The sequence below is a fragment of the Pleurodeles waltl genome, chromosome 6 (genome assembly GCF_031143425.1).
Source record: "Pleurodeles waltl isolate 20211129_DDA chromosome 6, aPleWal1.hap1.20221129, whole genome shotgun sequence".
Classification (NCBI taxonomy): Eukaryota; Metazoa; Chordata; class Amphibia; order Caudata; family Salamandridae; genus Pleurodeles; species Pleurodeles waltl.
In genome coordinates this window covers 673,973,485-674,117,663 of record NC_090445.1, presented here as the reverse complement: position 1 = coordinate 674,117,663, position 144,179 = coordinate 673,973,485, and positions in this window count along the sequence as shown.

Here is a 144,179-nt window from a genome sequence, read left to right as displayed (position 1 = left end):
ACATGAGCACCGGTTACGTTACACAAGAACACAGTGACAGGATGTTGAGCTGGCACCAAGACTCGAACCGTGTTCCCCAGCTCCAACGCCAGCAGCTCTGGCACTTTTGCCACATCCTCCCTCCAATGGTTTTTTGCCTGGTGCATGTTGGGGCAGTCTGGGAATAACTTGTTTTTTTTTAAAGCGCTTGGTAATACAGGTCCTGCTATTTAATAGCGCTGCAAAGCAGGTGCCATTCTTAACAAAATCACTATAATTAATTTTCAGTTAAGCAGCCTCTTCTGTATACAGTAAATGTTTTCAAAAGTTAGGCTGGTATTGCCAATGTAGAATTAATTCTTTTAAAAGTTTAACACAAAGAAATATATGGCTGGCTCCTTTTCTTTGCTCCTAACTCTTTTGATCCCCCCATTTTCGCTTTAAATGCCACAAAAGGTGCTTCTTTGTGGCTTTTTTGGTGCTATAAATGCTTAGGTAAGCACACTAGAAAGGCTTGCATCTCTAGGGTGTCACAGCCAGTCTGTAGGAATGAGGCAAAAACACTCTCAAGATGGTGGTCTTGTTGTGTCCTCTCTCCTGTAGCAAAAGGCCTGGGAGAGTTGCTGTGGCACCTGACCTACATCTACTACACTCCAAACCAAAACACATCCGTAAAAGACATTGGCCCTCATTACAATGCTGGCGGTCGGTGGTAACGCGGCGGAAACACCGCCAACAGGCCGGCGGTAAAAAAAATGGGATCATGACCCTGGCGGAAAGCGCCAACATAGACAGCCATTTTAACACTCCGACCGCCAGGGCGGTAGCAACAAACACTGCATCGGTCACCACTAACAGACTGGCAGAAGACAATGTACCGCTCACTATATTATGACAGGCCAATCCGCCACCTTTTCCTGGGCGGTACCAATGACATCAAAAGCACAGAGGAAACAGTACACTGAAGGGGAACCACTCACCTTTCGACACACAACGAAGAACCAGGACGCCAATGAGGCCGAGCTGTAGGTCCTCCCCATGTTGGTGTGTCTACTAATACACCAGGAAATAGAAAGAAGGAAGCGTCGACTACGGTGAGTACTGCACCTAGCACACAGGGGAGGGGGGAGCAAAAAGAGGGTGACACACACGCAACACGCAATACCCCCACCCTCATCCTCAACACCATACACACTAACACATCCAACAACATTACAGAAACACCCCGTTACCCCCTGGAAGAATGCAAGGACAAAAGGAGTTGATTTCAATCAGTGATATTTTGGAACATGCAGATATAACAAATGAATTCAAAGAAATAAGGATATACAAATATTTACATTATGTATAGAAGGCCGTACACTGTCCCTTGTAAATGTCCGTGGACCAGTGGGCCAAAACATCATGGGCCAAGCCCACACTTGACTCCTGCCTCAAAACGGAGAGAACACTGCAGGGGCATCAGGTCGAAAACACACAGGCACATCAGGGAGAAGGGGAGGGGGGCACCTCAGCCGGAAGATGGTACTACACCACTGCTCCTCGAGGGGGCAACATGCCCACTCCTTGGTCCTGGGGAGTGCAAAGCCACAGTCTCTCATGTGGGTGGTTTGCCCACTGCTTGGTCCTGGGGAGTGCAAAGCCACAGTCTCTCAAGTGAGTGGTTTGTCCACTGCTTGGTCCTGGGGAGTGCAAAGTCAAAGTCTCTCAAGTGGGTGGTTTGCCCACTGCTTGGTCATGGGGAGTGCAAAGTCACAGTCTCTCAAGTGGGTGGTTTGCCCACTGCTTGGTCCTGGGGAGTGCAAAGCCACAGTCTCTCAAGTGGTTGGTTTTCCCACTGCTTGGTCCTGGGGAGTGCAAAGCCACAGTCTCTCAAGTGGATAGCTCCTCCACTAGTTCTGGAGGGAGCTTTGTGCCCAGTGTGCTTTATCCTGCCAAGGATTGGGTGAGTGGATTAATCTCTCCACTGGTTCTGGAGGGGCCTTTGTGCCTAGTGTGCTTCATCCTACCAAGGATTGGGTGAGTGGATGCATCTCTCCACTGGTTCTGGAGGGGGCTTTGTGCCCAGGGTGCTACATCCTGCCAAGGATTGGGTGAGTGAATGCAGTTCTCCACTGGTTCTGGAGGGGGCTTCGTGCCCAGTGTGCTTCATCCTGCCAAGGATTGGGCGAGTGGATGCATCTCTCCACTGGTTCTGGAGGGGGCTTTGTGCCCAGTGTTCTTCATCCTGCCAAGGATTGGGTGAGTGGATGCAGTTCCCCACTGGTTCTGGAGGGGGCTTTGTGCCCAGTGTGCTTCACCCTGCCAAGGATTGGGTGAGTGGATGCATCTCTCCACTGGTTCTGGAGGGGGCTTTGTGCCCAGTGATGCTGCACCTAGGGTGGGGCAGTTCCAATTTCCCTCACCTGGGTGTCTGAGGCACGAGATGTGCAGGGAATAGGTAGCATGATAAACCATGGAGGCAGAGACACACTACATCCTGCGGCAACTTAGGCTGCAAACTGCTGGTAGTGCCAGTGCTGGTGGTGGTGCCTCATGTGGTGTGTGCAGGGTCCAGGACATCTTCTGCAGCCTCGGATGGCTGCCCACTGGGGATGCTACTAATGTCCGATGTGGTGGCACCTGCTGGGCACATGGCAGTGCATTCGGCCGTGCAGGTGGCGGTAGCTGCGGCAGTGGCTTCGGCGGAGATGCTGCCGGTGCTGCCCATGGTGCACGTGTCTGCAGTGGTGGAGGGAGACACCAGGCCGTCTCCAGCAGTCTCAGACGGCTCACCACTGGGGAGGATGCTGGTGACTGTCATTGTGGCAGTGGCGGTGCAGGGGGTGGTGCAGGTGGCGGTGCAGATGACGGTGCAGATGGCAGTCTTTGCGGTGGTGCATACCGTGGTACAGGTCGCTGGCCTCTCAGGAGAATTGGTGGTCACCAGTCCCTCACCAGGAGGCTTCATGCCCTGAGGTGACTTTCCCTTACTTTTGTGTCCCTTCCCCACCTTGGTAGTTGCTGCTGGGACCTTGGCACTGTCCTCTTTGGTTTTGGAAGAGGCCTTGCTGGGTGAGTGGTGCGTCTTTTCCCTGCTGCATGCAGGGCCCTTCTTAACCTTGGCAGGTGGCGGAATCGGGTGGTCCTTAGCATCGGTAAGTGGCACACTGGCAGCCCTCACGGGTGCCCCCTTCGATCCCCTCGGACTTGCAGGGACCACATCGGATGCAGATTTTGTGGCTGGGGTGCTGGCCTGGGTTCTATGCATCCTGGCCCTAGGGGAAGGACGGGGAGGGGAGGTGTAGGGAAGAGGTCAACGTTAGCCAGGAAAAGTTTTTTTTACACACTGGGATGGGAAGATGGAGGGGGTGTGGGAATGGAAGAAGAGGTAGTGGTTATAGGAGGTGTACGTCTGCTGAGTTTGGGTGAAGGTGCCTGGGCTGGAGGCTGTTGTGAGGTGGATGGCTGTTGAGTGGGTGTGTGCCTGCGTTTGTGTACTTTTGGGAGGTGGGCTCACAGATACACTGGAAGAGGACACAGTGGACGTGTGCATGGTTGTGGGGGTAGTGATTGCTCGTGAGGGGTGTGTTGTGATGGGCGTGCTGGTGATGGAGGCAGTGGCTGATGATGTAGTGCATGCAGGTGTGAGTGGAGACGATACTGGGAGGGAGGTGGACGAAGAGGAGGAGGAGGACACAGTGGAGGAAGTGGATGTTGGTATGTGTGCATGGGTATGGTGCTTGTGTGAGTGCCTGTGTGATGATGTGTGGTGCTTATGTTTTCCTAAGCCACTTTTGTGTGTTGATGTGTGTGCATGCTGTTCTGAAGGTGTGCTTGGGATAGGCTGAGGTAGAGGGGATTGGGTCTGGGTAGTGGAAGTTGGAGCGGGGAGGCTGGACACAGAGACAATGGCTGCCATCAGTGCTGAGGCCAGAGCCTGAAATGCTCTCTGTTGGGCTGCCACGCCAGATTGAATGCCCTCCAGGTATGCATTTGTTTGTTGCAAATGCCTTTCAACACCCTGGATGGCATTCAGAATGGTTGACTGCCCAACAGTGAGGGATCTCAGGAGGTCAATAGCCTCCTCACTGAGGGCAGCAGAGCTGACTGGGGCAGGGCCTGAGGTACCTGGGGCGAAGGAGATGCCCACCCTCCTGGGTGAGCGGGAATGGGAAACACGCTGAGGGGTTGCTGGGAGGGCGGTGCTGGTAGGGGGGGTGGAGGCTGTACCTGTTGTTGGGGTGTCCGTTACTTGCAGGGAGCTTACATTGGAGGAGGAATCGCTGTCACTGGTATCCCCTCCTGTCCCCGTCGTGGAGCTCCCCTCGCCCTCCATCCCACTGGTGCCTTCACCCTCAGTGGATTCACCCTCATGGGCCATGGGAGCCTCTGCTCCTCCACCAGATGATGCTAATGCACACAAGGACAGGGTGACAAAACAAGAAGGGGGGGATAGACAGAGGATACACATGGTTAATGCCAGAAACACCACTACTGTTGGCGTACACAACACACACTGAGCTGCTCTATGCACTAGGCCATGCCCAACCACTCACTAAGGTAGTCACCAGCCCATGTGGTACATTGCCTAAAGCCAGCACCTGCACACCTGACATCCACAGGACCGTACCCAGTAGTAGTTGGCCACTTGTACCATTGGGGTATGGGTGCTTCAGAGCCTGCAAACAAGGGACCTACCCTGGCATGATCACTCTGGCCTAGGGCCACCCACAGCCCACATCCCCCACCCAGCTAGTTCCTAAAGTGCGCAAAGTCAGCATTCAGATTCTGTACTCACCCCCTTGTGGCTGCTGTGATGCCCTCAAGCACCCATCCAACTCTGGAAATGCCACCGCCAGGATGCAGAACATCAGGGGGGCCATGGTGCGATGGGCACTCCTTCCACTTTGGGAAGGCAGCCCCAGCTGGGCCTCTGCCATCTTCTTGGTCCAGCGGCGCAGGTCCTCCCATCTCTTGTGGCAGAGTGTGCTCTGCCTGTGATAGACCCCCAGGGTCCGCACCTCCTTGGTGAAGGCATGCCAAATACCCTTCTGGTGGAAGCTGACCTAGAGGGATAAGACAGCGGAAAATTTAATTACTCACCCGTCCGGACCGTCATACTCGTTGCCCACCAATTCCCTCCCATACCCTGACGCACATGAACTGACCACCTCTCATGCAGCATTCAGGCCAGGACGCCTTAGCACCCCCGAACATGTGGCTTATATCACACCACTCCAAACAGGCATTGCCCACGCATCATGTCACATGGTACTCACCTGTTTGTCTGGAGGACCGTAGAGTAACGTGTACTGGGGCAGGACCCCATCCACCAGTTTGTCCAACTCCTCCGCAGTGAAGGCAGGGGCCCTTTCCCCAGACACTCTAGCCATTGTCCCTTCAAGACTCAGGTCACAGCAGTACTTGCAGTATAGGTCCTCTCCTGCTGATGGTCGGGTAGCAAGTGAGTGAATAGGTAGAAAAGGAAGAAAATGGCAGTGACGTCCACGACGGTGCGTACTGTCACCACCGGCTTACATCACCATTGGCTCCTGGAACCCATAGGGCCCAATGAGGCGACGCTGCCCAATTCCAGTGCAGTTACCTCATTTCCCCTTGTCCCTCCTCACAGGTCAGGCAGATGCCATTTCAGGGTGGCACATGGCATGGCACCTAACTGCGTCACAGCACATATTGGCACATATACTGACTCTAGATTACGCACACTGCATCTGTGACATTAATGCAAACATAGTTGTGCTATCTATGTGGTAAATGACCTTCTGCTCACCGTTCTACTCCATAGGCTACGACCGCTAAGGCAGCATATGTGATGGCGGCATCCTCCGGCGTACAGACCCCTGGTGGGCCTGTCGACAATGGAAGACAGACACATTATAATCACATACAGACTTGATCGAGCCACAATACAAGAACTGTGTTCCCAATTGGAGCCAGACCTGATGTCAGCTATCTGCCAGCCCACATGAATCCCCCCTCTAGTGCAGATCCTGTCAGTGCTCTATTTACTGGCAAGTGGCTCCTTTCAAAGTACAGTGGCCATGGCATCAGGGATGTCTCAGCCAATGTTCTCTGAGGTGTTGACAAGAGTGTTGTCTGCCCTGCTGAAACACATGCGCAGCTACATTGTGTTCCCCCAGGTGGAGGATTTGGCCACAGTGAAAGCTGACTTCTATGCCCTGGGACATATCCCCAACATCATTGGTGCCATTGATGGTACACATGTGGCATTTGTCCCCCCCGCAGAAATGAACAGGTCTACAGGAATAGAAAAAGCTATCATTCCATAAATGTGCAGATGGTCTGTTTGGCGGACCAGTACATCTCCCATGTGAATGCCAAATATCCTGGCTCTGTGCATGATGCCTATATTTTGAGGAATAGCAGCATCCCGTATGTGATGGGCCAACTCCAGAGGCACCGGGTGTGGCTAATAGGTGAGCCCAAGGTCCCCACACAGTATATGTAGATGTCTGGGTATGGGGTTGTCCCTAAGGGTTAGTGTGTCTAACAGGTATCCCTCAATATTTACAGGTGACTCTGGTTTCCCCCAACCTGTCATGGCTACTGACCCCAGTGAGGAATCCCAGGACAAGGGCAGAGGAACGTAACAATGAGGCACATGGGCGAACAAGGAGGATTATTGAAAGGACCTTCGGCCTCCTGAAGGCCAGGTTCCGGTGCCTCCATCTGCCAGGTGGATCCCTGTACTGCTCACCCAAGAAGGTATGCCATATCATCTTGGCATGCTGTATGTTGCACAACCTGGCCTTGAGATGCCAGGTGCCTTTCCTGCTGGATGATGAGCCTGGAGATGGTCTTGTGGCAGCGGTGGAGCCTGTGGACAGTGAGGAAGAGGAGGCAGATGAAGAAGATGTGGACAACAGAACAAACATTATCCAGCAGTACTTCCAGTGACACACAGGTAAGAGACTGTAACTCCTCTTCACATTTCAGTATACTTTAGGACATTGTACATGGCAGACTCTTACCCTCTGTGTATGGCCACTGACTGTTCCCTTTGGGTTTCCTTTTTTCAGATCTGTGTACCCCATCCTGGCTTCTGCTATGGGTACTGCTGCCCACCAACTTTCATACATCGCTATTATTCAATGAACATGGACGTTGCAAGGCTTTGAGAATGTTGTAAGTATACATCTTTCGAATCATTACACTGACTCCAGTATGGTTTGTATATCAATGGTGTTTATTTTTTGTGCTAAATAGTAGGGGGGTACGTGCCAGGGGCTAGGGTGATGGTGGAGGAAGGTCTGTGGTAGAGTCCAGTCTCTTAGTATCACAGGTGCATTGTCCAATGGGGTATAGGAAGGGAAGTAATGGCAGTTCAAGGTGGACAGGGTGACATAGTGGGACAGAGGGGTGACAATCAGGAGAGTCCTATTTCCTGGCGGGGGTCTTGGCAATGTTATCTGTCTTCTACCTGGATCGCAGGGACCGATTGCGGTGTGGGTCTCCTTCTGCAGGGGGTGGGGTTCTGGTGGCCTGTTGGTCCTGTGGCAGGTCCTCCTGTCCACTAGCACCGAAGGAGATGGAAGGCTGTTAATCGGTTTGGCTAGTGTCAGGGTCCCTTTGTTGTGCCACTGCCTCCCTCATGGTCTTGCCCATGTCTGCCAGCACCCCTGCTTTGGTGACCAGGATGGTGTAGATTTTTGTGAGGTCCTCCCTTATCCCCAGGTACTGTCCCTCCTGCAGCCGCTGGGTCTCCTGCAACTTGGCCAGTACCGTGCCCATGGTCTCCTGGGAATGATTTAATGCTCCCATGATGTTTGAAAGTGCCTTGTGGAGAGTGGGTTCCCTTGGCCTGGCCTCCCCCTGTCGCACAGCAGTCCTCCCAGTTTCCCTGTTGTCCTGTGCCTCTGTCCCCTGAACCATGTGCCCACTGCCACGGACCAGAGGTCCCTCATCGTCCTGTGTTTGTGGCGTTGCCTGGGGTCCCTGAAGTGGTGGACACACTGCGGATTGACGTGTCCTGGGGACAGTGGCATGGGCCCTCTGGGTGAGTGCTGTGCTGGTGTTTCCTGAAGAGGGAGGCTCTGTGGTGGGTTGGGACTGTGGCAGGGGAACCAACTGTCCAGAGGTCCCTGATGGGCCAGGTTGGTCATCGTGATCCAGGTGTGCAGAGCTGCTGTCATCACAGTGGGCCTCTTCTGGGGGGGGACTGGATGTAGTTGGCACCTCCTCTCCGGTGACGTTGGGTAGTGGTCCTGCTGGGATGCAAATACATTGTTATTGTATGTGTGTGTGCCATCTTGTGCAATGAGTGTGTTTCCCTGATATAATAGTAGTTTCCCTGTCGCATTGGCCCTGTGTGATTGCTGATTGTGTGGCATGGGTGAGTCTCTCTACTGGGCATTTTTTGGTGATGGGTGTCCATGCATTGTTGTTACATGCAGGGCTTGGTATTGGGATGTGTGGGTTGTGATGGTGGGGTATATTTGAGGTGATGGAGTGATGGGAGTGAGGGTATGGTTGGGGATATGTGATGGCATGCAGGTAGGGTGGGGAATATAGTAGTACCAGAGTCCAGTCCTCCTGCTACTCCTGCGAGGCCCTCCGGATGCATGATCGCCAAGACTTGCTCCTCCCATGTTGTTAGTTGTGGGGGACGAGGTGGGGGTCCCCCGCCAGTCCTCTGTACAGCAATCTGGTGTCTTGAAACCACAGAACGGACCTTCCCCCGTAGGTCGTTCCACCTCTTCCTGATGTCATTCCTGGTTCTTGGATGCTGTCCCACGGCGTTGACCCTGTCCACAATTCTCCGCTATAGCTCCATCTTCCTTGCAATGTACGTCTGCTGCACCTGTGATCCGAAAAGCTGTGGCTCTACCCGGATGATTTCCTCCACCATGACCCTTAGCTCCTCCTCAGAAAACCTGGGGTGTCTTTGAGGTGCCATGGATGTGCTTTGAGTGATATGTGTGAGGTGATGTGTGTGGTGATGTATTGGGATGTATACTGTAATTTGCGTGGAGGGTGTATGAGTGATGGTATTCTGTGCCTCTGTTGGGTGTGTGCTGTTTGCTTGTCTCTCTGTGCTTGGTCTCTTTTTTTTCATTGAAAGGGTTGTGGGTAATGTGGGTGTGTGTTTTATAGTGTTGTGAGTGTATGGGTGTGGTGTGTGTATGTGTGTCAGGTGTGTGTATTTTGAATTGTCCACTGTGGTGTACTTTTATAAGTGTGTGTGTATTTTGAGCGCAGTGGTGTGTACCGCCAATGGTTTACCGCGGTTGAAAGACTGCTGCGTTGATTCGGGGGTCGTGATACTGTGGGCATATTCCTGTTGGCGTGACGGTGTGGGTTTTGCTATCGCCAGTTTATCACTGACCTTTGGTGTGGCGGACTTGTGTGGGTGTCTGTATAGTGGCGGTATTCTCTGTGTGGCTCATAATACCCATGGCGGATTACCGCCGCGGCAACGGTATCTTGGCGGCTATCGGCATGGCAGGAAGCAGGATTTACCGTCAGGGTTGTAATGAGGGCCATTGCCACTTACAAAGCCAATAACTCTCAGAAATGAAATGTGAGACCTCTTGCATTGCAAATGCTTGTTTTGTTCATACCGAGACATGGTTCTGTGAAAACACAAGCCCTCCCTTTATTGATCAGATCACAAGATGACCACATTTGTTACTCTGACTTTCTCATGAAACAAAGGAACTACTCAGTCTTATCTACAAGCAGCGCCTCATAGGCGCTCTGCCACAGCTCACCCACCATGGAGGCTTGAACTGCCTGACTTGCACATGGAAGGGGAAGTCATGAGTGACATCTGTGAGAGAAACAGGGGATACTGGGGTTTTGAATGTTAAATGGACCTAATCCCAAAACAGGGATTAAATCCCAGTCTATTTGTTTGCACAGGGACGTCATTTTATGTGCGTTAATCATTGCATCCCCCCATTGTTTTCACTGACAGATTTCAGCTGCTCTAAATTTATTTGGGGAGAAGGCCCAAAAAAGGGCAAAAATGTTTGCCTCCTTCCAAAGTGAAAAACTTGAAATAGGAGGTATTTACCACAGCTGGTAAATACTACACCGTGAGGGAAAGCTATTTGTTGGGTGACCTGAATAGCTCACCCTTTTCGGCCCACTTCTAAACAGGGCCAGAACGGGACCTGTCTCTGTCCTACTTTTTAGTATCCAATATTCCAGCGACCCCATTCTTTCTTTTGAGGCAGGGCCTGTGGGCTTGAGGCTGCTATCAGCGTGAGAGCACAGGGCAGCATGTAGCAGGGAACAAATACCTAGGAAGATGCTGTCCGAGTTGCAGGAAGAAGGCTTATTAAGATATGTGTCATTGAATTCCATCATCAGAGATTGCCACCATCACATTAAATTTACAGCCATCTTGGAGGAGGGGATTCGATTTTGATCCTGTGAGGGTTGCTTGCCATCTCGGATTGATGATGGTTGATTTAATTGTTCTCTCTGTGCCTTGCTTATCAGTGCAGCCGCATGACTTGGCTTCAAAATACTTCATTATTCTTGAAAATCATCTCTAGTTACCATTTATTGGTTGTATTGTGTGTGGTCCTAAGTCTAGGAGAGCAGTGACTTCCAATAATACCCACAGAAAGCATCACGGTCAAGACCTACTTATTAAAACTGGTCATCAATGGAAACTGTAATGGCACAATATACCTAACCGAGACATCGTGGGGGTTGCCCAAACAATCCAATATCTAAAAGTAGGCCATCCAAAGCCCCTTTCTGAATATATGTGTTATATTTGGTGTTGTGCGCTGACTTGAGGTCTGGCCAAACAGCTAAAGCTGCCCAGAGTCAGATCTACAAAAGAAAATTGACAATGGTCTCCACTGTTTGACCTTGGTACAACCTGAATGGTTGCAATGGTACTTTATCAGTGCATTTCTGTTCTTTTATGGTAAATGTGTGACAGAATCTTTCCAAGCAGGTCACAGGTTTTACAGTCAAATCTTTTTATTCAAGAGTTTATGATCACAGAAACTGTTGCCTTCATTGCGTTGGCCAGCAAGATGACCAAACAAAATTAAAAAAATTTATCAACAGTTACCAATACTCCTCATTATGAGAAATTCACCCTTCCTCTACATTAACCTCACCATCCTTTGATGTGTTGCAGGGCTACTTTACATTAAAAGATATATATGTTGTCTCTGAAGTGGTTTAAAACTCTGTCAGGTGAACAGTGGGTTCTAGGGCTAATTTGTTGTTTTCCCTACTCTGTCCTTCTTCTTCGTGGTATAGCTATGCAAAGAGCTGCAAGGCTTTCAAAGCCTTGGAGCAAAGGCATCATATTCCTCTTTCATCCAGTATGTGAACAGAGGGCTCCACATTTTCCCATATTTATATTCAGTACTGATGAGATTGAGTTAACTTCTCAATCTGCATCAATCTCTAGAGCCTATCGGGCAATAGAGCTATTCCTAGAGTTGTCTTAAGTTTCCACTTGAAAGTGATCAAATCTTTAACAGAAGCATCTTGCTTGCCCAATGCAGTCCCTCTAGATATGGTAGTCTAGTACCCAACATGCTCAAGCTTAGTTCCTCTGGTTTTGGGAAGCCCTACCTCCCTTTAATATGTTCAAGCACCTCCTTCAAATGTATGCATGAATATGCATGAGTGTAGAAAAAAGCCTTCTTCGGTGTCACATCTTCAGCAATGGTTTTGCACTGGGGGAAAACTCCTCTGCAGATGTGGTAGAGTTAGACATCACTGATACATGACTTTCTTTCTTTATACTTATATTCATTAGAGAAGCACTAGATTAATTCTTAAACAGTATGACAATTACAATCTCTTAAGCAGTATTCAGAACATTCATCCTAATGAGTTGCCAAGAAGGACTCTGTTGCTTGCTTGAGGGTAGGCTTCATGATTTTGGTTATTGAAATGCACACCCTTGATTATAGATGCATGGCCAACACATGTTTTTCCTTCTATTGCTCGCAGGCCAGGGGCTTTTTCAGGGCTCTGGTTTTGGGAAGATCATTTCCACAAATCAAGATGTATATTTAAGTGAAGTCTTATATATTTGTACAACTGAAATCAGATAGATGGCAGTGACTGTGATTTTCATTTTGGCCTAATGCTGTAATATGTGACTCTAATTGTATATCTAGGAACTTGAATTGTGTTGGTAATTGGACATTTTAGTCTCTGTGGTCATTGTATTGTCTGCAGTCCATGTCCCCCTAATATATTTTTAAAATGCAGACAATTGCCTGACAGCAACTTCTGTGTTGGTCTGAAATGGACCCAAATAGCTGAACTATAAATTCAGCATTTTATTTGAGTTGGTGACTCTAAAAACCTTTGTAGGCTGACTAAATGATTTGAAGATACACTGATGGAAGAGATCTAGGAGCATTTTGCATTCCCTCTTTAGACAGTTTTAAAAGGTAGCCTCTGTCATTGCTGCAATAAGTGTAAGTTGTAATGAATTGGAGTTTTAGGTGACAGTAACATTGTCAGCCAAACCTTAGCTGCTATGACATCCCATATCTTGAATACCATTTTAACTAGTGGGTACAGGTAGGCAATGCACCATTTTCCAAGCCACACATGATCCCATAGCGATCTGGCCATGAGGGCAGAGTTCATCAGTAGCCACTTTTGATCTGTTTCTCCAGCATACAAATTCTTATTCTACCTGTAAGTGTGTCACCTATATTTAACCAGGCATGCTAAACCACCCTGCCCTTAGGAGCCATCAGGACCTTTTTACTGAGCCTTGCCCTTTTATTCACTCATACACTATGTTATGTTCTGCTATGTTGATTTATTTATGGCACTACTCACCTGAGTGGGTATCATGGTGCTTGGGCAGGTATATAGGTGTGTAGTCCTAAAGGTGCCTATGGGGAACCAGTACTTTAGCTTTTGCAGATCTCTAGAAGTTAGGAGGAGAATTGGTGTGTTGAGGGAGGTCATTCTATGTCTTGGGTGCAATGTAGTTGGATAAGCAACATGAGGTTGGTTGACAGGGGTGGCGCGGAGAATAATGCGTGAGGAAGCACTTACAGAATATGCGCAGATGGCCTTCTGATGAAAGAGAAATTAAAACTAATAACAAGCATTGGCAAAGCCAGTGGGTCTGGCTTGTTTTAATTGCGTGTTCCTGGTTGTAATGATTGTATGCCATTGTGTGATTTGTTTGGGATATGTTGGGATGCACAGAAAACATAGATAGAGATACACATATACATACAGACTACAGATAATACCCACATGGACATACAGACATGCAAACACAACAAAACATACAACCACTGTACTCAGGTTACTAGATAGCTCTGGGTGCAAATAATGGTGAGTATGTAGACAAATTGCCATGGTTGTCAAGGTGGATGGATAGAAGTGTGCGTCTGTGGGTAGATGAATGGTTGGTTGTGGATTGATAAATGAATGCTTAGATCTCTGTGGATGAATATGTGCTAAGTTTGGGTGGATTATAAATGCAAGAGAATGTTGCATGAATCTAAGTAGGAGAAGGATAAGTAGTAGGTAGGAGAGCTGGAGTAAAAACTAATAAGAGTAAGGGCAAGAGAGAGCAGGTATAAGTATTAGTAGGTAAAAAAGTAGCAGTGAATAGGAGTACAAGTAGGTTTAAATTGAAGAAGGTAAAAGTAATAGTAATTAGGAGTGAGAGTAGGCATCTACAGGAGTTACTAGACGTTTAGTAGGAGTAAGAATACATTTAAGTAGAAAGAAGTAGAATTGAGTGGAGGAGGAAGTACAGGTAAGTAAGTACAAGTAGGGGAAACAGTAGAATGAAGAATATTTAGGAAAATGTATGCAGAGAAATATGAGTAAGTGTGTGTGTGTACTTAAAGTAGGAGTACAGATATGAGCAAGATTACATAGCTAGGAGCAAGGAAGTGTACATACGTATAGGATGAGTCAGAAGGAGTAAAGGTAGCTTGGGGTAGGAGTAAGTGTAAGAGTAAATGAAGGAGGAAGTAGGAGTATAACAAGTAGAAATAGGTAGGAGTAATTATTAGTAGGTAGGAGTAAAAATATCAGAAGTAAGTATATATAGGAGCAAGTAGGTGTAGAAGTAAGATTAGTTATACATAGGATTAAGAGTGGAGTAAACAGATAGAAGTATGTAGGAGTAAGATTAGAACTGAATAGGAATAAGAAAAGGTGCAAATGGGAGTAAGAATAGTGGAAAGTAGAAGAAAGAGTAGGCACACATAGGCACAACAGAAGAAATCAAAGCAGGGGAAATAAGAGTATGTAGTAATAGGTAAGCAGAGGAGGAAAAAAATGTGTAAGCAGGTGTAAGAATGAATAAGGTAGGACTAAGGGGAAGTTAATTCAATTAGGAGGAGTTAGTAAAGTAGGACTAAGGAGGCGTGAGTAGGAGTAAGAAGGCAGGTGTATGGAGTAAGCATATCCATTTTCAGGCACATAGAGCCAGATGTATGCCATGTGTGACCGTTAAAAGACTTCTGACCATGTACCATCCCTATTTTGCGAGTCGGTAACCTGTTACTGACTCGCAAAATAGGGATTGCGAGTCGCTATCCGGAAGTAGCATGCCAAGGGTGTCCCTTCCTAAAAACGAGTTACAGAGCCATGTATGAATGTTTTGCGACCGTGAATGTGGTCACAAAACATTCTCGGTTACCACCAACTTCAAGTTGGTGGTAACCCATTCACAAACAGGAAAGGGTTCCAAGGGACCCCCTCCCCTTTGAGAATGGGAGCAAAAACATTTTTTAAGAGCAGGCAGTGGTCCCAAGGACCATTCATTAAATAACGGGTCCGCAAGACAAATATGTCTATCTGTACAACACATATAATTTCCAAACTGCTGTAAATATATTATGCTTTTAGGAATAGGGATGCTGCCTTTTTCTCAAAACTCTGAAAAAAGTCACAACTCTGCAACTCATTACGCATATCTTATCTGGTGTGGAGGTTAGCTACAAGTCAAACTCAGGCTTATGGAGCCAGAATTTTTCTCACAAACTCCAAAGATAAGATTTCACCAAGCCAAACAAACTGAACGGCTCATCAAGTACCCTGCAGAGAAAACTATTACTGCACAAACAGCTCAGGATCAAATTGTGACTTTTAATATGCACGTGATGAAAAACATCTGCGTCTATGGACAGTTTAGAGAGGGTTCTCGATCCCTCGATCACAGTCGACTGCTGTGGAGAGCTGAACTCCACTTATGCAGACGATGTATGTCAACTTAGATGGCCATGGCAAACCTCCAGCGTACCAGGCTCAAATGCCAAAGTGCCCACCTTCCAGCAAATACGATGGAGGAAGTAACATCACTCCACAGCAGAGTTTTAACATCCACTGGGTAAACAGCCAATCACGAGTGGACGCAATTGGGTTCCAGACTGCAAAACAGAAGCAGCAGGAAGTGATGGATGCTCTCAGAATTTATGTGAGCGTCCACCAGTGTGTCTGTTTCCTGCAATATCCCTGCAGTTGGTGCTCTTTTTATGCTCTTTCTTTGGGTCAATATCGAACACAAGAGCATGGGCTGCGTGGATATTGAACAGTAAAAGAGTGTGACAGAGTCACGGGCTCATACCAGCAGTAATGGGCATCCATGTTAGCCAATGACTAAAGCCAGTTGAACCACAAAGTCAGTGGTAGAAAGGGGCTGTCCAAACGTGTGTGTGAGAACAACAGAGAGAGTGAAAACATTACATGGCACTGGCAGACCAAGAGCAATGACAGAGATACATAATCACAAAAAAACAACATCACTCTGGAACGAGGAGAGGTCAGCAGGACTCAATAATACATTCCCAACAAGAAACACTTTTGTCACAGGTATCCATGCTGACATAAGCACGCTGAAAGAGATAGCAGCTAAGTAGAATAGAGGACCAAAACAAATTTCAGTGAAAAAGATATTCCCTCTGCAAGATTCCAGAACACAAAAAAAGAACAAGATAGAGATGTTCTTGGGAAAGGCCCACCCAATATCCAAAGAAAGCAATTACCAAATAGAGTGAGGTGTGAGGCTAGTAGAGAGAAAACTCTCACCTTGAGGCATATATACAATCTGGCAGACTGACAATTTAATAAAAAGGAAATCCAGGAAATATGTGAAGATTGTCACAGTGACAAATAAAGTACGATTTAAAGCAGTCAAGAGAAAGTAAGGTCCAGAGAACAATAGCTGTGTAGAACATCAATGAGACAGATATAAGTATTGCAGCAATTGAACACTGTTATGTCTGTGCAACTATGCTTATGCAACGTTGTGCAATCATTCTGGTGGTGACGTTCTGATTTTGGCAGTTACACTTTTGGCAGCTCGGGCCACCAGAGTGGTTGTGTGCTGTCTAATATTGAAGAATCCTGCCTCCTGCTTCATGCTGTGTTTGCAATACATTTTGGCGATGAGAGGCACCTACTCTTCTTATATGACAGACCTGTGTGATGCAGCGCAAACTTCAAGGTCAGGCAAGTTTCGTAGACACTTTACCGTTCCAGGATAGACCTATCACTACAAAAATGTATGTGGCAAAAAGGTGTTATAATATTTTAGAGTAGAAAGACCATGGAGCATTTGGCATGGTGTTCAGACCTGGCACTGATTGCCCAATTTAATTAGATGACCCTATCATGCTTGTACAATCCATAGCAGAGTTACCAGAGGATCACAAGTCACTTTTGATGAGCAATTTGGGCAGTAAAGGGATTTAAGCATGAAATTGTACTACAAAATGACACTATACCCATAACGCACAAGGTCAGGAATGTTCCATGAAGTGTACGAAGTCAGTTAAAAACACATCTTTTTAAGTTATGATCTGGTAAAGCCATCAAACCTCTCGAGTTACCTGAATGGGTCTCCCCATTGTTGTCATAAAAAAGAACAATGGGAAGATGAGACTTTGTATAGATCTCACTTCCCTCAATATAAATATATTGGTAGACTGCTTCCCTCTCCCTACAATTCAGGAGATGATGGCACAATTGGGTGATACAAAAGTATTTTCTACCATAGATCTAAGGGCGGCTTACTACAAAATAGATTTATGTCCAGGTCACTAACTACGTTCAGTACTCCTTTTGGGACATACAGGTTTTTACGTTTGCCTTTCAGCCTAACGTCAACCACTTCAGTCTTCCAGAAACTAATGTTTAATCTTTTTGGCAGCGAAAAGCAGGTATTTGTTTATCTGGGATTTCCAAATAATGAAGAAGAACATTTGAAAGTTCAAAATGATGTGCTTGATACAGTAGAAAAACAAGAGTTCATGGTAAAGAGAGAAACATGTTGTTTCATGGTACCAGACGTCACTTATCTTGGCCTCATGCTGTCTAAAACTGGCATTAAACCGAAATCAGATTTAGGAGAATTGAATAAGCAAGGACCTGAACCCACAGACAAGGACCAATTAAGGTCTTTCTTGGGCCTATGTGAAAATTATGCTAGATTCATACAAAATGTTGCTTTACAAACTGAGGAGAGAAAAGGAGTATGTGATTTTTACTGGTGGCCTGGAATGGATAATAAAATAGACATGTTTGTGAGCAAGTGCAGTGGTTCTTGCCAGGCCGATAAATCTCTCCATGTTTACAAGGCTCCTTTATGTCTGGTGGAGTTCCCTAATGGACCATGGGAGAAATTGGCGATAGATTTTGTGGAGCCTATGTTTGATTTGCCACTTAATAGACGATATGCCTTAGTAATTGTGAATTACTATTCCAAATTGGTGGAATGTAAATTCCTAAGGGAACCTAACACTTAAGAAGTCATTTATTTTCTCTCTTCTCTTTTAAAAGGCAAGGTTCTCCTCAGGTGCTCATCACTGACAATGGGGTGCAGTTTAAATCTAATATGATGCAGGTGTTTGTTAGTGAGTAAACATCTGTCAGTTGCTGTTTACAGTCCACAAAGCACTGGAATGGTAGAAATGGTCAATCGAATATTGAAAAAATTTCAAGTGGCACTAGCTTCTGGGACGGATGTCTTGAAGTTGGTTCAGGACAAATTATGGAGTTACAGGAACAGCCCGCACTCTTTCACTGGGGGTTCTCCATTCCTGTTGCTGAGAGGTAGGCACTCTTCTTGTGAGTTGTCACCTTCATGGGTTTTGGAGAGAAGAGAGGCCAACAAGAGGATATCTGAGAGGGAGGAAGTGCGTAGCAAAGTGATTTAAGGATAAGTGAAAGGCAAGGAAAGATATAACACTTTGCACAAAGTTAAAGATGTTTCTTTTCAAGTAGGTGATTTAGTAAAAATCTAAAGGCCCCATGGGCAAAAGAGATATTGTTCAAAATACTTCCCAGCTACATGTGTGATGAAAGTTACTAATTATGTCATATTGGTTGAAAATGGAGGAACAAAAAAATGTGGCATTGATTAAGGAGTCGAAAGAAGGGGTTAATAAAGACATGCCTGCAGAGCATGCCAAAGGTACGAGTGAATGATGGTGGGGGAACGAGTTAGAGAGTTCTGAGGGTGTGATGTAGCCAGAAAGCAATGCTAGGGTAAGCCGTTGTTGAGATGATTCTGACATGAGCCAGTCAGGAGGATCTTTGCCGAATTTAGGTGCCGGGCCAGCAGGAGAATCCGCCAACATCTCCCAGGAAGATGTGGTGAGCTCCACTCCTTCCTCAACTTCTGGTAGGAGGGAAAATAGCAGACGGAAGACCTTTCCTCCAAAATATTTTTGAGATTAAGGGCCTGATTACAACTTTGGAGGACGGTGTTAATCCGTCCCAAATGTGACAGATATACCACCTACCTTATTACAAGTCCCTTATATCCTATGGAACTCATAATACGGTAGGTGGTATATCCGTCACATTTGGGACGGATTAACACCATCCTCCAAAGTTGTAATCAGGCCCTAAGTGTTGAATTAATGTATTTACTACAGTTATGCTTAGAGTGTAGTTTGATCATTAAGTTTTATTTTTCTTTAACTCTGAAGAAAAATATATATATCCATTTTAAGTTTTATATGTCTATTTAAGTTACTTAGGCCTTCATTCGGACCTTGGCGGGCGGCGGAGGCCGCCTGCCAAAGTCCCGCCGTCAAAATACCGTACCGCGGTCGCAAGACCGCGGCGGGTATTTTGACTTTTCCCCTGGGCTGGCGGGCGGCCGCCGAAAGGCCGCCCGCCAGCCCAGGGGGAAAACGACCTTCCCACCATGAAGCCGGCTCGTAAACGAGCCGGCGGAGTGGGAAGGTGCGACGGGTGCTACGGCACCCGTCGCGTATTTCACTGTCTGCTATGCAGACAGTGAAATACTAGCAGGGCCCTCTTACGGGGGCCCCTGCAGTGCCCATGCCATTGGCATGGGCACTGCAGGGGCCCCCAGGGGCCCCGCGACCCCCCCCTACCGCCATCCGGTTCCCGGCGGGAGAACCGCCGGGAACTGGATGGCGGTAGGGGGGGTCGGAATCCCCTCAGCGGCGCAGCTAGCTGCGCCGCCTTGGAGGATTCCAATGGGCGGCGGCACACTGGCGGGAGACCGCCAGTGTTGCCGGTCCGACCGCGGCTTTACCGCCGCGGTCGGAATGCCCATTGGAGCACCGCCGGCTTGTCGGCGGTGCTCCCGCGGTCCACCAACCCGGCGGTCATTGACCGCCGCGGTTGGAATGAGGGCCTTAGTGTTTCTGCACATTTCTCAAGCTCTAAAGTTATATTTTAACTTTTGGTCTTTTTGTTTCTTTGTATTGGGGGAAGGTTGTGTTATGTTCTGTGTAACTATGGTTGTGAAACTTGGTGTGGTCATTCTGGTGCTGACATTCTGATCTCTGCAGTTACACCTTGGCAGGATGGGCCATCAAAGTGGTTGTGTGCTGTCTAATATTAAAGAAGTTTCTACCTTTATAAATCCTGCCTCCTGCTCTGTGTTGTCCTTGCAACAAACAGATGCGGTTTCTCACAATAGGACATTGCTGATGCATTGCATTCAAATAGGTGGTATGCTAAGTGACGCTATTAAACTACAAAACAAATAACTTTCAAAAATCTAAATTGTTTGGGATCGAGGGGAATGATTCCTGAGATTTTTATAGGTAAAATGCCTTATTTATTTAACTTTAGCACATGACCGTCACAATGTAGGAACCCTCAGGGGGTCTACTACAAAATACCCATTGCCCCTGAGGCATAAATGGTAGCGCTTGCGGCCCTGTTACATCACAAGAGCGACACTACACTGCTCACGTAGAAGTAAGAAATCTTTCCTTTTACTTCTTCCTCACACAACACCTTACATAGTCCAGGTCTATGTGCAAAACATTATTGAAGGAAATTGTACCTCTGCCAGCAACATGGCAATAACTTGTTTTCAAATAATGTCAAGTAACACACTTCTGCTGTTTGGGAGTGCTATAAAACACGTAAATGGTACCTATTTCTGCACACCTGATCAACTGAAGTATGTTCTAATAGTGCTTAATGGAAGGTCCTTGCTTTTCATCTGATGCGTACATAAAATAAAAAGCATGTCAGGCTTTTTGGCACTGGAGTCTTAGAAGAATATGAAAGGATTTGCTGTATTTTCATCTTTCTTTTCTCATCTTTGTCTTTTTCAGTCTTACTTTCATTACTCTTGCACTTAATTCTACCAGCACTAACTTTTCCTACTTATGCCTACTGTTACTCCTAAAGATACTCCTGATGTTCGTTTCTACTCATATGTTTCATACTCCCTCTTACTTTGCTACTTAGCCTCTTCATTTTACTTACTTCTTTTTTTACACCTCATTTTGTCTGTACTCCTGCGCTTTATTAATCCAACATACTCTTACATACCCTTGCTTTCACTTACAACATGTTACACCAATTTCCTCCTGCTCTTACTCATTCCTCTGCTTAATTCTGTTACGTCTACTTAATGCTATACTTTCTTTTTTACTATTACTACTGTATTTTCCAATGCCCCTATTACTGTTACACTTAGTCTTACCTACTCCTACGCACACTCTTACTCCTACATACTTCTACTTGAAAGTACTTTCTACTACTTTTACATACTTCAGCTCTTCTGCTTAGCCCTTCGTATGCCTATTCTTACTCATACTTATTCCTACTTGCTGCTGTTTACTCCCATTCTTCTTCCTGTATTCTCTTACTTGCTTATATTTATGTTTATACTTTTCTCCCACTCTTCGGCTTTCTCCTACATACTACCTATTCATGCTTGTACCCCTACTCTTTTGTGCTCTTATTCTTTTACTCCTTAGTCCTACTTACTCCTACCTACATTTACCCACCTCTATTTACTCATCTTACATTTGCTTACTACTTCTTTTCATTACTTCTAATCTTTGCTCTTTTTCATACTCCTACACATAATCTTAGTCCTACTAGTATGTCTACTTAGTCCTGCTTACTTACAGGACTAAGCTCCTCTTAGCCCAATGTATCCTTAATATTACTGCTTCTTACTCATACATACTCTTAGCATCTTTTTCTTACTCTTACTTTTTATTTCCACCTATTCTATCTACTCCTGTCTACTTTGTGTGTACACCATCTTTTGCTCATGCTGACACTTCATATTACTTCTATTTATGCCTATTTTACTTACTTCCTCTCTTACTTGAACCTCCTCCTACTTTCTCAAATTCATGCTTACATTTATTCTTGCTCACGCTTACTGCAAATTTTACTCCCTTTCCTTTATACTATTATTCATACATACGCCTGATCTTACTCCCACTCAATCATATTTACTTCTGTTCAAACTCTTACTCACCCCATTCTTACCCTACACAGATTCATACTTATGCCTCTTCCTAGAATTATCCTTACTCTTTCTCCTTTGCTTACTTCCACATATGCCTTCTCTTACATTAACATACTCCTACTTATACCTGCTATTTCTATTGCTATTCGTGCTCCTACCATTTCCTATTTGCTGCCTACTCCAACTCGTTTGAATCTGTGTTTGCTCACTCGCAGCAGAGCCCTTTTAAGGCATCTATCCAAACCGCCACAGGGGAGAGGTTTGTCTGCCCTGAAAGAGGGCTGCTGTTTAAAGTTTGCACTGTCATACGTGGGCAAGGAGCCAGATGTGTTTTTACTGTCTGAAGATACACCTGCCGTTACATTGCTGTAGTTACTAATGGGTAGAAAATATACGACCAACACTGCACAATGAAAATGTCTAAGCCAAGATACACGGGAAGAACCTATGAACCATTGCTTATTCTGGCCCTCTCAAAAGAGATCACTGATCCTAGCTCAAAGGAGGAACACGTTACTGATTAAGTAGGATTTCTGGTTCAAAGTAGAATTTTTCGGTCAAAGCTACGCATTTCAAATTATTTATTCCCTCTTCAAAGATGCAACTCTAATATGTATTATATATTCCCATTACACGTAAGACATTCAGAACAAAGTTATGCTTCCTGTGCTAGAGGGATATTGATGTACGGAGTACAGATTCCTAACTCACAGGAGGAGTTACTGACTTCTCAAAAAGCAGCTTCAAACCCTAAGGAGTCATTCAAGATCTTCTTCTCCGCATATGAAACCCTTGCAAAAGAGGAGGGTGGGGATGCAACACAGATATCTGAAGTGTGCAGAGAAGGCAGAGAGAAGAAACATTCCCTTATGCTACTGATTCTAAACATAGCTATTACCCTCCCTTAACCAATCTATACTTCCCCTACATTCTGGACTGAACCATTCACCTGAAACACCTGAGGATACCTAAGTACCTACACTCCCCCAGGCTTTCATCAGGCATAATGTTTCAACCACAACAGTCACAAGTGCGTAAAAGGCTTCTGTAATTCACCACGCCACATAGTTCCACTACACAAATTTACTCCAAACCATACAATTCCACCCCACATAATTCCACAATTACTAATTCCAATACAATGCACAGAATTCTACTCCACAACACATACATCCACAACTCTCCAAACCAAAACACATAGGTAAAAAACATTGAGATTTACAAAGCCAATAGCTCTAACTCTTCAAATGTGAGACCTGTTGCATTGAAAAAGCTTGTTAAAGTTCAGGCATTAGCCAAGACCTTTGATTTCACTAAATGTATTTGTGTAATATATCTACTTATAGAGACGTTCAGCCATCCCTCTTCATCCATTGATCTGTTTTTCAGTCACTCATGTTTTTCTTTCTCTCAATACAGCATACTGTATGGACAATGGGGGGTGCTGGGGTAGCTGTGTGTGGAACTCTTCCAGAGCAGCACCTGAGCCTGGATGGATTAAGGTGATTCAGCAACCAGGCCACCTTACCTGTTGTGGTTGACGCAGTTCTGGGCACTTGTCAGAAGTTCATGGAGATGGGGGAAAAGGCATGTTGATGAACTTGAAGGGCTGATGTTCCCTCGTCACCGGCGAGCTGGATTGGGACCCAGTCAGCTTTGATTTCCTGAGTGAGGGAGAGCTCTTGATGGGAGCTAGAGGAAGCGACCCGGGGTTGGTGAAGACAAAGGTATTCTGAATAGAGCCTGGTGCAGTGGTGTAACAAAACTGGAAGGGCCCCCATGCAGAGAACATGGAGAGGGCCCCCCTCTGGACTCACTCAGGCCAGGAGCGGTGCTGGAGCTCCGGACCCTTCGCACCACGGGGCCTTTGTTACGAACCTGGCAGTGAGGCAAAAATCTTCCCTTCCCTGGTGCTCCCACTATCAATTTGAAGCCACTACAAAGTTGCAGCAGGAGAGACTTTTGTAGAACCCTATGATTCTTACCTGCAACATAGTTTCAATTGGTTCTCTTGTGCCTTTCCCTCGGACAGTTTACTGCCCAAGGCTGGAGAGGAAGGATCCTTAAAATAAAGGTGGATGAGTCAAGCTTTTCTTTGGGAAAATTACCTCCAGCCTCTGTTTCTCCAATGTGCCTGCCAGGTCACCAGATAGGGGTAGTACTGCTCCCCAAACTTCTCTAGCCCCTTCCCCCCAGTCCAAGGAAGACAGGGAGGAAGAGAGGAAGAGGCTCCAGCATGTTAATGCTCCGACCAGTAAGACAATTAATCTGGGGGGATCAGCTATGGCAGTCGGGGTGCATGGGCACAGTCATCTGCTGTGCAGGGGGTATTGAGACCTGCAAGTCAGAAAAACAGGATAAGATACTGGGGGCTAAAACGGATATATTGGTCATCACAGAATCAGCATCTCTACCTGTATCTGTTTCTATATCCTCTCAGAGAACTGTATACCACTATATCTATCCATTACCAATGTCAGCCCGTGAAACAGGGAAGGGTGGTGCCTCCACCCAGAATTTCTGTGGATGTTTTGTCTGGAAACCCTGTGACTGGCATAGCAGAGCTATCATCAGGGGTGGCAGCGCTGTCCACGTTCTGTACTGGGCTTGTTCCTGAGTTTGACCCTGGACCTCACCAAAGAAGGCCCCAGAAGACAAATGTCTCCCCCAACCTCTTTCTGGTAGGTCAGAGGACCTACTGGATATTGGATCAAAAGGCAATCTTGATACAGATAACGTCACAGCTGAGCAACATCTCCGGTCTCAGGCACTTGCTCCACAGGAACCTCCTGAGGCTTTTTTCTCACTAGAAGAAGCCACCTCTTCAATCTCTCACATTGTTCCTCATACAACACCAGATGCTGGGGAAGGGCGCTGGCCCCTCCCATCACTGCTACTACTGACATTACTAAGCCTGGTTAACCTACTTTATCTGCTATCAACAACCTCTTACAACAGCATAGGGAGGAGTGTCACAAGGACTCTCAAGGAATATGGACATCCTCCACACGTGTCTTAGTAAAGCTGTGTTAACTCAGGCGGCTCTGCAGGTAGCAGTGGGGGAAGTTTAATCACTCCCTGCAGCACAAATCTCAGTTGGTTACTCTCTCGTCTAGGGTCAAGGACTTGGAGAATAGATCCCGTATGAATAATCTCAGGATCTTTGGTATTACCAAAGGTCTTGAGGGGGACCACCCATGAGGGTATATTGTTCATCTCTTCAGGGAGTCTTTTCCTACCCTAAATGATTGGGACATGGACAGTATGATTCAGAGGCCCCCCGCCTAAGGAGGGTATGCTGGCTCGCTATCCAAAGGCCATTTTTATTTATGTTGGTAACTTTCTTTTGTTGCAGGAAATCTTCTGGGCGGCCTGACGAAGGTCACCAAAGCCTTGGAGCTGAGTTTTTTGTTCGCTCTGACTTCTGTCATGGGACAGTGGTCAGGCAGTGGCAACTCCACAAACATATACATGTTCTTCAAAAACTTGGGTCTACAGTCTCACTAATTGAACCTGCCACTTGCAGATTAAGTATAAGGGTCAAATATACTTTTGCTTTGATGCTCTGAAAGTTGTAGACCTGTCGCAAGAATGGCCGCCAGTAAAATAATGTTTTGTTAGATGTATCCTTCTTGGACACCGACCTTTCTCTAGTGGGCATAACAAGCAGTCACGTGTTTTATAACGGTGCTCCTAATCTATTCTCACTCCTTTCTTATATGTTTGAGTAGCTCACAGTAAGGGGGTTGTCTTTACCTACTTCTCTTTTATTGGCTTTTTCTTTCATTATTCTATTCTCAGCCTATTTTTTTGTACTTCGTGATTTTTGGGTGTTTTCTTGTGTCATCTATTCTTCTTTTTTCCTCTTCTATATCTTGGCTGGGGGGCCCTTCTTGGGGGGCCTTCTCTATCCTTGGCAACTAGCAGGGTCCGATGTCTTTTCTATGCTTTGGGGTTGGGGGATGGCCCATGGTTGGGGGCGAGTTGAGGGGTGGGGATCCTATAAGGGTGGGCATTGGGATGATGGAAGGGTTCTTCAGGGGTGATTAGGCTATGATGTTCACACAGATTTTTGTGACGAAATGAGGAGTAAAAGGTGAGATGGGTTTGCAGAAATAAACATGAACTGAAGATGAAAAATAGCTGTTGCTGAGCTGTTGCCCCAGGAAGCCTTGGTTTGCCTTTTCCTTGGCCCCTCATAGCTCATTATCGCGGATCGATATGCTCTTTGTTAGTCATTCTTTGTTACCACATCTCAATATCCAGCTGAACCCGAGGGTGATCTCTGATCATAATTCATTGTCCCTGTTCCTTCGAGTAGAGCAATCTACTCAACTTTATCAGCCTCTTACCTGGACTTTTGACAGAAGACTCCTCCTTGACAATGAATACATTCATTCTATGAACAGGGAATGGAGGGATTATGTGGAGCTAATCATTGAGTGAGCCAGAACCTTTTTGGTTTGGGATGCACTTAAAGCCTTTTGTAGAGGGCACACTTTAAATTTCTCTTCATATCAACGGAAGGAGCAGGAAAATGTGGACCACTAGATAAATGCTTCCCTTGGCTCTATCGAACATTTCTTGGCACAGAGCATAATAAGCCAGGATTTGAGGATGTTCTCCTTATCTTTGGATCATCTTGTAATTGCTCAGGCTTTCTTTAGGGCAAAACTATGGAACAGGTCTGTTAAAAAGATCCAAGCCAAACAAATAACTACCTTTGAGAATAATGAAGAGATGGGGAGACCACTCTCAATTTATGGTCAAGTATAGAGCTAATGCTAATATAATTCAGAAAATGATCCTGAATGATACAGGAGAGCTAGTTAGCGATCATTAACATATACAGGAAGAATTTCACCAGTTCTATCAGAAGCTCTATTGTGATGATGATGTCACATCTCTAGATGCTATTGTCAATTCATTAGAATTTATTACCATCGCAAACTGACTGGACCACAAAGATCTAGCATGGAGGGCTCCATCGCTTTGCTCCAAGTTGAAGCTCCAATCAGTGAAATGGTGAGGAGGTACCAAATCCCTCTAAAATTGTAAGTGCCTTTTTCTCATGCTCTAGAACCTCTTCTTTGTGATCCTTTAATACCTTTGAATTTGTCGGACAAGTCCCTGAGTCTTGGGCGGAGACAAACATTGTTATCTTCCCCAAGAAAAAGAAAGATCCCCTACCGTACGATTCGTATTGACCAATCTCTTTGATGAACGCCAACACCAAGATCTATTCCCGGGTATTGGCCAACAGACTATAACACTTGCTTAGTCAATAAGAATCTGCATGGGGTTATACCATGATGAGATACCACTGCACATGTGAACACAGCCATCGCTGCAATGGTAGTTGTGGCAGCAGATAGAGGCCTGGTCGGAATGATAATGCTCGATGCTGAAAGGCATTGGACCGGGTCTCCTCGTCATTCCTCTGGGCAATTAAGGGTGCTTCTGGATTTGGCCCTCTGTTTATAACATGGGTACAATAACTATATAAAAGCCTGAAGGCCAGGGTTCTCTGCCCGGGTAAGCTCTAGGACTCCATTGCGATCACCATGGGCACCTAGCAGTGGTGTCCTCTATCACCTCAGTTTTTTGTGCTGTATATCGAGCCCTACATCCAAGCTTTGCATATAGTTAAGGACATTAGCCCGCTGCAAAAACATAGGTTGGAGCTGAAGATTTTAACTTACGTGGATGATTTGGCCTTTCTGACTCACACCCTGGCCATCGCTCTATAGTCAATAGACGTAACAGCAAGGCATTTTGGCTCTGTTTCGGGGTACAAACTTAACATCATTAAGTCTCAGGTCTTGAGTAATGCCCCTGCTCTGGATTAAGACAAGTGCTGGGTTAGTTCGGCAACATATCTTGGTGTTGTACTGTGACTAAAGATGGAAGAGGTTATTAAGTATAACTTTGGTCACATCTTCACAAGGACAGTTGAGATCTTTAATATGTGGAACAGATTATACTTGGGGCTAATCAGTAAGTCTAACCATATCAAAATGATTATCTTACCTCATTACTTTTATCTTTTAGATGTGTACCGCTCTATCTTCCCAAAGCCCTTTTTGATAAGATCAAGGAGTCTTGGCAAAAATTCATCTCCAGCTACAAGAAGCCTAGGTCCAGTATACATGTTCTTCAGTTACCACGGGAAAAAGGGGGTCTTTCTCTACACAGCATGTGGTTCTACTATCTGTCCGCATTCATGTCACAATTATTAATGGTCCTTGGTAGCGAGCTGTGGCCTTTGGGGGGCTTATTCCCAGAGTTTCTACCATTGGGTGAGGACTTTGTGCCCCACACTGGTATCAGTGACACTGTTTATATCACAAGGACCAGGTTAAAGGCCTTGAGGGTGTTTCATTCTATCTGGTCCTGCTCTAGGAAGAAGATACCGGACATCACTCTCTATAATGCTTACTCCTTTTTTGGGTTATAATCCGAATCTGCCTTGGCAGGCTCATGAGAGTTTTCTGGAGTGTTGGGAGGATTCTAACTTCTCAGATTTATATGAGGGATGCATTCTTCTCTCATATGAAACTCCCCACCAATGGTATTCCCTCCTCCGTGCCAGATCTTTTTAGATATTTACAGCTTCAACATATTCTCAGGAGTCTGAAGTTTGTTGATACCTACTGCTCCTGAAGGAGCTTTTTGGACTACTTGATTAGAGCCCTCCCAAATGGAGCACCAGCCAGACGGTGGTTCCATTTCTACTTTGGGCAGATATGTGGAGTAAGCATCTTTTGGGTCAAGGTAACTTTGGAAGACATCAGGCGTAGTATTATGCTGATGTAGGGTGTCTTACATGTCTCAATGGCCAAAACTCTGTCTCAATGGCCAAAGCTCACCACTTTAAGTTCTTAAATGATTTTTATATTTGCCCAGCTATCTTTAACTCATGAAGGATAGACACGATACCAAATGCTTTTGATGTGCGGCCAACTGTAGGAGGCTGGCCTGGCTTATAGTGGTTGCCTAATGGTACTTACACCTTGTGCCAGGTCCAGTTATTCCGTATTAGTAGATTCGTAGTGTTCTAGCAGCTTAGGCTGATAGAGGTAGCTATAGCAGAGCAGCTTAGGCTGAACTAGGAGACATGCAAAGCTCCTACTATGCCACTTATATCATATAGCACTATATCATAAGAATCACAATACTCAGGGTTACTAAAAATAAAGGACCTTTATTTTAGTGACAATGTGCCAAAAATATCTCAGAGGATATACTCCCTTTAGGTGGTAAGGAAAATACACAAAATATACACACAAACCAAAATTAGGTAAGTAAACAGTTAGAAAAGTAGTGCAAACACTGTAGGATACAATAGGATGCAATAGGCCTAGGGGCAACACAAACCATATACTAAGAAAGTGGAATGCAAACCACGTAGGAACCCCTGTCCCAGTGTAGTCTGTAGAGGGTCGCTGGGAGTGTAAGAAAACACTAAGGGTGTCCAAGATACCCCACCCCAAGACCCTGAAAAGTAGGAGTAAAGTGATACTACTTTCCCAAAAACACACTAAACTCGTGATAGGAGATTCTGCAAAGACCACAACAGACTGCAAAACACTGAAGAGGGATTCCTGGACCTGAGGACCTGCAAAGGAAGGGGACAAAGTCCAAGAGTCACGAAAGTGTCCAGGGGTGGCAGGAGCCCACTAAACCCATCCTGAAGTAGCAGAATGGCTGCCTCCGGATAGAAGAAGCTGAATGCAATAACAAAAGATGCCAGGAACTTCTCCTTTGTACAGAAGATGTGCCACAGAGTGCTGGAGGATGCAGAGTTGTTTCTTTGGAGAAAGACCACAAACAAGCCTTGCTAGCTGCAAAGGTCATGGTTGAAGAAAAAGGATGCTGCCCAGGCCCAGGAAGGACCAGGAGGTCGCCACTTGGAAGAGGAAACAGAGGGGACCCTCAGCAACACAGAAAACCCACGCACAAGAAGGCAGCACCCGCAGAAGAACTTGAACATGGGTTTAAGAAAACTGAGCACGGCAGTCATCTCAACACTACAAAAGAAGGTCCCAAAAAGCCGGTGGTCAACTCAGTTGACCAATGCAGGACAGAGTGCTGGGGACCTGGGCTAGGCTGTACACGAAGGATTCCTTGCAAAAGTGCACAGAAGCCCTAGCAGCTGCAGTTCATGCAGTACAGAAGATTACTGTCTGGAGAGGGGATGCAAGGACTTACCTCCTCCAAATTTGCACAGTTGGACCACTGGACAGTCTGGGTCACTTGGGTCTACCACCTGTGTTCCAGGGGCCACGCTCGTCAGGATGAGAGGGGTCCCAGAGTACCGGTGATGCTGAAGTTTGGTGCCCGCTGGAGCAGGGGGAAGATTTCGTTGACCCACGGGAGATTTCTTCATGGCTTCCAGTGCAGGGTGAAGGCAGACAGCCCCCAGAGCATGCACCACCAGAAAAACAGTCGAGAAAGCCATCAGGATTAGGCATTACAATGTTGCTGGTAGTCTTCTTGCTACTTTGTTGTGGGTTTTGCAGGTGTCCTGGAGCAGGCAGCGGTCGATCCTTGGCAGACGTCAAAGAGGGAGATGCAGAGGAACTCTGATGAATTCTTGCAAGTCGTTATCTGAGGAAAAGCCCACTGGAGAGACCCTAAATAGCCCTCAGAGGAGGTTTGGCCACCTAGTCAGGTAAGCACCTATCAGGAGGGGTATCTGACGTCACCTGCTGGCACTGGCCACTCAGAGGCCCCCATTGTGCCCTCACACCTCTGGATTCAAGATGGCAGAGGTCTAAGACACACTGGAGGAGCTCTGGGCACCACCCCTGGGGTGGTGATGGACAGGGGAGTGGTCAATCCCCTTTCCTTTGTCCAGTTTCACACCAGAGTAGGGCCTGGGGGTTCCCTGAACCGGTGTAGACTGGTTTATGCAAGTAGGGCACCATCTGTGCCCTTCAAAGCATTTCCAGAGGCTGCAGGAGGCTTCTCCTCCCCAGCCCTTAACACCTATTTCCAAAGGGAGAGGGTGTAACATCCTCTCTCAGAGGAAATGTTTTGTCCTGCCTTCCTGGGACTGGGCTGCCCAGACCCCAGGAGGGCAGAACCCTGTCTCTGGGTTGGCAGCAGCAATAGCTTCAGAGAAAACCCCAGAGAGCTGGTTTGGCAGTACATGGTGGAGCCCCGGGGATGCATGGGATTGGCACCCCAATACCAGATTTGGCATGGGGGGACAACTCCATGATCTTAGACATGTTACATGGCCATATTCAGAGTTACTATTGTGAAGCTACATATAGGTATTTACCTATATGTAGTGCAATTGTGTAATGGTGTCCGCGCAATCACAAAGTCCAGGGAAATTGCCCTGAACTATGTGGGGGCACCTTGGCTAGTGCCAGTGTGCCCTCAAACTTAGTAACTTTGCACCTAACCTTCACTAAGTGAAGGTTAGACATATAGGTGACTTATAAGTTACTTAAGTGCAGTAAAAAATGGCTGTAAAATAACGTGGATGTTATTTCACTCAGGCTGCAGTGGCAGTCCTGTGTAAGAATTGTCTGAGCTCCCTATGGGTGGCAAAAGAAATGCTGCAGCCCATAGGGATCTCCTGGAACCCCAATACCCTGGGTACCTAAGTACCATATACTAGGGAATTATAAAGGTGCTCCAGTGTGCCAATTAGAATTGGTGAAATGGTCACTACCCTATAGTGACAATTTTAAAGGCAGAGAGAGCATAAGCACTGAGGTTCTGATTAGCAGAGCCTCAGTGACACAGTTAGGGGGTCATTCTTACTTTGGCGGGCGGCGGAGGCCGCCCGCCAAAGTAACCCCGTCAGAACACCGCACCGCGGTCGAAAGACCGCTGCGGTGATTCTGAGATTTGCCCTGGGCTGGCGGGCGGCCGCCAAAAGGCCGCCCGCCAGCCCAGGGCAAATCAACCTTCCCACGAGGACGCCGGCTCAGAATTGAGCCAGCGTATTGGGAAGGTGCGACGGGTGTAGTGGCACCCGTCGCGTATTTCAGTGTCTGCATAGCAGACACTGAAATACTTTGCGGGGCCCTCTTACGGGGGCCCCTGCAGTGCCCATGCCATTTGCATGGGCACTGCAGGGGCCCCAGGGGCCCCCGCGGCACCCCCTACCGCCATCCTGTTCATGGCGGGTTTCCCGCCATGAACAGGATGGCGGTAGGGGGTGTCTGAATCCCCATGGCGGCGGAGCGCGCTCCGCCGCCATGGAGGATTCAGAAGGGCAGCGGTAAACCGGCGGGTGACCGCCGGTCTACCCTTTCTGACCGCGGCTGAACCGCCGCGGTCAGAATGCCCTTCGGAGCACCGCCAGCCTGTCGGCGGTGCTCCCGTGGCCGGTGACCCTGGCGGTCACCGGCCGCCAGGGTCAGAATGAGGCCCTTAGTCACTACACAGGTACACATATTCAGGCCACAAACTATGAGCCCTGGGGTCCTGGCTAGCAGGGTCCCAGTGAGACTGGCAAAAACAGACTGACATACATGTAAAAATGGGGGTAACATGCCAGACAAGGTGGTACTTTCCTACACCAACCAAGCAGAAGCTGTGCGTATATGTGCTACTTGCCTCTCCATTGGTTATTATTCAGAGACAGCTATGGCAAAACTCAACAGGATCTGTCAGGTTAATGTAGCTTTGGACCCTAAACTAGTAGTGTTAGGGCATTCTCCATCCATTTCACAGCATCTCACAAAGGGATTTATTTCTTCACAGTCTTTCTGGCAAGATTGGTCCTCGCCCTACCCTATTTATCCAGTGAGGCCTCAAACCTGATGCTGGTGGCAGGAATTCTTGAATACACCCTCCCTCGAAATGTTAATAGACAATGATGAGTGGAGAGCCAGATTAAGGAAAATCTGGGATTCTCTCATTGAGATGTTGAGCTATTTACAGGTGGCCATGGCCAGTCGTCACCTTCTGGTCTGTCTTTGATAGTTTAATGTCCAAGAGTACACTGCACTTTATGTTCTTTGTTTTTCCACTTTATCTCTTGTTTCTTTCCCTTCAGTGTGATGGTGATTGTGTATCTGTCTCAACAATTTGATTTGGTTTACTAATGGTGATGATTCCTTTGCAATCCATATTTTATTCCAATAAAAAAATATGGACAGTGGGGCAATCCACTTCAACCACCGATTAACTATGCTATGAGAAACAGCATTCTGCTCTTTCAGAAGGTGAACATCCACACACAAAGTAGGTCCCTTAAGTGCCAGACACTACTATAACATTGTGTCCTTTTTGAGACAAACACAATACTTTTGTTGTTAGCCATTTTTTTGGAGATTGATGAGGATCTTACAACTTTCCCAATAATGAAATTTATGAAAGAGAACTACTGAACAAAGCAAGCACTGACAAAGAAAAAGGCTGGCACTTTGCACCAGACCCGTTGGCTCTGCCAATGCTTGTTAAATCTTTGTGGAGGGGAACCCTCAAATTTCTCCCACGAGAATGTGTTTGTTATATCTATTGCCTCATTAGCCTGCCCACAGGCATTACCCCGGAGTAGCCCGGCAAAAATATTGGAAGGCAAGAAAACAGGAAACTGTAATAAAATGATGAAGACTTGACACATGAAGCACCATGGTCCCAGCTGATTTGATCCTTTATACTTTAACCCCTTGGGTGCCCCAGACGAGGTGGTCTGGTCCTGGCACCGGTTGCCCGGTGCCGAGGACGAGACCACCTCGTCCGGCTAGCGCTCCCCCCGATGGCCGAGCTCCCCCTCCCCTGGGCAGAGATGGAAGGGGAATCGCTTCCCCTTCCACCCCTCCCCTCCGTGACCCCCCGTGGCGTCTGATGACGTCAGTGCGCTTTCATGCTGACCTCATCAGAGGCCTTCCCCCGGCGCTGGAAGCTCAGCTTCCAGTGCCCGATCGAAGGAGAAATGCAAAAGCATTTCTCCTCCAATCACGTGGAGGGGGCAGAGAGGGCCACTCCCCAGGGGGTCAAATGACTTTTAGGCCATTTCTGCCCCCCCCCGAGGGGCAGAAAACCACTAGACACCAGGGATAATTTTTTAGTTGGTTTATTTTTATTTTTTTATGATTGGGGAGCGACCCCTTGGGCAAGGGTTGCTCCCGGGGGGGGGGGGGCAAATTATTATTAGGCCATTTCTGCCCCCCCGAGGGCAGATTGGCCCTGCGATCTGCTCCCGGGGGGGCAGAAACCACTAGACACCAGGGATTATTTTGTTTTTTTGTACTTGCACAGAAGGGGAGCAGCCCCTTGAGGAAGGGCCGCTCCCTAGGGGGGCAAATGATTTTTAGGCCATTTCTGGGGCCCCTTGGGAGAGAAAACCACTAGACACCAGGGATAATTTGTTTTTTGTTCATTTTTATTTTTTTATGTTTGGGGAGCGACCCCTTGGGCAAGGGTCGCCCCCAGGGGGTGGCAAATTATTATTAGGACATTTCTGCCCCCTCTGGAGGCAGATCGGCCTATTTTTGTTAGGCCAATCTGCCCCCAAAGGGGTCAGAAACTTCTAGACACCATGGATTGGTGTGTGTGCATGTGTCTGTTTTGTTTTGGGGGGCAGCTCCTTGAGCAAGGGTTGCTCCCCACTGTTGGCCATAACTTCCCCCCTTGGGGGCAGATTGGCCTATTTTTGAAAGGCCCATCTGACCCCAAGGGGGGCAGAAAGCCCACCAGAGACCATGGAAGATTTTTTTTCAAAATAAGAGGTTGGGGGTATGGCCAAACCCCCACCCAAATAAATGGGGCCAAACCTGTTCTGCCCACCAGTGGGCAGATTTGGCAATTACCCCCAATCCACACCCCAGGGGGACATAAAGTCTACTAAATGCCAGGGAATAAAAACAATAAAAGAAAATAGTGGGGTGGTGGCTACCAACCAGTAACGGCCGGGTTATGCCCCCACCCGAACTGAAGGAGCTAACAGTCATTCAGCTCTCCCCTGCACACTAAAAGATTTTATCCCATGGCAAGCAAGAGGACATTTGATTATTTTTAGTTTTTGTTTTACATTTGGGCCATGAGAGCTTGGTAACTCTCAAAATCGTCCCACTTGGAATGGTGAGGGCTGCACTTTTTTTTACTTTGGGAAGCTGCCATGTAGAAAAATCCACAAGGCCTAGACACATCTGAAAACTAAACATCTAGTTGATTCCAGGGTGGTGTGCTTCACATGCACCCCGCACCATTTCCTTTCCCAAAATGCCCTGCAAGCCTTCAACTTTGCTGGAAAGCACACATTTTTCCCATATTTTTGTGATGGAACCTTCCAGAATCTGCAGGAATCCACAAAATTCCTACCACCCAGCATTGTCTCATCTATACCGATAACATTTCTGCTGCACTTGTCAGCCTAAAAATTTTTTTTTTTTCAAACTGCCCTTTTGGACCCACTTTGGTTCCCCCTCAACTTCGATGTGTGTTTGGCTCTTCACTATCACAAACACTTGGCCCACCCACACAAGTGAGGTACCATTTTTATCGGGAGACTTGGGGGAACGCTGGGTGGAAGGAAATTTGTGGCTCCTCTCAGATTCCAGAACTTTCTGTCACCGAAATGTGAGGAAAAAGTGTTTTTTTAGCCACATTTTTTTAGGTCTGCAAAGGATTCTGGGTAACAGAACCTGGTGAGAGCCCAAAACGTCACCCCGTCTTGGATTCCCCTAGGTCTCTAGTTTTTAAAAATGCATAGGTTTGGTAGGTTCCCCTAGGTGGCGGCTGTGCTAGAGGCCAAAATCCACAGGTAGGCACTTTGCAAAAAACACCTCTGTTTTCATTGAGAAAATGTGATGTGCCCACTTTGTGTTTTGGGGCATTTCCTGTCGTAGGCACTAGGCCTACCCACACAAGTGAGGTACCATTTTTATCGGGAGACCTGGGGGAACGCTGGGTGGAAGGAAATTTGTGGCTCCTCTCAGATTCCAGAACTTTCTGTCACCGAAATGTGAGGAAAAAGTGTTTTTTAAGCCACATTTTGAGGTTTGCAAAGGATTCTGGATAAGAGAACCTGGTGAGAGCCCCACAAGTCACCCCATCTTAGATTCCCCTAGGTCTCTAGTTTTCAAAAATGCACAGGTTTGGTAGGTTTCCCTTGGTGGCGGCTGAGCTAGAGGCCAAAATCCACAGGTAGGCACTTTGCAAAAAACACCTGTTTTCTTTGAGAAAATGTGATGTGTCCACTTTGTGTTTTGGAGCATTTCCTGTCGCTGGCACTAGGCCTACCCACACACGTTAGGTACCATTTTTATCGGGAGACTTAGGGGAACATAGAATACCAAAACAAGTGTTATTGCCCCTTGTCTTTCTCTACATTTTTTCCTTCCAAATATAAGACAGTGTGTAAAAAAAACGTCTATTGGAGAAATACCCTGTAATTCACATGCTAGTATGGGCATCCCAGAATTCAGAGATGTGCAAATAACCACTGCTCCTCAACACCTTATCTTGTGCCCATTTTGGAAATACAAAGGTTTTCTTGATACCTATTTTTTACTATTTATATCTCAGCAAATGAATTGCTGTTTACCCGTATAGAATGAAAACCCAATGCACGGTGCAGCTCATTTATTGGCTCTGAGTACCTAGGGTTCTTGATGAACCTAACAATATTGCTTTCAAAAATCTGACATTGCAGGAAAAAGTTACAGAGTAAAACATAGAGAAAAATGGCTGTTTTTTTACCTCAATTTCAATATTTTTTATTTCAGTTGTTATTTTCTGTAGGAAACCCTTGTAGGATCTACACAAATAAACCCATTGCTGAATTCATAATTTTGTCTACTTTTCAGAAATGTTTAGGTTTCCTGGGATCCAGCACTGGTTTCACACCCATTTCTGTCACTGACTAGAAGGAGGCTGAAAGAACAAAAAATCGTAAAAATTGGGCATGTCCCAGTAAAATGCCAAACTTGTGTTGAAAAATTGGGTTTTCTGATTCAAGTCTGCCTGTTCCTGAAAGCTGGGAAGCTGGTGATTTTAGCACTGCAAACCGTTTGTTGATGCCTATTTCAGGGAAAAAACCACAAGCCTTCTTCTGCAGCCCTTTTTTCCAATTTTCTTTAAAAAAACGAAATTTTCACTGTATTTTGGCTAATTTCTTGGTCTCCCTCAGGGGAACATACAAAGTCTGGGTACCTCTAGAATCCCTAGGATGTTGGAAAAAAAGGACGCAGATTTGGCATGGGTAGCTTATGTGGACAAAACGTTATGAGGGCCTAAGCGCGCCCTGCCCCAAAAAGCCAAAAAAAGGCCTGGCACCGGAGGGGGAAAAGGCCTGGCAGCGAAGGGGTTAAAAGAAACAGTGATTAAGGTTCCATACTGATTTCAGTTATGAGTGTGATGCACTCTGTTCTAAATATTTTCAACTGTATTGTGACGTGAAGAAGACTACTCAAGATAGCAACATATTTATACATTTATGTGCTAGCGTTTTTAGGATTTGCATTTTCAATAGAAAAATAAATGTTATTGAAAAAATTATTTAATAATGGATCCAATATAGTAAAACAAGAGTAGTATGAATGCACTTGAACCAAGTTTAAAATAACACATTTAGGAGTATTTATTAATATAATTACTTAGGCCACATTTTGTTGAAAATCACCCCACAGCACATCTTCTTCCCCACAGGCTTCACAGAATAAGAAACAGAATTATATCATACTGTATTTTTTCCTAAACGTCCATATCAAGTAAAACATTACTTTATTCAGCCTACATGAGGCCATGAAAGTGCATAAAAAGATGAAACATACATTAGATAAATTACCTCAACAAGGTTCATACTGTAACATTTAAAATATCAAAATACCAGTTAAAAGGGGACAATATAACCTAAAAGCCATCTCACGAATATCACCCCCACCACTAATTATACAAATATTAACACACTGCTATAAACAGGTCCAACAAATTTAAGACCATCAGATGTAATCACTAGGAAACCTACTACAGTTGCTTTCTAGCTTGGTGTATGAACTTATCAAAATAATTTAAAAACAAAGTAACAAGGACAATAAAACAACTTAAAGTGCATTGTGTAGGCTGCAGGGAAAATAAACATTCAAGTGGGCTCACCCACCATATCAAGCAACTTTCTTAACCTCAAGGATGAGGAGAGGAAGCAAGCAACTACATGAGTTGAATAGACATATGGTTAAAGCTGAAGAAACAGCAAGGCAGGTCTAGCCTGTACAAAGTGCAGGGAATTCATTATAGGTATTAAAAACATTCTGCAAGGGGTCACATTATAGCTACAAAAAAAGCGAAATGCAAAAGCTCCTGAGGCGAAATATTATCACAAATATAGGGACATGATATGGCACCCTAGATTTTGGATATATCTACAGCAAATGAAACTGATTGAACCTAATTCTGGTGATGAGGAAATGGGGGTAAACACTGAGAGTGCCGAGCAAACAAGGTTCGGTGGTGGAACATGTGATGAGCAATGCGTGTCCTTGAACCAAGGGTTTCTTGATCTCTATAGCCTCCCCCTTCGGTTTTCCTCCACAGCAGAAAATTGTTTCGAGCCCATGCTATTTCTGATTTAGTTCTAGAAAGGGGCGACTCAAATAAAGCTGGACTACCTAATTTGACAAAAATGTCCCTGATGTATGTCACCTAACTGACCGAACTACACCCATTAAGCTCCAAGCAGTCTTTACCTATCACCCTACCTAAATAATTTTCCGGACACACCCAGGTGGTCAACCACCTCGAAAAAGGGCTTCAGGGGGATGAGATCCAACAAAAATTGCAACCCTAACTGTTTGTGAACCATGACAGCCGAGGTAGAAGCAGGATCTGCTAACAGGCTCCTAGAGAATACATTTTCAAACACATGGAGTTCCTTTGAGTTGCCATGACCCCATACATCATTACCAGAGTTGGCTACTGAAAGATTTGGCCTGATAAATCTTCAACAGGGCCCCAAGTGGCTTACTACCTATTCTAGCAGAAAAGGAAAAAAGGGACCCAATAGTTTTAGACATAACTATATATTTTTATTTTAACAAAGGTCCCCAGGTGATAAGGTCATCAAAAACAACACACAACTAAGTATAGGTCTGGACTCTAGATATCCTATTGCCTTTGACGTAAAACGATCTCAACTTGGTGTTCTTAAGACCCAGCACCATCACCTGCGATTTGCTATGATTAGGAGAAAGATCTTACTTGTTCATGACCATTAAGAAGGGTTTGGACTCCCAGGGCTGGTATTGCTAGCAGAACAATATAATCCGCATAAAGCAGAGCAGGAATTTGTCTAGAACCTTTTCACAGGCAATCCACAAGCCTATCAAGTAGCTTGGGCCCAAAATCATTCACGTACAATGTGAACAAAACTGGAGCCAAAATACATCTCTGTCTGACTCCACTCAGCAATCTAAAGAAACTAGAACAAGACCCATCCATATTGTAGCGAACCACCACCCTCATGTCTCTGTGCAAATTGCTAAGAAAACCAACAATGGCTGTCCCCATGCCTATTTCCCCAAAAATTTGCCACAATTACTATCTATTTACCTTATCGAAGGTGGAAGATAAGTCTATATACGCAATAAATAAATAACCGGATTTTGTACGGTATATTTGTTGATCAGCATGTAGACGTTTAAACACTGATCATAGGTGCCCAAACCGGGTCAAAAACCATATTGCAGATCCAATAAAATAGACCCATCTTCAGCCCAAGCCATGGCCCTTTCTCAGATCACCTTGCCAATTAACTTGACAGCCGAATCAATCAGGGAGATAGGCCTGTAAATACATGGAAGGTCCTTAGAACGCTTTTTGTTAACGGGGATAATAACAATCTGTGACCAGGAAAGTGGTAACCCCAAAGTACAACCAAATTAAATAGACAAGTTTGAATCAGGGTCCAAACACTGGGTAGCATCTTCAGCAGGTCAACAGGAACCCATCGGGACAAGGGGCCTTATGGTTTGCCATGCACCCAATAGCAAACCTCCTCCACATTGAACACTAAATTGTTCTGATCTGATACTGGAACAAAATGGGGGGGCCCTACTCCCCATCACTAACCTCAGAACCATAGATACCCTCAAAGCGTTCAATCCATTTCTCTGGGGAAATATGGGAAGAATGGCATGGGCTCCGTTATCTTTAAAGAAGGGGCAGTTAACTATCGCCCAAAAGTGACTACAGTCAGCTTTGTTCCACACCTCCAACAGGTCAGACTACACATCCTCTTTAAGTTCCCTTTTCCTCCCCTCTATCGCCTGCATGTAAGGTCTACATCTGCAGGCTATGAGGTGATGATCCTTTGGATGGGATTTAAGTGTAGCCAATAATGATTTGTGACTGTCACTACAAGCTTTATTAAACCATCTAGGTTTGCTATTAATAGTCGTTTTGGGGAGAAGGAACAATCTAGCTCTCACTTCCACTTGAATCACCTGGTATGCTTACACACGTTCCTTTACTTTTTGTGATCACATTCAAGTTGAGGATGTCTTACATCTTGAGAGTAGCCCTGCAGGTGATTGCCTGAATAACATCTTGGCCAAGTTTAACCTGCAATAAATTGTTCCTCTACTTTTGTAGAACAAGGAATAAACTCCACACTAGATTTTATTTCCGTTACTCCCTTGTTTCGGAATTAGTTCTTTTGATGTTACTATTTCTGATTTTAGTGATCATTATTGTATTTTTGTTGACGTTAGTAGATTTTTTGTTAATGGCCCTGTGCAAAGGCTCACTCTTCAGCTGGTTGGTGAAATAACTGATCAGGTAAGGCAAATGAAATGATCAAAAATTGTCCCCTAAGATTTTTTGAAGAGCATAATAGTTGTCAAGGGCAAGGGTTTTGAGTTATGCTTGGGGGACCTGCCCGATGAGACCACCTTTCTGAATGCATATGCATAGAATCATGGTGGCTCACTATTCACATTAAACTGCTACAGCCGCCCATTGGAAAGTAAAGATTTAGGCACCGCCACTTGATTATTTACAAATTAAGTACTGCGCTAAAGGGGTTAAAAATGGCTGTAAATACACTAAAAATGGCTGAGATGGCTTTAGAAAAACAATACCTCAGTATTCACATTGAATTGTGCCAACAGTGAGTTGCAAAGGAAAGATTTAGGCACAGGCACTGGGTTGTTTACACAATAAGCACTGCGAGCTAAAGGGGTTAAAAGTGGCTGTACTTATATTAAAAATGCACGAGATGGCTATAAAATAATGGTGCCTCAGTATTCACATTGAACTGCAACAGTCGAGTGTTGCAAAGGAAAGCTTTAGGCACCAGCGTGTGATTATTTACAAATTAAGCACTCCGCTAAAGGGCTTAAAAGTGACAGTACATATATTAAAAATGCCCGAGATGGCTTTAGAATAATGGTGCCTCAGTATTCACATTGAACTGCAAAAGCCACACATTGTAAAGGAAAGGAAAGCTTTAGGCACCAGCACGCGATTATTTACAAATTAAGCACTCCGCTAAAGAGGTTAAAAGTGGCTGTACATATATATTTAAAACACCAGAGATAGGTTTAGGATGATGGTGCCTCAGTATTCACATTGAACTGCAACGGCCGCGCATTACAAAGGAAAGCTTTAGACACTGGCATGTGATTATTTACAAATTAAGCTCTACTGTCACATATTATGGACCCAGAGTAAGATTTAAAAAAAAGCAAATCCTACGATTAGTGGTAATAAGTTGAATTATAATAAAAATAAAATCAATTAACACAGGTAAAATCTTTTAAACTAGAATTGAATAATTTCGATTTATTTTGCGTAAATGTGTTAATTCAAAGATCGCAGTTAAAACAAGCTATACCATACCACTATCACAAAATTACTCACCAATTGGAAAACTAACTATGCTGCCAGTCTAAAAAAAAGCACTGCTACATTATAGTGATTTATTACGGTTGCTACAATATGACATTATATATGTTGTTTGATGTTGTGTTCCACGTAAATGCATTTTTAAGAGCAACCTTTTAAGTGTTTATCTGCTTATTTTATCACCACGCAGCTCCAATTACTGTATAAACACACAAAAATGTGTTGTTTAAAATTTATTTAAACACCACCACGACATGTAGCACTTTATTGCTTGAGCTACCATGTGCACAAAACCAGTGTTTATATTCAGCAATGTGAGTACAGAACATGTACAAGTACACGTTCCAAAGTAACCTCAAAAGAAAGCGCTGCTACATTATAGCGCTTTATTACAGTTGCTCTATGTTATATTATAATTTTATTGTGTGCAACAGGAATAAAGCGCTATAATATAGCAGCACTTTCTTTGAGATTGTCTTTGGAACATGTACTCGTCTATGATGTGCACTTATGTTGTTGGATAAAATCAGTGGCTTTATTCCAAGTGGTACCACAAGTGAAAAGCGCATAAAGCGCTTTAATGTAGCAGAGCTTTCTTTTGTGTACAAAGGCAATCACAAAAGAAAGCGCTGCTACATTATAGCACTTTATTGCAGTTGCTACATTCTAACATTATATTTTGTTAGATGTCTAGTTCCGCATAAATGTATTTTTAAAAGAAACCTTTTGTGTGTTTATCTGCTTATTTTGGCACTACGCAGTTACAATTGCTTTAATAACACACAAAAATTTGTTGTTTAAAATTTATTTAAACACCACCACGACATGTAGCACTTTATTACTTGAGCTACCATTTGGACAAAACTAGTGTTTATATTCAGCAACGCGAGTAAAAAACATGGGCAAGTACCTGTTCGAAAGTAATCTCAAAAGAAAGCGCTGCTACATTATAGCGCTTTATTACAGTTGCTCTATGTTATATTATAATTTTATTGTGTGCAACAGGAATAAAGCGCTATAATATAGCAGCACTTTCTTTGAGATTGTCTTTGGAACATGTACTCGTATATGATGTGCACTTATGTTGTTGGATAAAATCAGTGGTGTTATTCCAGGTGGTACTACAAGGGAAAAGCGCATAAAGCACTATAATGTAGCAGAGCTTTCGTTTGTGTACAAAGGCAATCACAAAAGAAAGCGCTGCTACATTATAGCACTTTATTATAGTTGCTACATTATATTTTGTTTGATGTCTAGTTCTGCATAAATGTATTTTTAAAAGCAACATTTTGGGGGTCATTACAACATTGGCGGTAAAAGCCGCTTACCGCCGTGCAGAAGACCGCCAACACACCGCCGTGGCCGTGGAAATCCGCCACAGCTATTATGACCCACATCCCGAAATCTGACAAAATTCAGACACCCACACAAGCCCGCCACACCAAAGGTCAGTGATAAACTGGCGAAAACAAAACCGACACCGTCACATCAACAGAAATACGCCCATGCTATCACGACCCACGAACCCACGCGGCGGTCTTTCAACCGCGGTATTCCATTGGCGGTACACACCGCCGCACTCAAAATACACACACATCTCCAAAACACCACCACATTGGACAATTCGAAAGACACACACCTGATACACATACACATGTAGTGAATCCTAGTTTGTTTTAATGGGATAACAGGAGTTAGCTTAGCCGTAGGCTTGTAAACTCGTGCCCCCGTCACCTAGTGACTTTTAACCTACTTAGCTTGCTCTGTCTTAGCTCATCTAATTATTTATTTCCTCTAAGATGGCTGCCTTGTTTATAGTTAAGCCACTTGTTATGAGTTTTATTATCAGTGTCACTGCGCCAAGGCGTCAAGATCAAGCGCGAAAGACAAACAAACAGTAGGTGGTCATACTTAGGGATTTTCCCTCTCTATACTTTCGAGGGATTGTTGATATTAATTGCCGTCCCAAGCATGCCTGTTATCTATTGTTTTGGAATACACCTATGTCAGGGGGCCTTGTAGATCCGTATAAATACATACACTTTTAGACAGATAATCAGAGGGATTCCGACCAGAGGGCATCGCCACCATCACTGATACCGATGCTGCAGTCATCTTGACGCTGACCCAGTCTTTGTGTCCCTGCGGAGTCTGAGATAGAGACCTCATTCCAAGGTAACGAGGGTTGGGGGCTCCTCTCATGGACACAGTTTTGGCAGATTAGGTTTAGCAAACCCAGCTCTCCTTTAGGTAGGAGGTTAGGCCTATTCTCATTACGGTATTAGGGCATACTCCATCTTATATATACATATATATATATTTCTTTCATATATTTCAAAATGGTGGGGGTCTTCATAACAATGACTCTCTTCTTCACAATACTGTTGCTTGGTATATTCATTATCCTAATCATTGCAGTTCATGCAACTTATCGCAAATTGCAGTTATGTTAAATAAAAACTATTATAACTTCACTGCATCTGTGTTATTGCCTTTGTTTGTATGAGTCATAATATATCTGTGAGAAAAGAGTAATTTCCGTTTAACCACGACAACCCTGAGATATCTTACTTTGAGTCCATGCGTAAGCGACTGCCAAAAATCACCTTTTTACTATTGTGTTTCTGGTGAGGTGCTGCTAGTGAGCCGGTAAGGTTGGGACAACAGTTGCGACTTGTTGTAGGAAAGACTCAGTCGCCTACAAACAAAAGTACTGTTATCCTTAAACCAGCAGTCTTGTTCAGAGCAAGAGTCCAAACTACGACACACACACCACTCCCACACACTCAATACTATATAAAACACACACCCACATCACCCACAAACCCCTGCGACAAAAAATTCAGAAAGAAGGCCAGAGAGAGACACCACCATCCACAAACTAGCAGCCACAGGCACTCAACACCATCACCCACACTACTTCCACGCACAAAACACCACACACCACTACATATCACCACACTTAACACACATACACCACCCCACACATCCCCTACACCACCCCATGGCATGGCAAAGACACCCCAGGTTCTCAGAGGAGGAGCTCAGGGTCATGGTGGAGGAAATCGTACGGGTAGAGCCACAGCTATTTGGATCACAGGTGCAGCACACCTCCATAGCTAGGAAGATGGAGCTATGGCGAAGAATAGTCGACAGGGTCAACGCAGTGGGACAGCACCCAAGAAATTGGGACGACATCAGGAAGAGGTGGAACGACCTATGGGGGAAGGTGCGTTCCCTGGTCTCCAGACACAACATCGCGGTACAGCGGACTGGCGGCGGACCCCCACCTCCTCACCCACAACTAACAACATGGGAGGAGCAGGTCTTGACTATTCTGCATCCTGAGGGCCTCGCAGGAGTTGGTGGAGGAATGGACTCTGGTAAGTCAAATCTTAACTATCATATCCCCCACCCTACCTGCATGCTATCACAGACCCCCACCCTCGCCCCCTCCCCTATCACTCCAACTACTAACTAATGTACTAATAACACAAACCACCCATCCCAACACCAAGCCCTGCATGACACAACAAAGCATGGACACCCATCACTAAAGCATGCCCACTGCACATACCCATAACACCCCCCTCAACCATCATCACACAAGCCCCCACACAGGAATGCTAGCACTGGGGTACACGCTGACCCACCCATTGTACACCATGACACACACAGATGCAATAATCATGCCTTTACACCCCTGCAGGACCACTACCCAGCGTCACCAGACAGGAGGGTCCAGACATCTCCACCCCACCCACAGAAGAGGCCCACAGTGATGACAGCAGCTCTGTCCAACTGGATCCAGATGACCAGCCCGGACCATTGTGGGCCTCAGGACAGTTGGTTCCCCACACCCAGTCACAGGCCACCACAGACCTTCCACCCTCTGGTAACACCAGCACAGCACACACCCAGCGGGCCCATACCTCCGTACCCAGGACACGTCAATCAGCTGTGTGTCCACCACTACAGGGAACCCAGGATAACCCACCACCCCAACAACAACAGGGACCTGGGGGCAGTGGTAGTGGGCACACGGTCCAGGGGACGGAGGCCCAGGAACACAGGGTAACTGGGAGGGCTTCTGTGTGACAGGGGGAGGACAGGACTAGGGAACCCACTCTCCACGAGGCCCTCTCCTCCATCATGGCAGCATACCACCACTCCCAGGAGACGATGGCAACGGTACTGGCCAAGTTTCAGGAGACCCAGCGCCTGCAGGAGGAACAGTATTTGGGCTTTAAGGAGGAACTCAGAACCATCAGCAGCGCCCTGGGCACCATCGTAGGAGTGCTGAAGGAGATACTTAACACCAGGAGGGACACTGTGGCACTCCAAGGGGCCCCTGACACTAGCATGGACGATGAACTGCCCACCACCTCCGCCGGCGCTAGTGGACAGGAGGCACGCCACAGGACCACCACACCAGCACCCCCCTGCAGACGGAGAACCACCCCGCAAACGGTCCCTGAGATCCAGGAACAAGACAGAGCACGATGCCAAGACCCCCGCCAAGAAATGAGACCACCCTGATTGTCATCCTACTGTCCCACTTTGTAACCCTGTCCATATTGGAACTGCCCCAGCTCCACTTCCTATGCCCATATGGGCAATGCACCTGTGAGACTAATAGACTGGACTCTGCCATGGACATTTCTCCACAATCACCCCTCACCATTTTACAACCCCCCTCCAATATTTAGCACTGCAATAAACACCCTTGAAGCACAAAACAATCTGGAGTCAGTCTGTGATTTTGAAAATATGTAATAGCAATGACAGTGACAAAATGCGTTCTCAAATGTAATGTCAACATACCTATGTCACACATCTCAAGTCCATGAGGAATCTAAGCAGATAACACATGTTGGAAACCACACCTGTGAAACCGTAATGGAAATGTACAACTCAGTTACCATATACTGGTTGAAATCGACAGACAGGATAGAGGTAGAAGTGTGAAAGTACTTGTAGTAGGCAGGAATGTATTCTCACCTATATTGCTGGATAACTGAGTCCATGTTGTCAATGTCTTCTTCCTCTGCTTCCTCCTCATCACTGTCCACAGGCTCCACAGCTGCCACAACACCGTCATGTGGACCATCCTCCTGCAGAAAAGGCACCTGTCGTCACAAAGCCAAATTGTGAAGCATACAGCAGGCCACGATGATCTGGCACACCTTCCTTGGTGAGTAGAATAGGGAACCACCTGTCATATGGAGGCACCTGAACCTGGCCTTCAGGAGGCCGAAGGTGCGTTCAATCACCCTCCTAGTCCGCCCATGGGCCTCATTGTAGCGTTCCTCTGCCCTGGTCCTGGGATTCCTCACTGGGGTCAGTAGCCATGACAGGTTGGGGTAACCAGAGTCCCCTAATAGCCACACCCGGTGCCTCTGGAGTTGACCCATCACATAAGGGATGCTGCTATTCCGCAGGATGTAGGCGTCATGCACAGAGCCAGGGAACATAGCATTTACCTGGTGGATTCCGCCATCTCCTCACATGTCCCAGGGGACGGTGCCTAGGAAGGACAACAGCGACCACAGAGTCAAACAAATCAGAGGTATGTACCCACAGTCTACACAGAACACCGTTCATACACAGAATCTGGCCTGTATTTGTGTTGTGCGACAAGGCCAAGGTCTGTGTGACGCAGTTGGTAATTAGGCCATGTGGGCCCCTGAAATGGCGGCTCTCTGACCTCTGAAGTGGGACAATGGGATGTGAGGTAACTGCGCTGGCGTTGTACACCATCGCGGTAGGCGGTCGAAGACTGCGGCGCAATGCTGCATTGGTTAACATTGGACCCTATGGGTCCCGGGAGCCAATGACGATGTACGCCGGCGGTGATTCTACGCACCGCCGCGGACGTGACCGCTGCAGACGTGACCGCCATTTTCTAGCTGTTCAATCACTCGATACCTGATTTTCAACAGGAGAGGACCTACACTGCAAGTGCTGCTGTGACCTCGGTCTGGAAGAGACAATGGCTCGTGCGTCTGGGGAAAGGGCCCCTGCCTTCACTGCAGAGGAGTTGGAGAAGCTCGTGGACGGGGTCCTCCCCCAGTACACGCTACTCTCTGGTCCTCCAGACCAACAGGTAAGTACACAGGGAGCACGTTATATGGGCTATGCCTGTGTGGAGAGGGCTGGTTGTAAGAAGGAAGGGGGCACAGTTCTGCGTGCATGAAGGACTGTGAATGCATGTGCCATATGGCAAGGCTAGGGATGTAGGCCACTCACTTCGATGGTGCAGTTACTAATGACTTCACTTCTTCCCCTGTACATTTCATGTAGGCCAGCGCCCACCAGAAGAAGGATATTTGGCGTGCCATCGCCAAGGACGTCCAGACCCTGGGGGTCCACCACAGACAGAGCACCCACTGCTGTAAAAGATGGGAGGACATTCGCTGCTGGAGCAAGAAGACGGCGGAGGCTCAGCGGGGGATGGCCTCCCAACGTGGGAGGGGTGCCCGTCGAACCATGACCCCCCTGATGTTCCAGATCCTGGCAGTGGCCTACCCTGAGTTGTATGGGCGCTTGAGGGCATCACAGCAGACACAAGGGGGTGAGTACAACATCATTCAGCGGACTTTGAGCGCAGTTGAGGTGTCTGGGTGGGGGAGGAGGGCTGTGGGTTTCCCTAGGCCAGGGCGAGTTCTGTAGGCTAGTCCCCTCCGTAATGCAGACCATGTGGCACCCCACCCCACCTCTGTAGATTGCCAAGTACAGGCATACATGCCCCTGTGTCATCTATGTGTGCAGATGTCGACCATAGCCATGTAGGCCATATCTCAGGATTTGCATCTGTAGAGCCCAACAGCGCGGCGTAGTGCAGGGGGCTGCTGTGTCTGTATTGTCCGCCAACTGTTGCGGTAAGCCATGCACTCAACCTGTCTTTCTTCTATCGTCTCCCCCCTTTTTGTAGTCTCCCTGTTCTTGTGTGCATCAGCATCATCAGGGGGAGGTACAGTGGCACCGGAGCACGAGGGAGCTGCATCCCACATGGCCATGGAGGGCCACACCACGGACTCGGAATACACCAGTGGGACGGAGGGCGAGGGGAGCTTCACGGCGGTCACAGGATCTGCAACCAACGACACAGACTCGTCCTTCTGATGGGAGCTCCCTTGTGGTGGCGGCAAAATCTGTGCCCTCCACTTTTACAGGTACAGCCGCCACCCCCCCTACCAGCACCGCCCTCCCAGCAGCCCCTCAGCCTTCGCCCCGTGCCCGCTCACCCAGGAGGGTGGGCATCACCTTCGCCCCAGGCACCTCAGCCCCTGCCCCTGTCACCTCTGCTGCCCTCAGTGAGGAGGCCATTGACCTCCTCAGGTCACTCACTGTTGGACAGTCTACCATTTTGAATGCCATCCAGGATGTAGAAAGGGAATTGTAACACACAAATGCATTCCTGGAGGGCATTTATTTTGGTCAGGCTGCCCTTCATCGAACCCTGCAAACTCTGGCCTCAGCACTGATGGCAGCCATTGTCCCTGTGTCTAGCCTCCCCCCTCCTACTTCCTCCACCCAGACCCAATCCCCTGTACCCCAGCCTATCCCAAGCACACCATCAGACCAGCATGCACACACCTCACCACACAAGGGAAGCTCAGGCAAACATAAGCACCACAAATCCCACAGACACTCAAGCAAGCATCACACACATACAGACACAGCAACATCCACTGCCTCCACTGTGTCCCCCTCCTCGTTGTCTCCCTCCTCCCTCCCAGTCTCGTCTACACTCTCACCTGCATGCACTACCACTACAGCCACTACGTCCCGCACCAGCATACCCACCACCACACCCCGCTCATGTGAACTCACCACCCCCACTACCATTTACAAATCCCCTGTGTCCTCTCCCAGTGTGTCTGTGACGCCCCCTCCCAAAGTACACAAACGCAGGCACACACCCACCCAACAGCCATCCCCTTCACGACAGCCTCCAGCGCATGCAACTTCACCCAAAGTCACCAAACGTACACCTCCTACAACCACTACCTCTTCCTCCACTCCCAAACCCCCTCCAGCTACCCGTCCCTCTGTTCCTAAGAAACCTTTCCTGACCAAGCTTGACCTCTTTCCCACCCCCCCTCCAATTCATAGGTCCCTTACTAGCACCTCAGCCAAAAAATCTCCGGGACCAGTGGTGCCTGTTGTTACAGGTATGTGGAGTGCACAGGGCACCAGGGCAGCCAGTGTGACACGGAGCCACAGCACAGCCAGTACCCCCCTGTGAAGCACCAGAAGTTGGACAGTGTCCGGCGGGAGAGGGGCAGAAGAAATCGACAAAGTCTGGGAGGAGCAGCATGGCGGAGAAGACCGCCATCATCTCCGCTGCCCAGGAGGCCACCGCCAGCCCAATCGTCACTGGCCAGGAGGCCACCGCCAGAGTCAGTGCCCAGGACGGCAGCCCGATCGTCACTGGCCAGGAGGCCACCGCCAGAGTCAGTGCCCAGGAGGCCACCGCCAGAGTCAGTGCCCAGGAGGGCAGCCCGATCGTCACTGGCCAGGAGGCCACCGCCAAAGTCAGTGCCCAGGAGGGCAGCCCGATCGTCACTGGCCAGGAGGCCACCGCCAGAGTCAGTGCCCAGGAGGGCAGCCCGATCGTCACTGGCCAGGAGGCCACCGCCAGAGTCAGTGCCCAGGAGGCCACTGCCAGCCACAGCCCAGCTGCCCAGGAGGGCCCCGGCAGCCACAGCCCAGCTGCCCAATGAAGGACCGCCAGCCCCAGCCCAGCTGGGCAATGAAGGACCGCCATGGCAAGCTCCGCTGAACAGGACAAGCACCGCTGAACAGGTCAGAAATTGCAAACTCAAGCACCGCTGAACAGGGTAAAGACCGCCATGGCAAGCACCGCTGAACAGGTCAGGAACTGCAAACTCAAGCACCGTTGAACAGGACAAAGACCGCCATGGCAAGCACCGCTGAACAGGGCAAGCACCGCTGAACAGGTCAGAAACTGCAAACTCAAGCACCGCTGAACAGGGCAAAGACTGCCATGGCAAGCACCTCTGAACAGGTCAGGAACTGCAAACTCAAGCACCGCTGAACAGGGCAAAGACCGCCATGGCAAGCACCGCTGAACAGGTCAGGAACTGCAAACTCAAGCACCGCTGAACAGGGCAAAGACTGCCATGGCAAGCTCCGCTGAACAGGGCAAAGACCGCCAACTGAAGCCCTGCTAGCCCATGAGCGGCAGGGGCAGTGACGCAACTGGGACCGTCACGGGGTGAGTGATGCACTCTGGGCACCAGTCTCCCTCTAGAACCAGTGGAGACATGCATCCACTACCTCTGTCCTTCACAGGATGAAGCACTCTGGGCACCAGTCCCCCTCCAGAACCAGTGGAGACATGCATCCACTACCTCTGTCCTTCACAGGATGAAGCACTCTGGGCACAAGTCCCCCTCCAGAACCTGTGGAGACTGTAATCCACTTGAGAGACTGTGGCTTTGCACTCCCCAGGATGGTACAGTGGGCAAACCACCTACTGTAGAGACTTGAGAGACTGTGGCTTTGCACTTTCCAGGATGTAACAGTGGGCAACCCACCCACTGTAGAGACTTGAGAGACTGTGGCTTTGCACTCCCCTGAATAAAGCAGTGGGCAAGCCACCCACTGTAGAGACTTGAGAGACTGTGGCTTTGTACTCCCCAGGATGGTACAGTGGGCAAACCACCCACTGTAGAGATTTGAGAGACTGTGGCTTTGCACTCCCCAGGATGGCACAGTGGGCAACCCACCCACTGTAGAGACTTGAGAGACTGTGGCTTTGCACTCCCCAGGATGGTGCAATGGGCAAAGCACCCACTGTAGAGACTTGAGAGACTGTGGCTTTGCACTCCCCAGGATACATCAATGGGCATTGAGCCCCCTCGTGGATCTGGCGTCATGCACTCATCCGGCTGAGGTGCCCCCCCCTTCCCTTCCCCCTGAGGTGCCTGTTGTATTTCTATCTGATGCCCCAGCAGTGTTCTCTCCGTGTTGATCAGGTATCTAGTGTAGGCCTCGCCCATGCATTTTGGGCCCAGTGGTCCACGGACAATGAATGGTGCATTACCTGCACTACTAATCGTGGTGTATATTTTGTTTAATGTGTATATATATATATATATATATATATATATATGTAGATATTTGCTTACTGTATTTTGATATATTACAATGGTTCCACTCATTTCCTTTTGTCTTTGCATTCTTCCGGGGGGGTTGGGGGTTGTTACTGTAATGTTTGGATATGCATTGGTGTGTGTGTTGTAGTGGGTGAGGGTCGGGGTGGGGGTGTTGCGTGTGTGTCTCCCTGTCTTTTGCCTCCCCAACCCCTATGTCGTAGGTGCAGTACTCACCGTTGTCTTCGCCACCGGCGTTGATGATCGTCGTATAGGAGCAGGAAGACTAGTGCAGGAAGAATATGGAGTTCCGGCTCCATGGTGTCGTCGTTCCTCGTGGAGTGTGTAGAGGTGAGCGTTTTCCCTTTGAAATTCCTGTTTCCGCCGTGTATTTATCCGCGGTGAATCCACCCCGGAAAAGGTGGTGGATTGGTAGGTTGTGATACTGTGGGCGGTACTTTGTCTCCTGCCTGTCTGTTGGCAGTGACCGCCGCGCTGTTTGTCTGTACCGCCGTGGCGGTCAGAGTGTTAAAGTGGCTGTCTTTGTTGGCGGTTTCCGCCACGGTCATAATTCCCATTTTTTTACCGCCGGCCTGTTGGCGGTGTTACCGCCGCTTTAACACCGTCTGCCAGGGTTGGAATGACCACCTTTGTGTCTTATCTCCTTATTTTGTCACTATGCAGCAACGTTTACCATATAAACACACAAAAAGTTGTTTTTTAAAATACATTTGCACACAACTGCGACATAAACAAACAACTGTGACATAAATAAAACAAACAAACACTGCCTAAAAACAATGTAAAAACAACAACCAACACAAGCAAAGACTCACAACCAATCATATGCTTTTAAAAATGCGTTTACGTTCATCTGTGACAGAAACAACAAAAACCAGGAATAAAAAAGCTCCAAAACTGCTGAGCGTGATCGAGCTATGTAAGGGATAAAAAGAATAAGTAATCCAGAAACCATGCTGAAAACATGTAGCTGCGTATGTTTTCAGTAGATGGCCGGTGCTCTTGAGGAGGGCAAAACACCGGAAAAGGCATGAATGTTTGCATGCCTTTCGCAAATGAAATGAAGAGGACTTTAAAAGGCAAGCCTGCAAAGGAATTAAAGTGATGGGTGTGAAATGAGCGTGGTTAAAAGCCCGCATAGATACCGACACGTTGGAAAAGCAGCGCTTGTGCACTGCTATGCTCAACCTAAAGAAGCCCAAATATATGGCCTCCTACCACCGACTCTCACCACTTTCTGTGTCTTCCCTTCCATTTATTACAGAAGCTCTGCTTGCTACTTTCCAGGGCTGCCATGAGAGGGTCTGTGAGAGCCATGTCAAAGCAGCTTGGAGTTCTTTTATGATGTGGCAACAGTAACTAGTCTTGTTATCACTGTTGCTGCGCCATAGAAGTGAATTACCCGATTTAGAATCCGGTGTAAAGGATAGAGGTTTCCAATGGAAGCCATGCATAAAATAATGGATAATATACGTACGTAAGTTTACCACAGATGAGTATTTGAGAAAGAAGGGATGGGCAATGGGTAGCATGCAAACATTTATTAAGAAACTGGACAATTTAGGAATGTTAAAGCATAGAGTAAGACATGGTGAGCCTTATAACATTGGGTGGGAACGCAAATCTTGGGAGTTCTATGTAGACATAAACAAATGAACAAACAGACACAATACCATTACCTAGGCCTATGCTTCCATTTAGTTCATTAATTTTCTTGCTGCCTTTTTGACTTCTTCATTCCTGAGACTATATATAATAGGGTTTAACATTGGAGAAAAAACTGTATAAACCAGCGAAATAACTTTTTCCTGTCCTTTTCTCGAGGTGGTGGAAGGTTTCAGGTGTGTAGAAATCCAACTGCCGAAAAATAGGAAAACCACTGTGAGATGTGTAGAACAAGTGGAGAAGGCCTTTTTCCTCCCCTTCTTTGAAGGAGTCTTCAGAATGACTTGGATAATATAAATATAGGACATGAATATGGCCAGGAAGGTGATCAGTGCAGCACTCCCAGCAACTGCGCTGAACACAGTCTCATTGGGCATATTAACAGTGCATGCCAGTTTCAGCAACAATGGCACCTCACAAAGGAAATGGTCAATTACGTTGTCTCCACAGAAGGGTAATTGATAAAGCTGCATGGTTAGAATAAATGAGTACACAATGCCAACCATCCAAGAGGTGGTAATCAACAAGTAACAAAATCTCCAGCTCATGACCATTGTATAATTCAAAGGGCGACAGATAGCAACATAGCGGTCATAGCACATGGCACATAGAAGAAAAACTTCTGTGCCAGCCAGTAAAATCATAGCAAAAACTTGAGCGATGCAGTCCTTGAAGGCAATGTATTTCCAGTTAAATAGTATGTTCATTAGCATTCTGGGGACTGCTACTGTTACAGTGATAATGTCCACAGACGATATATTACACAGAAATAAATACATTGGAGTGTGTAGCTGTGAGCTTTTTGCAATGAGTGAAATAATAAGCAGGTTTCCCAGTACAGTGATCAAATAGGTGAACAGGAAGGTAGCAAACAGGACAATTAGTGCATCTGAAGGAATGGAAAACCCCAAAAGGATGAATCCTATAACTGTCGTCTTATTTACTGGTCCCATGATAATCTGCAATAGATGTCAAAACGTAAGTTAGTATTGTGGTGATAAGTTTCAACATTGTATAGAAGTCTTTTGGTTAACCATTTGAGCACGCATAGTTTGAATAGGTCAAATCTTGTAGTTGTGCTCTATTTGGGCTATTTTCGAATTTCCTGAATGACTTTCTACATCTGAGGTTTAATTCCCCTGACAGATTGCACAGAAATATCACTGACAAATCGCAACTGTTAGGACATTTTCTTTGCTATAAAGCTAGTTGGTGAGCTAGCAGACTCGGTTAAGGTGTTCTTCATGGAACCAGTCTAATTCAGAGGTCCCATACGTACAATTGACATAGACTATAAGTAACCTTTTTCATTAGGGCCTGATTTAGAGTTTGGATAATGTACAATTGTTCCCCTGTCAATTCGCAACATATCAATCCTTCAGGCAAACAGTTACCTGGACGTGGGTCCTGTGCTCACTGTGCCATTGAAACTAGTCTATGTCTGAATGGTGTTGGGCTGCTTGTGTTCTGGAAGAGGGAGGACATGCCCTGGCAGTTCGGGCTGGACTGTTCCTATTGCTAAGTCAAGACTGAGATGTAAATGGCTGGGTCCAAACTGAGGTAGCATGGTGGGTAAAAAACGATGGGTTTCACCATGGTGTTGCAGTAGATGCCCTACATGTGACAAGTGGGTCCCCTGTTTACTATACGATCAGCTCTAATCAGGGTGAATTCGGGATACGGCTGCTTGTGTTCTATAGGGGTAGGTGGTAACCTCCACTCTGCTGGCGGAGTTTGCAGTTTTTTGCCCACTCCACTTAGAGCATGGAGTTCTACAAAAACTCTGCCAACCGCTGTGTGGCAGAGTTTACCACCCTCCTAAAACTGGGCAGCTGGGCTGTGGCTGGCGGTGGCCTCCTGGGCACTGACTCTATACAATGCTAATAGAAATAGTGCCAAGTGAGGAAAATGTGTGTCTAATAGACTAGATGAATATCTCACTGGCAGGATACATTGCTAAGAGAAATAGCGTTAAGTGGGAAAGGATGCGGCTGAGACCCAGATGAGGTTCTATTTGTTGGTATACATACAGGCTGAACTAAAGAGACACTGGCAGATATATCATTAACGTGAATAGGCACACACCACGCTCCATTCTTGCGTGCCTGGGAAGTCCACAAATATACCTTTTTCGGTACCTACGTTGTTGTCTGTATACATTTCAAAGGCTGGTTGGTTGTAGAGCGCTGTGTAAAAATCAATAGGTATTTCCCTAGCACTGGATCATCCGCTTTCTGTGGCCATGCACAGCAAACAAGAGATGTGGAGGCATAGAGAAACACCATGAAGGCGGCTGCTATGCTGCCGGAAACCCTGCAAGACAGGCACCCCTCCACCCAGCAGCTCAGATAACAGCAATTAGAGTGGGCTGTGCGCACAATGGCTAAGATTAATATGACGTGTCACCTCGAAGGAAGGCGGGTTGGTCAACGTCCCCATATCCTAGGAGAGAAAACACCACTGCATAGATCCAGGAACAAGAAATCAGAGAGGAGGGCTGCCGAACTGCACGGCATGTCAGAGGTGTAACAACCTAGCAGGCTACATGCAAGAGCTGGAACATGCAACAAGTGTACCATGACACCGGTGAGACTGCAACATGCGAGGAGGTAAAGTAAAATGTAACACACTGGAGGTAACACTAACAATGCCAAAAGTGCGCAGATGGAAAGGGTGGCATGAAGTGGGTGCAGAGTGAGGTGGGGTGGGTGTGATGCAAGGGGTGGCTGTCTTTCTGAGTGAGAACAATGCAGGGTGGTCTCTTCACCTCACGCCTCTTGGGGCAACTGGCACAGGCCTGCTTCCCAATATTTCGCATCCTCGAAATCTGGTACATCATGAATCATTAAAGAAAGAATGTGGGAACAAAACAGCACCAGAGCCGAGCTCGGCAGAAAGACAGACCACTCTGGCAGTATCTGCAGATGGACTTACATGGTCCCTTGTGGGAAAGTAGGAGGTGGCAAAAGCTCTTGATTTCCTGTACCTGGCTCACTATAACAGGGTTAAGGAAAGGAATACCTTGTATGTAAACAGATTGTACTAGCTTAGAAGTAACAGCAGCAACGGCCACTGCATATTTCAAAGGGGTCTGGGGAGACGATGGGGATGATGGGGAAACAACATAAAAAAAAAAAAAAAAAAACACTTACTGTTTCCCTCGCACCGCTGTCTCCCGCCACCTCCAGCACTCACTGGGACACCAGCAGAGGCTCCCCAGCAATCCTGGCACTGCTTAAATGAAACACATAGCATGTAAGCAGCCTCAGAATTGGTCTGAGTGTCTCTGACTGCCGCTCAGACACAAGCCTGTTGTCTGTGCTGTTTCTCTAGCCCGGCTGTGTATACAGCCAGGTTGGACAAACGTAAGTGCGCATGTACATTTGGCAGGCCTCAGACGGCCGGCCAAACACACATGCACACTTAGGTGCACTCTCTCCTCCTCCTCCCTCCCACCTCCTGTGGTCCAGCCCCACCCCTCCCAGTACACTCTGCCGGCTGAGCCAGCAGATGAAAAATGATGAAAAATAAAACAATAGCAAGCTATTGTTTTATTTTTCATCTGCTGGCTCAGCCAGGGGGGCGATGCCCCTCTGTCACTGCAGAGGAGCAGCCCCTGAGGAACTGTAAACTAAAGAAATAGGTGGTCATAAAGAATGTTACGCATGTCCTTTTGTGGGTGGGGACTGTTTTAGTTCTGTTTTCTCTGCGACTCCTTCCATCACAGCCAAACAGTTGAGTCAGCTGAAGTCAGCTGTGGACTTTGTTCCTGTTTGTTGTTGTGGTATTGTGCAAGCTTGCCGAGCTTCCTGCATCTACTAAGGTAAGATGAGGCTGCAACAGGCAATAGGGGTTAGATGGGCTCTGAATATGCATCTTCAGTAGTTACTTCTTGCTAAACTCATCAACCGCACACTGTGCTGCACGCATCTGCTTTCCAGTGCCAGGTGTGATTATGGTGGGCGGAACTCTTTGGAATCTTGCAGAGTTTATATGTAACTCTGTAGAATTCTGCAGAGTAAAACTCCAGAAGTTCCACCCACCAAAGGCCTGGCCTGGCAGTTCAAGCTGGACTGTTGCTATTGGAGCAGGGTCACAACTGTTATGGCTGGGTCCAAAATTAGGTGGCACTGTGGGTGACAAACAATGGACTGGGATGCGGCCAGGCAATTGCCTATGGCTGAGTTATTCAAGTGTTCCATTCATCACCTTGTTGTTGTTGCATCTGTCAAAATATGACAGCTGTGTCCGTCAAAACATCAAATCATTATCACCAACACCTGCAGCTCCCAATACAAAAAAGTGTTGTTCCTGAAACCAAAGAAAACATTTACAATTCATAATACACAATGTCATCCAAGTGCCTGGTATAAGTCATATATCAATATGGCTGGTAGAAGAGGCCCAAGAATCTAAAAAAACTTCGATGGTGGCTGAGATAATTATGGTTGAGTCCCAGTTGCTTGGAGCACTGGTGCAGACATCAACCATGAGCCAGAGAAAGAAAATGTGGGACAGAATCATCAATAGAGTGAATGCTGTATCCAATACCAGACACTGAGAGGAAGAGATCCATAAGGGGTGGAACAACATGTAGGGAGAGTCTACTCACTCACTTTAGATGGACACCAGCATGTCCTGGGAACTTTTGGTGGGTCTCCCAGGCTCCTTAATCTCATGTCCTGGGAGTAAACGTTGTTGGCCATATTCCACACTGAAGGTATTGTGGTAATTACAGGCAGAGTGGACGCTGGTAAGAACAAACACAATCTCTCTGTCATTAACAAATCAGCCCTCTCATCAAACTCAAATAACCTCAAATTCTGGAACCCCCACACCATACCACTATTGTCTGGACCACTGCCAACCAATCCACACATGTATGCTACCAGATATCCGTCACACCATTTCATATGTAATGATATTTCAACATTCACTTACCCTAAGATCCTATTCTCCCTAACACAACTCATTTTGGGATATGAATGCCACCTGCATGGCTTACAGTTGTGTTCCCTGTCCTGAGTGTCTGACTGTATATTTTTTTTGTGTGGCTTTTGCACCCAGCCTCACAATTATCTAGCATGTGTGTGAAGGTTATACCTGCTCTTCACTTGGGACTAGTCCAAGATCTCTCCTGGACCCGGAGGGCCACTAAAAATGAGCCCTATGAAGTGGCCAAAGGATTACTGTCCCTGTAACATGTTCTTTAGTGTAGCACAGTGGTGGAATCATGCAATGCTTTGGAGTGATTCTAGTGTGACCATGTCTTTTAATCTTTGTAATATGAATGGTAGCCATCTAAACCATTCTCCCAAAGATATGGTACTGCCAATTAACCTAGAATCCTAGCACCTAGATTTTATGGGCATGGATGTGTGGATTTACACTGGTGCCCCTGGCATGTTCATGTACACACGATGGAGGTGAAGTGACTTTCTCTGGAAATTGAAGTGTACTGCTGACATTCCTGAAAGTGGAGGAAGGGAACTCAGACACTGAAATGGGTAAAAATGGAGGCAGGTCTACCTTAGAAATCTGATTAGGTACTTTTTGATACACAGAGTTGCTGATTATTCTTCCCGAGACAGCTATTTGGTAGATTGCAGGGTAGAAGGATAGGACTGCAGTTTATGTTACCAAAACGAAAAGGGTCATTTAGAGGGAGACCATCCTTTTGTCTCTCTTTCTGGTCACTGTCAGCTGTGGCTGCTCATAGTCTGGTGCAGACTACTCACACCTTTTTCTGCCCCTTTTGTGGAGCTCTAACCTGTATACAACCCTTCTGTGAAGAGCATTTCTCAAGACAAAGGCTGTGTCTAGAAAGCAACTGGTGAAGGACACATGAAAAGTGAAACAACCTAAACTATTTCTGAAACGTTAGCGCAAAAGTCCACATCCCCTATTTCCCATTGCTGCTAAATAGTGAGAGCTGCTGACCCACTTATTGTTTCAGTTCCAAGTTATCTCTGACAAGAAGGTGGTTCTTCATAGAGTACACAGAGGACTACTACGTAATCGGGGCTGGTGTTTGCTTGACAGCCACCTCCCTGGAGGTGAGCAGACATCAGCTGGTGAAGGATGTAGAGCAAGAATTGCCTGACTTGTCCTGAGAACCCAATGAGTCCCGTCTGAGCAATGATGGAATGAATGAGACAATCTTGCAGGAGGAGAGGTCTGTTGCAGTGCATAAGGAATTTGGCTATTGGATAAGGGAGGTGAAAACCCTACTCAAGCAACAACCACACTCCTTCTCAAGGTGAACCACAATAGTCACTAAATTAACCTGTACTTAACCCTTTGGTGGCTTGACACAAAAGCAGTGAGGCTTAACTTAGACACTACACAAACCAGTAATAAAGTGAAATCACCACACAAGAAAAATCCCACACCAATTGAGAAACATAAGTCCATATTTATGGTTTTTGCCCCAAAACTGCGCTAATGCAGTTTTGCGGCAAAAGTATTAGCACCGGCTTGTGTCATTCTACAGCGCCAGCCGGCTGTCAAATTTAAGGAATGGAGCAAGCCGGCACTAAGAATAGGCTGCTGTTGGACCTGGTCCTTTTACCGGGTCATTTCCCAGACTTTTTGCTTTTTGCCTTCTTATTTTTCTGACCTTTGTTGGCTGACGTTTTGACTCTTAGCACTTTTTCTCTGCTAACCAGTGCTAAAGTGCATGTGCTTTCCCTTACAAAATTGGTATGATTGGCTTATACCTAATTGACATATTTAATTTACCTATAAGTCCCTTGTAAAGTGGTATCCCTATACCCAGGCCCTGTAAATTAAATGCTACTAGTGAGCCTGCAGTGCGGATTGCGGCACCCACTGAAGTAGCCTGTTAAACCTATCTAAGGCCTGCTAGCGCAGGGCCTGTGTGCGCAGTTTTCTGTCACAGGGACCTGGCATCTAACTTTACTTGCCAGGCCCAGAACTCCACTTTTACTACATGTAAGTCACCCCTAAGGTACGCCCTAGCTAGCCCTTTGGGCAGGGTGCTATGTATGTAGAAGGCAGGACATGTGCCATGTTGCGTGGCCTGTCCTGGTAGTGACAAACATCCTAACTTGGTGTCTCACTGCTTTGGGGGCTGCCTTCTCATAGAATTGCTTTGGAAATGCCCTGCCTTGTCTGATTTATGAGGGGTAGTGTAGGCATGTTTGGTATGATTGTGATAGTGGTGAGAAATGCTGCTTTTTATGGTGTAGGTGTATTTCTTAATACTATCACAGAAATGCCACTTCTAAAAAGTGCACATTTATCTGTGCTTATGACTTTGGTGTTTTGCAGCTTGCCTCCAATCCACGTCTGGGCAGACTGACAGTTGGGGCTTTGTGCATACTCCTCAGACAGCCTGAACACAGGGATGGTGGAGGTGTCACAGGGGTGCATCTACATATTGTAAAGCCTTCCTGGGCTTCGAGAAGGGAGAGGTGGGGCACACCTGCATTTGCAAGGGCTGTGCCCTGGCCTCACACAATAGGGTTGTTTACCCCCCACTGATGTTTGGAGCCTGTGCTGGAGGAGAGAAAGGGCATTCCCAGAACCAGTTGTAACTGATTGGAACGCCCTCTCCTCCCCATTGAAAACACACTGAAAACTTAGTATAAGTACAGGGGAATTTTCCCCACAATTTAGACATCATTTGACATCACTTTGGACTCCAGGAACCTTACCTGGAGCTGGATGGACAGGACGCTGTTGAAAGGACTCACAAGGACCACCTTGGACTTCTGCTACTGTGCTGACCTGTGACCTGCTTGGTCACCAGGAGGAACTGCCACTTCTTGCACCCCCTTGTTGTGCTGACCTGCTGCTGGGTTCTCCAGCCCTGCGCCCCTTCCTCATCAGTTGTCTCCAGAGGTAGGGTGCTGTGGCCCCTGACCTCTGTACATTTCTTCCAGCATGAGGAGTGCTGTTGCTGCTAGCACTTTGGGAGTGCTCCTTCGTGACATAAAAGCGTTTTTCCAAAAGCGCGCTTTTCTGACGGGAGAAAATCACCACCGCAGCCCGGGATGCAGCTATTGGCTATAGTGCTTTGAAAAGCTCTCTCTTAATATCCTCCTAAAATCACCTCCGCGATCCCGGACGTCTTACTCATCTCCAGCGCGAGGATCGCACTGTTTTCAGTGCCCCTGGGGCACAAGAAGAAGTCCAGAGGAGCAAGTGTGCTCCTGTCAGTGCCCCAGGGCATAATCTGCTCTCGGGAGCGCCCCCGGGGCACCAGCCACCTCCTACTCTGTAGAGACCACCACAGGCGAGTGTCAACTCGGGCCCCAGGAGGGGTCCGAGCCTCACAAGCTTCACGAGCAGGACTTGAGGAAGGCGCGGGGAGCACCCTTTCCCCGGTTTCTGAATTAGGAGCAGGACGCTCCTTTTTCTTCCAAAACAGGCATTGTTTCTTGCAACACCGGGAAGGGAGACCTCAACGGAGACCCCCTTCCGCTCACCCCTAAATCATTGTTGGGCCTCGCCTGGCCCCCACTCCGAGGACAGGGTGTGAGGAGGCCGAGGCGGGGCCCCCATCCGAATCACGGGTCCCCAAAGGGGCCAGTTTTCTACCAGGAGAGGGTGCCGAATGCCCCTCTCCTCCAGGAGCACCGCGTGGCCCCCGTTTAGCGCACAGAAGTGCCGGGGGGCCCTGTGCTCCCCCTTCTAGGCACAGGGAGTGCCTCTTCTAAAGGAAACCAGGTACTTTTAGGGATATAATGGCTCAGTGAGCCAAGTATGGACCAAGGAGAATTCATATGTTTTACCTGTTTTTCCTGCCATTACATATACGTGCTAATGTTCCTTTTATGGGCATGATTTGCTGATATGTATTTTTATGACTTGTGAGATATTTTCTAATGTTCCTTTTATGGGTATTTAGGAGTTATTCATGACAAGTGCATAGAATTCTTACTGTAATTCCTGACTACTGCTTATGTTGCAGAATCCTGAGTACTTATGTGTTCTAATGTGACAACTGCGTATTCTTGCAGAGTATTGGTAACTTGTGTAACGGTCTGACAACTGCTAAGGTAGCAGGGTATTACTTACGTGTAATGTTGGTATACTTATGTTTTGTGCAATACAGTTTATTTTTACATAGCCCAGTGTTGTGTTTACTTTGTGGTGTACATTTTGCGTCACGTGTGTTGTGTGCGCAAACACTTTACACATTGCCTCCGGGTTAGGCCTGACTGCTCGTACCAAGCTACAGAGGGGGTGAGCAGGGGTTATCTTGGAAGTGTAACTCTCTTGCCCTGACTAGAGTGGGTAGGTTCTGCCTGGCTTAGGCGCATACCCTAGCCAACCAGAAACCCCATTTCTAACAGCTGGCGTCGCTGAAAATTACTGTAGCCGGGTGGGGGTGGTGGTATGGGAAATGGAGGTTCTGTGCCAGAAAATGATGGTAGGCTGGTTAGCGGCACAATTTCTACTGCTAATCAGCCTAGCATCATTGTTTGGATGCTCAAGCAGCGAAAACTGACTCCTGTCTAAGTATAGACAGGAGTCGTGCCCACCACCCCAATGGCCTGCACAGGGGACCAGTGTCCCCTGGGCATGGCCATAAGACCCAGTGCCAGCCCCATGCAAGGGACCCCAATAGCACTTAAAAAAAATTCTTACCTTACTGACCAGGGATGGGGTCCCCTGTCCACTGGTGTCCCTCTGGTGTGGGTGGGGGTGTTCCTGTGGCTTGAGGTGGGCACCATGGTGTTTGGCCATGGAAATGGGTCCACAGGTCCCCTAACGCCTGGTCAGACCCAGGCGTTAAATAATGGCGCTAAGCTTGCTTGGGGCCATTATTTAGCACGGGAGGATAAATATGACGCTATGGGTATAGCTTCATTTTTTGGCTGGGAACGCCTACCTTGCATCTCATTGACGCAAGGTGGGTTTACGCATCCAAAAAAATGGTGCTAACTCTAATATATTGACACTAGACATGTCTAGCATCAAAATATAAATATGGAGTTAAGTTTGCACCACTTTTACATAAAAAAAGACACAGATGCGGCACAAAGTATAAATATGCCCCATAGTGTTTAGTAAAAGTTTGCACCAACAAGATCAAACCGCCAACTGCGGGCATCTTGTCGTGTGAGACCAGGGCAAAGTCAAAACTTATGGCTGAAAGCAATGAAGCGCTCTTGGGATACACAATGTTGATTGGGCCTGTCTCAGCTTACCTTCAGACTTTTAAGACATTTCAAAGAAATGTTACTAGGAAGATAGAGTTCAGTGGGGCAAGGCAGCTGATGGTGTTTGAGGAGGAGGTGGCATTGTTGTTGGGGAGCCACTGAACAAAGTTGCCATGAAGATTACTATGTGCAGACTTTGGGGGTCATTCTGACCCTGGCGGCCGGTGGCCGCCAGGGCCACCGACCACGGGAGCACCGCCAACAGGCTGGCGGTGCTCCCACGAGCATTCTGACTGCGGCGGTTCAGCCGCGGTCAGAAGCGGCAAGTCGGCGGGCTCCCGCCGACTTACCGCTGCTCGGGGGAATCCTTCATGGCGGCGGAGCGCGCTCCGCCGCCATGAGGATTCTGACCCCCCCTACCGCCATCCTGTTCATGGCGGGAAAGCCGCCATGAACAGGATGGCGGTAGGGGGGGTCGCGGGGCCCCTGGGGGCCCCTGCCGTGCCCATGCCAATGGCATGGGCACGGCAGGGGCCCCCGTAAGAGGGCCCCGCAAAGTATTTCAGTGTCTGCCTTGCAGACACTGAAATACGCGACGGGTGCCACTGCACCCGTCGCACCTTCCCACTCCGCCGGCTCGATTACGAGCCGGCATCCTCGTGGGAAGGGAGTTTTTCCCTGGGCTGGTGGGCGGTCTTTTGGAGACCGCCCGCCAGCCCAGGGGAAAACTCATAATACCCTCCGCGGTCTTCTGACCGCGGAGCGGTATAATGGGGGCGGAATTCTGGCGGGCGGCAGAATCAGAATCACCCCCTTTGTCTCTTTTTTGGAAGTCAACAGTCTCCAGAGGGACAAAGCTGCTGGCTGTAGTCGATGAAGGGTCTGCAAGGTTGGATACAGTTTCTGAGAGGACCCAGTGAGCAGGATTTGCTGCTGCAGAGAAGAACATAGCAGGAGCTACTGCAAAGTGAGGCCGACCTGAGATTAACCTTGGGCAGATTGGCGAGCCAGTAGGTCCTGGTCTCCTTGTTGGTTCTCAGGCCACTTTTTGGTAAAAATATATTAAATTCCAAGTTTCAGCTGTCCAACTTTCACCTCTGCTCGGCAGGATGCATGAGACTTAAGTGTCTTAAGCTGAATGATGATAAGACTGGTGGTTGGGAACCAACCCCAGCTTTAGGGCCGTCGACTGTGGCTCACCAGTTTTGGTCAGCTGCTGACTGCTTGTCAGGTGGTTAGGAACCTGGGCATTTGGTTGGACTTAAAGCTCTCTATGGACTTTCAAATTTCTAAGATCGTGGCCTACTGGTTTTGCTGCTTGAGAAAATGCTTTGCCTTTCCACTTTTTCAGCCCAAAAAACTGTTGCGCATGCCTTAGTTATTTCTAGGATAGACTACCGTAAAGCGATGTGAGGTAGAGTTCCCTTGACCTTATCAATTACCTAGTGTGCTCTCCTGTCACTTGTGGCCATTCAAATTCCTATGAACAAAAAGAGAAATGAACAATAAGAAGGGAAGGTAACAACAAGCTGCAAAAAACAGTAAAGATGCACTATTCTATTTATGGAAAGAGGCGAAGCCACGACTTTTAAAGACCAAACATCGGAGAGAAGGGGGACAACAGGAAAATGCAGAGAAGAGCCATGATGCAGGAATGGAGAACTGTGAGGATGCCAGAAGGAGAAACAGCAGGAACATCAAGACACCGAAGCCCAAAACCAGGAGGAGGTTGCCACCAACAATTACGAGTTCCCCTAGACGTAGTCCGAGGAGTGGTGGACACTTCTGGAGGATGTCATCTCGCCCGCCACAGCTCAGGAGAGTTGTGGCTTTGTGGGTGAGTGAATCAGGGAAGGGAAGGGGAAGCATTGGTGGTGGTTAGTTTTCACGGGCACAAGGTCGGAGGGAGGAGAACTGGGACAACGGGAGAACTGCTACACCATTGCTGGAGACTGACAATTTTGTACATGTTTATTTTGAGGCTTGGTTTGAAACACTGAAGTCTTTTTATTTACAGAATTGAGTTTGCACTTTGGTGATCACTTCAGCACTAAAATGATTACCGGAGGACACAAAGGAATGGTGATGGTTCAAAGTACATTTAATTTTTTTGGGAGATGCTGGTTGGGAAGGGGGATAAAGCACGTTCCTGGATGAGAAAGTAAACCTTGAACTTGGAACACAAAGCGCATGAGAGATTGTTGACCTCTCTTAGTGAGCTGGTCTCTATACCCAGGGTATAATTTGATATATTCTTGCATGACAATACCGACTTCCGTTGGTGTTGCTGAAAGGCTATTTAAATCATCTTAATTACTGTCTTATAATTTCTTTCTCCAAGGCCATGGTGGCACCACCCTGTGGGAGGACCCTAAAGGAAAGAAGAAAGAGAACCATAATTCAGAATCTCAGCTATTCGCGAAATACCTGTCATCCTGAGAATACTTCAGTTCATGTTTGTAAAGATTTAATAAAAACCCTCAAAATTCAGAAACCAACTCAACCTCTGCATCAATATATCCACCTATCCCTCCAACAAGTACTCTATTTAGGTGCACCTAAAAAACATTGAAGAGAATTTAACTTGTACAAAATGCTGCAGCACTTCTGCTTTGCTACATCTTCAGGCATTCCTCTCTTGCCCTTCGCCTTTGCTCTTTCCATTGGTTGCTCATAGAGAAGGCCATCAAATTTAAAACAGTGTGCGCTGTGTACAAGGCCTTGTATAGTGGTGGTACCTTAGGGCGTTGGTGCATTTGAATTTCCCCCGGGAATCAGCTTCTAGCTACCATATCTTGCTGTAACTCACAAGGAAGGGTGGCAGATCTTTTGCTGTTCTTGGTTGTACTCTTTGGATCTCCAGTCCTTTGAAATTTGGACTTGCACTTCTTTTTTATAGTTTCATACATTGCTGAGAGCCTGGCTTTTTTAGGTTCTTGCTGTCCCTTCCTTTACTTGTAGCACTAGGAAACTCTAGAAGGCTATCCATGCACTCTACAAACATACTGACTCACTGATTAATTTATCAGTGTGTTGGATGCAGCCCTTGTAATGTGAGTGGGGCAGGGATCAGCTACTCCCCTGCATCCCTGGCAGGATAGCCCAGCCTGCCAACTGATAGTCCCCCTTTGTCTCGCTGTATGGGAGGAATGCACAAATGCTAAATGCCAACTATTCACAGTCATGAACTTGACACACAGGCTGCAAGACACAATAGGAGGACATGAAAATTAAACGCCAACTTTCTAAAGTGGCATTTTCAGAACTCTGGTTTAAAAGCCAATATTACCATTCAAGAGGATTTTGAATTACAATTCTTTTGAGATGAAACATGACATTTTTACTTGTTCCTCATCATAAGTTAGCATTTATTAAATGTAATACTGTAACCCAATTTTATCCTGAGGGATAGGTAGGCCTCACAGTAGTGAAAAACAAATGCATGAGTTTTTCACTACCAGGACATGTAAAACGTAAAAGTAGCTGTCCAACCTTTTAAATACGGAGTACCCTGCCCTATGGGCTGTTTAACGCCTACCACAGGGGTGTCTTATATGTATCAAAATTAGAGGTTTAAGCCTGGCAAAAGATTTATTTTGGCAGGTAGATTTGGCAGTTTAAAACTGCACACAGGCCAAAATGGCAGGCCTGAGACATGTTTTGAAGGGCTACTTAAGTTGGCAGCACATTAAGTGCTGCAAATCCTCCAGTATCATTTAATTTTCAGGCCCTGGGTACCTGTCGTACCACTTTACTAGGGGTTTGGAAGTACACTAAACTTGCCAATTGGCAATAAGCCCATTTTACCAATTTTAAAGGCGTGAGCACAAGCACTTTAGCACTTGTTAGCAGTGGCAAAGTGCAAAGGGTCCTAAAGCCAACAAAAATGGATTTCAGCAAATTGGAGGGGAGAAGACAAAAAGTTTGGGAGAAGACCACTCTAAAGACTGTCATGTCTAACAGTGTGGACAAAGAGCAGTTAACCCTGGTACTAGGATCTGTCTACAAGAAAATGAAAAGCCCATATGATTAAAGTGCTCGAGTTTGGAAGCCAGTTACTGAAGTTCTGAGAAGAACTGGACACTTCCAAAGCATGCCAGAGTGACCTCAATTGTTAGACCCATTGTCACAGATGTGGAACTTGGCACAATGTGCCCTATCAGGATATATGACTGAAGATGGGACTGATATTGCTCCAAGGTGCACATTGTGTGCCTGGAATTGAGGTTTCATGAATGTGGCCCTTCCAAACTAACCTGTGCTCATGCAATTTTAGCCACCCCAGTGAATAAGGGCCTCAGTACAAGTTTGGTGGTCGGATCACCAGACCGCCATCTTGGCGGCCACCAAAAGACCGCCATGTTGGCAGTCGTACAGACCCCCATAATACAAATTACACAGGCAGGATCACCACAAGCCAGCCAAAAAGCCACATGGCCTGTACATTGGAGGGTGGGAAATAGGCGGCCCCAGCACTGACAGCCTGTCAACCAACCACTAAACGTATTACAAGTCAAACGTCTTAATGGCGGACCCCCATGGCAGTCCGCCAATAGCGGTCTGAACCACGGCGGTTCGCGGTCAACAAAGTAATACACAACACCACATTGGATGGATTTGAAAACAACATAGCTGACACACATTGCCTCACCCGACACACCTGCAAAGCACACTATAAAACCCACCCCTTCACAAACCACAATCCTTTGCATCTACAATGCCAAACACCCAATCCAGAGCACATGAAACAATTATCAAACTATAGATTAGGCACCTGCACATCATTCCCTAAGCACTTATCCAACACCCTCAACACACTTTTATTTCCAATCACATCCATTTGTACTTCACAACCCCATGAACTCACTGTCACCTGTTCATTTCCCACTACTTATTTTTTTTACTACCACCATGTCACCCCAGAAAACTCCCTGTTTCACTGAAGATGAGGTGAGCCATGGTGGATAAAATCATAAGAGCCTCATTTATTTGAAGCTCAAGTCCAGCACACTATTATCATCAGGAAAATGGAAATGTGGCAAAGGACAGTCGACAGAGTGAATTCTGTAGGCCCCACAAAGCGCACAAGGGACAACATCAGTAAGAGCTGTAACCACCTCAGGGAGAAGGTCCGTCCCATGACATCCAGGCACCAGCTGCATGTCCAGAAGACTGGAGGTGGTTCCCCTTCCTTACGACTCACATACAGGGAGAAGGTATTGGCCATCCTGCATCCTGAGGGTTTTCCAGTGGAGTCTGGTAAGTCACAACACAAACATACCACCAATATAATTTGTCATGCATGCTCACAGCTCACCTTTTGCCACCTTCACTGTCACCCCATTTACCAGCCCAGTGTCCACCTGTCCATAGACCCCTATCTGGCATCCAACATGCGAAGTAGACTCACCTGGGGAACACCATCTCTGTATGTTTTGTGTAGTACAAGGATTGACAGCACTACAGTTCCCAGCAGGCGCTGTTCTACAATTCCAAAAAACAGAACAGCGTATCCTACTCAAAATTACCTTCTTTGTCAACTCCCCTTTGGAGTGTACCCACCTGAGAGGATGATCTCAGTATAGTGTGTTTGTAGTACATGCACTGACATGACTGCTAAAGCCAGGGGACACTGGTACTGTCACTCCACTCAGCTGCTACAATGAGCCCTGTCCCTAAACTCGCCATTGAAGTGTACTTGCCTGGAAGGATGACATCTGTATAGTGTGTGTGTAGTATAGGCACTGACAGGACTACCAAGGCCGGGAGGCACTGCTACTGTCACTGCAAACACCAGATCAGTGTCCCCTTCCATGAAGAGAACAGTATTTCAAATCTCAAATGATGTGTACTCACTGGGGGAGTTGGCATCTGCCAGGTATTGTAAAGCAGTGAGAGTGACAGGACTGCAACTCACAGCAAGCACTGCTCCCCCAACTACAAACAACAAAACTGTGTCCTAACCCAAACAACACCAGTGTACCAAATCATCATTGAAGTTTACTCATCTAGGAGGAAACCATCAGTATAGTCTGTGTAATACAGGGAGATACATGGCTGCAACTCACAGGAGGCTCCCTTACTGTCACTCCATACACCAGTCCAGCGTACACTTGCAAATATACCCTTATTTGGGAAATCACACATGAAGTGTACACACCTGGGGGGATAGCATATAACAAGTGCATGAAGTACAGGGAGTGACATGACCAGAAGGCTCTGTCTCCCCAAATCCAAACACAAGCCAAGTGTGCATCCGTCCAAATATCCTTGTTCGTTAACTTGCCATGGAAGTGTACTCACTTGAGAGGATAATCTTTGTATACTGTGTGTAGCACTTGGAGTAACATGACTGTTGATCCCATTAGGGCCAGTCCTTGTTACTACAATAACCAGGCCAGAGCCCATATTACATTGTACAACTCCGTGATGTGGCTAACCACCTAGATCCATCTTGAGCAGCTAAGCCAAGAGGAAACTATTGTGAACTAGAAAGACAGCTCCACCTGTGTGCAAAAAAAATGAAACAAATCAAAGGCATCAAGATGCATCACCTGAATGGTATTGGCAGCAGACACATTCACAAGGCACTGACCACATGATGACAACAATCATGTATAGAACAAAGTTCTGGGTCTGCCTGCTTAACAGTCAACTAGGCCTTAAAATGATCTACACCACATCCTGCCCCGCCACTGTTTTGCCTGCACTGCTATCAAGATGTAAGTCTATAACCATCTTCACAAGTGCTAATGAACTCATACACTCTGCAGCAGGTTGACTGAAATTGGTATGTTACTCAAATTTGAGGCCAATACAGTTGATAGCATGTGTACCTGTCACATAAGGAAAACCTGCAAATCCAATGTGTACATGGCCTGGCCTTGCTAAATGTCACTGTAAACTGTTGAAGGTAGATGTCACAATACAACCTGTAACATTTTTATCTCTCCCATCTACAGGTGTAGCTGCCACTGGGAACACTGAGCCCTCTCAAGAGACTGCCACTACCCCCATAGATGAAGTCCTCCGTGAGGACAACACTCCCGGACGTCTGAATGTTGACAATGGTTCTTGTCCCATCAAGGCAACCTGGTCAAACGACAGCAATGAGCCTCACCGTGACCACATCGAGTCCCCCAAGCCCGGTTGCATCTACATCGCAGGCAGCCATTTGCCCCCCAACCTGTGTCCCGAGGACAGTGACAACCATCTTATGCCCCATAGTCTGAAATTCTGAGTCACAGCAGCACACCTCTGATAATATTGGTCCTGGAACCAGTGGTAGGGGGCAAGATGTAGCAAGGGCTCAGGCATGTTGGCGTAGGGTACTTGGGAGGGATGTTGTGGACCAGTGACACAAGGCTTCAGTGGATGGTCTTGACCAGATGTCTTGGGATCCTATCAAGAAGTCCAAGGCTTGATGGGCCAGGTACTTGCCCAACTCAGGGAGATCAAACAGCTGCAGAGGGACTTCCATTGTGAGTCTCTGGAAAAGTGGGAGGCCACCAACACCATCCTGGCTTCCCTATCAGGGATGTTCAGGGAGATAAGCAATACCCTGATAAGGGGCGGTAAGCAACACCATACCCCTCCTTTGGCCTACCAACACCCGTCCCTGTAACATCTGTGGCAGTTCTGGAAGAGAGGCCCTGTCAAGGGAAGGACCCACCTCAGACACCACTGCCTCTGTAACAGCAGAACCCCACATGAGCAGAGACATTAACCCAAGCATCCAGGAGGTGTGAATGGCAAGACACCAACCACTGACAGCAAGTGACCTCTTCCTGAAGAAACTCCCTTGTGTGCCACATATTCACTCTGTTGTCTGTTCTTCAACCACCTTCCATTTTCTACGGTAGTAGGGCACTGGACTTCAAATGTTGTGGCATCTACTAATATGATTACATCCACCATGACTGATTCCTCCACTTTACTTTTCTGTTGCATCTCTCAATTATTTCCTGCACCTATGTCAATAAACTCACCTATCACAATAACATTGCCTGCGATCTTCTTTTGCACATTTTGAAATGTAAGCCCATGTGATGCACATTAGGAAGACACAAGATGGTAATGGAAGGAGGGATATGTCTCAGGTAGTGTCATGCTGAGGATTACTAGCAACAGAATGATACAAGTGTTTGGTCACACCAAACATTTTATTGTACTATGAGGCACATATACTGTTAAAATGGCTGGTATGTCATTGCCAAGAATGGCTGAACCATATTGAGTCAGGCTAGATATCCCAAGGTACCGTCCCCAGACCACAGAAGAAAGGGCTTAGTGAGACCTCGTCCCATAAAATATAAAAACAGATTGGTGGGTGTTGTCACCAGCTTCAGCCTTATCACATACCAAAACCAGGTCTGCCAAATATCATATGCCAGGGCACAGAGGGCAGTAAAACAGTCCCTGATCATAGGTCCATCCTATTACAATGACAAAGCATCTGGTGGTGTGATACAAACCTATGTCAGTGTTGTGGCATAGGTACTGTGGCCTGCAATGATGAAACACATCTATAGTTACAAAAAGGTCATACATAATCATTGTCAACACAATATGAAGGGAGAATGCATAGATTGCACTTGAGGGGAACATATTTCGAGGCCATATGATCACACACATGAGTCAATTGGACCAAAACACCACATCAAACCAGTGTATTGTGCACTTCAGAATTCCACCCACCCACTGTCCAAGCTGCATTGGCGCAGGACTCATACACCGTAAATCTGTGGCCAACATTACCTGGATTAATCCATGTCCACTTCATATGTCAGAACAGTATTGGATACCTGCCAATGTTACAACTCTGAAATACCCACATGAGGATGGCATGGTGAAGATACCTGATTAAAAACAATGCAAGGAGTTTAGGCTTCAAAATGCATACCTATGACCAAACCAAAACCTCATATCAAACATCAGTAGATCCACTTACATTGCAATGAGACTGACACAAACAAAGCAGACAATCAAGGTAGTAAAATGTTCAAGTCATGCTTAGCAAGCAAACCTTGGCTGTATACCGCAAAGCATAAGATTCCCTGTCTTCTAGAAAAAAAACCTACTCAACACATCCTGGCAACTACAGTTCCTCATACAGTCACAGTAATCACATAACATTACATACTTAAACTCAAGTAAAGTAGTGATTGATGAGATCTGCCCACAATTCTTCATCTTCCTTTTCATCACTGTCATCCTCACTTGGCATTTCAGGATTCTCATCCGGTGGCACTGCTAGCTGCCCCTCATCTTGAATGTATGGGATATCCCTGCGCAGAGCAATGTTGTGGAGCCAATAGCAGGCCACAATGATCTCACATTCTTTTTCGGGTGAGTAGAGGAGGGCTCCACCCGTCTTGGTCAGACACCTCAATTTGAGCTTCACAAGCCCAAATGCCTGCTCCATGACATGCTGTGTTCTTCAGTGGGCATCATTAAAGTGGACTTCTGCTGGCGTAGTTGGGTTCCTCACCGGTGTCAACAACCATGGACTGTTTGTGTATGCTGAGTCCCCTGTTATGGAATGGGACGTATGTGGGTCTATGAGTCCCTCTCATCAGAATTTTTGCAGCAGACATTGCACACAAACAAACATGACATATGTGACTTACCAACCAGCCAGGACCTCTCTCAGTACTGTCATGACATCAGCTGGGGGATTACGCTGTTCCGCATGATGAAGGCATCATGGACTCACCCAGAAAACGGGCGCCTGTGAAATGTAGAGATCTGCCAAACAATTTGGCCAATGATGGAATGGAAGTTTTTTCTATTTCAGTACATTTGTTCATTGCCATGCGGTGGGACTAAGGCAACATGCGTAGCATCAATGGCTCCCACCACATGTGGGATGTGTGCCAAACCCTAAAACTGAGCCTTCACATGAGCGAAATCCTCATGTTGAGGAAACCAGATGTAGCTGTCCAGGTGTTTCAACACTGCTGAGAGTACAGCCTTCAAAACAAGATTGAACATAGGCTGGGACATCCCAGCAGATAGTGCCACAGCATTTTGGAAAGATCCTGTGGTCAGGAAGTGCAACACTGCCATAGCATGTGCAATGGGTGGAATGCTATTTGGATGATGAATGGTAGGCATCAGATCTGGCTCCATCTGATGATCCACGATTGTTTGCTGATTCAGGCGGTATATCTGGATGATGTGGCATTCTTCCATGCTCTAACTACATGTGGGTGTATTGTACTGGGAGAAAACTAGGCGCTCTGGGTAGCGAGGTGAATATCAACGAAGAATGTCAAATCTCGAAATGGTGCACTTTTGAAAGACCACACCCAAAAGGTCTTGATAGATGCTAAAAGCACTATTGCAAATATAAAGTACAAGAGGCACTCATTATAACATGAAAAATAATAGTACTCATGCGTCAGTATACATAGGCAATGTTTTGTCATATATTTCTGAAAATTAATAGGATTATTTCCAACATAATCCCCAATTACAGTATCACTGTCCAAATCCAAATAGTAGAATTAATTGATCTGTTGTTCCAAGATTGCTATGATCCAAAGTCCAAGTCCAGATTTCTCTAATCAAAGTTCTATTATATTCTTCAAAAGATGATATAGATTTTAGCAGCTGCATCCAAATTGATAGCCAACACGTGTTTCGTCTGGGAGTTTCCCAATGACTTCATCAGGGCTAAACATGTATGTAGATGCGTCCTATATCATAAGTATTCCTTACAAACGAATCCCAGAATAATTCCGTTAAGCAACTTATCTGCTGATATCAGTTATATCAATCCACCTTCCAATGAGTCAAAATGTGAAGCGCGAGTACGCATGTGTATCGATTAAGTATCAAAGATCATCGATACACATGCGTACTCGCGCTTCACGTTTGTGTGTTGATTCCTGGGAACCGATGATTTGTGACTCAGTAGCTTGGTCACAAAGCAGAAAATTGACAATGCATGCCTTTGTTTGATGGATGCCATTTGTAGGAAAGTACCATCTTTCTTGGCATGTTATCCCCATTTTTCTGCCTGGGTGTCAGTGTATTTTGATTGTGTCACTAGTTAGGACCCCAGTGGTTATGGTTTGTGGCCTACATGTCAGTATGTTTTACTGTTTTGTCAGTATGCTTGACTGTTTGACTGGAGTCCTGCTAATCAGAACTCCAGAGTTTATACTGTCTCTGTTTCAAAAATTGTGACTATAGTCTAGTGGCTACATATTTCACTCCAGATGGGCTTACTGGACCCCCCTTATAAGTCCCTAGTATATGGTACCTAGGTACCCAGGGCATTGAGGTTCCAAGAGATCCTTATGGGCTGCAGCATTTCTTGTGCCACCCATACGGAGCTCATACAAACACTTCTTCCGGACTGCCATTGCATCCTGAGTGAAATAGTGTAAGCACTATTTCACAGCCATTTTCACTGCTCCAGATCACTTATAAGTCACCTATATATCTAACTTTCAGACCCTGAAGGTTAGGTACCTAATACCTGTGTGTGAAGGCACCCCTGCACTAGCAGAGGTATTCCCACAACCGGTGGTGGTGACGCCATTATAAGTGTGCATTACATATAGGTCAATACATATTTGTAGCTTCACAATGGTAACCCCGAATATGGCCATGTGAGGTGTCCAGGAATTGGAAATTGTACCCCCAATCTGATTCTGGTATTGGGGGTCCAGTCCCAGGGACCCCCAGTACTGCCAAGCCAGCTCTCTTAGGTTTCCACTGCAGCCCCAGCCGCTGCCACCTCACAGACACCCTCCTGGGGCTTGAGCAGCTCAATCCCAGAAAGGCAGAACAGTACATTTCCTTTAGGAGGTGGGTGTTACACCCTCTCCCTTTGGAAATAGGTGTTACAGGCATGGGAGGGGTATCCTCCCGGAGCCTCTGCAAATGCTTTGACGGGCACAGATGGTGCTCTCCTTGCATAATCCAATCTACACTGGTTCAGGTACCCCCAGTCCCTGCTCTGGTGCGTAACTGGACAAAGGAAAGGGGAGCGACCACTCCCCTGTCCATCACCACCCCAGGGGTGGTGCCCAGAGCTCCTCCGGAGTGTCCCTGGGCTCTGCCCTCTTGTTTTAAGGATGGTCAGGGAACTCTGGGAGCATCTGAGTGGCCAGTGCCAGCAGGTGATGTCAGAGACCCCTCTTGATAGGTGCTTACCTGGTTAGGTGACCAAATTCCCCTCTCAGGGCAATTTGGGTCACTTCTCTGGGTGTTTCCTCAGATTTGTTTTGCATGACTTCAGCAAGAAACCTCTGCAACCTCTGCTTCACCTTCTACCATTGGATCAACCGCAGAACTGCTCCAGGAACTTTACAACTGCAACAAAGTATCCAAGAAGGCTACTGTAACTCTGTAACTTCAGCTCCTGCCAGCAACTGCAATAGTTTCCAGGTCGTGTACGCTCTGAGGACTGGCTGTCTTCATACTGCACAAGAAGGACCGAAGGAATCTCCCGTGGAGTGACAGAGTCACTTCCTTGCTTCAGCAGGCACCTCTCTGCAGCGACAATACTACTCTGGGTCCCCTCTCCTGACGACGAGCGTGGATCCCGGAACACAGGTGGAGACCGAAGTGACCCTGACTTTCCAAAGGTCCAACTGTCCAAATTTGCTGGAGGTAAGAGCTTGCCTCCCTGAGCCAGACAGTACCCCTGTACACTGCGTGTTTTGCAGCTCCTATGGCTTCTGTGTGCTTCTCCAAGGTATCCTTCGTGCACACCGTACCCCAGGTCTCCAGCTCTCTATCCTGTGACATTCAGCTCCCTGAGTTGTTCTCCAGCAGCATGGGTTCCTGTTGGACCTTGCCCTTTGACAGGGTCATTCCCCAGACTTTTTGCCTTTTGCCTCCTTATTTTTCTGACCTTTGTTGGCTGACATTATGACTCTGAGCACTTTTTCACTGCTAACCAGTGCTAAAGTGCATGTCTATCCTGTGACATTCAGCTCCCTCCAGCAGCATGGGTTCCTGTTGGACCTCGCCCTTTTACATGGTCATTCCCAAGACTTTTTGCCTTTTGCCTCCTTATTTTTCTGACCTTTGTTGGCTGACATTATGACTCTGAGCACTTTTTCACTGCTAACCAGTGCTAAAGTGCATGTGCTCTACCTGGTAAAATTGGTATGATTGGCTTATACCTAATTGGCATATTTAATTTACCTATAAGTCCCTTGTAAAGTTTTATCCTATACCCAGGGCCTGTAAATTAAATGCTACTAGTAAACCTGCAGTGCTGCTTGCCCCACCCACTGAAGTAGCCTGTCAAACCTATCTCAGGCCTGCTAGCAGAGGGCCTGTGTGCACAGTTTTCTGCCAAAGAGACCTGCCATCTAAATTTACTTGCCAGGCCCAGAACTTTCCTTTTACTACATGTAAGTCACCCCAAGGTACGCCCTAGCTAGCCCTATGGGCAAGGTACCATGTATGTAGAAGGCAGGACATGTGCCAGGTTGCGTGGCCTGTCCTGGTAGTGACAAACTGCCTAACTTGGTGTCTCAATGCTGTGAGTGCTGACTTCTCATAGGATTGCATTAGAAGTACCCTGCCTTATGTGTAAGAGGTATTGTCTGATTTATGAGGGGTAGCGTAGGCATGTTTGGTATGGTTGTGATAGTGATGAGAAATGCTGGTTACTGGTGCAAGTGTATTTGTTATTACTATTACAGAAATGCCACTTCTATAAAGTGTGCATTTATCTGTGCTTATGACTCTGATGTTTTCCAATCCACGTCTGGGCAGACTGACAGTTGGGGCTTTGTGCATACTTTTCTGACAGCCTGTACACAGGGAGGGTGGAGGTATCACAGAGGTGCATCTACATATTGTATAGTCTTCCTGGGCTGAGAGAATAGAGAAGCGGGCACACCTGCATTTGTAAAGGATGTGCCCTTGCCTCGCACAATAGGGTTGTTTACCCCTCACTGATGTTTGGAGCCTGTGCTGGAAGATGGAAGGGGCACTTCCAGAACCAGTTGTAATTGGTTGGAACCCCCTCTCCTCTTCATTGTAAAACACATTGTAAACTTAGTATAAGTAGAGGGGAATTTTCCCCACAATTTAGACATTCTTGAACCTTGAAGAAGCTTACCTGAAGCTGGACACTGGACGCTGCTGAATGGACTCACCAGGACCCACCTTGGACTGCTGCTGCTATGCTGACCTGTGACCTGCCTGGTCACTAGGAGGAACTGCCACTGCTGCATCCACTTGTTGTGCTGGCCAGTAGCTGGATTCGCCAGCCCTGTGCCCCCTTCTTCATTTTTGTCTCCGGAGGCAGGGTGTTGTGGCCCCTGACCTCTGTAACTTACTACACCACAAGGAGTGCTGCTTTGATGGTTTAGCGCTTAGAGAGTGCTCCTGTGTGACCTGCATGCTTTTCCAAGTGCTTCCTGGCTGCACAAAATCAACGCCGCAGCCCAGGACACCAGTGTTGCTCTATGCGCTTTCAAAGAGCTTCCTGGCTGCCCTAAATCACCACCGCAGCCTGGAAACCACATGGTGCCTTTTGCGCTGTGTGAAGTGGGTTGTGGTTGCTACAACGATCCCCGCCATGACCCGTGGTATTCTTTAATGCCCCCACACTCGTAAGCGCTCCTTGCTTGACAAAATCACAGCCGCGACAAGGCTTTATTGATTTTAGAGCGCTGGAGCCGTGCTGCCCCCAGTGCCCCCAGGGCACCACCAAACAAAGGGAAAGGAGCGAGTGCACTCCTGTCGTGCCTCCAGGGTATGTGAGCTGGGAAAAGTGCCACTGGTTGAACCTGCTCCACGTGGGAGCAAACGCTGCAGGAGGAGAGGAGCTGGGACTCCTCCCGTGCAGCCGGACCTCGAGAAGGCGCTCCTAGGCTGCCGAGTCCTGTGCATTCCCGCCTCCTCTGCCAACAGGTGAGATTGCACGCAGGAGAAAGCCTCATCGGAGGCCCCTGCGCTGCGAGATTTCACTCCCTTCCCCCCATGGGGGAGGATTCGTTCTGTGTCCGCCCTCCTCCCTTGTTGGAGGGCCCCTAGCGGCCCAGGAGGGAATCCAAAGTACCACGGGCCCCAGGAAGGGCGCCGATCGAAGAATCAAAGAGGGTACCGACCGCCCCTCTCCCCCCACGTGGCCCCCGTTTTGCGCATAGGAGCGCCAGGGGCCTTACGTTCCTCTTCAAGGCACTAGGAGTGCCTTTTCTTAATAAAAACAGGTACTTTTGCTTGGACATATTTAAAAGTTCCTAATAGGGACTTTTAGGGGTTCATATGCTAAGCTTTTTGTTTCTTGAGGTACTATATCTGTTTTTCTGATGTTCCTTTTATGGACTGACTCTGTAGATATGTTTCCATGACTTGACATAGGTTTTGAAAGGTTCCTGTTATGGACATATGATATTTTTATGACAAGTGCATACCTCTCTTTACTGTAATTCCTGACTACTGCTTGTGTTGCAGAATCCTGAGTACTTACGTGTTCTAATGTGACAACTGCTTATTCCTGCAGAGTATTAGTAACTTGTTTAACATTCTGACATCTGCTAAGGTAGCAGGGTATTACTGACATGTAATGTGGGTCTAATTATGTTTTGTGACATACAGCTTATTTGTGCATAGCTCAGTGTTCTGTTTACTTTGTGGTGTACATTTTGTGTCACGTGTGTTGTGTGTGTTGTGCAAACACTTTACACACTGCCTCCTGGTTAGGCCTGACAGCTCGTGCCAAACTACCAAGGGGGTGAGCAGGGGTTATCTTGGACATGTAACTCTCTTGCCCTGACTAGAGTGGGTGGGTTCTGCCTGGCTTAGGTGCATACCCTAGCCAACCAGAAACCCCATTTCTAACCGTTCCCTTTGCAGCATGGGTTCCCTTTGTGTAGTTCCTTCATTGGCCGCGATTAACAACTCCTTTGTCCCTGTGTCCTGGGAGTCCTGTGGGTCCTGTGGGTGCTGCCTGATCTTGTGAGGGCTCTCTGAGGTGCTGAGAGCCCTCTCTGTCTCCTCAGTTCAAGTTGAGGCCCCCAGGTCTCTCCTGGGCCTAGGTTGCACCTCCTCACGCCAAACATGTCTTTTGCGTGAGCCAAGGCTTGTTGGGGGAATCCAATGATGAAAACCAGCCTGCACTCTTCGACTCAACATAGGACATCTCTTGCACCAGGCAGGAACCCGCAGCTGTCTTCTTTGGTGCATTTCTGACTTTTTCATTTCACTTTTGCGCCTTCATCCGGGTTAGCAGGGCCTCCTTTTTTTCCTGGACTCTTCAGCTGTTCTTGGACTTGGTCTCCTCTCTCCACAGGTCTTCAGGTCCAGGAATCCATTGTTGGTGTCTTACAGTCTTGCTTGTTTTTTGCCTGAGTTTGGTTACTAGTATATATTTTATGTGTAATACTTACCTCCTAAAGGAGTATAGCCTCCAAGATATTGTTGGCCTTGTGTCATTAAAATAAAGTATCTTTATTTTTGGTAACACTGAGTACTGTTTTTCTTGTGTGTAAGTACTGTGTGACTACAGTGGTATTGCAATAGCTTTGTATGTCTCCTAGTTGAGCCTTGGCTGGTCTGCCTACAGCTACCTCTAGACAGCCTGGCTTCTAGACACTGACTACATTTCACTAATAAGGGATAACTGGACCTGGTATAAGGTGTAAGTACCTGTGGTACCCACTACAAACCAGGCGAGGCTCCTATACTATCTCTGTAGGATGAACACATATGTCCAAAGCATGTTCTGCAGCACAGGTACATGACACAGACCCCATCCACTGAGGTTTCATGAGTATGCATTTGTTGGTCCTCATGTCCACACATGGACAGGATAGACACTTTCTGTGCTCACCATACCACACTGCAGTCTATGATGTGTAAGTCTCCATCATACATGTGACATGGCTTACATGGCTAATTTTTCCCAGATGTAGCAAACTACTTTTCCTTTGTAAGTGGGGAATGCAAATTTGCCAACATTTCTTGTGCCTACATGTCAGCATGTATCCTTTTCTCTTTAGGAAACATTCTTAATCTGCAATTTCATGCATGTTCTACCCTTCTTGATGGATGATGTTTGTATTTCCCTTACATATATATGCTTCTCATTGGACAACAGGTTGAGGTCTTTATATTAGACACCGAAAGTTCTGTGTCCCTCCAACATGCAAAGGATAGATGGTTACTACAGAAACACTCATTTAATGTCATTGCAATAGGTGTCAGACATTAGTGGTGACTATCCTGGGGCTTACTGATTAATTGTTTTGTGTATTCTGGAGACAACTCTCCCTGAAATAATGAACCTGACATCAATAGTGTTCCTTTTAATGGCACATGTGAGGCCTCTCTGACTAACATGGATACTACCTCCTTGACTCTATTGGGATAGGTGTCACTTGATGAAATGTACATTGTTGAAATGGTTCCAGTGTGACATGGGTATGTCCATATCACCTACTCCAGGATATTGCACTTTTGTAATCAACACACCAGGACTTCATGGCATGATTTCTAATTGTTGGTCCATTATGTATGTACCAGATAGATTTGTGCATGACCTTGTGTGTGAAATGCAGGAATGGGCTTTACAATGGGATACTATTATTTGCCAAAAGTTACATTAGGTGTGCTGCATGTGGCACAGCTTTCAGGATTGAGAGGGCTCCTAGTTGTTGTATGGTAAATCCAGATGGCATGCATGCATATATTTTGGACACATGTATGTGGCACTTAGGTGTAAATGTTTGCTGGGACCCACTTGACCTGATGGTATTGTTTGTCAATCAGAGTTGTGATTGAAGTGTTATCATGAATATGTTGTGGCCCTATTTCTCTTTCTTTTTGCAGCATCAGCACAGGCAAGTGAAGGAGGTGGGGCTGAGCCAAGTGGGGAAGCATTTGGCAGCGGGACCTCAGGTCAAGACACCACTGACAGAGAGGGACCCAGTGGCCCAGAGGGTGAGGGGAGTACCACAGGAGAGGCCAGAACATCGTCATCACCATCAGATTCTTCCTACAGTGGCCACTCCCTAGTGGTGGTGGACCCATTGAGGAATCCCCCAGTACCAACCTTGTCCACCACCCTGTTCTATCACTGCCCTCCCTGTTGCTCCTCACCTAGTTGGCTGTGCCCACTCATCCAAGAGGGTGGGTGTCTCCTTTTCTGCAGGTACCTCCGCCCCAGCCTCTATTAGCCCTGCTGCCCTCAGTAAGGAGGCTATTTACTTCCTAAGAAGTATATCTGTGGGTTGCAGCCATTGAGAATGCCAATCAGGGATTGGCAAGTCAGCTTCAACAGACTGCATTCCTGTAAGGCATTCATGCTGCAATGGCTGGCCTACAGAGATCTTTTGAGGCTCTGGCCTTCATGTTGGTGGCAGCCACTCACCCCACACCTTCTGTCCCCCCTTCAAATCCCTCCTGCCAGTCCAAATACCCCCTTCCCCTTCTTAATGAAAGCACACAAACAGATCTGCAGACATCCACCTCAACAGACAAACCAAGTACACACAAGCACCACAACACACCACCACGCACAAAAACAGCACCCACCCGCAGACACATCCACCACCCCAGCATCACACACACAACATCAAGCATACCTACAGACACCACCACAACAGTTGCTGGCACAGCCACCACACCCATCCTAACCACAGACCCATCCCAACAGACCCCAGACATCTACATCAAGCACAACACCTGCAGACACCATAACTAGAGCACACATACATCCACCACAATCACAATACCTGCGGTCACCCAACAGACACCACTCACCACAGCATCCCCCAACACCTCCATCCCCCTAAGCCCAAGACTCATCAACACCCTCACTCACCTACCTAACAGACACCCACCATACCTAGGTATACCTCCCATAAGTGCACACCCATGACATCCACACCTACACATCACACAACCTCTCCCTCAACCTCCAAATCCTGACCCCCTTCTGATGACCGTCCCCATGTGTCCAAAAAAACTTTTCTGTTTGACCTTTGCCTTCTTCCCTCCACCCCCATCAGAGACCCAGAAGGACCACACTCAGCTCCCAGTCCATCCCTTCCACGTCCAAGGCCTCACCTGCCCCCGCAAGTAGCCATACCTCTTCCCAATGAAAAAGCCCACCCCTCCCAAGACCAACCCCCCTCCCAAATCTGACCCTTCCAGCACCTCCAGGTAATCCCTGAGGTGCCTGCCTGCCCCCTTGATCCCCCTTTCTGTGGACGTTCCATTACAGTTGGGACTCAAGTTTAGGCACAGCACTGTGCCACTTTTGAAGCTGAATATGGTTTGGCCAATGGCTTTTGGACTTTATTATTATTATAATTATTAAACCCAAACAGTTGTTTTTTTCAATATACATTTGTCCTGCAATTCCTTTTCTAGCTTCATGTTGGTCCTGCGTGACCTTGGTTGTGTGCCTCCAGTTGTATGTGTTTCAGCCTGCTTGCTGCTCCATGTGCTGTTGTTTGCAGTATGTGAGTTTGTCTGCAGTGATGTTGTCCCCCAAGAGAAGGGTATATATTGTGTGTATAGGTACGTGTGTGTAAATGCAATGGTGGCCTCACAGCATTGTGTAATGTTTTGTTTGGCAAGTATTTCTGTGCTTTCCAATGTGGGCCTGCATGATGTTAGACTTGTCCCCCTGATATGGCTTATATATACATATGATGTGTGCCTTCTTGAGTTTTGTTTGTGCAGACATTGGGTGTGATAAATTGTGCTAGCTGTGTTTGCATTTGCCTGTGCTCTGTGTCCCTTGCAGCTAGTTCCTGTAGAGGTGTCCCATGTAGTAGGAGTTGTATGTGCTTTGTTAACTTTCCCTTTTCCGTTGTGCAGATGTGCATGACATTTTGTTTTAGTATTGTTTGTCCCTAAGACCCATATAGGGCCATTTCCTGTGCTCATGTTGTTTGAGAGGCCTGTTCGAAGTGTTATATGGCCAGTGCCTGGGTGTTCCCTGGGTGTTCCATATAGCCCCATCCCAATTGTGTAGGTATAGTTGTCATGTTTTTCTTAGTCTTTTTGTCTCTCAGTGTTCTGTGCATGCCATTGTGCTTTTGTTTACTGGTGGTGTTGTGTGTGTTCCATGCCACATCAATAATATATGTGTTATATGTATGGAGAGTCCCTGGCCTGTGGTGAATGTGAGTGTGTAAGCTGTATTTGTACATGTGTTGTAGGTGTGTTGTTGTTGTTGATATGTAACAATGTTGTGTAGCCTTCAGTCTCCAAGTGCCTGAGCTGTGTGGTCATGTGTATCTATGTAGTGTTGTAGTGCAATGTGAGAGTGCTCGACAAAGTGTGCGTATTGTGACCACGTATGTGTTTGTGAGTGTGTATTGTTTGAGAGTTGTACCTACTGTCTGTGGCGTGCCCCCCTATGATGTGCAAGCTAGCGCCACAATCTGTTTTTAAGGTTAATGATAGAGGTAGGTGTGTTCTGTAGGTGTGTTGTTGTTGATGTGTGTGATTATGTTGTGTAGCCTTCAGTCTCTCTGTGCCTGAGCTGTGTGGTCATGTGTATTTGTGTAGTTTTGTAGTGCAGTGTGAGTGTGCTGGCCAAAGTGTGAGCATTGTGACTGTGTATGTGTCTGTATTGATGTATGTTTGTGAATGTATGTTGTTTGAGACGTGTACCTGCTGCCTGGGGAATGCCCCTTAAGATGTGTTTGCCAGGGCTACAAGCTGTTTTTAAGGTTGGTGATGCAGGTAGGTGTACTTACAGGTGTTGGGGCCTACGGTGACGTTGCTTTCATTGTCTATTGATGAGCTTCAGCAGCAGCATGATGTTTGTCAATGACTCCATGGTGGCACCAGTTGTGTAAGGCTGCCAGCAGGTGAGTGTCTCCCTTTATACTGTCCGTTTCCACCTTCAGATATGTGGTGGTTAAACTGCCAAGGTCACATTGGCACAGTGCAACCTCGTTATGTGTTCAGCAGAAACACAGGCTCCGCCGGCCTGGTTGTGCTTCCTTGTGACCGTGGCAGTCTGTGCTGTGTGGCGGTGCCAGTGGACCGCTGGCAGTCTTCTGTTGGACAGTCAAACTCGCAATGTGGTGGTCACATCCACCAGATCAGTGAAGGTAGGACCACCATCATGGCGGTCCCGGGACCACCAAACTCGTAAAGAGGCCCTAAGACTGTAAATCACTCCTGCAGAATCTAGGGTACCCCCACAGAGTGGCTAGCCTGGCACAGACTCCCAAGGGTACAAATGGACTATGCCACTCCAAAGCATGAAATCATCGGCTCAACGTAGTCCCTGCAAAATCATCACCTGGCAACTATGGTGCTGAAGGTGAAAGTGCACAACCATAGCTTTGTACCCCAAAGATTTCTTAGAAGCTGTGCAATGTAACTACTGTTGTAACTCATCATAGTGGAATAATTGGGCTTGCTGATACTTTGAGGATCATCTGCTTCTAAATATGAACAGAATCCAGAAAAGTGCCACCACCCTAAGCTACTGCTCCTACTATTGCCCTGAGACACATATTGAGCAGCTTGGGCCTCCCAGCCCGAGCAGTTCTACCATGGGGTGTGGCCACGGCTCACCACAACTCAATTAATCTGCTGCAAGCTGGAGGCATACCATGGCCCTCTGCCATCAGAGGCAGTTGAGAGACAGGTGAGAGACTATTTGGGCTCACTGGCCTAGTGATAGACTGTATGATAAGAGAAATGAGAATGCTGCACCTGTCCTAGAAACTACACCACTAAGCACCATAACATTAGATTAGGGGAGGAGGGTAGAGGGCCAAGGAGTAGCCCCACCTTTAAGCATATTGGACTCTTAGCTGTATTTTGACAGAAACATGTTTGTGACATGTGTTGTATTTTGCCTTTCTGTAGATTTTTTTTTTTTTCATAAAGAGCAGAAAAGGGGTGGATATTCATATTATTCTGCTTCTGGGTGTAGTGTTGAGTAGTACATCTGTAAGCCACCACACTTGTGTCCCTGAGAAGCCTGTGACTACTCAACATCATTACCAATAACAGTCAAATACTGAAAGGGTTGCATTTGGCCCAGTTTTAAAAATACATAGGGTGGACCCTGATGTGGAAGAGGGATATAATACCTGTACCCACAACCTTTGCCCAGTAGCTCATGCCTGCCCCTTTGACTCCCAAATGGAGTCTCCTAATGTTTATGAAATGTTAAGAATCAAACTATTAAAGCTACATTATTTATGCAAGCCATGTAGGAAACGATTACTGTGGCATGATCACACAACTCATCATGCTATAGCTATGAGACAAGACACACATCAATAATTATTTGAACACACAGAATTCAGCAATTACACTTTTTAAACTGTCTAAAGAAGTGGCTTCACAAACACGTAGGTGGATGTACCTAATGAATACACCTCCACACGCCACCACAAAGTGCTCACCTAGGTCAACAAAGGGAAGCTGCACAATAGTGCACAGCCACAAAGCTTCCATTGCTCTCTTCAGGTAGAAATTAATGGCATGCAACATATCAACATGTTACTAACAAGGATTCTCAAAGGACACATATGTTGGAAGAAAAGTTACATCATCAGGCATAAACTCATGGGAAGAATTATCGTAAGTTCTGGCCAAGTTACTCCAATCTCCTATTCCAGTGGTGACCGTAAATCAGAATGATATCATCAACATCAATTCGGCTTTGAAAGATCACCTTATTCAGACAATAAATGTGTAATGAATATCTGCAACCATTATACTACTATGGCTGTGTTTGCTTTCAGGCAGGTCAAATGGATAGTAAAATTTAGACCATCAGCCATCAAAATCAACACTCTGGAGCAGTAGTCCCCTCAAGATGACAGTCAGGAAAGCAATTTGTGAGTTCTTAGGCCCTCAGCACGACAGCGGCAGACCTAGGACTGCCAATGATGCATTGGTGGTCGAACAAAAGCACTACAGGTGGTCCGACTGCCACATTACGACCGCAGCGGTCGGACAGCCAGGGGACCACCGTTTCCACCAGGAACATGGTCCACGACAGGCTGACCGCGGTTGGAGTCATGGCCAGCCACAGCGGCGCTGAGTTCAGCGAAACCACACTCATAGCGAGCCCTGTTTCTGTCAGCCTTATCATGGCAGGGACTCTGCCATGAAAAGGCTGGTGGATACATAGGGGGTCATTCCGACCTTGGCGGGCGGCGGTAAGGCGGAAACCGCCATGCGGCCGCCGATGCGGCCGCACTCACGCGGCCCCCATGCTGATATTCCCTCTGGGCCGGCGGGAATGAGGCCGCAACACAGGAGCCGGCTCCGAATGGAGCCGGCGGTGTTGCGGCCGTGCGACGGGTGCAGTTGCACCCGTCGCGCTTTTCACTGTCTGCTAGGCAGACAGTGAAAAGCTGGCCGGGGCCCTGTTAGGGGGCCCCTGCACTGCCCATGCCAGTGGCATGGGCAGTGCAGGGGCCCCCAGGGGCCCCAGGACACCCCTTACCGCCAGCCTCTTCCTGGCGGTGAAAACTGCCAGAAACAGGCTGGCGGTAAGGGGGTCATAATCCCCAGGGCAGCGCTGCAAGCAGCGCTGCCCTGGTGGATTATCGCCGCCGGGGCAGAAATGTCGAAAAACCGCCGGCCCCGGCGGTCCGACCGCGGCTTTACCGCCGCGGTCGGAATGGGTAAGAAAGCACTGCCAGCCTGTTGGCGGTGCTTTCAGTCATAATGGCCCTGGCGGTCTCGGACCGCCAGGGTCAGAATGACCCCCATAGTGTGGGGGGCCACAACTATATTGTGGGCAGTGCAGGCCCCCCCTGCCCAGCACCCTCGTAATGTGCACTGTCTGCTTTGCAGGCAGTGTGCATTCTGCGGGTGCTACAGTGCTACAGTATTGGCCTCGGCTCTCTTAAGGGAGCCAAGACCAATACCGTAGCACTCTTCCTGCTGCTTAGCCCGGTGGGAACATCGTAATACGATAGGGGTGAGGCAGCCAGGTTGAAGGCTGTCTCATCCCTGCAAGTTTGGTGGCCGGCTCATCCGACCACCAGACTTGTAATAAGCCCCTTAGTCTGCTTAATTCTTTAAAGGTCCATGGTCTGTTAGCATTCTATAGGAACATAGCCAATGAAACTCACATTTCTAAATTTCAGACCGCGTGTGTCCACTTTTACACTGATATGTGTGGACCTGGCTAAATAATCATTTTGCCAGGACCAAACTTTGCCTTTTTATACATATAAGACACCCATAAGGTAGGCTCTGGACAACCCAGACGGCAGTGTGCAAGCAATGTATTTAAAAGACAGGGCAGGTTCTTTTAAGTTTTATATGTCTTGGTAGTGAAAAACTCCCCCAAGTCATTTTTCAGTATAGCAGTAAATCTCTCCCATAGGATAACATTAGGATTACTTTATTACATTTTATAAGTGTAATTCACAATCTGGAAAAGATGAGCCTGTCAAGTTTGGTGTCTCTGGAGTCACAATTTAAAATCACAACTTATGGTAAAGTCGGATTTTAAATTGCTGTGGCATTTTCTTACTGTAGCCATTTAGGGCCAGATGTAGCAAACTTTTGCGAGTCGCAAATGGCCCGAATCGCTATTTGCGACCCCGCAAAATCGGAAATGGGATGCAAAAATCCCATTTCAGACTCGCAAAATGCGATGCGAGCCGGTACCGACTCGCAAAATTTGCGACCCCATTTTGCGACCCGCTAATAGGAAGTCGCAATTTGCGAGTCGCAAACCATATGCAATAGCAACTCGCAAATTGCGACTAGTCGCAAAAAGCCCATTTTGCACGCCCAATTTACCACTAACTCAGAGCAGGTGGTAACCATTACCAAAGTATAAAAGGAGACCCAGAAGGCATCTGGGTTAATCAAGATGGCGGAGATATACCTGATAGCAGTGAGGAGGAGAGCCCACGCAGCCCAGCAGAGGAGGAGGAGGAGCCAGAGACAGGAGAAGATTTACAGAACAAGGCAGACACTCTTCCAGCAAACTGAGGAGGAAATATATGACAAATACAGACTTAGCAGCGCAGCTATACTAGATTTAATAGAATTACTCAAACCACAGTTAGAATGCCAGACTGTGCGCGGCTGCGCCATCCCTACGCATGTGCAAGTGCTATGTTCACTGCACCTCTTGGCCTCGGGGAGCTATCAGTGGGTCATTGCTGTGGCAGGTGGGGTATCCCAAAGTGCACTATCAAGGTTCCTCAGGGCATTCCTAGATGCCTTACTCACACACATGTCCCAATACATATACCTACCTAGGAATGAGGCAGAAATTAACAGCACCAAGTTAGACTTTTACCGGATTGCCAACTTTCCCCATGTCATAGGGTGTGTAGATGGGACACATATTCAAATATGCCCTCCTGCAAACCTGGAATATTTGTTCTGCAATAGAAAGTGTACCCACTCACTCAATATTCAGGTGGTTTGTGACGCCCATTATGTCATCACTGACATGGTTGCTAAATTTCCAGCCAGTACTCATGACTCCTACATTTTTAGGCACAGTGGGATACACCAACGCCTGGAACGTGGGGAGTTCGGAGACAGATACCTCCTAGGTAGAGCTGCATACACCTTGAAGACATGCACACAGATCAATGTGCAAACCAACCATGATTTGCTAACAGTTTACGTTTTGTGCCCAACAGGTCACAGTGCATATGCACTACGGCCATGGATACTGACTCCGTACCTAACACCCAGCAGTGAATGTGAGAGGCGATACAACAGTGCACATAAGAGGACCAGGAACATTGTTGAAAGAACCTTCGGACTGCTGAAAGCATGGTTCAGATGCCTCCACCGAAGTGGAGGTGCCCTCCAGTATACCCCCATAACGGCTTTCAAAATAGTTGTCGCAAGTGCTATCCTGCACAACATTGCCACCCGACGTGGCCTACCTCTCACCCCTACAGACCCAGATTCGGAGGATGATGAACAAGAGCAACCACATTACTATCATGGGGATAGGAGCATCGCAAATCAAGGCAGACTGAGACGGGAACACATTGCAACCCAATACTTTGGAAGGTACGTGCCAACTTCTACCATACTCACCAATAGAACAAACACTCCATGTGTTAAGTGTAATGAACAAATGATTTAATATGTGCAAAAAACCCAAACTATATACAAGGAAAAACTGTTCAGGGACTTCAAAAGTCCACCTGGCATGGGACACATTGCCATCATGTGCCCCAACATCAGGGACAGTGTTTAGCTCACAGCCTACGGCGGGCTCGGCCAGCCTGGCTGGTACCAGGTGGCTCAGCAGTGCTCTGCCTTGTACTCCCACTCCGTAGCACTCTGGTGTCACCAGCAGAGACACTGCTGACAGTGGAGCCCTCCTCACTGTCTTGTGGGGTGTCACCTGTACCCCTGGACACCTGCCATGCCTCCATGAGGTCTATTGCATGGGTGATCCGGCCCAGTCCCCGTGCCACATCACCCGCAAAGTGGCCCATGTCAACCTGGAGGCTGACTGTTCTCCTAGACAGCCCAGTTGTGTTCACTGCCAGTCTGACGATAGAGGAGGCCATCCTGTCCAGCCTTTGCAGCAGCTGGCGGTCCCTGCGCCGCGCACCCTCACTCTGCCTTAGCAGTCCAGCCACCAGTTCGCGCATTGACAGGGCTAGGTCACCAGTGTTGTTCCCAATGACCTCCAGTTGTGCATGCACCTGCTGCATGCTGTTGGCATGGTTCCTCTCGAAGCGTTGCAAAACCCCACTAATCCGCCCTAACTGTTGATTTTGCAGGCGCTGACCCCGTAGCAGTTGTGCGTCCATTGGTGCTGTGGATGGAAGCCCTGACTCTGCCTGCTGCCCTGCTCTCATCATCCTGCGTCGCCTGCGCAGCGGTGGAGGCCCTGTGATGACTGATGTGGCACTCTGGCTTATAGCTGGTGCAGGCTCCAAGACCACTGTTGCAACAGGTGTTGCCAGAGAGGGGATGGTGTTGGTGGTGCAGGTGGGAGTGGTGGCTGGTCCTGTTGTCTTCTCTCGGGGCTGGCTGACCATTGGCACCTGGCTGCTTTGGCTGGTGGCGGTGACTTGTGGGAGACCTGTGGGACATGGGGGAAACACTGTCAGTGTCTACTATCAGTTAACAACTTCCTAATAAACAATAGCCTATGAAATGCCTACTTGACTACATTGCCCATAATGCATCATTCTGGTGTTTGCTACTCTGAAATGGAGCTATCTTGGTTGTGCATGCCCCTGTGTACATGGTGGGTGGGGGTATGGCATTGATGGGGGTACAGGCATATCACATGGTACTCACCGGTTGATGGTCCGGGCTTAGAGGTGTCCAGTTCTCCAAATCTAGTTACAGCCTCCGGCTCCAGGGTCTCCTCAACCCTTTCCTCCAGGGGTGTGGGTGGTGGTATGGTAGATGGTCCCCCTCCTGTGCCTCTCATCTCCCGGAGCCTTTATGCCACCCTCTCCTTGGTCCGGGAGCGGAGGTCTTACCACCTCTTCTTTAGTTCATCCACACTCCTGTGGCTGACCCCCAGGGAGTTTACCTTCTCCTGGATTTCCTGCCAAATTCGTTTTTTGTCAGAGTCTGGCACATTGAGGGCTGCCTTGCCAAACAGCTCATCATGGTGCTGACAGCACTCATCCGTTAGCACCTCCAGCTCCTTCTCTGCAAACTTGAGCTTTCTCTTCCTGGGAGTGTCAGCCATGGTTGCTGGTGCTCTGTTAGCTGTGCTGCAGTTAAAAAGGGTGTGGTCCTCCCTCCTCCCAGGTGTATTTGTAAACTTCCTGGCTGTGATGTCATCATCATGTGCCAGGAAGTGTTTTACTGAGTGTTCTGGAGTGGTTTCTGGAGTGTTCTGCAGCACCTGCTTTCAATTTTCAGCACAGTCGCAATTTGTGACACCCACTCGCAAATTGCGAGTCCGTTTTTTGCGCGGTCGCCAAAAGCGACCTTGCAAACAGTGGACTCGCTATCTGCGGTGCAACTCCGTGTGCGAGTCGCAATTTGTCTGCGCACTTTCTACCTGCATTGCAGTTAGCGACACGCAATTTGCAAGTTGCACATACTCGCAAATTGCGAGTCGCTAATTTTTTTCTACCTACATCTGGCCCTTAGTGCCTACTGCCTGCCTCCAATACTCATCTGGGGTGGGATGACATATGCGCATTCCCTCTAGAAAGCCACACACAAAGGGAGCTTAGGTGTGACTGATGGGCCATTTTCAGCCTGATGGACCAACCTGGGCAGGATGGGAGGGAGGGATTGACACACCTGAATAGGTGGTATCCTATAACACACAAAGGGCTGCATACCCCCCTGTAGTGAGTCTGGAGCAAGGGAAGGAAGGGGAGTCCTCTCTGCACTTCAAAGACCTTTCTTTGAAGTCTGCCCCACTGAAAAGGCACAACTGGGTATAAGCACTGGATCTCTAACACCACCAACTCAGGGCACTTCTGGACTTGTGGATACACTGTCAGGAAGAAGAACTGATGTATCGCTACAAGTACTCCTACTTTGCTAATCTAACCTGCTGCCTGCTGCCGTCTTGCTTGGGAGAGAGAAGGACTGCACCTACATGTCTACATACCAGAACCCAGAATGACCACAAGGGCCAGCTGACTGGTCTGTTTTCTGAAGTTTTAGGGAAACAAAAGACTTTAACTCACCCTGCTACAGCACCTTGACTTTTCTTGCTGCACGTTTTGCCCTGCCAAGTGGTGGAAGTGGGTATAAGATGCTGCTTCAACCAAAACTGACGCCTCCTCAAAGAACCAGTACATCTTTACCTTTGTATGAGTCAGAGCCAGAGCATCTTCGTTGTTGCGGGAGTGGACCCGGCACATCGTCTTCTGAACCAGGGCATTGCCTTCAGAATTGATGCACCAGATACTGAGGAAGCAGCAACTGCGCATCACATTCAGGACCAGCGGATCACACTCAGAACCCGGGCATCACCACAGTTGCATAGAGAAAATCAAAGCATCTTGTCCACTGCATGGTTCGACACTGACACATCACTTCAGCTGCACCTTGCATCTTCCTTGACGATGACACAGCACAGATCAAGGCACTTTGGTTCAACTGGCCCAACTGGGTCCTTGTATCCAGTGCTCTCTCCATTGTGGTCAGTTTTTTTCTTTTTTATTTCACCCTTATCCAGCATGACCAGATATTGCATTTAAGCAAAAATTGCTTCTAAGCAATATTTTAAATGTATTCTTTAAAATGTCATATCTTAACTTCTACTCATTGAATTTTTGTCATTTTGGTCTTGATTTATTTTTTCAAAGGAATCTCTATTCTTCTAACCTGGATCATTTGTGTGTGGCTTTTTCATTGTTTTACTGTTTGAAGTGTTGCACAAACACTTTACATATTGCCTCATAACTTAAGCCTGACTCTGTGCCAAGCTACTAGAGGATGAGCACAGGTTAACCTAGGGTGTTGTTGTGGCTTACCCTGACTAGCATGGTGGTTCCTGCATGGACAGGGTGCATATCTCTGCCAACCAGAAGCCCATTTTCTAACACCAGTAATTACAATTCTCAAAAACTAATAATCAACTTTGAGCAAGCAATGATTTCTATCATTCTCGAAATATATGCACAAGAGCCATTCAAGACTGTTACTAACTTTATTCAAACTTTCTGATGACATCTGCAAAAAGTGTCACTAAGTGCAGAATGCTCCACAGTCTGCCAATGAAATTAAAAAAAACTCTTTTCCCTGGTATACATCCATAAAATTGAAGTAGTAAAGCATAACCAATTATTAGTATAATGCCCTTACTAGTAAAAACATGAACAAAAAGTAAGTCCCCTAGTGGACTACTTTGAAGATACTTGGGCCCATATTTATACTTTTTTAGCGCCACATTTGCCTCAGTTTTTGTCGCAAAACCGGCGGAAACTTACAAAATACAGTTGTATTTTGTAAGTTTGCACCGATTTTGCGTCACAAAACGACACAAATGTGGCGCTAAAAAAGTATAAATATGGGCCTTGGGTTGACTGAGTCCTCTGTTGTGGAAAAAGACAGCAACTCAAGTATCACATACCGTGGTGGAACGTTTATAACAGTACCATGGCACATCTGGCAAAAACAATGCAGTAGAAAGGTGGCACAATTGTATTCAATGAACCCTAGAACAAATCTTCACTTTTCCAATTTTTGGAAATTTTAAAAACAAAACATTTTAACATTTAATTAGAATTTTTAAATATAAATATAACATTTTCCAACAATATTGCATAGTTAACAAACTGAAATTAAATTTAATAACTAAACTAACCATACATAATTTACAATACAGATGTTCAAACCAAAACAAACACTACAAAACACAGCATAAAATACAGCATACAGGTATCTCTAAGAATCAATAGCATATAATACAACATGGTACAATAACATAACACACCTTTGAAAAAATAAATAAAACATGAATTACAGTTTTGAAGCTTAAGAGATGACTGTCCATTACAATCAATAACAATAATCAAAAAACGGTAACAATAATCCATAAAATAAGAATGCACCACTAACAAATTCAAAAATAAAATGTCAAACAAGTGACAACAATTCATAAAAAACACCTAAAGCCAGAAAAACTTAATGTTGGAAACAGTTATGAAAAAAAAAAAAAATCAAGGACATAAAAATGGTAAAAAGATAACCAAATGTACTTCCTTGAAAAAAATCCAATAAAATTGAATCTCTAAGAACCCTAATGAAAATCTGTTTAAGAAATACCAAAAACCCACCTGCACCGACTTATCCACATCAATATTAAAATATAACATATAAAAAGATACAATGACAACACTATTTAGAAAAAATAAAACTATACGTCCACCACAATGAGACCTACCACACTCAACTACTACACCAGAAAAACAAAGAATAATTAACTTCCCAAAACTAACCCTATGATGATTCCCACAACCCTAAAATCCCAAAAAGTAATAAAAAATAATCTCACCTTACTGGAAAACAGGAATGGGAAAATGCGACCAAAGGGATCCAGGAACAACCCGAAATGATGAAGATAGATTACAAAATAAATAAAATGGTAAAAACATTGCCGCTAAGTAAACATACAAAAAGGAACCCACGTTAATAAAAGAATAGAAAATGAAAACATTATTTCTTATTGCTTAATTCTACTATAGAAAAATATTGTAATAAATAAATGTTTACGAATGGCAACTGCATAAAAATGTAAAAAATATAATTAAAATAATATAGTTAAAATATATCAGAAAAATGCATCCAGCAAATTGTAGGTATGCAAAAAAGTGCATATGTTTATATAGATATAGACAATGTCCATATTATGTGTATAGGTAATATAATTTGAAAACATATATAAAAATATATGCACATAAAAAAATGAACATGTAAAATGTTTAACACATTGTAAAAGTGTTTAAAACTACAAAAGAAATAGATGTTCAAAAGTTGTTAAAGTGTATGAACATAAAAATATTGTGAAAAACATAACAATTTAAGTTGAAACAAAATATACAAAAACAATAAGTACAAAATTGTATATTTCACTAAAATAAATAAATGTAATAAATAAAACTTACCTAACAAAAACATTGTGGTTTACTTGAATTTTCTGTTCATAACCTGTACACATTTTAAAATTACTTTCACCTATAAAACCTCAAACAAAAAAGTAATAACTTAAAAAACAAACTATTGCAGCCTAACTAAAATTAAGCACACCAAAACAAAGGGCCTCATTATGAGCTTGGTGGTCCCACCACAGGGCCACAAAACTCACGGGAAGGACGCCACCTCCATAGCGGTGACATTCCTCCTGACTGTATTACAGTGATTCTGCCAGGCTGACCGGCATCAACAGTGTGAGGATATTGGTCTTGGCTCCTTTAAGGGAGCTGAGGCCAATATCCCAACACTCAGGTACCCTCGGAATGCACACTGTCTCCAAGGTTTCTGCTGGTCAGCCCAGTGGAAACCTTGTAATCGGCCTGGGGGAGAGCGCGCCAGCACCGCAGCAGTCTGCTCCTCACAGTGCTGGCGGTCCGCCAACCTCTTAATGAGGCCCTACATCTTTTAGAGCTGGATATTCTAGGTGATTTTCTCAGATTAGTTCTAAATTGTTCTGGCCTTCCTGTTTTTTATTGGCTTTTTGATGTGACTTTCTTTAATCATAGTACACTTTACTATTCCGACCGGCTCCTTGATGGGTGGAGAATACACTCTGCAACTGCTATCCAGGCACATGATGATTGTTATTTGCACCTCATTGTCAAATTAGTGGGGTCTGGCCAACTAACCCCACAGCAAACTCTGCATGGCACAAGGCACATTGGGATAAAGCAACTTCAACCCCAAAGCACCTAGACATCCTGCTTGCTGTTGGTACTCATATGTTGGTTGTGGTACAGAACCACAAACAAAAACCCTACTATTATGACTATGTTTATCAAGGAGTCACTTTACCACAGGAATCACAATGGGAAGCTGGTTCAAAGGTTAGCGCTTGATCTCTTGGCTTTTACTTTTGTTGAAAGAGTCAGCTTTCTGGAATTTGTGAAGGCCATCTGCCCAGAAAAGAAGGTTCCAAGCCAGACCTATTTTGCCACAGTTGCTGTGCCACCACTGCATTATAAAGTGCTGCAATTATTTGACAATGCCATGAAGCCCACCACAGTTCAGTCCTTTCATCTCATGAAAGAAATGTGGACCAGTTGTCGAGCAAAAGGTTACATGCACATCACACTGAACACTGGGTGTCTTTCCAAGGAGTTAAGCAAAAGCTAACCTCTGGTCTGCATCGATCCGGTAGGGCTGTGCGTTGAATTTTCAGTCGCAAAGCAGGTACTGCATCAAATCTTCACTCAGGAAGTTGGGCTGTGTTGTTCTGGCTCGGCCATGCGGCAATTTCTCGGTCGCAAAACGGCTGTGCATCATTTCTGGCAGGCTGTGCATTGATTTTTGGCGTGCAAGGAGTTTCCTGCAGAGCTGAAGTCTTTTTGGCCCTGAGACTTCAGAAAACAGAAGGCTAGCTCAATCCAAACCCTTGCAGAGCACTCCACAGCAAAGTCAGAGGGCAGCAGGGCAGCAGAGCAGCAGGGCAACCGTAGGGCAGTAATACTTCTCAGCAAAGCAGTCCAGATGAGTCCTATAGGCGGCCAGGCAGTTCCTCTTGACAGGTTGCAGGTTCAGATCCAGAAGTGTCTGAGTTGGTGGGGTCAGGGACCCAGTTTATGTACCCAAAAATGCCTTTGAAGCGAGGGAGACTTCAAAGAGTGGTTTTGAAGTGGACAAGTTCCCCTTTCCATACAGGTCTGTCTACCAGGGTACCAGTAGGGGGTTTGGCAGTCCATTGTGTGAGGGCAGGCCACTAGCCTTTGAAATGTAAGTGTCAGGCCCTCCACCCATCCAGCCCAGGAAGACCCATCCAGTATACAGATGAGTGCAGGTCTGACTGAGTATCCTGTGTTTGTGGTTGTCTGGGTGAAATGCACAAGGAAGCTGTCAACCAGCCCAGCCCAGACATTGATTGGAGACAGGCTGTAAGGAACAGATGGATTTTAAGTGCAGAGAAATGCTCACTTCCTAAAAGTGGCACTTCTAAAATAGTAATACAAAATTCAACCTCACCAATAAGCAGAATTTTCTATTATCATTCTGGCCATACTAAATATGACCTGCTTACAGCTTTCTGATCAGAATCTGCAAAATCCGACGCACACCCTGTTTTTCCACGCATCTCCGCCTCTGTGGTCTGCTTGTGTGTTAATTTTTGACGCAAACCAGGTACTTTGTGTAACCAAGAGACAACTGATGATTTTTAAGATTTAAGACTCTTTTTAACTTGCCAAAGTGATATCTCAACTTGTGCTTATTGGATCTTTATTGTTTTGACCTTAATTTTTTTGATAACCAAGTTTTATTGATTTGTACGCATAACAACAGGTCCCAAAGAAAGGCACAGTTCATTAACACGATGAGACATACATTTACAGACTCTTGGGCGAGCGAGATCACCCGGCATTTAACATTAGAAGAGCGCATAACAGACAGAAATATGCATCTGAATTATGTTGCGCCACGGGCTGCCTCGACCCGGGCGGGAAAGCCGGCTCTGGATGCGGTTGGGGCCGTGGTCCATTTTCCCAGCCACGGGGCTCGCCGCGGCTCCTTTTTTTGGCCTAATGTCACCCGAAGCCCTGAATTAGGCATTGGGCTGCGGGAAGCTCGGGGTGCGGCGCGGATTTAGGAGTGGACACCCCCCCACCCCTCACTCACCTGGTGATTGCCTTTTTCCTTTTTGGAATTCTTTTCCACTGTCTTCTTTCCTCTTTCTTTCTTCTTTTCTTCTTTCCTTTTTTTCAAGTGGGGGCCATTTTCTTCTTTATCCCAGCATCCCTTTCTTCCTATCTCTTTCCCTGCATGCATTAGGTTCCCTTTCTAAAATGGTGTCCTCATCTATTTCTTCTATGGTCTTTTCCCACTCCACCATTGCGTCTTTGCTTTTCCCGTAAGTCACTTCCTGTTTAGGGGTACTTAAGGAGTTTGGATTCTTCCTCTCCTTACGCTGCAACATTTCCTTTGGTGGTGATCACGCTCCGGTTGTTTTCTTCTATTTCCAGCTTTTTTTCCTTGCTCGTTCCAGTTTCCTTCCAGTTATTGTTCCTTGATTGGAAGTCTGATATTTTTCCTTGTGTTTTTTCTGTTCCAGGGAGTTCCAGTCATAGAGGTTTTTTCCCTTTGGGGTTTTTCCTCTGGGACTCCTTCTGGAGGACACGGACTGCCTTTGACGTACCATTGTCAGCAGCAGCATAGCTACCAGAAAGGGCCGCCCTAACCTTGGTCAGAGCAGGATCTACAAGAATCGAGGTTATCCTTAAATTCCAGCTGACCAAAGCTGTAAGCGACAAGAAGACCGTGACAAATTATCTAAATCTCATACACCAGTACCGTATATTCATATATTGAAACATAATTAAACATGTCAGTATAATATCAGTATGAAATCAAAATTGAGAGACACTTAACTTGACTACCGATCAGCAAAGAAAGAGGCGGCAAGGTGGTGTCCCTAAATTTTGAGGAATTAGGTCCACTGGAAATGGGGAAAAGAATAGTGAGATATTGCTATTATTTGTGGAATTTATTAGCATGTGTTATAATACTTTGTTATTGGCTGCCGTATAATTGACAGTAATGAAAGAGAAGTATAATCTGAGCCTCTGGTCCTGACATATAGCATATAGAAGATAAGGTAAGGTTTCTTTGTATTATCTTTAATCTGACATGGATCTATTCTGGACACTGGAAGTAGAATTGCAGTGCCGGCAATGTCAATTACTAATGCTTAGCTGAGGTCACTGGGTGATTGACTTTCTATTGCTGCAACCTCAATGTTTTGACTTTGATTCATTTAAAATAGTTGTAGAGTTGTATAGGTGAGGATCAATGTAACACCTTTCTGGTTATTTTAGCAGCTCTCAATTTGATGTCTGTTAATAAAATAAACAGAAATTGGTTTGTAAAGAAAAATATTCTTTAGTGCAGCTGGTGCAATGGCACCAGGACCTTGGATGCAAGAAGGCTATTATATCCTGCTCCCAGCAGGGAGCATAAGGTCTCCGTGCAGGGAGCTGCTTCGGTGGAATTTGGCATCAGGGTGCACATGGTGTGTGAAGAGATAAAAACAGTCTGGCCCTATCACAGGGGCACCGATATCAGTATTGAAACAGGTACAGTGGCATCAAAGCACAGGCGGAGTTAAACACAAAATTACCCTGCTTCCAACATGCAGTACAGAGGTTCTGAAATGCCACTATTAATAATGCAGTAGATGCAATAGAATCATAGTACAGGTGGGTTGAAGAGCCAACAGCAGCCTACTTCCAGCACAGAGCACTGTGGTCATTTAGGGGTTACAGTTGCGACCTCTTGCTTGCTCATTACTTGAGATCCATGGCAATGCCTTTGCAACCACTGGCCTAAGAGGTATCAAAATCAGTTGCAAGAACAAAAGACTTCAAGTTAGCCATTGGCCCTGGAATACTAAAGGGCATTTTTGAATTCCAAGGCATCTATAGGAAAATGCTGCTGCTAGCTTGCCATCAGGGAGGATACCTGTGGCAAATGGGAGGGGGTTAACAATGATAAAATGCTGGCCCTGACATATAAGAGGTCATTTTTAACGTAAGTGTCAGCCCTAGTGTATGGATGATAGTATTTGCAAAGTTCGGAAGCTGGCTTATTGAATGTAATTTTTGGCATAATAGACATCATTTTTGGTATATTTAGCACCCATTGCACATTTTGAACAAAAAGGGGGCAACTGGGGAGCATTACATTTTCATTCCTCTGGCACACTAATAAAATACTTCCCCTCTGAGAGTGTGCTTTCAGAGCCTCTGGCTTATTATAAAATGTATGTGACTATTGTACTTAACAGTTCGCACCATTCCATCCCTTACGTTTGAAAGTTCTCTTGGGAGAAGTTGGAGACCCCCATGAACCTCTTAGAAGAGGTCTTGCTCTCTCAGTTCCCTCTCTCACTACAATCTATGGGAAGTATTATTCCCCACCACTTTCAAAGATCATGTCAGCTTAGCAGCACCCTAATATAGGTGGCATCCAATAGACTTGTATCTGTGTTATATAAAGTAGGGAAAGTAATCACGCAGTTGTTATGGAATTTCAAGTTAGTTATTGTGATGTTATCAGGTTTCAAGTTGTGACATCACTTTCTTGGAACATTCAGAATCAAAGGACACAATGCCACTCCCTGTGATGTAATTAAGGACAAAGGGTGAGTGATGTGTTCTCCACTACCCCTGGCATTTTTGGTGTATTGATGTCCATTTCCCTATTCTTTCCCTAATCAAGATCCAGGATGATTTTAAACGCTAGCAAGGAAGAAAGAGGTTAGTAAATACACCAGTTGTTATTGAGAGTGGAAATTAACTTACCACCACCACTTGTTGAAGCAGACTGATCCCCCACTGCTTGTTCTACAGGGTGATGGTCCTGGCCTTTCTCCTCTGGGTAGGTGCTAGAAAAATAGACTACACTCACTTAATACCAGTAATGTCACATAGGCAGCTACAGTTTTGCAAAAGTGAAAAACACCACCTAACAAACTTGAAATAATTTCTATCGAAAGTAGCACTTTGAAAAGTGGACTTCTGCATTTTACACATCAAATAGCCAACCTTTCAATGGTATCGAACAAGTTTTAATAGAGGGGACAATGGAAAGACAGGATCATGAAAACCATGACCAAAAGATTGAGAAAGTAATGGAAATAGGAAATGTAAAAGGGATGTAAGTGAGAGGATGCATCCACAGCCACAAAAAAGGGGGCGGGGGAGTTAGGAGGAAGAAGGCTTCGGAAATGGAAGGTAGTATAAAGGAAACACTAGGAGGTGTGCAGAGTTCATGGGCACGTAAGATGATTAAGGGGAAGCTGAGGGAAAAATTAGGAAAAATATAAAAAATAGGAAATACAGAAGGCCATAATGCATATTAGGCGAGAGTGATTGTAAGAATAATAAATACATCAACAAAACCTACCAGTGCCAGACGAAGTCCCTCCGTCTGTGGTGCCCGTTGCGGCAACACCCTACGCACAGGATTGTGAGAACTCCCCAGCCCTCTTCCCTCTCCTTGGCAGTACTGAAAGAGGAACATAAAAACACGATAGTAGTTCTATATGAAAACACATTTAATTATCTACAGGAAAAAATTTACTGCTCCAATGACCAAATACCATTTCCCCTAGAAAATCTAACCTAAACAGTTCAATGTCCTGCAAATTGTTAAATTCAATTTACATTGGTCCTCCAGTAGCTACCTAGTATGTTCACTATTGTCCCAATGAAGCTATGCACTACTATTCACCAATTTTGACTGAAATTCACAGAGATTGAGAAACTGGAAGTGATGGATTAGTTAAAGAAAATCCCCACTAGAAACCGTGGACTTTGTTTTTTTTTTTATGTTGGCATAAGGGGAGTGGCCCATTGGGCAATGGTCTCTTCCCAGTGGGGCAATTATGTTTTAGGCCATTTCTGCCTATTTGAATTAGGCTGATCTGCCCTCCCCCCCACGGGGCAAGAAACCAAAAGACACCAGGGAATTTGTTTTTTGACAGATGGGAAGCGACCCCTTAGGCAAGGGTCGCTCTCCGGGGGTAAAATTTATTTTAGGCCAACCTGCCCCCAGGGGTGACAGAAACCACTTAGGCACCAGGGATTGATGTGTGTGTGTGTGTGTGTTTTGTTTGGTGATGGATTAGTCAAAGAAAATCCACCACCTTTACAGTCTCACTGTCCTCTTTAGTTCCTTTCCCATCAACTCAAGCCATCGCATACCTGGCTCTGATGCCATCTGCTCACAATCTGTTCCACTCACCGTTGAACAAAATCCCATTAGCATGCAGTATGACTCACCTGACATCCACTGCTAGTTAACCTGAGTCCTCACCGACTCACACCTCCCCTCCTGACGTGCCCTGCTAGTCTCTCTGGAATAGATAATCGATCACATACATTCCCTAATTAAGTCCGAAAAAACAATTGTGTAATATATAAATACATATTCATAGCAGACACAATGGCATGCATACCACTGGCTGTGATTTATTAGAAAAGGTTTTGTGCGGTAGAAACCAAAAGCTATATTTAATTCACCTGTGCTTTCCAACAAAGAAAGTTCGCAAGGGTACACTTTTCACACCAGGATGTCCGTCCCACCATCTTTTTTGCAAGGAAGTAGTGAAATATATAGATGCAATTAAATCTAGCAGTATATATAATCCTTTTTGAAAAGTAATATCAAAATAGCATAAAAACTGTAAATATCACTTACCCACTGGTAACACAACCATGTCCTGTTCACGGTCTACAATTTCATACCAGTGGTGCTTGTCCTCCCACTGGGAATGAGCGGAAACTCCGGTGCATTTTGCTTCGGGGTTTCCCCAAACTCCTCTTGCGCCCACCAACTACGTAGTCCTTCCTAGCCCTTCTATCTGCTTGCAACATTAGAGGGAGATGGTGCAATGAGCTTGCATTTTCTTGAGTTAGAGCTGTCAACGTTGTAAATTCTTAACTGGACATTTCTTGCCTCTTAAATTGAAAATGAATAGTAAAACAGTGGACATAAGCAAGCCGATTCATAGCGCCACTGCTGCCATGAGCATGAGCACGAAGGAGACACACTAAAGGAAAAAGAAGTTCACTCGTAGCCAAACAAAATGGGAAAAGTGCAATTATCCATGTAACAGGGTCGGTGTCCAAGGCAGTAACCAGACCGCCCCAAGGAGGGACAGACGTAAAGCATTTACCAATGGTGACAAAGGATTTTTGAAAGGCGAGCCCATGAATGAGTGATAGTGATTGGTGTGCGGTGGGCCTGGTTAAAAGCCCACAAGACTTACTACAGACTTACAACAGGTGCTTGTTCGCTCAACCTTAAAAAACTTGGTGCTTTGTTACTTCTTGACATCGACAGTGACCACAGGGGGACTAAAATGGTACTGAGGTGGTGCTGTCTGCGTGTGCCATAGTAGAAAAGTAATTGGGGAGATGGGTGACAAAAAATACAAAAATAACACAGGTAGGATTAAAAATATCAAAATTAAAGTACAATAAAAGCAGAGGGGCAGTGGGCACAAAAATGAAACTAAATGTGGGAGGTGCACAAAGATAGGTTGGAAAGAGATGGATGGGCTTCGTGGAGACAGCAATTCTAGGCAGAAGCAGGATGTAATAAACAAAATTGTCACTCAAATGCACACCTCTAGTTAACATTGTGCTGGTTTTAAAGGCAAAATAGATGTAATTTAACGGACGAAACATACACTAAACATTTCTTGCCTAATTATGCATAATTTTACGTAATTTCTCATATTCAAGCTACATGGAATTACGCAACAGTAACCTGCCTCAAAAATGAATAGTATGTTCCCCCACATTGCAATGTTGTGAAGCATACAACAGAGCACCAGAATGTTTCAGACCTTGGTAGAGGAGTAGACAAGGAAACCTTCAATCTTACCTAAGCTTCAGGTGCCCAAAAGTCTGTTCATATGGGACTCTAGTTCACATATGAGCATCACTAAGTGGACTTCACCTCAAGTTTTTGGGTTCCTTAGAGGTATCAATAGCCAGATACGACAACAAAGGTAGAGTCACAGACATAAATATATTTTAAACATGAATCATTACTGCACCAGTGACATGGCTTCAATGTGAGTACTGGCTGTGATGGAACTCATGCACACAACATTTGTATTAACTGCAGTCATTAGGCTTTTTGACTGTAGGTTAAGGCTCTTTTACAATGCAATACAATACATTTGTAGACAGCACAGCAACCTCCAAAGAGGTGTCCCATCGCTATCGGAAAGGGCACCTTAAAAGGCCTAAACTACCAGAAAACCTAGAAGTCAACCGTGCAGGAGTCAAAGAGGAATCCTCCTGCTTTTCAGACTCAACAGAAGAACATTCCACAACTTTGAGGACAAAAAAATAAATGATCTACCCCCTCTTCTGACCTTGTGAATACATGTGATTTGGAAAAGTTTCAGAATGTTAGATCTCAACTATCTAGCCTGAGCATAGGGCTTGAACCGACGCGTGAGATAATGAGGACCCGTTTAAAAGTAAGCCCTAAATGCAAAAATGAATGCCTCGAACTTTATCTTTTGTAGGTCGAGCTTTCGAGGCCTGTTGTATATACTTTGTATGTACTGTGCTGTGGAGCTTAAATACATCTGTTGGTTGTCATTTGCTTGTTTCAGCGTCCATTAAAAATCCTTGCTTTCAAGTGGTTACCTTTCCTTTTCATGTCTCTCTGAGCATTCCTGCAGTCCGATCGCATAGCGATTGGGATGCAGGAATGTCCACTAGACACCAGGGACTTTGTTTTTTTTATACTGGCATAAGGGGAGCGGCCCCTTGGGCAACAGTCGCTCCCCAGGTGGGCAATTATGTTTTAGGCCATTTGGGCAGATCAGCCTATTTTAATTAGGCTGATCTGCCCCCCTTGGAGGCAGAAACCACGAGACACCACTTTTTTTTTTTTTGACAGATGGGAAGCGACCCCTTAGGCAAAGGTTGCTCCCTGGGGAGGGCAATTTATTTTAGGCCAACCTGCACCCACGGGGGGACAGAAACCACTTAGGCACCAGCGATTGGTGTGTGTGTGTGTGTGTTTTGTTTGGGGGGCAGCCCCTTGGGCAAGAGTCGCTCCCCAAGGGGGCACATACTGTAGCCCATTTCTGCCCCTGTGGTAGCAGATCAGCCCAATTTTCTAAAGCCCTAAAAAAAAAATTGTAGAGTGGTGGCTACCAACCAGTATGGCCATGGTTATGCCCCCGCCCCAACTGAAGGGGTTAACAGTCTTTCAGCTCTCCCCGTACACTAAAAGAACTTATCCCAATGGAAAGCAAAAGGATATTTGATTATTTTGGGTTTTGGTTTTACATTTGGGCCATGAGAGCTTGTCTAACTCCCAATATAGGCCCACTTGGAAGGGCGAGGGCTGCACTTTTTGGATTTTGGAACGCTGTCATGTAGAAAAATCTACAAGACCTAGACACATCTGAAAATGAAACATCTGGGTGAGTCCAGGGTGGTATGCTTCATATGCACCCTGCACCATTTTCCTACCCACAGTGCCCTGCAAACCCCCAACTTTGCTTGAAATCACACATTTCTCCCACCTTCCGGAATCTGCAGGAATCCACAAAATTCCTACCACCCAGCATTGTTGCATGTATACCAATAAAAAGTCTGCCCCACTTGTCAGCCCAAAAACGTTTTTTTTCAAACTGCCCTTTTGGACTCACTTGGTTTCCCCTCAATTTCAACATGTTTTTGGCTCTTCCCTGTCACAGGCAGTTGGTCCACCTACACAAGTGAGGTATCATTTTTATCAGGAGACTGAGGGGTAACGTTGAGTGGTAGGAAATATGTGCCAGTTCCATTTTTATCAGGAGACATGGGGGAATACTAGGTGGAAGGAAATTTGTGGCTCCTCTCATATTCCAGAATTTTAAGGTTTGCTAAGGATTCTGGGTAACAGAAACTGAGGAGAGTGCCACAGGTTACGCCATCCTGGGTTCCCTTACGTGTCTAGTTTTTATAAATGCACAGGTTTGGTAGGTTTTCCTAGGTGCCGGCTAAGCTAGAGACCAAAATCCACAGCTAGGCACTTTCCAAAAAGTTGTCAATGTAAAAATATGATGTGTCCATGTTGCGTTTTGGGGCATTTCCTGTCGCAGGCACTAGGCCTGCCAACACAAGTAAAGTACCATTTGTATTGGGAGAGTAGGAGGAATGCTGGGTGGAAGGAAATGTGTGGCTCCTCTCAGATTCCAAAACTTTCTATCACCGAAATGTGAGAAAAAGATGTTATTTTTTGCCAAATTTTGAGGTTTGCAAATGATTCTGGGTAACAGAACCTGGTGAGAGCCCCACAAGTCACCCCATTCTGAATTCCCCTAGGTTTCTAGTTTTTCAAAATGTATAGGTTTGATAGGTTTCCCTAGGTGCCGACTGAGCTAGAGGCCAAAATCCACAGCTAGGCACTTTGCAAAAAACAGGTCAGTTTTCTTTGGGAAAATGTGATGTGTCCGTGTTGTGTTTTGGGGCATTTCCTGTCGCGAGCACTAGGCCTACCCACACAAGTGACGTACCATTTTTATCTGGAGACTTTGGGGAATGCTGGGTGGAAGGAAGTTTGTGGCTCCTCTCAGATTCCAGAACTTTGCAGCACCGAAATCTGAGGGAAAAGTGTTTTTTTGGGCACATTTTGAGGTTTGCAAAGGATTCTGGGTAACAGAACCTTATGAGAGCCCCACAAGTCACCCCATCCTGGATTTCCCTAGGTGTCTAGTTTTAAAAAATGCACAGGTTTGGTAGGTTTCCCTAGGTGCCGGCTGAGCTAGATGCCAAAATCCACAGCTTGGCTCTTTCAAATAAACATATCAGATTTCAATGTAAAAATGTGATATGTCCATGTTGCGTTTCCAGTCGCTGGCAGTAGGCCTACTCACACAAGTGAGGTACCATTTTTATCGGTAGACTTGGGGGAACACAGAATAGAAGAACAAGTGTTATTGCCCCTTGTCTTTCTTTACATTTTTTCCTTCCAAATGTAAGACTGTGTAAAAAACATCTATTTGAGAAATTTGACACATTTTAGCTGTTTTTCAGTAGGAAAACCTTGAAGGATCTAAACAAATGACCCCTTGCAGAATCAGAATTTTGTCTACTTTTCAGAAATGTTTAGCTGTCCAGGATCCAGCATTGGTTTCACACCCATTTCTGTCACTAACTGGAAGGAGGCTGAAAGCACAAAAAATAATAAGAATGGGGTATGTCTCAGTAAAATGCAAAAATTGTGTTGAAAATTTGGTTTTCTGTTTACAAGTCCACCTGTTCCTGAAAGCTGGGAAGATGGTGATTTTAGCAATGTGAACCCTTGTTTTTTTTTTTCAAATGTTTTTATTTGATTTTCAACCGGTGCACAGCATATCCAAATAGACATTACATAGAAGTATCTCTGCAAAGCACCAAAACTAAGAACATATATCAAACACCGCCCTCCCTCTCTCTCCAACCATCCCCAGACACAGAACCCATTGGCACATTGAGCAATCCCTGGTTTCATGTTTCCTCGCTCCCCCGTCCAGCCCGGAGGCCTCTCAGTTTTCGATATAGTATGATATGGCCCTCTCGTTATCACAGGAGTCCACACTCGACAAGCGGCTATACCTCTAGGGAATAGTCATCCAGTCTCCCTATATAACTTCCAAGGGCAGCCTCTATTTGGGTAGGTCACTTCCTCCCACGTCATGAACCCATCCATCCCTCTCCTCCACATATCTACTGAGGGGTATGTCTCAGAGCCCCAAAGGCGGGCGATGTCCTTTTTTGCCACCATCAGTCCCAGTCCACACAACATGAGATTCCGTCCGGGCAGGTCAATATCATTGGGTATTCCCAGTAGGGTATGTTTGGTGTCCGGGGGAATCTGCACAGACAGCACTTCCTCCATCTCTCCTATCACCTCGTTCCAGTACTCCTTGATCCTGGGCACTTCTATAGTATATGAAAGAAGGATCCAATATTGCCTCGGTATCTAATACAGTTCGGATGCTGTACTCAGCCCATCACATGTAATAATTGTCTATCATAGTAGACCCTATGTAGAATTTGAAATTGGATCAGTTTAAGTCTTGACCGGATAACCACCTCTCTAGGGAACAACAGCGCAGCCACCCAGTCTATATCTTCCAAAACCCTAGCTCCACAACCCACTGACTACACAGGTTTATAAGAGTAGTTGGCACATTATTATTAAAAGTCGTATATGTTAGGGATGTTGCTTTAGCGTCTAGGCCGTCCGTTAATAATCTACCTTCTAGAGGGGCATAATCAGGTATTCCCCCTCCCAGGAGACCCTCCGCTCTCCATGCATGTCGTAAGCATGTGCAATCATAAAACTGTGTTGTGCTTAGCGCATACTCAGTCCAGAGAGATGCAAAGGACATAATATCCCCCCCATCATATCCCCCACCTTTGAGATACCAATATGGTCCCAGCACTCAAAGCCTTTCAGTTTCTTAATTTCTAACAGCCAGCCTCCCTCCCTCAGAGGGGTCTCCCTGGTGGGACGGTGGTGCCAACCCATCAGTTTGTAGCTCTGATCCAAGCCTTTAAGGCCACCTGGATGGCTAGCAAAAGATGCCCGGTCCCCCCTCCCTCATATAAGTAATGCTTACAGGATTTCCCTTCCCACTGTAATCTCTCTAGGCGGAAGGTAGGATGATATCCCCGGTGCGAATAGTCAGTCATTGACATTCACTAAGTGCGCCGCCTAATAATACGCCTCTAGATCCAAGAGAGACAGTCCCCTGCATAATGATTGTGTTGTAGCATCTTAAGAGCTATTCTCGGATGTTTCCCCTCCCACAGAAAGAGCCGCACATCTCATTCTATGACCCTGAACAAGCCCGGGGGTATCTGATAGTATGTGTTCTGCAAAACATAGAGAAACTTTGGAAAAGGGATCATCTTAATCATGACAACCCGCCCCAACTTTCCAAATCAGCCCTACATTCTCGCATTACCCTCCCCAGGTTATTAGCATGGCAACTGTTGGCCTTATGTGTAATGTAGATGCCAAGGTATTTGAAACCTTCAGTGGTGCTTTGCAGGCATACTGGGAGGTGGGGAGTGGTACATCTCCCCACAGAGTATATAGGATTGTTTTGTCCCAATTAATGCGATTTTCTGAGTGCCTCCCATATTCCTCAAGCAGATAGAAAAGAATCGGTAGGGATATCTCTGGCTGCGCTACATATTGGAGGATGTCATCCGCGTACAGAGAAATACGCTCCTCCACATCTTCCTTCTCCCTCAGTCTGAAACCATGCAGTTCCGGATAAGTACGGATCTTACACGCTAAGGAATCCAAGGTAAGGGCAAATAATAGGGGGCACAAGGGGCATCCCTGCCTCGTGCCCCACGCAAGGGGGAAGTCGGAAGAGAGGACCCCGTTTACTCTTACTGCCGCCACTGGGTTACAATAGAGCAGTCGCACCCACTCCCTATATCTCAGGCCAAATCCAAATCGTTCTAGTGTAGCTTCCAGGAAAGGCCAATGCACTGCATCAAATGCTTTCTCCACATCCAAGGCTAAAAATAAATGGGGGTCCAGACGGCCCATTATGGTAGTCAGCTAAACATGAGCTCGTCGCAGATTATGTCTTGTGGAACATTCCAGCATGAAGCCAGTCTGGTCCATGTGAACTAGCGGGGAGATAACGCCATGTAGGCGAGTTGCCAATACTGGGGCCAGGACTTTCACTTCCACGTTCAGAATGGATATCGGTCTATAGGATGCAGACATCCATTTGGGTCTCCTCTCCTTATGTATAACTGCTATCTCAGCCCTTCTTAAGTCCTTGTACACGGGCCTCTAAAAACATATTTAAGAGATGGGGAGCCAGGATATCGTGGAAGTTGTTAAAAAGCACCCCCGGAAACCCGTTAGGTCCCGGGACTTTGCCCACTCTGAGCCTTGTCAAGGTGGCTGTGACCTCTTCTAAAGTGAAATCTCCCTCTAGCTCTTTCCCCCCCTCCTCTTCCAAGGTGGGAAGGTCTATACTGTCTAGATACTCAGTGATGTGGTTGACATTTTCTAGTAATCTTGGCCTATAGAAGTCCCTATAGTAGCAGGCAAAGGTTTCTGCAATATCGTTGTCAGCCGGCACCCTAGTCCCTTCCTGGTTCTCCACCTCCTGTATCCACCTGGCTTCCTTCTTCTTTCCCCCAAGCCAGGCTAGGAGTTTCCCGGCCTTATCCCCAGTCTCATACAGCCTATGTTGGAAAGCCTCCAAATGACTCTTAGCCTCCTTTTCTGCTGTTTTCCGATATTCAGCTCTCGCTAACTTCAGCTGACGAAGCGCCGAGAGTGTTGGCGTTTGTCCTACGTTTTCCTCTAGAACTAGGAGCTGATGTTCCATTTTAATCAGCTGGTCATTTTCTCTCCCTCTTTTCTGGGCTACTAGATTTTGAGCACTATCTCAAAGTACCGTTTTATAAGCGTCCCACAGCACCACTGCCGAGCCGACTGACCCTGTATTTTCTGTAAGGAATAATTCAGCTTCTATCCGTGGCCCACGTCCTGCAGGTCCCGGGCTCCCAACCGCCACCTTCTGCACCCCTTCACCCGTCCTTCCAGACACACCATCAGAGGAGAGTGATCTGACAGCCCTCTCACTAGTTAATTGGCTTGTTGTAAAGTGCCCACCTCTCCAGCCAGGGCAAAGATATAATCCAGCCGGGATCCCCTGAAAATTGTAATATTTTGTGTCTGTGGGATGGGTCCTTCTCCAAAGGTCCGACAATCCTAATGCTGTAGCAAACTCACAAAGTGGGGTAGTGGGACAAAAAGATTTCCTCGTTCTGGATCTATCCTTATCCGCCTCTATCACATAATTAAAATATCCTACCAGAACATGGAGTGGGGAAGTAGTCCCTAACAGGATCTTTGCTAACTTCTCCAACAGTGGGGCCTGGAATCTCGGCGGGGCATATGCACTCAGCAGCAAAACCTCCTTCCGTCCCCAAAACCCCTTCACTCCTACATATCTGCCCTCAGGATCTGACCATTGGTGGGTGACACGGAAGGGGGGAGACCTGCGAATCATAATCGCCACTCCCCTGGATCCAGACTTATATCCTGCATGTGCCAACATAACATAGGGGCCTCTACTCAGGAAAGTGCACTTCGTATCCCCCCGATGTGTCTCCTGAAGGAGTACTACATCCGTTTGCTTCCTTTTTAGATATTGGGACACTAATCTGCGTTTCACCTTGTCTCCCAGTCCATTCACGTTCCAGGAGTGGACCGTAAGGCCTTGCTCACCCTTGCTGCGTGTCTTCTTGTTTCTACTCATGGGGGCCATTTAAAACAACTGGCCATATTTTTACAATCCTGCAACTGCCTAGGCTCCCAGGAGTGTAAAGGGGGAGCTCGAGGCCCAAACCTCCCTATGAATAAAGTGCCCAACTATCTGTGTCTGTGGGGTGACTGTGTAATGTGAGAACCAAAAAGGAACAAAACTTCCTAGAATGAAACCGGGGCCTCTTTTTCAGTCTCTAAATTGTCAATGACCTCTAACAGCGGGTGAGGAGACTCCCTGCCCATTTCAAGGTGACTCTCTGGCATGAAGGAATCTGTATCTGCACTTCTGTTTCTCTTACGGATACTCGTGCTGTGGTTCCCTTCCGAATCAGTTGTGTCTGCTCCCCCCTCATCCCATCGGGGGCGTCGCCCCGGCGTGTCCCTACCACCTCTCTGTCGTCGCCGTCCCCTGCATATTGGGCGAGACTACTCTTAGGGCCTCGCTCCTTCCTTCTCCTAGGGCCCATCGTCAGTCCCTCCGTTCCCCTTCTTTGAGAGCTGGGGCATTCCTCCAGCCACCCACAGGCCTCTTTCTGATATTGAAAAAAGAAAGCTTTCTCCAGAAACAGGACCTTCAATTTGGCAGGGAAGAGGAGCATGTACTGGACCTGGAGACTACGAAGCTTGGCTTTAACTGAGTCAACAGTATGGTGTTGTTGCTGAACGTCTCTGGTATAGTCTGGGAAGACCAGGATCTTAGAAATTTCATACCGGACCTCACCCATTCTACGTATCTCCGTTAGGATCATGTCCCGGTCTTGGTAGTTTAAAAAACAGCCAATCACCGGTCTAGTGGGTGTCCCAGGAGGAGGCCTCCCTCCCAGCGATCTGTGGGCTTGTTCAATCACAAAACAAGTAGAGAACTTTACGGGCGGGAGGACTCTCCAGAGCCATGTATCCAAAAATCAGTTCATATCAGTCCCTTCAAGTCCCTCCCCAAAACCTACAAATCATCTTGCTCGGTTTTTGGCGTCCTCCAGCCGCCACACAATATCTTTATTAAGGACTCTGGTTTCTGACATTTCTTTTCGCAGGTCCCTAACGGGGTCTTCTAGATCCGTGATTTCTGTGTCTGCAGTTGTAACTCGTTCTGCCACATTCCGGAGGTCTTGTCGCAGCAGGGAGACCTCTGAGCATACCTCACCCATTCAATCCTCTAGGGCCTCTCTGGATGCCTGGATCGCAGAGAGGAGAGCAGCGTTGTCGGGCGCCACCAGGGGGTCAGACGCCAGCGGCAGGGGAGTCACCACCTTGGTATATCGATCCATTTTGCCCTGTCGAGGCGGCTTAGGCTTCTTGTCTCTCGCCATTAGAAGACTTGGGCAGGCTCCTCAGCACCATCCAGTCACCACTTGTCAGACAATGTGCTTTGGTGCCCTACCGCCGGGTGAGTCTTGGTTGGAGAGCTTCCAGGTCCCCCCTGAGCCTAGAGTGAGTGTCTGCCCCGGGTGCCTAGTTTTACAATCCTGCAGCTGAGCTTTCCTTCTCCCTCCTCACTGAGGGGGGTTGCGTCTCCCTCTCAGCAACCATTCACATCATACTTTTACTCACCTGGGGCAATATTGTGTTTTCTGCGGCTCCTTGGGCCCTTTTACCACGATTAAAAAGACGGGGGTCTCACCCTCCATGCCCCATCTCTTTATCCTGCAGGCCCTGAGGGCTTCTGATTCTCCTCAGCTCTCGTTCCCCCACCACACCCAACCAAAAAATTGAGGGCAGGGGGAGTGGTGTGAGGGGAAGGGCCCTCCGGCCTGGGTGCCCCTTCTGCCGTGTGCCGCGCTCTCTCTGCTTTTCTTTGCGCTCCGCAGGGGACCGGCCCCTGTGTCCAGCCATCCCTCCCTCTACCTCTGAACAGAGGCTCCAAAGGACACTTCAACAGGCGTTCTTCTGGGAAAAAAACACAAGCTTTCTTTTGCAGCCCTTTTTCCCATTTAAAAAAAAAAACTAAATGAAATTTTAACTGTAGTTTGGCACTGCTGCGGGCACCAGAGACACATAAAATTCATTGTTTGGCTCCCGGATATCGGCTCAGCTTTAACTAAACAGTTTAGTATGGCTGCTCAGGTGGAACTGATAAATCTTTTCTTTCACTTCTTCATCACACAGCACTTTACAGACACCAGGTCAGTGTGAAAAACCATTATTGAAAGAAATTGTACCTCTGCCAGCAGCATGGCAATAACTTGTTTTCAAATAGTGCCAAGTAACATGCTTCTGCTGTTTGTGAGTGCTATAAAACACGTACATGGTACCTATTTCAGCACACCTGACCAACTGAAGCATGTTACAATAGTGGTTAATGGAAGGTCCTTGTTCTTCATCTGATGTGTGCACAAAATGAATAGCATGGAGTCTTAGAAAAATATGAAAGGATTTGCTATATCTTTGTCTCTTTCAATTTTACTTTCATTACTCTTGCACCTAAATATACCAGCACTACCTTTTCCTACTTATGCCTACTGTTATGTTTTATTTTTCCAACATGCTCTTACATACCCTTGCTTCCATTTACATGTTACTTCTCCTGCTGTTACTCATTTCTCTGCTTATTCCTGCTACATCTACTTATTGCTATTCTTACTTTTTTACTTTTAGAACTGTATTTTCAAATGCCCTTATTACATTTAGTCTTACCTACTCCTACTTACACTCCTACTCCTACATACTCCTACTTAAACCTACCTTCTACCACTTTTACATACTTCAGCTCTTCTTCTTAGCCTTATGCATGCCTATTCTTACTCATACTCACGCCTTCTCACTGCTATTTACGCCAATCTTTCCTCCTGTATACTCTTACTTGCTTATATTTTGAGTGCTACATCCCCCTACTTTTCCTCCCACTCTTCTTTCTCCTACATAATACTTATTCATGCTTGTACCCCTACTCTTCTTTGCTCTTTATTATTTTACTCCTACTTAGTCCTACTTACACCCAACTACTTTTACCTACCTGCAATTACTTTTGCTTACTACTTCTCTTCATTACTTCTAATCTTTGCTCTTTTTGATACTCGTATACATAATTATAGTCCTATTAGTATGTCTACTTAGTCCAGCTTACTTATACTCCTACAGCTACTCTTAGCCCAACTTATCCAAAATATGACTCCTTCTTACTCCTACATACTCTTACCATCTTGTTCTTTCCATCTATTCTATCTAATCCTGCCTACTTCCGTGCTTACACCTTTTTTTGCTCATGCTCACACCTCATATTACTTCTATTTATACCTATTTTACTAACTTCCTCTCTTACTTGAACCTGCTCCTACCTTCTCAAATGTATGCTTACAATTATTCTTGCTCCATGCCTTTTCTGGTGTTTAGCCCCCCTGGAGGGCACCAGGCAACTACTGAAAACATAAGATGCTCCATGTTTTCTGTATGGTTTCTGGACTACTTTTTCTCTTTATTTCGTAGGTAGTGTGATCTCGCTGGGCAGTAGTTCAGCGCTTTGCATGTCATCAACGCTGTTACATGGATATTTGCACTTTTGCTGGTTACATGGATAATTGCATTTTTGCCGGTTATATGGATAATTGCACATTTGCCGATACGTTTCACTGCGAGTGAACTTCTGTTTCCTTTTGTGTGTCTGGTTTGTGCTCATGGCGACCATCGACTCGCTTATATGAAACTGTTTTACTTTTCACTTTCAGTTTATCTGCCCAGCAATCACTAGAGAAATTGCTGTTTCCACACTAATTACTGCAGGCTTTTCTTCCATTCTGGAACCTTTTTCCACGTACACACTGGTCAGGTTTTTTCCTGCCAAAACGTGGGCGGGTAAAACACTTGAAGGCTCGGCATTCACAACCCATGCTCAGCTGAAGATAAAGAGTGGCCCATTTCAAATTGATAAATGGGTGCTCCTTGCTAATGCCTGGCACCACATTCCAACTGCAGCACGTGTTATGCTGATGTTAATACCATAATATAGCTTAACGTACTAACAAGAAAAAAGACATGATAACCAGCTGACACGTGAGTTTCCATTCCAGTTGTTCTTTTTGAAGTTCTAAATGGGTTCTGTTACTGCCAAATGGGCCAGTTTGAAACAGCCAGTGTGTGAAAAGTTTACATTTGGGCACACAGGCCAAAAAAACAGCCCACATTCTGGCTCTTTTAAGCTGGCCCATCTGGCAGTGCCATAATGCCAGAGTGCCCAAGAGGTCATTTCAGCACGGTTTCTGTAGCAATGACAGGGAATTGCTAGAGATAACTAGTAATGCTGCAGACCCAGGGCACTGACAGGGCACAGCTGGAGGAAGCTCACACTGCTGGAGTCCTAAAGCATAGCAATGCTGGAACTGCCGGAGACATCCATCACTGCTGCGGTTCTGTGGCACTGGCAGGGAACTTCTTGAAACCTGTAGCTCTGACAGAGAACTGCAGGAGAAAGTTCAATTTTCTGTGTCCGTGGGGCACTGCTGGGAGGAAATTTAGGCTCCAGAGGCTCATAAAGACAACGGTAAAACTAGCTGAAGCTAAATTAATTCTTTACAAAAAAAAGTCAAACGTTCAAGTGCTCTCAGACGAGCATTTCCTGGAGACAGGGATAGCCTTTCCACCCCATACACTGTATATCACATCCACTGAGCTGTCTCCATCTTTCTCTCTCTAACCTCTCTTTTTCTCATTATAATACAATTTCACTGGTTGAAAGTTTAACTGAGTGTTTCTGCTCTTAAATCACTAATTTCGGCTAATTTAACCGAGAGCCGGAGTTACATAACATTTTGACCCATTTAAGTCTAGATGACATAGGGTCAAAATGTTACGTAACTCCGGCTCTCCTGAGCCCCGCACTCATAAATCCTCTCTAACTCCACAGTCTATTCATAAATCCTTCCTACTCCACAAGAACCTCCCGCCAACGCCCTTTTCCTGTAATAATTATCTGCACACAGGCCCACTTTTTGCAAACCGTAGACAAGAGGAATGATGAAAAGGTTTTAATAGAGAGACAGCTAAAATAAATATTTTTTTACCTTAAAAATCAGGATTCTTCAGACTAAGGGCCTCATTATGAACATGGTGGTCCAGACCGCCATGCTGGCAGCGGTGGAAATTACCGCCACCGGCATAGCGGTCTGGACCGCCATATAAACAAAAAGGGAAGACCGCCGCAGGCGGCCCTCTGCCACCACCAGGCTTCCGCTGACAGGCAGCCTGACAATGGCGGATTTCTCAATCCGACAGGGCAGCGCTGCAAGCAGTGCTGCCCTCTGGATAAAGAACCCTTGTTCCTCCAGCCATTCCCTTGCGGTATTCCCTGCCAGTGAAAGGCTGGCGGAAGGGGTGCTCAGGGGCCCCATGCATTTCCCATGCACTTGGCATGGGCAGTGCAGGGCCCCCCGTGCAAAGACCTGTCACGCAGGTCATTGCGGCATTGACGACAGCTCCATGTGGAGCTGTCAGCAATGTCCTGGCCCACCATGCCGCTGGACCGGCTGGCGGAAACACTGTTTTTACCCGCCGGCCCAGTGGAATGTTGCTTATACGTCCGGCGGGGTTTCAAGGGGGCTGGTAGTCTATGTTTGGACCGCCAGCATGAACACGGCGGAGAATCCCGCTGTGTTCATAATGACCCCCTAAGTCAGCAGTGTTGACGTTTATCAACTTATTACTATATTTCTCCACTAAAGTGCGTTCCATGGCACTTTTTATGTATAACTATTTAGTACCTAAATGAGGATGACTTGAAAGGATGAAAGGCTGAGTAGGCCTGATGGGATCGAACCTGCAAGCTGAAGAACACACATGTTTCAGATGTACTTTCTAATTAGGTCCAGGTGCTGGTGCAAGGTGAGGCTCCATTTATTAATTGACGTTGTCACGGTTTTCATGTGTAGGTGACAGCTTGTCTCTTATGTTGTGCTACTATATGGCTGGTTTTAGCACTGGTGGCGCCCTGTTCAACAGTCTTTGTTGGCACCTCTCCATGACCTTCTCCACAAATTCCCTCACTACCACCCTCCAGCAGTGCCCCTCATCTCTTCATAGCCCATCTGTGACATGAATTTAATATTTTATAGTGCTACTTGTGGTTCACTCACACTCTGTTCTGTGATCTGCATGATACAGGTTCTTTGCAGCAGAAACATTAACCTTCTGAGCTACTTTATGATGAGTCAAAACTGCCACTAGAAAAAAACTCGGATTTCTCTCCAGTAGGAACATTATTCACCAGAGTTATCTTGACATTTTTATTGTTGCCTGAAAACAGCTGGACACACAAATAACTCTACAGCAGGGGCTTGTAAACCCATAAATTATTTTAAACACAGAGCCCCCTTCCCCAAAGGTCAGCACCAGGTGCAGCTGCACCAGTTGCACTGCCCAAAATCCAGCCCTGGTGCTACAGCACTACCCAGTAAAGAGGACATGGCACAGAGAGCCCTTCTTCAGTGAGGTAAGACCTTCCCTCCATCATACATAATTTTTGTAGCATGCACCTCCATCAAAAAGGGCTGGCATCCCAAATCAACGACATTGGAAATGCAGATATAAATGGCGGTGGTAAATGCCTCTGTCCTGCTGTCAACTCTGATATTGTTTTCTAGCAGGTAAATCTATCATAGTATTAAAGGAAAACTTTCAGCACAGGATTCTACCCACCAAAATACTTTAAAGTTAACTGTGATGGGATCAATTGACAAAGGCATTTATGAGGACGTTCACTACGATTCCAGTAGTGCTGCTTCATTTACCATTAATTGCCTCTGTCAATTGGCCTCAAAATATCTATAAGAGGAACATACAGGAAATATTTATATACACTGCTAGAAAAGAGGGGGATCCAGTCTCCGGTCTGTTGGCCAATAATGAGCCAGATGTGGTGTGCGAGTTGAGCAGAATGAAATGTGTTCACTTTATTTCAGGGATGCATCCCACACTTTTTAGGTCGTGCGCACAAGCGCTCTGACGTGTTGTAATCCATCTGTGGGCTTTTTATCACATTAGGTCAAGCGCACAAGCGCTCTGACGTGTTGTAATCTGTCTGTAAACTTTTAACCACGCCCACTGCAAGCCCATCACTATCACTCGTTCATGGGCTTGCCTTTCAAAAATCCTTTATCATTGGTAAATGCTTTACGTTTGTCCCTCCCTGGAGGCAGTTTCGTTACCACCTTGGCTATCGACCCTGTTACATGGATAGTTGCCTTTTGCTGATACGTGTGCCTGCGAGTGAACTTCTTTTTCTTTTTGTGTCTCTCCTTCGCATTTATGCTCATGGCAGACGTGATCCTTTGAATTGGCTCGCTTATGGCAACTGTTTTACTTTTCATTTTCAATTTATGGTGCAAGAAAAGTCCCGTTCGGTATTTACAACGTTAATGGCTTTAACTTGAGCAAACGCGAGACCCATTGCATTGCAAATGCTTGTTTGTCTTATGCTCATTAATAACATACCAAGAGAGAGGAAAAAGCCAGTGTGTCCATAAACTGCTCAACATGAAACATTCTGGTCTAGTTACATATTCCAGTGTATTTTTTCCATCAATAACAAAAGACATATCATCATTACTCCTGTATCTTACAGTGTTGTTATTATTTACGATTCAGTCTGTTATATCTAGCACAATGATCTTCTATTGTGATAATATTCTCACACCACAGTCTAAGTGTGTAACAAGTATACTACTTCATCCAAATGAGTTCATCCAAAATCTATAAGTAAACAGATGTACCACAAATCAATAAATGTCCCATATGAAAGATATTCCTGCTTTTTGTATTGGTCCCCTATGAGAACTTTAAAAACATAAATCAATCCTTACATGAACAGAAAGTTAAATAATCTCTATGTGACAAGTGCATAATGTAACAGTATAGGTAAACCAGATTGTTATTTATCAATCATTGCCCTTCTTATTCCTGCTTTGTAAATCCCAATATTATTCCATCTCTAAAGTAAGGATTATTGCTCAGAATAATATATTACATTTTGATAAGTTAATTCAATATATATAACACCTGTGTTAATATAAAAAGGTATGAAGTGTTCTCTAATTCTTCTAAAATAATGTATTTACTAGATTGGAGAGTTAAATTATCACTCACCAACAAAATGATCTCCAAGATTTTTTAGTCTCTTCCACTATGAGCTTTTCATTTGTACATTGTTTACTTCAATTTAATTCACATTTACCTCTCCCACAAAGTAGCATTTAAAAAATAATAATATAGAAAGATAGGTTATTCCTCTACACATTATATCCATTTTATAATAGGTTCCCAAATCTAACCTTTCTATAGGAGTCATAATTGACCAGGATGTAGAGTACAGCTCCTCTCCTTTGTGCAGTCCGCTTGTGGATAGTAAAACTGATGCCATTTGGCTTTCCCTATTTATACTGTTTCTGAAAGCCCACCAAACATTCAAATCTACGAGATCCGAACCAGAAGCAGTGCCAGTAGTTTCCGGTGCTCAGCCCGCACCTAATTCTAAAAAAACAGCTCTTGTGACAGTCTGCCACATAGTCTAATTCTGAGATGAGGAGAACAACAGCACAACAACAGTTGTTTAATCATTCAATATACATAAAAAATGAATAATACTTGCTGCCCAGGTCATTGTCACACTTGTAGAGGTGTGGTGGATAGCAGTTGCATTGATACTGTCATTAGCAGTGCTGGTGCAAGATGCAGTGGCCTTAGGGCCCTGGCACTTATCTTTCTACAAATTAAGCTTGCGTCCCAAGGTACTTGTTAGAAATCGGGCCTCTGGTTGGCAGTCAGTTTGCACTCTTTCCAAGCAGGGACCCTCACTCTCAATGGAGACACACACTTAGATAACCCTGCTCATCTACTTTGGTAGCTTGACACAAGGAGTCATGCTTATCTTAAAGGTAATGTGTAAAGTATTTGTACCAAAAAACACAGTAATACAGTGAAACACTACAAAATGGACACCACACCTATTTAGAAAAATAGCCAATACTTATCTAAATCAAATAAGACCAAAACAACAAAAATCCAACATACACAAGTAAAGTTAAGAATTTTTAATATAGTAGATTCTTACTCCATAGAAAACAATGGAAACGTTGTTGTTACACAAAGTACCTTTGCGTAAAAAATAAAGGTGCATAGGCAAGCGTGCTTCGAAAAAGTCAGCGATGCGCCGTTTTCCTCACCTGCAAGGGAGCAATGCCTCGATTTCCAGACGGGGCACCATGGGTCCACACAGGTTCATGTAGATTTTGACGCCCAGCGATGATGTGTGCAAAATCCGACCACACAGTGATGGAATAAATGTGCTGCAAGGGGTTTGTGTTATTTTCAGCAGCTGCAAGCAGGGGTTGCGTCATTTCTCCAGCCACAATGCAGCTGATGCGTCGATTTTCCAGCCACAATGCAGGTGGTGTATTGATTTCAGCCGTAAGGTGGGTGGTGCGTCATTTTTACAGTCACGTTGCAGGTGGTGCAGCACAGCTTTCTGTGTGTGTATTTCAGTCTTTGCTCTACCAGCTTCACCATTCAAGGGCCCAGGGACTGGATAGGGCACCACTTGGCAGAGCAGGAGTCTCAGCAGAAAGTTCAAGAGCTGGCAAAGGAAGTCTTTGATGTCCCTGAGACTTCAAAACAGGAGGTAAGCTCAGTCCAAGCCCTTGGAGACACTTCACAAGCAGCAATATACCACAAAGTCCAGTCTTTGTCCTCTTTCAGGCAGAAGCTGCAACTGCAGGCCAACCTAGCAGAGCACAGTCACAGGCAAAGGGGCAGTATTCCTCCTTCAGCTCTTCAGCTTTTCTCCTTGGCAGAGGTCTCGCTTGTTTCCAGAAGTAATCTAAAAATCTGGGGTTTGGGTCCACTACTTATAGTCCTTTCTGCCTTTGAAGTAGGCAAACTTCAAAGGAAAGTCTCTGTTGTTCACAGGATCCTGCCTTGCCCAGGTCTGGCCCCAGACACTCACCAGGGGTTTGGAGACTGCATTGTGTGAGGATAGGTGCAGCCCATTCCCCTCCCTTTGTGGCACTGTCTAGTAGGGATTCACAAACAGCCCAACTGACCCTGCAAAAAGGGCCAGGTCCAACACAACCCCCCAGCCTAAACTAGGGGTGACCAATCAATACCTTAATGGACTTCCATGATTGGGGCGATAGAACATGGACACTGGCCCGCAACAACAGGGGCATGTTCCAGTTCTGTGCCTTCCTGAATCCAGTTGGATCCCTCTGTACATAATCTCAGGGCCCATGAAGCGCATGGGATGCCCCTCTCCTCATCTACAGATACCATCTGTACAGCACCTAACCTTACTTTGCTCACAGATGTATCCTACTGGGCAGATAGTACCACCATGGCAAACCCAGTGATGTACCCCACTCCACCCCTGGGGTGTGACTCCTGTTCCCCCCAAGGGGCATCTCTGTCCTCCAGCATAGCAAGCCACAGTGGCCACTGACAGCTGTCAGGGATGAGAGCCATTCCCAGGCCTTCTAAGGCTCTCTAATCACTGTGACTTTGTGGAGTGGGGAGCAGTAGCCCCAGGATCCTAACACCTTTTGTCCACTCTCCCTTCCACCAGGTCAGGGATGGCAGCCTGACACTGATCCTCCCCTTCCGGGGTTCTGTGCCCTTCCCCTAGGAGCAGTACCCCCAGAGTCCAGAATTGTTAGGGTGCTTGTAGAAGCAGTCCTGCACAATTCTCCCACCAGTGCAGGGATGTTAACCTGCAACTGGCATTCCAATCTGGGTTCTGTACCCTCAGGTTGGATGGGGCAGGAGCGAGGCTACCCTCCCCCTGCCCCTTCTTCTGGGGTCCTTCCCCCCTACTCACTAGCAGTGCCCTCCCTGAATTGTCAGGGTGCTTGAGAAAGTAGTCCTGCACAATTCTCCCAGCAATGCAGGGATGGCTCCCTGACAGTGACCCCTCTGCCCGTGTCTGCAACCTTAGGCTGGGCAGAGTTCAGGGGAATGGCAACCCTCTCCCTACCCCTCCTTCTGGGGCTCTGCACCCTCCCACCCAGAGCGGTACCCCCAGAAGACAACATGGAAGGGACACTGTTAGCTGTTGCCCCTCCCTCAAGGTCAGAGTTTACCCCCTGCACTTGACCCTCCAGCCTTGGGTTTGTACCCTCAGGCTGGACCACTGCTTGGCAACCCAGGACTTCCTGGTTAGGGTTCCTACCCCTCCACCACCCCAAGGGCAACACCTTCTTCAGGGGTTGCACAAGAGTCTGTAGCTAGTTTCCTGACCCCTGGCCACCCGGTAGGGCGCGTAGCCCCCCAGACCAGAAGTGTCATCACCAGGGTCATTCCCGAGGTGTTCTAACCTCAGAGCTGACCCTCCAGGTTCTCCACTGGGAACTGCCTCTGCCCTTTCTCTGGACTTCCTCACCCTCCCACTAGGAGTGGTGTTGTCAGACACCAGACCTGGTGGGACGCTGGTGACAGCCGCCCCTAAGTTCTTCTGACAATATGGGGTCCCCTTCAGCAGATGGCTCTATGGTACAGGCTAGGCTCCCCTCCGGGTGTTCCCTGATGGAACCCTCCAGTCTCTGAGACTGGATCTCAGGCATCCTGGGACTCAGCCCACCCCTATTCCCTCTCTTATGAGACTGGACATGGGGTCTCTCACCTATCCACCTTCACAAGGACCTTCCTGTGATAATGCAAGCCTTCCCTACCTCACCTGGTTGGGAAATACATAAGCCACTCCCTTCAGGAGCACCCCCAAATGCTTATTCAGACCCTCTGGTACTCACCCAGAGAGCTGCCTCCAATGCAAGTTCCTTGGGGTCAGAGAACTCACACTCCACCTGGTGTTGGAGTAGTTCTGAAAAACAAGGACTGAACATATGCTGTCCAGCAATCACATCACACAGCCCCAACTACCCTCCACTCACGATCCAGTGCCTTAAAAAAGTACCCCACAACACCCTCCTGAGACTGGTGTGACAGTATCTGATTGTCCCTTACACTCAACCCACACTCTTCTGGGTGCCTCCATACCTCATAACCAGGACCTCCACCTGGAGGGAACCCCTCTCCCTGTCACCCTCACCTGGAGCCAGTAGAGTGTCCGTCCCACCAAAAGGAACATGGCTCACCATTCCAGCTCCCCAATCCACCTCAGAGATTCTGCACACCACTGGAGCTACCTCATACTCCTAAACCTCCTGGTGTATGTCATCTCCCTTATTCACGTTGGGCACCAAGTCTCTGGGCATGTGCACATCTTTGGTACTGGACATAAGACGTTTGCTGCCACCATCTGAACTAAGCTCAGCCCTCATGGCTTCCAGCTTCACCTCTTTACAGCTCAGCTCATGAGCTCCCAACATTTCTTTTTCCTGGGCTACGGCTCTCTAAGCCTCAGCCCTCTCAAGCTCTTCATCTATCTCTCTCAGCCTCTGCTCACAAGCTAGACTCCATTCCTCTCTCTCGTTCCCTCTAAGGGCCACTGCCCTGCTCATCAAAGTAGTCCTTCTCCTCCGAATCATCTGGTAAGATTGCTTCCCAGCATTTCATCTCATACTGAAACAGAGCTGTCTCAAGAACCCACCTTTGGGACCTTCTTTTCACAGCAAGCCCCCTTTCCTTGCAGAAAACATTTAGCCCCCTCACTGTATGGATCTCCAGGTGTCAGAAGTTGACTTCCATTCTGCAAAGGCCTCACAGGTGCATCCACAAACAAGAGTCCAAAATATCACAACACCACCAGGAGGACAACAGAGAACATAAGAGGAAAAAACAGTATGTGGTTGCATAATGGTCTGCAGTGATAACAGTAATGTACACTTAATCACTTTATGTCAAGTACAAATACAAGTTCTATCCTCACCACTGACCAAGCAGGGACCCTCACTCTAGTCAGGGTAAAGGAGATACACACTTGGATAACCCCAGCTCACACCTTTGGTAACTTGGCATAAGCAGTCATGCTTATCCCAAAGGCAATGTGTAAAGTATTTATACCAAAACACAAAATGGACACCACACCAGTTTAGATAAATAGACAATATTTATCTAAATCAAACAAGACCAGAACTACAAAAATCCAATATACACAAGTAAAATTATGAAATTTTAAAGTAATAGAATCTTACTCCATAGAAAACAATGGAAATGTGGTTGTTACACAAAGTACCTGGTTTGCGTAAAAAATAAAGCCGCAAGGGCGAACGTGCGTCAAAAAATTCAGCGATGCATTGGGTACTTACTTGAAAGTGAGGCCGAGCATTGTTTCTTCTCAGGTCTTGTAGGCGATGCATTGGTGCGCCGTTTTCCGAGAGGGCACCTCGGATCCATGCAGGCACATGTTGATTTTGACGCCCAGTGATGATGCATGCAGAATCCAGCCGCAGGCGCTGCATGCAGCTTGCGTCATTTTAGCAGCCGTAAGCAGGTGTTGCATCATTTCTCCAGCTGTGATGCAGGTGATGCATCGATTTCCTAGCTGTGATGCAGGTGGTGCGTCGATTTTCCAGCTGTGATGCAAGTAGTGCTTCGTTTTTACAGCTGCATTGCAGGTGGTGCGTCTAAAGTTTCCCGCATAGCTCCTGTGCCTGGAGTTCAGTCTTTGTTCCACCATCTTCACCTTTCAAGAGCGTAGGAGTGTCAGCAGGGAGTCCAGCTGCTGACAGAGGAAGTCTTTGATGGCCCTGAGACTTCAAAACAGGAGGCAAGCTCAGTACAAGCCCTTGGAGACACTTCATACGTAGGAATATACCACAAAGTCCAGTCTTTGTCCTCTTTCATGCAGAAGCAGCAACTGTAGGCCAACCTAGCAAAGCACAGTCACAGCCAAAGGGGCAGTAGTACTCCTCAGCTCTTCATCTCTCAATCTGCTCTCAAAGGTAAACTGCACTTAAAAGTTATTTAAAGTCAGCCCCCAAGTTAACCTATGAGAGAGATAGGCCTTGCAACAGTGAAAACTGAATTTGGCAGTATCGCACTGCCAGGACATCAGTACATGTTCTACAAACACTGCACCCGGCCCATGGGGTTACCTAGGGCCTACCTTAGGGGTGCCTTAAATGTATAGAAAGTGAAGGTTTGGGCCTCGCAAGTGGGTACATACAACAATACTACAGTGGCGGTGTCTGAGCCATGTTTACAGGGCTACTCATGTGGGTGGCACAATCAGTGCTGCAGGTCCACTAGTAGCATTTGAGTTATAAGCCCTGAGCACCTCTAGTGCCCTTTACTAGGGAGCTACTAGTAAATCAAAATATGGAAAAGCCAATTTACACAGGGAGCACTTGCATGTTAGCACTGGTCAGCAGTGTTAGAGTGCCCTGAGTAACAACACCAGCAAAACCAGAGTCCAGCACACATTCAAATCATGGGAAGCAGAGGCAAAAAAGACAGGTGAGACCATGCTAAGGAGGCCAGGTCTAACAATGTACTTTCAGCAGGAGCAGCCTGTCAGTTGATTCTCTTGTGTTCCACTGCAGCCTCCTAGTGTGTACTAAAGAAGAACTAGAGTGCCTACAGTCTTACTTATGAAAACGTGTGGCACACCTGAAACCACCTTGATTGATTTAAACTGGTAAAACTGAAAATATTTAAGACTATAATGGCAAACACAGATAATGGAGGGAAGGTTGGAGGGGGTCCGGGGCAGCAGGCTGACCACAGGGAAGGTGGGAGCGACTGTCGCAGCACAGAAGAACATTCATAGCAAGCACGAGGGTTAGTGGCAGCGTAACAACCATGGTGGGGAAGAGGAAGGGGGCAGGGGTGTGCACAAAGGACCATGGAGGGAGAGGTAGGGGCTGAACACAGACAGGAGAGGGCAGGGGAAGGTGCTTAACAACAGTCCACACAGGGCAGGCAGAAGGAGCAGTTATAGCACAACAAAGTATGTAGGGCAGAAGGGAGTGGCAGCAAAATGGACCATGGGGGACAGGAGGGAGGGAATAGGGGTATGGAACTCGAACAGGCAGGGTGGAAGTGACAGTAAAAGACAGAAGTCATCCGACCATGCTAGGCAGGTGGGAGGGGCAGTCGCGGCTCCACATAACACTCAGAGTAGAAAAGAGGAGCGGTGGCAGGTCCATGGAATATGGTCGGCAAAAAGGAGGGAGCAGGGGCATGCACACACACACACATAGGAGGACAGGAGGAAAGGAGGGTAGGGACAGGAAGCTAAGCACATAGGCTAAGCAGGAGGGCAATGATCGGGAATAAAATTGGGCAACAGGGGGAATGAGCAGTGAACAGGGACATCAAGCTAAATGGAGGGCAGTGGCAGCACATTGGACCGTGCATGGCAGGAGGGAGAGGGCTTGTGCATGGACCTGGACAACAGAGGGCAGGACAGGAGGGGATAGTGCAGTAAGCTAACTGTTCAGGCAGGTGGGAAGGGAAGTGGCAGGACAACAGCCACACAGGGCTATAATGAGGGAGCCAGGTTTTCACTCACCTGGAATGTTCTGGTTTTTTGGGAGCAAAGAATATTCCCACACTTGGAAAACAACACCAACACAAGTACTAAACACCTAATGTTGAAGGGCAGTCTGCCAGGGGAGAAGTGCTTGGGAATACCAAAGAAAATCCTGCTCTCACTCTTGCGGTACTTAGTATGTCCTTGATTGCAGGTCTCACTGGTCTGGTTTACTGTCCTCAGTTTTAAGTAATCACTACAAGTAAACAAATAAAAGCCCTCAAAAAGCCTCAAAAGAATTGTCATAATGTAACATTCTTTTTAGGTCCAATCACCATATATAGGTTCCTATAATAAGCCTTGATAATCTCTCAAGGTGTTTCGGACGCATCCCAGTTCCACAAGGCCAAACACAATTCCTTGATCTTATAGCAGGCGCCGTAAACCTAAGTCTATCAACAATACATAATAGGCACAAAAATAAAAAAAGAAATCACTAAGGGCCAGATGTATCAAGAATGCCTTTTGCGAATCGGAAATAGCGATTTTTAAGAAATCGCTATTTCTGATTCGCAAAATGCAATGTATCACATTTGCGATTCGGTAATAGCGATTTCTTAAAAATCGCAAACGCTATTACCGAATTGCAAATTGCGATACCGGCCCCATTCGCATCTATGGGCCTGTCGGCCCATATTTGCGAATATTTTGCATGCCCCAAATTGCGAATTCCTAACTGGAATTCGCAATTTTGGGAAATGCAAAGTCCAGGGTGCTGGGGGTCTTAGGCCCCCTCTGCTGCACCCCAAAATATTATTTTACAACATGTAAGGTGCACACATGACAAAAGGGCATGTGTGCTTCACATTCACATGTAAATTTTAAAAATGCATTTAAATGCATTTTTTAAATTTCCACATGGTTACCACCAAGTTTAACTTGGTAGTAAATAGCAATTCCGTAGTGCCCAATTCGCATTAAGGAATTGCTTCTTACATGTGCCTTAGAAATCGCAAATAAGGAATCCTTATTTGCGATTTCTTATTTAGAGAGTCGCAATTCTCTAAAACAGAGTCGCAATTTTTAGGAATCGCTATTTTAGCGATTCCTTAAAATTGCTTTCAGAATGCCTTTGATACATTCTGAAATGGCTTTTTGCATTCGCAAACAGGCATTCGCACCGTTTGCGAATGCAAAAAGCTTTGATACATTTGGCCCTAAGTGCCTTCATTTGAGGATCAGTGCACTGACCTTACTAATTCCCTTAATTTTACCACTCAGACCAGTAAAAAGGCAGGAGTAGCTAAAACATGCTGTTCCATCTGCAGATGCAAGTAGAGGAAGAAATCAGGATGCAATGTGAAAACTTTAGTAAAGCGCTACGTTTGGGGAAGAAATGCACCTGCTCTATGGAAAGCCAGCCACATGCGGAAAGACACACAGAGAATTTGGGAGATGTGAGATTTCAAGTGAAGTGGAATTGGCAGCGCACTAGCAACACTGGAGGGACTACAGTTTGGGACATCCAGCACTCCATGATTGCTCCAACCCAGCAGTAAGCCAAGTAGAGTTAACTGGATAGTGTAGGCCTTTATCGGCCGTATATCTGACATGAACAAACTATGGCAGTCGCTCAAGATCTGGCAAGATCTCGAATGCCACCTGACCATAATTGGGAAGGAGGCCACCCAACGGATTACTCTTGTTCTAAGAATTACTAGCAGTAGTCAATCTATTCCTCACAGGTGGGTCTCACATCCATGTATTACAAGTGTTATATAGCCTATGGAATTTATAATATGGTGGAATGGATAGCTGTCAATTTTGCTGTAGTATCTTGCCCTCAAAACTATAAACAGGACCCAAAACATTGATATGGCAACTATTTTTGAAAAATGTAAAATGTTATTAGTGGAGCCATCTCTAGCTTAGACATGATGGTCCATCCAACTCCAAATAGAGCAGGAGTACTGTAGGTTTTCTAGACAGGTTACTGCACCATATTTGTGATGGAGTAGTGTTTGTCAATAATGACAGTACACCCGCTAGAATATTGTTTACCACCATGTTTCTGCATCTGCTAACTACAACAACGGAAAACGTACATGCACAGTCCATGAGTCCACATGAACAATTAGAAAAGGTGGCTTGATGTATTTTTTTAATGCCAGGAAATCCAAAGCATGAAACATTAACATTTACCTCACACTCCCGGCAATAAATCAATGGGAGTTTGGCAAATTTTATTATGATCTACCCGCAATCCAACTTTTGCTTTCATTAAAATTTATCTGAGTGGCTTCCTAAAACATAGCACGCTCAGTTAACTTTCTGTGCCTTAAGTGGAGTTGATGTAGTGGAGCCATCAAGAAGGCACAGAGATATACATGAGGCTAGAGGAGAATTTATGATTGCGGTCGGTTTTCATGGTAGTACAGATACTGACCTTGGGCACCCTTGCAAATAATGTTTTCCCCACCAAACTAAAAATGGTATCCATGGTAGCAAATTGTACAATTCATTATAAACACTGGCCCTTAGGTTTAGTTTGACCAAAAGGATATGTGGTGGATATTACAAACCCCATATTAAACAAGCATTGGCAAAACCAATAGGTTTCTCCTCTGTCTTTTTTCTATGTAACTGGCTATATAAATTAAAAACAAACATTATTATAACATTTTTATAATATTTGTAAGCCAGTTACACAGAAAAAAAGACAAAGGTGAAACGTATTGGCATGTTGGAAAGATGGAAGAAGACTGCAGAACACAGAAAAAGACAGAAGATGGCAGAACACAGAAGAAAACAGAAGACGGCAAAAGATAGAAGACAGAAGCAGAGAGAATATGGAAGAAGACAAAATATGGAAGAAGGGAGAAGACGGGAGAAGAGGGAAATTTGAAGAAGAGAGAAGATGAAAGAAGAGAGAAAGTGTGAGAAGGCAGAAGATGGAAGAAGACAGAAGAAGAGAGAAGACGGGAGAAGGGAGAAGACAGAAGATGTTGGAGGAGTACAGACGTGAGAAGACAGAAGATGGCATGCAGTAAAGAAGACAGTGAAGACAGAGGACGGTAAGCAGAAAGAAAAAAGAAGATGGACGGCAACTAAGAAACAGAGAAGAAGGTAATGAAGAAAGAAAATATCAGCAAGTTTGAAGATGGCTTGCAGAAAGAAAAAAGAAGATAGTAATGAAGAAAAGAGACAGAGAAGACAAGAACGAAAAAGGAAGACATGAGAGAATGAAGAGGGCGGAACACACAAAGAAAGAAGTACTTTTAGTTTCACAGTCAGTGGGAAGGACACTGCCATTGTTTAATAGGAAGTGACCAGAAGGAGAACTAGGTCCACGGGCAACTCAACGGCAAGACCGGCGAAGATGACAAATATGACAAGCTGGCCAATCCAAAGAAGGTAAATCAGAGCGACGTTGGAGTAAACAGTGGTACGTTCAGGTAATTAAGGGGCTGGTTCCAAAGCTCTTTTTAAGTTTGTTTACCAACAAAAGATTTTGCAAGCATGTGCGCAACCGCTCGTGCAGGCGAAACCTAACAAGAATGCACACAAGCGCGCGTGCAGGCAACACCTAAAAAAGGCATTACAGCCTCTGACACTTGTTAATCAGTGGATAGGCTATCCACTAAGTTTTCAAGGAGTATGATTCAACAAACGAAAATGAAGGCACATAAACAAATACATTAGGTGATTTTGAGGGACGGGGTAGTCTATTGGAAATAGGGCAGACCTCCTGTCAGATGTGTTACAAGTACATTATTGTAAGTAGCATTTGTAATAATACAAATCCATCATATTTGTGACATAGTCCATGTATGTTTAATTCTAAATAAGGGCCATTAACATTAAAACGGCACAAAAGGGGAATCCTAACTGGCAGGACAAGTTCTTGATAATAAGAAATGTATTAATGTTATGACAATGTCACATACATGTACAACCAGAGGCACCTCTAAGCTGATTACAAGGTCCAACACAAGGCTGAATGTCTCATTTACTATCTAGCAAGGCCTAAGTGAAGGGCTTGCTACCGGCACAGCTATAACTTGAAGCCTAAATTAACAAAAGTTTTAAGTGACAAATGATTAACCTATTTGAGAAAATTATATATTCACTATGAACAGAGGAATGGTCATATACTTTCAAGAAAACATAACTTGTTTGCTCAGTTGTTAGTGTCATCACAAAAATGTTTGCATTGTACACCAAAAAGTAAATGTATGTGGGCTTGTATTCCATAAGCAGAATGATGCTTGTAAAGTAATATTCACATAATATATAATTCTTTGTTTTATTCATGATTGCTGCTGTTACACAGTTAACAGAATGTCTTTATTTGTTCTTATCTCCCTCTTTGTAGCTTAGCTCCATGAAAAGAAGATGATCTGGCGGGTCATTTCCAGGGGTGTGTTCCATCAGAGGGTCTTAAAGCTCTGAAGCATGCACTGCAGAAAACTGTGGAAGACCTTCGGCAGTGGACATGCCTAACACCACTCTACGAAGGTCCTCTGAGGAGAATAAAAGGTGCAGCACGCATTGATATCCATGAAGCAAAGCATTATTGATGTGGCCTAACTCAAATTGACTGGAAAGCTGTAGGCCCTAGAGCAGAGACAAGTGGGTGATTTTGTTACCCTTTGCTTCAATTAATGTGGGTCATATGTCTTCACAATGCTTTGTGTGGGAATACTAACCAGGCATAGTTCACTATCTGAATGTTGCATTGAATGTCAATGTGTTGTCAATGTGTTTTGTGTATGTTTACTTAACAATCATGTGTATAAATATTACCTTCTGTGCTGTTTGTTGTGTGACATTGAGCAAAATATCAATAACAATATAAATGTATAAGTATAAATTATGCTTTGAAAATGAATTCAAGGCTGCTTATGAACATAAGTGGACATTTGGCCTTATTTAACGCATGGCAGTTGGGAAACTGCCAAATATTGGCAGAGCTCCTTGCTTCTATATAACAAGTGCTATAAGCTATATTGTGCTTGCTATATGATGGACAGGTTATCTCCATGTGTGTGATGGAGTACCCCAAACCCTAGATAATGCCCTTAATTTCTAAAAGGGGAGCCTGTCTCCTCTTTCCTCACTTCAGTATTTAGATTCTCTCTCTCCAGCTTTTTGATTGTGAGGAATGCGTTTACAATGCCTGGAAAAACAACCTTACATCCATCTTGTGCATAGGGGAAGGCCACATCATCCAAAATAAAAGCCACATGCTTGTGATTCTCTGATTCACTCATACCAACATGCAATATGTAACTCCCTCCTCACACACCACACGTTTGACTTTTAAGTAGGATTCTAGGTTCATCATAAGCAGTGTCAGTTACTTAATTAGAAGAGTAGGGGAACGGACACAGATGAGCACATTCAAATCCACCCATCCACAATCAAGTGCACTCATACCCATCCATTCACATGCACACACTTGTGGTCATACTGACACCCACTCATTTATTCACAAGCACACACCCTGCCACATACTCACATCCACACATCCATTCACAGACACACATGTGCACACATTTTATATTCACCCATTTGTTCACAAGTGCGCAGGTGTACACATACTCACACCCATCCATTCACAATAACAAGCATGCACATAAACTCACCCATTCACAAGCACACACGATTCACAGCGCATGCACACAAATACACACACATTCATGCATACATACATACAACTAAACATTCAATAAAGCATTTACCAGGCTGCGATAGTAAAGGCAGGACCAGCAAGTTTTGGAGGGAGAAGCACATTGTCCCACAAAGGAGCTGGAGGCTTCAGGGAGGGAAGAAAAATATAGATACCACCACCTCCTCTTATTGGCTACCCTTTTCTGGGTCAGCAGTGAGAAGAGGGCAATTCCTTACTTGCTACAGGGTGGGGTGGGGTCAGCAAGTCTTTCTGACCCTCCCACTCTGTGATGAGATAAGAAAGGGTGGTATGAGACATAATTGGTAGACAGTTGGCTGTAAGAAGTACAGGGCTGAAACCTGAACCACTTAGGTCTAAATCAGTGGTAGCCCCCCCTTGTTATATAAGGGAGGGTCTTTGTGGAGTTTTGCCAGACATACAACATCACTGCCTGTGGGCTGTGGGATCTACAGTCCAGCAAACCTTGGCCCAGGCTGCCAGGCAGCTACACATTAGTGCATGGGAAGTGTCTGGCTCACCTCTTTTCAGCCTGACAGACACTGATCATAATTTGGACAAAGGGGTGGGTATAGCTCTGCGACCCTTATTGACAGGCTGCCAAAGATTGTAGGAGAAAATGTAACCAAGTAGGCCAGGATGCTGCACCCCACCCCCTTTGTGCAGGTAAAAAGTCCTTATGATGCTCAGATCTCTAAATATCATTGAATGCTACCACCATCAGGTAAGACACATGATTCTATGACAATGGTCCCCTGCTAGTACTTGGTGGCACACTTGCTGTGGCCACAAGCTCTTGCCACAAAGCAGGCATAGGCCTTCAGACACATATGCATATATGGGTTTGGCATGAGGCTAAGTCCAAACTGTACAGAAACTGTGATACCAGATACTTGCAATTGAGTAAAGAAGGTGTGAGGAAGAACTGTACACCATGCAAGGGACATTCCCGTAAGTTCAATGTAACATTATCCATAACCTTGCTAGTGTTTCTGAAGCATTTCATGTGTTATAGGGGCATGAATCCATATATCCTGCTTTGTGTGTTGTATGAGTCAGACAGTCATTCAGTATAACGTTATTCGATTAGTACACACATGAAAACAATCATAAAAAGAGTTGCATGCATCTTGCTAATTATGCCATGCTCAAGCTCATAGTCCTGGCCACTGTCTGTGCATATAAATATCTTGAAAATTTTAGTCATGTAAACAAAGATGTCCTGAGTACCAAGTTCTATCTTTCACATCTGATTTTTTCACCAGGTAAGCAATACTATATGCCACAGGAAAATTGTACTTATTCATTCACCATTTTTTCAGAGAAAGTTTATTTAATGATATCCTTTTTTGCAGCATGTCACTTATAATATTTAATGTGTGTGTATTTTTTGGGTGATGTTAGTGTAATGTCAGATAGGTTAGCAATTTAGAAATGCTTTTGCTTTGTTAGTGTTTCAAAGCAACGTTAAGAAGTTTGTGGAAGTAGGTGTTGCCTAGTTGACAAATGAATTAGACTTTTGTTTAATAGTTCATGATGGAGCAGTCGACACCGAATGTTGCCGTATTCTTTGCCTACTCAGGAATCTGAGGCCTGTTAATTATTGCAAGCCAGTAGAGTATGTCCAGCGCACATTCATATTGTGCTTCGCTTTTGTATTTTAATAAATTATACTGTGTATTACTGCCAGTCACAATTCTTCAAAAATTGACAGTGTTCGCTTGAGTTGTCAACAGTTAGTTGACATTTTTTGTAAAATCACATTACCTTCCCTTTCATCAGAAAATTATCATTGGTTAGAATGTATGTACACTTTGATAATTCAGTCGGTACTGCCTAACTGTTGTTTCAGTATGTCTGCTTTCAGTTTCCGCTGCAATAAGCAACAGCAACAATGGCCTATGTTTGTGGGACCAGCAGGAGGGTAATTTGGAATAAAGAGTGGAAACATTAATACAGAAGGACGCAGTTACAATGAGGGTGACAGGGGAGGCCATATACCCACATTTGACACACAGTCAGAGGTATTCGACTCTGTATCTCCTTAGGGTGGCAGCTGAAACACCTGTATTATTAACATCAGAGCCGCTGGCCACCATCACTCTTATTTCAGCCTCCAACACCGAGCCAGCAACCAGTCATAATGTGACCTCGGTCTAGGGTCTCCTTCACCCAGGGCACCTCTCCACCTGCTCCTGTCCTGCAAGCACTAGTGTATGAGGTTCGCTGGAATTACTGTGGGTCATTTATGTGGGGCAGACAATATTGTTGGGTGCCTCACATTGTGTCAGTCAGTGATTGGAGACAGTACTGTTTGCCTCAGAGAATAGACCTGAGGGTCTTAATGGCTCCTCATATACCAGTACTTCTGGGATACTTGGCCCAAGATCTGGATCTCATAAACTGTTAGGCCTGGCCTTACACCCCAAAGAATTTTCAAAAACGGCTCCCATCTCAAAAGTAGAGACCCAGAACACTATCTGCTCCAAAGGCTGGCCAGTCCCCTGAGGAAAAACAATCATCTGAAGGGAGCCATTAATCCAGGCTTAAGCCATTAAGAGACCTTTGTTTTTATTTAAAATGTTGCTAGAAAATATCTCCTTATTTGAACCTTGATAGGACACTTCCCCACTTCAGACTTTTGATTTCTTCATGGATATTGTTTTGCTTTTGTTTTTATTTGGACATTTTTGGGGGGAGCTTGCCTTTTTATGAAACGTTAGCTTGAGGATATGCATTGTTTCTTTACTGATATAAAAAAGTAATTACCTTTCAAATTTTGCGTCTATTGTTTGTTGTGGGATTGGACCTTGAAGTTGTTATATTTTTTAGCATATTCAAATGTTTATTTTATTAAATTTCCGGTTTATGTGATTTTATAAGTGTTGCATTGTAGGAAATGGTGTTCATTCCATGTATGGAGAATGAGAGTGATGGTGAGAGGGAATAGTGTAGGTGAGGAAACAGCCTTCACAACACTGTCTTTACTATGCAGTGTCTTTACCGAACAAACGTTACCATGCAAGAATGTTGTTATATGTAAATATATATTTATATAAATATTTATATATTACGTGCCAGTGGTCATTAGTAGGTAGTTATAGTTAGGACCTAGTTTTCATAGTTTTCTTTTGCCAATATTTGGTACCATTTGATGAATCCTCACAAAATGTTCAAAACTAGTTTGCCACTCACTTCAGCTGCTGTCCTTAAAGTTTTGGAATGATTTATCAAGCTGAGGTTTAGAAAATGTGGGGTCATAAAATTAGTTTTTCCTGTGCAATTTCCCATAGGGATATTAGGCACAACTACAACCTGAAACCTGGCAGGAATTACGCCAAATTTGACAGAAATGTAGCTCTTCAACCAGAAAGTGCTTTTTTGTTATTTGGTGTACATCTGTTCAGTATTTTCTTGAGATATTAAAAGAAAACTACATTTGCATATTGTAGGAAGTTGACTCTGTATACACTTTATCAAAACGAGATATAGTGTGCACAGAGTCCAGGGATTCCCCAGAGGCTTAACAGAGGCTAAAGTAGATAATACTAATGCTCTCTTTTGTGGTAGTGTGGTCGAGCAGTTAGGCTTATCAGAGGGTAGTGCAAAACATTTGTTGTACACACAGAGGCAATAAAGTGAAGCACACACTCAATGACTAACTCCAGGCCAAAGCTTTTTATTTACCAAACATATGATTTGATCTTATATGTCTAGAACCACAAGATTCAGTTTGCAGGTAAGTACATTTGCAAGTAAGTATCCAACATATGTATCAATACCACTTTGTTTCAATTTGGCAAGTTATACGGTTTTTCAATAAATAGCATTAATCTGTTTTAAAAGTTGACTGTGCAATTTTCAGAAACAGTTCTAGGGAGAAAGAAAAGTTAGTAAGGTTTTGAGGGAAGTACATACAAGGCTTACAGTTCCAGTCTCTGGTGGTTAGGATTTCCACAGGTTGGGGTTCAAGTTCACCCCAAACACACACCACCAGCAACACGGGGCCGACCGGGTGTTGAGGTCTGTTCACATGGGCTCCTATGGAAACTGAGGGCACTCAGAGTCAGGCCTGCTTGCTGGTAAGTACCCTCGTCTTTGGAGGGTAGACCTGGGGGGTGTTAGAGGTGCACCGGGGTGGGGCAACAGGTCAGCACCAAACACACACCCTCAGTGGCATGGGGCGGCCGCTTGCATGGTGCAAACACAGCTTAGGGCTCCAAATGATTACCTACAGAGTGACCCCAGGGGCCACAAAGATGCTCCAGTGATGTCCAGGGGTTCAGTTCTGGGAAACCAAAGGTTGGACAAGGAGGCGGGCTGCCTGCTGGATGTTCCTGCACCGAAGGTCGGATTCCCCAAGGCAAGGGGGCTGAGAGTGCAGGGGTACCTTTTGGTGTCTGGAATCTTCGTCTGGTTCTGTCACGGCCATGGGGGTCCTCCGGATTCAGGCTGCAGGCATCAGGAGGGGTCAACCCATGGTGGGTACTTGCTCAGAATCATCTGGGGACCAGATCTAGTTGGTTGGGCCACCTGGACACGGGCTGTGGGAGTCTGGTGCTTAGTTGACAGGACTTGCTGATCCAGGGAGGCTCTTGAGTCCTTGGATGGAGATTTGTCTTGGGCAGGGCCGCTGTCCACCGGAGTTCTTGGCCCTCTGGGGTGCAGGCAGTCCTTTGGAGGCTTTTCAGAGGTCGCTGGTCCTGCAGAATGTGTTGCCTTCTTTTTGCAGGGCCTTAGAAGCTGGAAACAGGCTGGTAGGGCTGGGGTCAAGTCATTTTGCATCTTCAGGTTCTCTGCTGGAGGTCAGCTTAGCAGTCCTTCTTCTCTCTTCCTGTGAGGTTGCCAGGAATCTGAAGAGCTAGGTTCAGGGGAGCCCATATATCCTGGATTTAGGGGCATTACAGAGCAAGAGGGCAGTAGCCAATGACTACTGTCCCTGAGGGTGGCTACACCCTTCTTGTGTCTCCACTCCCTTCCCTTTGGGGAGGAGGACATAGACCTGACCCTATTGGTCAATGTCCTCTAAACTAAGATGGAGGATTTTGCAAGGAGGGGGGTCTCCTCAGCTCTGGACACCTTAGGGGTGGTCCCAGCTGAGTGGTCACTCCTCCTTGTTTTGCTTCATTTTGCTCCCGGACTCGTGCCAAACGAGGGGCTTTGTCTGGGGGGAGGGTAGGCATTTCCACTAGCTGGAGTGCCCTGGGGCATTGTAACAAGAGGCCTGAGACTTTGAGGCTCATCGCCAGGTATTGCAGTTCCTGCAGGATGGAGGTGTGAAGCACCCCCACCCACTGCAGGCTTTGTTTCTGGCCACAGAAAGCACAAAGGCTCTCACCCCATATCAGAAACTCTTCTGTGAGTGGCAAGCTGTCACAAACAGGTCAGTCCTATGCTAGCAGTTTGGTTAGCATACAGGAGGCATCTCTAAGATGCCCTCTGGGTCCATTTTCCAATAAATCCAACACTGGTATCAGTGTGGGTTTATTGTGCTGAGACGTTTTATGCCATACTTCCCAGAATTCAGCGAAGCCATTATGGAGCTGTGGATTTCGTAAAGACAAGCTCCCAGCCCATATTCTCAATATATCCACACTGCACTTACAATGTCTAAGAATGGACTTAGACACTGTAGGAGCATATTGCTCATGCAGCTTTTCCCTTACCTGTGGTATAGTGCCCCCTGCCTTAGGGCTGTAAGGCCTGCTAGAGGGGTGACTTACCTATGCCACAGGCAGTGGTTTGTGGGCATGGCACCCTGGGGTGCCATGTCAACCTTGTATTTTTCTTCCCCCAGCACACATAAGCTGCAATGGAGGTGTACATGTGCTTGGTGATGAGTCTCCCCAGGGTGGCCTAATACATGCTGCAGCCCTTGGTTGACCTTCCCTGGCCACAAGGCCCTTAGTACCATGGGTACCTTTTACCAGGGACGTAACTGTGTGTCAGAGGTGTGTCAATAGTGGGAACAATGGTACAGTTTTCCTACCATACTCTCAGTCTAGTTGGCATCAATATCAGGCAAAAAGTAGGGGTATAACTATGCCTTCAAGGGCACTTTCATACATATATCTAGAGGTGCGAACCCTTCGCTTAACCTTCCGATCTCATGCAGAGATCTGATTGGCTAACAACACTTCACCCAGGAAGTGCTGGCAGCCATTTTGGGACTTAGACACAGTTGAGTCCCAAATAAATTAAAAAAAAGAAAAGGGGGCAGGATAGGAATACCCTGATGCCCTAGCCTTGGTGATAGGGTCTGCCAGGGCAAAAAAAGCATTTTAAAAAAATGTTTTGCTTTGAAAGTGAAGTAGATTCACAAATCCGTTGCAAAACCAACAGGTGCAGTCTCCCACACTTATTTCATTTTAGCCCATGGATAAGCCAGGCCCCGGGGGCATGAGGGTATTTAAAAGAAAAAGAGGGGATCACACAAGGCCCCCCTCTTAGGAATCCTTTGAGCCTCAGCAACCACCACCTCCCCAGGGCTTTATAAAAATATTGAAGGGGAGGCCCGGGGACCATCATCTTCTTGAGGCCGGCCCTTGCCAATTAAAGGAGATGGCTGCATGGTTCCCCTCCTGGAACTATTAATGACCATGTGGACCACCAACCCCAGATCCAGCTCCTGGTAGCTCCTGAGGCGCCCACCCTTGGGAGATAGCTGTTTGCTTTCACTTTCAGGAGCTGTGGCAGCTGTAAAACTGCTCCCACGCACTGGGAATGGAGTTTTCATCTGTGTCCTTGTCCACTGCCATGCAGGCAGGGACACAGATAAAAGATAGCTCCTGCACACAGAGAGCTGCATACTTAGCAGCTCCCTGTCGGAGAGCAATGCTGGCTCCTGCAGAAGGCAGGGAGTCAGCTGGGACTGCGGGGAACATCAGATTCCCCCACGGTCCCATCATTGCAAATGGATGCTCTGGGTGTGGCCAGGGCACCCAAGTAGACCTGGTCAGGGGATTGGTCCCGGGCCAAAATCAGCTTGGGAAGGGGGGGCCCTCACAGCATTTGTTTTTTTAAGTGCCATAAGAACATGGTGTTCCCAGCAGCCAGGGAGGACTGTGCATTCCCCTGCATATTTTTATATTTAGCCCCGGGGAGGTGGTGGTCCCTGGAGAAGAGGTAGAGCCCCAGAAGGGAGGTCCGCACAGCCCCCCTCCGTTGTGAAAATAAAGCTCCAAGTATGTGGTAGTTCCTGTGGCTCAATGGAGCCCTAGGACAGGGGCCCCATGCACCCCTTTCTGTTTTTACCACATGACCCTGGGGCTTGGCCCATCTAGGGCCTATACAGAACAAGTATGGGAGACTGGGCTTGTTTTGTTTTTTAAAATTTCACCGGATTCACAAGTTTGCCACAAATTTCATTGCACATTTAAAAAACATGATTTTTTGCCCTGGTGGGGTCCATTGGGGACCTCAGCACCTGGGCTAGGTGGTCAGGGTATTCCTACTGTGCCCTCTTTTCCTTTCTTTCTGAAGGCCATGCATGGTGCGTGGTGCACAGTTGGGTGCTTATAGGGGGTAGGCTGGAAGGCCTGGGCTACAGCCATGCCCTTTGGCCAACCCAGCCGCACATGGCCAAAGGTCGTACATGGTGCTTAATTAGGTGCTTATTAATGCTAAACAGTTGAATTTCTATGGTTTTGTATGTTTAAAATTTGAGCCAAACTATACCATTCTTGCAACCTTTGGTTTTTTAAGAGAATATATATATATATATTTATGTAACAGATATATTTATATATCTGTCACCAAACGACAAACAGTCAAATGCGGCCCTCCAAAGATTCCAGTAATCCTCTATTTAATGACTAGCAGAGCCGAAGCAACCATCACCTGACGCATTTTGACCTACACCATCGTGATCACGGTTAGTGAGCACGTCATTCATTTCTAATTTATATAGTTTCCCACCCAAGGTCTTTACATGGCATTGTGAGCTACGTAGTCCATGTATGTGTGTCTAAGAATACGTATATATATTTTTTCGGGGGTGAAAAAGGGCCTCTTTTGAAATGGTAGCCCCACTTTTTGCCAGGAAAATGATGTGGTTTCAAACTGTAAGTGCCCTGGGCCCCTCGTAAACAGGTTCCCTGGGCCAGATCTCTTTCCCCAATACTGTACTATGTTTGGCACATCGGCCTCCCTTGTAAGTCCCTAGTAAATGGTACCCCTGGTACCTAGGGCATGGGTACTGAAGAGGACCCCTCAGAGATGCAGCAAAAATTGTGCCACTCTGAGATGCCCCACACCCCTCTTGCAGGCTGCCACTGCAAGTGCATGACAAGGTGTATCCAAAGTTGCAAACTCAACATGGCACTCACCAAGAGTGAAATGTCCACTAACAGTGCATGCAATATAGGTAAGCCACCCCTCTGGCAGTCCTTAAAGCCTTAAGGCAGGGTGCACAATAATACATGTGAGGACATATATGTGCATGAGCAAATATGCCCATACTTTATCTTTGTGAATTCTTAGACATAGAAAGTGTACAGGGAAGCCATAGCAAATGCATGTGCTAGGCATTACAAGTTCCCCAGCTACATGATGGCCTCTCTGAACATTGGGTTGTTTGGTATCAAACACCCCAGAATAAGAAACCCACACTGATGCTAGTATTGGATCTACTATAAAATGTACCTAAGGGCACCTTAGAGGTACCCCCGAAAAACAGCCCTTGGCATGGTTGCTGACTGGTCTTAACCAGCCTCCCACCACCAGGCAGGATTCCTGGACTCATGGATGAGAGCCTGTGCTCTCAGGAACCTTAACACAAAGCCTTTCCTGGGCAGAGGTGTCATACCGCCTCCCCCAGACAGGCACCCTGCACCAGCAGTCGGCTTCAAAGCCTTTGACAAATTTGAAAGCTGACCTCTAGGTAGGAAAATCAGCGGAAACCCTAGTGAGGATAGAAGGATTGGCCATCCCACCCTGCACCATCCCTCAGATATGGCAGGTGAGGTGACCACTCCATTTCATTTTCCTCCATCTTGGATGGTGAGAAAATAGCCAATCAGGGTTAGAGATGTGACCCCCCTCCCACAAGAAGTGGACACTTAGTGGATGTAGCTATCCTAAGGTGGGTGGCCCATTGGCCACTATCAGGTACTTCCCCAAATACCCCCTAACTACAGTATTTAGTGGGCATCCCTAGACTGAGACCTCAGATTCGATGGACACAAGAAGACCAGGAACAAAGAAGACCAAGGCACGAGAACTGAAGTTGTGATGCACAAAGAAAAGGGCACCAAATCCTGCCTGCTGCTTCAAGGACTCGGCCATCGCCACTGAGGTGTCACCTGGAAACTTGAAGGACTCTAATAAACCCCAGAGCACCTCCAGCTTTCTAAATATTTCCAAGAACCTCCCTCAGAATGAAGGTATCATTCTCCTGTACCTTGCAGGCAACCAACCCTTGAAGTCTGGTAAAGTGACCATCTGCTGACCAATGACCTGGACCCAGAAGCTCAGCCAAATTCTGTGCAACAGTCCTTAAAGACTAGACCTGTTACCATGCCAAGTTTAGTGGCACTGTGACTTTTCAGGGCTGTAGCTCACCACTACCCAGGGTATTGGACCCCCAACATCGGACACCCAGAAGCAAATTTCACTTTGGACTCCCACAAGCTCAGAAGCAAGCACCAGTCGAGGGTCTTCAGGACACCTGAGAACCTCCCCTCAGAAAGGCCCTGCTGACCTGCAATCTACCCTGAAAGTTCCCTGTTCCTGACTCCAAGACTTCACCTGGCCTCCCTGGCCCTTGCATAGACCAACCATCTGTGCTCTAGGGGTCCCTAACCCCTTGTGACCTCCACCCTCCAAGGGGAGGCAGCAAAGTTACATTTAAGTCCAACTTTGCAGTGTGTTTTCACGTGGGCCTCTTCTCCTTTAGGCACCAGCTCCAGGTTCTTCAGCGGCTGCTCCCACTTGAACCGGGAATCACCTGACGTTCTCCTGATGGCTCATTGGACACTCTAATGACCTCAACCTAAAAAATGGAAGGTGATATTTGTGAGAGCATTGCCTGATTTTATATGTATTTTTAACATTTTTCCCATTGATTCTTCTGCACAAAAACAGAACGTTTTCTAAACTTTGAAAATCATAAGAAGTTCTAACCCTATATTGATGATGTAGGTCTTAAACATTTTATAAAGATCTGAAGTATTTTTGTAAAATGATCCCGAGTTATTCTAATGTGTGAGTACACATTTATTGATAGTGTGAGTACAACAAATGCTGAACACATCTCCTGGATTAGCATAACTGCTCAAACACACTACCACAAAAACAAACCATTAGGTGGACTGCTTTTTACCTCTGGGTACCAAGGTGGGGTTGCATTGACTCTCTGCATAGTGCATGTCATTTTCCTATGCTATGTAGAGCGCCAGCCTCCTACAATGTGTGCACAGCTGTGTCAATGTCTGTATCAGTATGTGTCTGGATGTGTCAGTGTATGCATGAGTGTGTGCCTGTGTGTGTAAGTGTCTGCATGAGTGTGTGCATGGTTGTTTAAGTGCATGTGTTGGTGTGTCCCTGGGCATGTCGGTGTATCCATGAGTGTGCCCATGGGTGTTTCATTGTATGTGTTAGTGTGTGGTTGGGTGTGCTAGTGACCATATCCATATATTTCCTGGTGTGACTGTGTGCCTGGGTCTGCCAGTGTATGTGTCAGTGTGTGCATGGCTGTATCAGTGTATGTGTTAAAGTGTACCTGGGTGTGTAAGTGTATGCGTCAGAATATCCCTGGGTGTTTCAGTGTCTGTTTCAGTGTGTGTCTGGGTGTGTCAGTGTATGCATGAGTATCTCAGTCTGTGCATCAATGTGTGCCTGGGTGTGTAAGTGTATGCAACAGTGTGTGGTTGGGTGTGTCAGTGTCTGTATCATTATTAACTGGGTTTGCCAGTAAATGCATGAGTGTGTGCATGGGTGTGTTAATGTGTGAATAAGTGTATCAATGTATGCATTAGTGCATACTTGGTTGTGTAACTGTATGCTTGAGTGTGTGCATGGGTGTGTCAGTGTGTGAGTTAGTTTGTGTGTCTGTATGTGTAAGTATATGTGCAGTATGAAGTTGGATGTGTCAATATGTGTTTATCAGTGTGTGTTTGGGGGTGTCAGAATATACACAAGTGTGTGCATAGGTGTGTCAGTGTGTATATCAATGTGTGCCTGAGTATTTTAATGTATCTGTGAGTGTGTGCATAGGTGGGTCCATATATGCATTAGAGTTTAACTGGGTGGGGACTGCATTCATGAGTGTGTGCCTGGGTGTGTCAGTCTGTATCAGTATGTGGTTGAGTGTGTTAGTGTCAAGATCAGTAGGTGCATGGGTGTGTGAATGTATGCCTGAGTATGTGCCTGGGTGTATCAGTCTATGCGTTACTATGTGCATGAGTATGTCTGTTTCAGTATGTGCCTGACTATGTCAGCATATGCATTAATGTGTTCATGGATGTGTCAGCATATGTGTTAGTTTGTGCCTGGATGTGTAAGTGTACATATCAGTGTGTGACTGGGTGTTCCAGTGTCTGTATCCGTATGTCACTGGGTATGCCGGTGTAAGCATGAGTGTCTGTCTGGGTGTGTCAGTGTGTGCATGGATGTGTCTATGTATGTGGTAGTGTGTACCTGGGTGTGTAAGTGTATGTGCCAGTGTTTGCGAGGGTGTGTCATGTTTGTTTCAGTATGTGTGGTGCTTGAATGTATTACTGTATATATAAGTATGTGTCTGAGTGTGTTACTGCATAAACCAATGTTTACCCGAGTGTTTTATTTGCGTGAATTACATATGTCAAACATCTAGTTAGTTCCCTACATTACTGCAATAAACTGTTCATCTATCTGTATAAAAAGAGAGAAAATAAAAAATTAATTAATGTTACGTTATAGATTTTCACACTAATGATAAATAACTGTAAGGCAAAAGTTAATGTTTTTAATAATATAGATATTTTAAAAAAACAGTGTAAATAACACATTTCATTTAAATAATTCACTTGACCTTTTTTGCTGTTCTCTGCTTCTATACTTTTAAACCTCAATTGATAAGTTGTCATAGGAATCATCACTGAACAGTGGGGACCCCCAGAACAGCACAGTATGTCACTGTAAATTGGTGACACTATGCATTGCACTCACAATTATCTACCCATTTGTTTTAGCTAAGCTTGCTGAACTAATATCAATTAATGTATGCTAAAGATGAGAACTCATTTATTAACAGTGTAATGATAGAATAATTGTTTATAAAAGATAGCAGCACAAAGATATCCTTGTA